A 143,317-nucleotide genomic window follows, 5' to 3' on the forward strand; every position below is an offset into this window, starting at 1 on the left:
TTCTCCTGCTCTACCTCTTCTTCAGACTTGCATCCGCTCGTGACTTGCCCCACTCCATCCCGCCGCGCCCCTTTTCCCCACCGCGCACCGTCCCTTTGCGGCGCCGTGCGCTCCTCCCCACCGCCCCATCCCCTCCCGTGCCCTACTCCATCTCGCCTGTCGCGGCCGTGGCATCACCGGGCCACCACCAACCCAATGCCACCCGTAGGAGGTCGTCTCCGGCCTTTACATCATCTTATGCAGTCGCCGAAGACACCATGGCAAGAAGGGAAGTCCGGCAGCGGAAGTGTACGCTGGGCCGTTGTTCTGGATGCCCTCCTGATCCGAGCTTGCTGGCTACTGCAATTCCCCACCAGGTAGGCCATGCCCACCGGCGACCGACGCTGTATTCAAGTGTTTTAGGCGTTTTCAGATATGTTGCAAGCCTATATTTTAAGTGTTTCAGTTGTTTCATAGGTATGTTTCAAGTGTTTCATATGGATGTTGCAAAGTAGATTGGAATGTTGCATATGTTGCAGTGATTGCACACGTATGTTGTAAGCGTTTGTTCCCAATGTTTCATCTGTTTTTTCAGACGTATGTTCCAAGTGTGTTTATCTGGATGTTGCATATATTTCGTACATATGTTGCAAGTATTTTATCTGGGTGTACGTATGTTTGCAATGATTTTTAAGTATTTCAGGTGTTTTTGCAAGTGTTTCAGACGTATGTTGCAAGTGTTTCAGCTATTTCTAACAGATGTTGCATGTGTTACATCTAGACGTTGCAAAAGTAGATTGAGATGTTGCGAGCAGGCGAGAGAAATGGGCGTAGACGGTTGTGTGGCCGCAGGCGGTCCCCACGTGCGTGCAGGAAGAAGAGGCGGGCGAGGGCGGTCCCCACAGAGCGGCACGGGCAAACAGACGGGCGAGCAGCACAACAGGCCAGCGGCCACGGGCGTCCGTCGCGCGCTAGCAGTTCCCAACTTACTTCATTTGCTTTTTATGAGCTCTTCAAATCCAGCCAGACGCTTAACTGTAATGATTGATTGGTTGAGTGCAAAAATCATACGGAGGTCGAAGTAAAATTTCCTTTTTTTTCTAAGAAAAAGTTTGATGCCGTTGGCTCAAGAGTTATAACTACGATATAAGCATTAGGTAAATTATGGAAGAAACGAGCTTACACATGACACAACCTATGTGGAAACGCTGAAATAGTCCATCAACGTTGCAGTCAACGATCTAGGAATTTGTAAGCAGTCTCACATGCACGGTACGACACGGCACGGTCGGGCCCATATTTTATTGCAGTGGGCTTCTAGCCTGTGATCCCCTGCTCGGCCCATTGTTTGAAGGCCCAGTTAATATCCAGGGGAAAAGAGGAGGCAGTGCGTCCGAGTCCGACTGATAGCGCAAGCAGGGGATACGAAATACGATTATACGCGGCGACTTTCACTCCCGTCCCACAGTCGCCGCCGTCGGCCGCGCGCGCCGCCGTCTCGCCACGGTTCGTCTCTCCCTCTACCTCCGTCCCCTCGCTGAGCTCGGTTTCTGTTCAATTTTCGCGCTCCCTCCCCCTCGCATCTGACACTCGCGACGCGACCCTCCAGAACTGAATCGCGCTCTGTTGATGGGCAGCTTGCGCGCCCCGCCGGCGCCGGCGCCGCTCGTCGCAAGCACTAGGGTTGCCTTCCGTTCTGGGATTCGCTTTTCCTCCGACACAGTCCTCAAATACAGAGGTGCGCGCTTGTTGGTCTATATTTATTTTTTTCTGTTGCTTGCTCTCCTCCGCCTGCCCCTGCCAGCCACGTGTTCCTAAAGGTTCGTTAGGACTCTGTTTCATGGAATCGCGCATTGCTTGCTGATTTTCAGGGTTAACTACCAGTAGCGCGATGAAGTCTTATAGGCTATCCGAGCTCAGCGACGCCGAGTTTAGCGGCCTCAAGGCTCGTCCCCGGATCGATTTCTCGTCCATATTTGGCACGGTGAGATGACACCGAGATTACTGATGGTGTTGAAGTCCAGTATTGTCTCATTTCATAGCCTGATAACCATGAGATTCTGTCCTGTGCAATTAGGTGAATCCAATCGTTGAGGATGTCCGTGTTAGAGGTGATGCAGCAGTTAAGCAGTAAGTGTTGCTGTTATGGATGGCCTTTTCTTGGACGACATGGTAATTGTGCTTAATTTTCTGGGTTTGTTTTTTTCAGCTACACAGAAAAGTTTGACAAGGTTACGCTCGATGATGTTGTCGTTCGTGTTAGCGATCTTCCAGATGCAGAGGTAATTGTCTTGTTATCTGCAACTGAGTTCTGCAATTCATTAGTTCAAATCATGTAGTAGGTAAAAATTTGATGTTGCTCCACACATCATGTTGTTCCTTCTCTTTGGACTTCTGGTCTGATGTGATGCATGTCCATGCAGTGTTGAACATGTTTGTCTAGGATGACATGTTATAAGATTGTTAGTTGCTTATTTCTTCAATAGCATCTTCCAACTCTAGCTTTATCTACTCGCAATCAGAGTTTGCTAATCCTTACAAATATGTGCGACTGATGTTAATAAGTTTAATTTAAATTTGTTTAACTGCAAATGTTGCTTATGTATATGTTATTTCCCCTATTCGTGAGTTTGATTGTCTTACCTACATAAATACTGTAGCTTGATCCAGCTGTGAAGGAAGCCTTCGATGTTGCATATGACAACATATATGCCTTCCATGTTTCACAAAAATTACCCGAGAAGACAGTTGAAAATATGAAAGTAAGAGATGGCTCAATGTTTCCATTTGTAAAGTTTCACCTTTTCTATACACTCTACATTAATTACATATGCCCTTTTCGTCAATATATGAAGGGGGTAAGATGTAAGAGAATAACAAGGTGCATTGGTTCTGTCGGGCTGTATGTCCCAGGTGGCACTGCAGTCTTGCCTTCAACTGCATTGATGCTTGCTGTGGTATGCTTGCCTCTACTCAAATCCTCTCAACTGAATTAATTTAATTAATTCACTGTTTTAAGCTTTTGAAGGGCGGGCCTGGTGCAAGCGGTAGAGTCTTACCGCCTGTGACCAGAAGGTCCCGGGTTCGAGTCGTGGTCTCCTCGCATTGCACAGGCGAGGGTAAGGCTTGCCATTAACACCCTTCCCCAGACCCTGCACAGAGCGGGAGTTCTCTACACTGGTGTCGGTGTTTTGGACCGGCGGGCCCTCAACCAACTAGTGAATTTGTACTGCGTGCCCCTAATCCCGGATGGTGATGCAAAGAGACACAAGGTTTATATTGGTTCAGGCAATAGGTGCCCTACGTCCAGTCTGAGAGATCGATCTTGTATTCCTTACACCGAGGTGCTTGTAGTAGGGGTTTACAAGCAAGGCGAGAGAGGGAACTAGCCCCTAGGTCTCTGCGTGGAACGGCGTGGGGTGCTTGAGATGTTGATCTCTTGCGGTGAGGAAGTGAATGTGTGTGTGCGTGTTCGTCTATCTCGTATGTCCTCGTCTATCTGTGCCTGCGTCTATGCGTGAGTTCGTGAACTCGTGAGCCCGTGTCTAGAAACGGCCCCAGTCACTCCCTTTTATAGTTGAAGGGGGGGACAGGGGTGATACATGGGGTTGCTACGTAGCATCGTGTGAACAGAGGCGGCATGTCCGAGCCCTGTAGCTTGTCGCTGTGGCGGCATGGTCAGTGAAGCGGTCTTGTCCTTGATGCACTAGAGCGACGCGCCGGTCACGCCCGATCCTGTGCGACGTGGGGGCTCCAGTGATAGCTTGACGCAGGGCATGGCGGACGTCGTGCCGGTCGCTGTGTGTTGACAGTGTAAAGAGCCGAGGCTCAGTTGGTGCCGAGGCCGAGCCATCGTGGGGGGCTCGGTGGGCACGAATCCCGAGGCTGCCGAGACCCTGAAGTGGATTGCCGAGGTCCGGAGGGAGCAGTTGGTCCTACACACTGATTCCGAGGCTACAGGTACCCGGACTTGACTCCCCACGCCGCGCTGTCCTCGGAGCAGGGGTTAGGTAGCATAGTGCAGTACGGGCATCAGTCGTGGGCACAGTGCTGAGCACAGCGACCGGTAACCCCTGCCCTGTCCTGTCCCGGACGACATGGTGTTGATGCGACTCCCATCTCGTTGGTCACTCCGCTGTGTCGAGCCGTCGTCTGGCTGACATCGCGGGAGTGGTTGGTCGCGTTAGTTGGACGTGACGTTCTGTCAGGGAAATCGGTCGAGGCGGAGGCGACGGGGCTGTCGCCGAGCCGGCCTCGAGCGAGACGGAGAATCGGTTCCCCATCCGAGGCCTTACGTGCGAGGCCTCGAGCGAGACGGAGAATGCGAGACGGAGAATCGGTTCCCCATCCGAGGCCTTACGTGCGAGGCCTCGAGTGAGACAGAGAATCAGTTACTCGTCCAAGGCCTTACGTGCGAGGCCTCGAGCAAGACGCAGAATCGGTACCCCGTCCGAGGCCTTACGTGCGAGGCCTCGAGCGAGACGGAGAATCGGTTACTCGTCCGAGGCCTTACGTGCGAGGCCTCGAGCGAGACAGAGAATCGGTACCCCGTCCGAGGCCTTTCGTGCGAGGCCTCGAGCGAGGCGGAGAATCAGTTACTCGTCCGAGGCCTTACGTGCGAGGCCTCGAGCGAGATGGAGAATCGGTACCCCGTCCGAGGCCTTTTGTGCGAGGCCTCGAGCGAGGCGGAGAATTGGTTGCCTCGGACAAGGTGGGGGTTAGCCAGTAGTTGTCTCTTGGCTTTGATTTTGACAGGGTCTAAGCGATTTTTTTTGTTTTTGCTTAGGGGACCCCTTTTTATGGTACCCGACAACTGGGTACGCCCTTTTTTTTACTGTTTGAAGCTTTTCATATAGTTCTTCTTTCTGCCAGCCTGCACAGATTGCTGGATGCAAAACTATTGTTCTTGCCACACCACCTAGCCGTGATGGTAGCATATGCAAGGTACACTTGAGGGACATGAAACTGCACTAGTATTCTTTTTTTCAAATAATTGTTGATCGAGCACTATATACTTGTCTTGTTTCCTGCAGGAGGTTCTTTACTGTGCAAAGAAAGCTGGTGTGACACACATATTGAAAGCCGGAGGAGCTCAGGTACTAGAATATTTTGAGATTGTCTTGTGCTTCATTATTTAGTTCAGTGCTCTTAATGTTGTTTACTTTCAGGCAATCTCAGCAATGGCATGGGGAACTGCGTCGTGCCCAAAGGTATTTGAAGTATATAAACCTATCGATTACATGTTTAAAATCAGTAGTAATCTTTTGTGTCTATATACTGGCCTTTATTTAATATATTGCCTTGCTTGTTAAATAATTCTCATAGAACTTAATAAACTGCAGCATTTTTACTGGGCATGCCCTGCTCTTAGTGCTTTAAACTCTGCCCAAAACAACTGTTAACATATGGAGATGTTGACTCACCAAGTTCCACAACAATTATTTATGTTTTCTGTATTGGGCTATTGGCTATGGACTCTGATTCGATCGCATAACTTTTGGTAACTTTGTTACTGCGTCCGCAGGTTGAGAAGATTTTTGGGCCTGGTAACCAGTATGTAACAGCTGCTAAAATGATTCTTCAGGTTTGTTGTTCTTTCATTGTAAAAGTTACCATTATCTTCTTTGCCAAGATATCTTTTCTATATTCAATTATTTTTGTGGTCCTCGCATTGCACAGGCGAGGGTAAGGCTTGCCACTGACACCCTTCCCCAGACCCCGCACAGATCGGGAGACGCCCTTTTTTTTTAATTCTTCTTTGACTGCAGAACAGTGAAGCTATGGTATCTATAGACATGCCTGCTGGCCCTTCTGAAGTTTTAGTCATTGCTGATAAATACTCAAACCCAGTTCATGTTGCTGCTGATCTGCTATCTCAGGTATTCTATTTGTTGCCCTGGTATGATCTGCATTGCTAAATGTGTTCATGTTTGCTATTTAAAAAACTGAATCTTGATAATCCTTCATATATAGAGAAGTTGTTTTGTGATGCTGAATTCCCTATTGTCGCACATGTTCACGATGTATGTCATTACAGTTAGCTAGTTAAATCTTTTGTAGGCAGAACATGGCCCAGATAGTCAGGTTGTTCTAGTTATTGCTGGAGATGGTGTTGATTTGGGTGCCATTGAGGCAGAAGTTAGCAAGCAGTGCAACACGCTTCCAAGAGGTGAATTTGCTTCAAAAGCACTTAGCCACAGCTTCACTGTGTTCGCTAAAGATATGGTTGAGGTAATTTTTCACCCTTGCTTCCTGCAACGGATGCATCTATGCTGCCCATTTGTGTTTTAAGTGCATCACCATTCTACTGTGACCTCAGTGCCTTCCAATTCTGCTGGATATTTCCAAGGAACTTTGACATTTGTTTCTGCTTTTTGCAGGCGCTATCATTTTCGAATCTGTATGCCCCTGAGCATTTAATCATCAATGTAAAGGATGCTGAGCAGTGGGAGGAGCTTGTCGAGAATGCAGGTAGGCATATTTTTTTCATTAGCTTTGGTGTGCTCACATTGATCTTCATGTAGATGCTACTCCATGGCACATATATCTCGAATTCTCGATCTGAATATTTGGTTTCCGTATTTCAGGGTCAGTTTTCTTGGGCCAATGGACCCCAGAGAGCGTGGGCGATTATGCAAGCGGAACAAACCATGTCCTTCCAACCTATGGTTACGCGAGGATGTTCAGTGGTGTATCACTGAACTCTTTCCTCAAATACATTACAGTCCAATCCCTAACAGAGGAAGGACTGAGAAAGCTGGGTCCATACGTCGTGAAGATGGCCGAAGTGGAAGGGCTAGAGGCGCACAAGAGAGCCGTTACCCTCAGACTGCAAGAGGTTGAGGCCACTGTAACCGTCTAGCTGCTGTCATGATCCATTGTAATATTCAAACTCGATGTGGGATTTTGGAATTCTTCCCTATTCCTACAGGAACTGAACTATGGATGTCTTCCAAACAGGCTCTGGAATGTTAGAAAGAGGCGTTTCAACTGGTACAACAAATAATGCTCATTGCAATCTGAAATGTTTCTCGAATAAACTGAGCAGAACTTATTGTATATGTAGTGTTCTCGTATTAGTTATTTCCCTAGTTGCTTCTGCACCAATTTTTGGATTGTGCATGTGCATCCAATGTGTTTCAAACAGACTGGCAAGCATGTATAAGAATCTGATGGAAAAGAAACAATAAAATGGCATCGAGCAAAGAGATTTTCGGCAGCAATGCAGTAAGAAAAAGTCTATTTGTCACGCTCAAAGTATAAATTCGGATATGTATACCCTAAACTGTTTAATACCAAACAAATTGGTTTTAACGGCGGTTTAGTCCGTGATGGGATAAATTAAACTACATCGACATTTCAGGGATCAAATAACTTTACTAAAAAAGTAATACAAGTACTCCGTAAAAAATTATATGTTATTTTGATTTTTCTAAATATATAATTTTATACAATATGTCGGGACATGAAGAGTAATTTTTTTCAAAAACTTATCCAAATATTATGGACCGCAGTCATTTCAAGGCTTCGATAATGAAAAGCCCAACAAAGGGTCAAAGGCCCGCCTCACCCCATCGGCCCATCCTGACTCCCGATGCCCTCAAACGAGTCTGCCGTCACACCGAGGCCCCGACTCGTACCGTCGACGCCCGATTCCCTCCGCCTCCGCCTCCGCGCCGGACCTGACGTCTCTGCTCGCCGAACGCCGGTCGGGGCCGGCGGCGCGCGTGCTCGACAAGGAGCCCAGGCTGCCAGGTCGGTACCGCGGCCAGCGGGCGCCAGGTGACCAGGCCACCAGCCCTCCGGCGACCGCGACCTGGCTCCAACACTGGTTCAACCACTCCGTCGTGTCGATCCGAAGCTCAACGGCGGCGGCCGGTGGGATAGTGCGGAGGCGCTGAGGCGGGAGACTGTACCTGGACTGCGCGAGGTAGGGTGGGCGGCGGCGGAAGGAATCACCGATGGGTGATGCGCAGGCGGCAGGGGAGGGTCCGCGCTGCGTTGGATGCGGCGGGCGCGTGAAGACGCTCTTCGTGCAGTACTCCCCGGGAAACATCCGCTTGATGAAATGCGTAAGCCACGCGAGTGCCCCTGGCCTCACGAGTCTCTGCACCGTTCGTGTAATCCTTTTTTATTTCTGCTTGTGAGCCATCAAACTCTCTGAATAGTGAATACTGCTACCCTTGTTGTGCCTACTAGGATACGTGCAATGCTGTTGCTGATCCCTACATTGAGTGCGAGTTCATGGTACGGTGATCGATGAACCATGCCTTGCAGCTTTGTACTAATTTCGGATGTGTTAGCTGCACTTGTCGTAAGATGCTTGAGTGGTTGACTGAAGTGTTGGCATCTGCTTGTTCCATTCTAGATCATCTTGATTGATCTCGTCCTGCACAAGACAAGGGCGTACCGCCATGTTCTGTTTAATAAGCTGAGCATGGGATCATCTGTTGACAAGGTATGAATCTATGCTTTCCAGGCCGTCTCTGATTGGTGTCTCACATTCCTGCAAACATCAAATTGTGCTTGGCTCATACTGCAAACATGGAATACCACCTTTTTTTTGCTGGTCTCGTAGTAGTAATGCTCTAAGCATTTATGCATTCACTTTGGCTTGCCTTACCTAATCTGTGTGAAATAATTGTTACTGGAGATGCCCACTTATAGAGTAGTTAATGTATGGATGAGGCTAAATATGGTTTGGTCATCGTTATTCATGCTAAATTGACAGGACCCACGAGTGCTCTCCTTTCTACATTAAAGCAAAGCATTTACTTCTTCCGTTTCTTCCCCGCTTCAATTTTATCTTGTGGAGTAACACAAGCAATCAGGATGGTGACAGTATATCATCGTCAATGCTGTGCCCTGTTCCATTTTACTCAATAATTCCCATGCTTCTGGTCGAAGAACTGAAGCTTTGCTTTCTGCCGTTTGCTAACGATGGCATTCCTGATTCACTGACACTAAAGCCTTTTGTGACTTTCTGACCCTTCACAACAGCATACAAGAACCAATTTGGCATAAAAAAATGTTTTCTATTCGTATAGGTTTTAGATGAATAGTTTGGCAATCTTGTTGTAATATGCTCTCATCTTGTAGTGATTTCATACCTTCCCTTCAAGAACTTATTTGGTGGGTACGTCTTCATGTCCATCTATAATTTGATTCATTTTCTAATATGCCTGTTGTGTTCTGGTTTGCAGGGAATACTTTACTGGTCTACTTTGATACATATTGCTCTTGACGCATGTATCCATAGAATTCATAAATTTTTACTTTGATTTTGGTTACTATGAACCATCTGCCCAACTTAAACAGTCCATAACTATGTAAGTCAGAATATCTTTTTCGAAAGGAAACAGAGCTGATGGGGCTTCTTCCAGGAGTATTTTCTCAACAATTTCCAATTGCACAGAGGTGATTACAGTTAACAGCATTCAAATATATTTTTTACTACACATTGTCGTAACAATGTGACCAACATTTTGTTTTCTCCAGGTTATTGGCGATGCATTGTTGGGAAACATCATATTTATGATCATGTTACTCCTGGGAGTGCGATTTATTCTCAAATTATCTTTCGATATTATAAGGTACAAGTAGCATAACAAGTTCTCTTCTTGTTAGAATAAAACATTTGTTGCTATGAATGGGTTCCTGAGTGTTCTTGATGGGATTTATGCAGCTAGTAGAGATCACGTAACAGTCTAATAGTTTCATAATTCATTTCTGTTCTATTTACATTTTTAGTATTTCTTATTTATTTGCGATTTGGTTTGCTTGTCCATGAAATTTATTTGTAATAACAATTACTCAGGTACAGGGATGTTTTGTTCGCTGTCATCATTTCAAGCTACTTCAAGTTGTTTCTTTTCACAATGATGGTATAAAAGATTTCTATGTATTAATTGTTTCTCTTCTAAGCATACCTGCCATTTTATTCTTTCTGAATTGAGTATGGATATTTGCAGGTTTGGGAGTTCCCATCATCTGTTGTATTCATTGTTGAAATGTTTGTTCTCTCATCAAATGTTGTAGCCCTGAGAGGTACACACAGCACTGCACATTTTCCCCATGAATATATTCATTCTCCAAATGTTTTCTAGTCAGTAGGAGGCATATATACATGAACACCAGTCTTGGTAAGTACCGCACGCTTCTTGCATAATATAAATTGAAACATTTATCTGAGTATTGCCTAGACGTTTTCTAGCTGTAAGGATTCTTACACATCAATAACATTCATGGAGCATAGGCTGTGGATAGCATAGATAATTATGTTAGGGTTCTGTGTAGCATCAATTGACCCCATACGAACGTATATGGCATGGTTAGATGGAAAGGGCCTTTCTGTAATCAAGATCTCTACTGATGGGATCAGACAGATGTCCTTAGTTCTGACATCAAATGATCAAGTCTATGGCATGCTTCCTTGTATCCTATATAATTGTTCTCAGCATCTACAAGTTACGTCTGCTAGAGTTTTCTGAAGTCTTAGTGAACTAGTTACTTGGGGTGATTGATGGTTTCTTTTTTTTTTAACTGAAACTGTGACGGTTCTATTTCTTTTTATTTAGGTGTAAATTATGTTTCTTTGCCGAACAGTAAACCTGTTCAATGTTGTGTGAACTGAGCATACCTTTTCTTTGCAGTTGTTTCGCAGTTTCCAAAAGCCCACTGCTTCGTGGTCTGCTTACTAGCGCATGCAGCAAGATACTTGACCCAGCGATGGATCCTTGGAACGCCTTGAGCCTGAACAAGTCCAGACCATCCTCGAGCTTCAAGCATGGCCCTAATCTACATATGGACCGTCCTGGTGCTTCTAGCGACGCCTAGGTATACTGTGCCCTGATGGTGAGCTCTGATGGTTGGATGCTGGCTTCTCGAGCCTAGGATGCTTGTTTGCGCTACTCACGAACGACGTGGTCGCTTATGATGTCGCGACATTGTTAGGTGTATAATACAACGACTGTATTCCTAAGTTTGGTCTGTAGTAGTAGGCTTGCCCGTGTTGTCTTGCCCCCCCTCCCTGTGAGTAGTTGAGCTGTAGACCATGCTGGAATTGCACGGTCTTATGGCATCTGTGCAGCCCTACACCGTCTGTTCAACAATATTTTCCATGTTGTACTTGTGGCAAAGACCGATATGGCATCTTTACTCGTAGGTAGTAGCTGCTGAGTGTTGTGTGGTTGGTTTGGTACTTGGTCCCTTTACCCTACCAACGGCCTACGTAGCCTCAGCATCTCCTGCAGCTGTGCTCCAGTGACCAGGGGAGCCTACCGCTACCACTTTGTGTTGGACTGCAATGCACATGCACTACGGCAACAAGAGTTCTCGGTCTCAGATAGTCAGATTCAGGCTCCCCGAATCCGATCAGGTGTGTTCTGGCTCGCTCTGTTTTTTTTAATAACCTTGACCAACCTGAACACTGGCATCGCCTGCCTCTCCGTGCACCGACAATATAATGGCTGCCTGTTCCCTGAACCATAAGTACATCACATTGTGCGATTACTTGTCATGAAGTGTTGAGGTGATGGGTTACTGGGACTGAGCCCACCTGGCCACATTGTGGTCTCTAGGCATTTACTCTGTGAGGCCGAGGCATGGCTAATGACGGTTGTGTGTCTACCTGAAAGCGTTTTCAGTCTAATGATGATCATGATTGTGTACTAAGAATGCACCCACTAGTTTGCTGAAAAGCAGCTTAGTGTGTGTAATGCTCGGTTTATATGTGAGTTCCAAGTGCATCTCACAAGGATTGAGGGAGCACTAAGACTAGTTGGAGAGAAATTTACAAGTCTGACTAAATTTTGCCGGCCATCCTTGACGTGCTTGAGCATGCACCAGACAATCACCTGAAAACTAGAACCGACATTCATGGTTTTGGCAGCAACATCTTTAGGGAGTGCTGGTTCTAATGGTGTCATAGCGAAAGCAGAACCTTTTATAACAGAGCACTATGACTTGTCACATGGAAAGCGGTGACCAAAAGGAGGAGCTTCCTCTAGTTGTGCTTAGAGCAAAGTCATCTACAAAAGTGCTTAGAGAATTGGCTGAGTAATTTCGGTTAATATGATGCGAGCAAGGTAATAAATAGCGTATAGCGGGTTAGTAGTGGATTGACGTCGAGGTAGCGGATTGCAGATAGCGGGCGATATTGCGGACGATAAGTTCCAATAATGACATATGATAATCCCACATAAGTTTAAGTACATATATCATGAATAATGAGTATAAATAGACATTTAATTACACTCAAAGAACGCCTAAATCTAGACCTAGAGGCTACAGCCGATGCGTGAGTGTGTTTGAGTTGGTGGTGTGAGTCGTAGTGGACTGAGCTGATTAGCGTTATTTGTTTCCACGCTATTGCAGCCTACTGCATGCAATTGCGACCACAATATCGTCCTGCTATTCAGAATTGCGGTCGCAAAGTTTCCGGCTGCAAAGTTCAGAGCGCTATCTCATAGCGGTAACGGCAATGGGCCGCTGCCGCAATTGCGGCCGCTACAGCCGCTATTTATTACTTTGGATGCGAGTCATTTGTGATATCTAAAGCGTCATGTTTATTTGCATGGAGATTTCCTCTGTACATACTTTCTTTTCTCTTGATATATACAGGAGTACATATAAAAAAAGTCAAGTATAGAAAAAAAAACTAGAGCCTACTTTTTTGCCTCCTAATCCAAGCTTTCATTTCATTTAATTAGTCGCACGTACGGTCAGGCGAGAGTCATTGTTAAGTAAAAGGCCATGCATGATGTGGCCAACCAAGCAAGATGATGATGATCAGGTTGGTTTCAGGTAGTAGGCAGGGGACAGGAGCTGCTTAATGAAGCTGATTAACGCGCGCTTTTGGACGTAATCCGCGCGCGCGTGTAAATTAAAGTCCACGTCCCCGATCATTGCCGGCCGGCCTTGTTTGCTGCAGTTGCGAGTCGCCGTCGTCATCGCGCGCGGCTCCACTTCATTGACAAGTGGAGTACGTGCTACGTGCGCACTTCAGTTCTTGTTTGTTGTTTCTATACGTACTAGCGCTCTAGGAGTAGAGGAGTAGATAGCTACAATACCTCCTGTCCATTATCATAAACTGATGTGGTTAATGACTTGATGCTGCAGCCTCTCGTGGTCGTGGCAGCTACACTAAATAAAACCATGCTCATCAACCGCCACGCATAATTTCTTTCATTATATATATATATATATAAAAATAACAGAAACTTGAAAAGTGTATTGTAAAGTTATATATGGGGTTTAAATATATATTGCTATAGAAAAGTAGTGGTTTCTTATGTAGGAAATGATACCTTTTTTCTTGTGACTGGATCGGAGGTTGTATATATTCACGCCCGAAGGGGATAGTAGAGCTTTGCTTTCTTTCTTTCTTTTTTAGATGACAGAGCTTTGCTTTTGCCTAGACTGAGGCTCTGTTTGGTTGGGCTTTTGGCTTTGGCTTTTGGCCCCAAAAGCCAAAAGCCTAACCAAAGGGGCTGCTTTTGGAGGGTGCTTTTTCAGAAGCAGCTGCTTTTCCGTAGTTCATTTTTGAAAGCTGGTTTGACCCTGCTTTTGGCTTTTGGCTTTCTGCTTTTCGAAATTGGTGGAATAAAAAGCTCTTCCATAGTTGTTTCAAGAGAGATAAAGATAAAAGGTATATTTTATACTTGTTTAACCAAACAGCTTTCAGCTTTTCTACAGCTCACAGCCCACAGCAGCTTTTCCACAGCTCACAGCCCACAGCAGCTTTTTCCCACAGCCACAGCTCAACCAAACAGGGCCTGAATGATGACAAGTAACCAATCGTTTCCCAAACTGTCATGCAGTTTCCTTTCTCAAAAAATAAAAATAAAAATAAAACAAGTAGTGCAGTTTTGGCGGGCTACAGCTGATCAGTGATCGATCACGTCGTTGTGTTTTTCCTCTTTGACAGACTTTCAGCTAGGAGTTGCGACGAGAACTCATGGCTCATTGTCAATCATAACGGAGACATGGAAAAGAAAACTAGTCCAAAAACGACGACTTTCTCAAAAATTTATTGTACACATTAGCCTAGAGAACTTCGCGCATGATGTGCGTACTTTCTTATCCCGCAGTAGTGGTGACTGGTGCCACCTTCACCTTCAGTGATACAGGTCCTGTTAACTTTAGCTCCTAAAGTTTTAGGTAGCATTCTAAAACTTTTTAAAAAAGTGTTTGTTTCACTTTCTAAAACTGATTAAAAGCAATAAATACACTGACAAAAAGATCATGCAGCCCTCCTCCTTACCCCTCCTCCTTCTCTGCATGGCGCGCCCCCAGTCACCTCCTCCTCTGCATGTGTGCAGTCGGGAGGGGCAGTGGGGGTCTAGGATGGACTTTAGGAGCTTTTAGGAGGGATGGAGCTCTTAAAGTTTTTAGACCCTCCTAAACTTTTTAGGAGCTTTTAGGATGAGGTGTTTGATTTTTTAGGCAGATTTCAGCTCCTAAAGTTTTTTTAGAAGGAGGAACAAACAGAGCCATAGTACTATGTTGCATGTTCCAACAAGAAGTACGTGGCTCACGTACTGCTTTATTTTCTCTACAGACTACTGTGGCTTTTCACAAAGGCAACGTAAGTTCTGTACACTGTTACATGTTCTACAGCTAAATGCAAGGAGCTAACGCTAAGCTGAACCATATATTTTTATATATCATTTATTTTGTCTATATAGGAGTAATAGGACAAGGGAAAGACGGAATACTCTAAAACTCAATGACCATGATATTCGCTCTTATTAGGACGTACTAGTCATCAAACTACATGATCAACGGCCACTAATCTGGGCACCAATCTATATCCCTTTAAGAACCTTTCCTTCCTTCCCCTTGTGCATGATTTCAACGCAATAAACAAAATCTCAGCAGAAAAATAATGCTTGTCCTAGGCATGTAGATTGTGGAGGGCATCATATGGAAACCTACTTAATTTCTTTGAGGGGCCACTGTTAGTACACATAATGTACTGAATCATATATTTTGCTGAAAAGGATAATATTAGTATTTTAAATAGTTCCCAAATGTCACGAGCTGCATGGATCCCGTGGGATTTATATAGTTCGAGGTGTTGTTTGTTCCTGACAAAAAAACAAAACAAAACAATTATAGTGGAGACAAAGAGGAATGTATGGAAAAGGTGGCAGACATGAAATGGATTTATGAACAACTCTCATAGGCTAGCTCATACTAATATATATAGCCAATATTCCTGACGTTGACATGCATGCTGCTAGCTAGAAAAGCTTAAGCAACATGGCAACGCAATTGCAAAGTGGCGGTGGTAAGAGGCACCCGTGCTAGGCGCTTTTGTTGCGAGTGCTGCACCAACCGTTTTGTTACGATGATTCAGCAAAGACGCCTCCAAAATCCTTAATCAGGTCGAACCCAGCAAATAAATAAATTAAATTAAATTTGCTTGATGATTCCCAAAAAAGCTGCTTATTAATCACGCAAAAGACTTAATAGGACTTGTAGAGGGGAGACCATATGTCTCTACCAAGATACCTTTGCGTGTGGTGTCTTCATGTACTCATGTTACACTACCGGAAACTGGCACTTTGCCGAGTGCCGGAAGCTTTGTCGAGTGTATTTTATCGGGCACTCAGCAAAGACGGCTTTGCCGAGTGTTTTTTCGACACTCGGCAAAGATGGCTTTGCCGAGTGTTTTTTTGGCAGTCGACAAAGATGTATTTTGTCGAGTGCCATTTTTTGGCACTCGGCAAAATACGTCTTTGCCGAGTGCCTTTTTTCTGGCACTCGGCAAAGATGTATTTTGCCGAGTACCATTTTTTGGCACTCGGCAAAATACGTCTTTGCCGAGTGCCTTTATTTTGGCACTCGGCAAAGAGGCATTTTGCTGAGTGCCATTTTTTGGCACTCGGCAAAATGCGTCTTTGCCGAGTGTCTTTTTTGGCACTCGGCAAAGAGGCATTTTGCCGTGTGCATTTTTTGGCCCTCGGCAAATTATTTTTTTCAAAGCAATTTTTGAGGCCCGAAATTAATTCAAATGAAAAACTTTTCAACTACAAAGTTGCATAACTTCTCAAGATCTACAAAGTTTATTTTTGTCATTTCTTCATTTGACAAAACGACAATAACGTTGTTCATAAAATCTACATCTCTCTCTTATGTCTCATATTAGTTTCATGAAAGTAGAAGAGGGATATATAAGATTTGTGAATAATGTTACTACCACTATATCGGATGAACAAATGACCAAAATAAACTTTGTAGATCTTGAGGAGTTATGAAATTTTGTAGTTTGCAACATTTTGATTTGAAATCATCTTGTCATGCAAAAACGGCGTTTGAATTTGAAAATTTGAAAATTTGTATTTTTCAAAAGACCTCGGATGGAAAAACTTCCTAAACAAAAATTGTAGATCTCCAAAAGTTATGAAACTATGTAGTTGACAACTTTTTGATTTGAAATCATCTTATCATGCAAAACTACGTTTGAATCTCTCAAATTTAAAATTCGAATTTTTCAAACGACCTCAGATGGAAAAACTTCCTAAATGAAAATTGTAGATCTTGAAAAGTTATGAAACTTTATAGTTGATCACTTTTTGATTTGAATTCGTTTACGGCCTCAAACAAGCAATTTACTCTCGGTTTAGTATAATATACGAGGATAGATAACGGAATTTAGACACAAGTGACAGTGCAGTGCAGTGGTAGAGCAGAAGACACGTGAGGGAGAGATCGTGAGTTCGAATCCCACTGGCCGTGTTAGCCGTGAATTTTGCGCAAAAAATGCAGCGACTTCGATGACCGGTGGCGCTGGACGGACGGTGGCGGCCTTCCCCGAAAAAAAAATTTGCTATTATTTTTGAGTTTTTTCGCATTTTCATTTTGCCGAGTGCTTTTCCGGCACTCGGCAAAGGCTTTGCCGAGTGCCCGACAAAAAGCACTCGGCAAAGGCTTCTTTGCCGATTAATTCTTTGCCGAGTGCTCTTTGCCAAGTGCGGCAAGTGTATTTCGGGCTTTGCCGAGTGCCGCAGACACTCGACAAAGTACCGGTTTCCAGTAGTGTTACAGTGGTTTGGATTTGATGCTCTAACAATATTGTAGAATACCATTGTTTCACTTGTTTTACCTCTCCTCTTCTGGGACAAAAGAAATTGGATTATTGTATTTTTTAGAGAAAAAACAATTTCAGCCCCCCTTGAAACAAAGGAAAAAAAATAGAGACATTCTAGGACCGCTTTGAAAAGCAGGAATTGGACATTAATTGTATTCAAAATCCACATAATTTAGTTTAATTTTGTAGAAAAAACACATGAAATAGGAAAAGTTTCCTATGAACCCCATGGGAACAAGGATTAGGTTCCTACAAATCCTGTAGCATAGCTTGTTTCATAGGGATTTTTGGAGGAAATATAATAAGAGCCTGAACCTTTGAAAGTTTTGTTTATGTCATTCTCTCTCACCTAATTCCTATGTTTTTTTGCGGTCCTTCCAAACATATAGGCTATGTTTGGTTTAGCTTAGTGTATGTAGTACAATTTTCGTAGCACTTTAGATCTTGCTTTTAGATTTCAACTTTCAGCTTTTCCAATTGGGTAGAAATAGAGAGATGTTCTAAAGTGTTTCAAGGAAGGGTGGGCCTGGTGCAAGCGATAGAGTCTTAGGACGCGTTTGGTTCCTTGTATCTGCCCCGGCCTGGCCCCCGGGATGTAGTTTTCCATCATTTGGATGCCTGCATGGGGTTCTAGGCTTGGCCCTGGGCGTGCAACGCGCTCCCCCGAGCCTGGCTGCCGGGAAACAAAAATGGATTCTGTTTCTTGGCGGCCTGACTCTCTCGGGATGAGAGTGAGCGTTCAACGGCTAGAAAAATTGGCTCTCCGGATGCAAGCGAGAGATGGGGGCGTGCGCACACGGGAAGCTAGGGTTACCACCGCCCCTTTCGCGCCATCCTTTCGCGTTATAATCCTCACCGCCTCCTCCCCTCTCCCCATTCTCTCCCTCGCACTCGCCCTCTGCCTCTCCGCTCTCAGCTCTCTCGCTTCCTTGTCTTCCTCTTCCTGCTCGTCCAGATCCTACTGGTGCTAGCAGGTGATGCATTCTCCCTTTCTCTTGCTCCAGATCCACGATGTTTGAGGCTCGATTCAATCTATGCTGACCTTTCTCTTCTCCCTCTCTTCATTTTTCGTAGGTTTGAGGTTCGATTTGTTGGGGTTTCATGGCAAAGAGAGCAGGTAACCTGTAATCCCTCGCAGATCTGATGTTGCTCCCTTTACCCATTGCTTTTGTTGGGTTCCTAATGTATTTGAGCATTTGTAGGGTTTAATTTGTGCAGGCGACTTCGTTGGAGGTAAAAAGGCAAGTTTTCCCCCTAAGGTTTCGATCTGTTCTTGTTTCTCCAGATTGGATCTGCCTACTTGTCATACTAATTTCTTTTCCTCATGTGCAGATCTACCTTTACCTTTCCTTGCATGTTGAACTTCTGAAAGCCCTACGACTTTTTTTGCAAGGAGCCAGCGATAACGATTTTTCCATTGAGCCCATGTCACTAGACAATAATGATTGCTTACTTACTATGAAAACTGAGCACATGTTCTTAGCCGATGATGAATCCTTAGTTATTTTGAAAGTGAGCACATGTTCTTGGCCGATGATATTACTTTATAAATACGAAAACTGAGCACATGCCCTTAGCCAATGATGCATGCTTGTAACATTGAACTAGCTATATCTGAGCTCTTGTGCATTAGGCGATGATGATATTATTTTTTGCTGACCGACTTGTTGAATGCTAAAAATGATCTTTTCTTTTACTGAGACATGCTTTACATTTTTTAACTGTAATAGATGAACCCTACCGAGCAGAGACGCATGCTTGTGATAAAAGCTGCTGCTTTTGTGTCTGTCATTTATGCCTACTTTATGAGTAGGCTAAGAGTGGCACGTAATTCACAGCCTCGGATCACATATGCCCCAATGAGTGCCATGGATGAGGAACGCCAAGCCAATCTGAACAAAAATTTTAATTGTAATGACATAGAATGTGTTAACATGCTGCGTATGCGTAGAGCTCCCTTTTTCAACCTATGTAACCTACTTAGGGATAGAAACTTGCTAAGAGACACCATAAATAGTACTATGGAGGAACAAGTAGCAATGTTTCTTCATGTTGTGGGACACAACCTGTAGGTGCAGAAAGTGACCAACAAGTAAATATTTATAGTTTTGCCGTACGTTGTGATCGGAGGTGGCCTAGTACTTAATGACACAGGGTTTATACTGGTTTAGGCAACGTGCCCTACGTCCAATTTGAGTCGGTCGGTGACTTTATTCCTGAGCCTAGGTGCTCGAAGTTTGCAGTGGGGTTACAAACGAGAAGGAGAAAGATGGGGGTACAAGAGGTCCGGTCAGAAGGGCCGAGAGCGACAGGAGCTCCGCTATGAGCTAAGTGTCCAAGCGTGTGCTTGAGGTTTGAACCTGACGGATCTGTGGTTGTGAACTAGTGAACTTGATCGATGTAATGAATCTGGAATGACTTGAATGTTGGGAGAGAGCGCATCCCCACCTTTCTACAGTTCTGAAGGGGCAGTAACTGTCTGCACTGCATCTATTGCTTGAGTGTCTTCCAAAGCTAGATCCTACGGTACTAGATGCTGCATCCACTTGCTCGGGCCACCAACATCCATGTGCATAGCTGAACCAATATTGGACACCACTAGTGTTGCATCTGAGCTGTTGGAGTGTTCCATACCTAACCATTGTGGTGCTTGGGGTGGGACAGGGTGCAGGGGACCCACTGTAACAACAGCCTCTTCCTCAGGTGGTGTAGAAGCATTCTTCTTTTTCAGAACAAAACAGGGCACAGTCAGGAGCGACCTTTCTGTGGGAGCCCTGCATTAACCTTGACCGAATCGGGTATCTTGGCGTCATCATTCAGGTATACCTTTGCAACGACCCTAGTAAGGTTGTCAATCTCATGCTAGTAAACTAAAATCCCAAACCCAGACACAACTTTGTCTATGATAACACCGTTCTTCAAGTCCTCTGGAAAATCCCACAAGCATAACCCAAGCATCTCTATCCAAATCAAATGAACGTGCATTGTCTCCCTCATCATGTTTATGAACAGACATGGTATAGCACCCAATGATAAAGTCTAGACCTAGAAACCTTTCTCTTTCTAATGCAGAATTAAAGCGAACATAGGCATCACCCATAGGGCAAGGTTGGATCTCTACAACTCGAGCCTGATGCATATCCTGGAAGAAGGTGCGCAGAGCGGTGGCCAGGCTTGCGAAAACATCCTTGGACGAATGGCTGGAGCTTCACGATCGCCAGGTCCTCGTTGTAGAGCGTGTGGCACCCGTACACGAACACTTCATGGTGAAGCGACGGGCGCTGCACCGGTTCCACCAGCATGAAACCCTGAGGGACATGCGGATGAGGGGCAACCACCTAGTTCGCCATTGGAGCAGATGGATTGGGTTTTTGCACTGTTGATGGAAGCGGGGTGGAGGGAGGTAGAACAGGGGCGGATGCGCCGAGGGGAGTAGACACACTCTGGTATAAAGGCACTCCACCAGCCCCTTCGTCTTCCAGCACAGGGATGGGCCGATATCGACAGTGATTGCAAGATTTAGAAAGGCAAGCTGTGGATTTGTGTCCATAGTTGAAGCATGATTGACACCTTACCAGATTCATACATGCCTTCCTTGTGTGCCCAAAGCCTAGACATTTGGAGCAATTGATGGCAGTAATCTCGGGAGCATGGGCTGGGCTCTGATCATTAGGAGATGTTGGCAGCCCAGGGGGAGGATTTAAATTTGAATTTTGCGGGATAGGCTCTCCCCGCATTGATGTCGCCTGTTTATGAGCAACATTACTACCCTGATCTTTAGGCCTCCAGCAAAGAACACGCTTGGATGCATGAACATTGGATTTAGCTATAGAAATAACCCTTGGATCTGAGGATGGGGATTTTGGAGGGACAACTAAATTTTCCTTGAAATTCAAATGATAATTCCTTGGATAATTGAGCCTAAGAAACACATGCTTTTTCTAACAGGAGAGGGGTGTGATCCTAACTTGGGCGAAGAAGAACGAATGACATCGGCAAAGCTTTTCTTAGATTTAGATCCAACCAAGGTCCATTCGGCTTCTTGTTCTAAGCACCAAAGAGCATGATTTCGGCACCAATTAGGGCCACCTCTACCCCAAAGAAAGAAATAGACATCAAACTCTTTGCAAACAAAACTCTTGAGGTTGTAAACCATGAAGCCCACATCCTTGCAACTAACAAAGAAGCGAAACATCTAGCCAGAGAGGTGGATGACATTGAAATCACGTGCCTTGCCACCAATGACGGCTTGTAAGAGGAGCCCAACAGAATCCTCGTTGAGGCGTACGGCTGACCTCCCAAAACTAGCAACCAGAAGAAAAGGCGATGCAGAAGTCAAGGATGGTGGATTCACCGGGCAGCTGAAGTGCTGGGCTACCAGCCTACCAAAGTTGACCCTCGAATCAAAGTATAGATCCAAAAGTCTAGCCATGAAGAGCAGTGAGGATCAGCAGATGCCATCGCCAGAGAGAGCCGGTGGGAGCATCGGTGAGGGGGAAGGGAGCGGTGGGAGAGCCATCTGTTTCGGGTGACTACAGATGTATACGTCCAGCGTTGTATTGTAGGAGTACTCCTATCGCTTTGCCTAGTACTCCCTCCATACTGGTATTAGATGTCGTTCTGGCGTCCGCAGAAATTGAATCAAAGGAAGTCGTTCTGGGGTCCGAGTGAAGAATTGGACGCTGCTGCCCCTCGCGCTTCGGCTCCCGCGCCGTGCGTTAATAGCTCGCAGTCGATCTCATTTCCCCGACCGCACGTTAATAGGCCACTGCAGCCGCACGCCGCTCCCTTTATTAAATCGCGTTCCTCTCGTAGTTCGCCGCACGCCGCTCCTGCTCGCTCACGCCGTCGTTCGCCGCACGTTGCTCGTGCTCGGCATTCGCTGCTACACCATGGATGCCTCGCCGGACTCCAAGATGGAGATGGAGATGGTGCCGGACTACAAGATGAAGATCGCGCCGGACTCGGAGGAGGTCGCCGCGGACGACGTCGGGCCGGACTCGGAGGAGGTCGCCGCGGACTCCGTCGACCTGCTGCTGTCCGTGGAGGGGCTGGACTCCGTCGACTCGCCGCAATCCATTGTTGTGGTGGTCCTCCAGTATAGGCTCGTTGAGATTGAAGAATGAGCCGTCGTCATCTTCCTCCATACGAACATTCAGATCGAAGCCATGGAGGACATGGCTGGATGAACAAGCCATGGCTAGATGAACAAGCAAGTGAAGAGAAGAAGCTAAGCCATGGCTGTGAGCGCGCGCCAAACGAACGAAAATGTCGCGCCTAAACGCGCCCAAGCGAAACAAACCAGCGAACGAAAAAATTCAACCAGCGAACGAAATATTCGCGCGGCCACGCGCCATCGGCAAAAATTTGTGCGGCATAGGGTGCACAGACACGCCTAAATGCGAGCCAGCCAGCCAGCGTGCACGCGAGAGCAAGCAGCGACGTGCACAGGGCCATGCAAATTCCCCATGCAAAATCCACATAGAGTTCAAAAATATAATACGGCCATGGAGTTCGATCCCTAGACCTCCAGCCTCGGGCCGTGGAGAGCTTTCTAGTCGGGCTATTAAGAATTGTTGTATAGGAGACACCCACAGGCCTATTTAATAAGGACAAAGAAGGAAACTCACTTCTAATTGATCACTCTTTTGGCACTCCTGGATATGCGCAACCATGTCCTAAACGACTTCTAATACCAGTACGGGGGAGTATTAGTACAGGAGTGGCTAGTACGGAGTAGTACTAGTATATTGTCTAGTGGTACCACCACCATGCACGTACATACAGATCGCCTGTGCCGCCGGTACGGCCGGGCGGCGACATGCATATGCATGCACGCACCTAGTACGAGTACGAGAGGAGATTGGAGCTGAGGGGTGTGGACGTGTGGTGCGTGCGGCAACTAGCGCGGCGCTCACCGACCCGACGCGCCCGCCCGGATCAGACGACGACGACGACGTCGACGGCCGTGCAGTGCAGCGCCCGGCGCGCATCCCGCCGACCGCCGTACGTATACGTGCGACTCGTCCCGCCGGCCGGTGCACCCCCACGCATGCGCACCACCACCACCACCCTGCGCAGCATCGGAAGACTGCCGCAGGCCCTCCTGCCTCGATCGCACCTCCTACCTGTGTCACTGTACTGTCTGCTCCTAGTAGGGTTCGTTCAACCATCGCACCACGGACCGGAGCATCAACCGCGCGTAGCAGTTGTTGTAAAAAAAACCGCGCGTACCAGCCGCAGCACGGCAGCAGCCTGTCCTCTGCCTGCATGCACGTACGCGCTACAACCACTTGCCCTGTTCGTTTCGCTGCATGGGTAAAACTACTGTTTGCTGATTTGTTTTGAGAGAAGCCAAACGAACAGGGCGACTGAACAGAACGCTGAATGGTAGCTAGCCCGTGCAATGCAATGCAAATGCAGCGGCGAACACGGCAGGAAACCGCGCACTCATGATCCCAGGCTCCCAGCAGGGAATAAAAACGATCTACAGTGCGCGTAATTACCGTGCTATTGGTGGTCGTCGTCTCGCGCCACCGCGCCCCGGGTCAACGCCACGAACCCACGAGCTCCCCTCCCGCCCGCGCGCGCGGGCGGGGCGCCTATATAAAACGTCTCTACTCTCCGCCCCGTGTAAGTGCCAACTGCCAGAGTGCTCTCCACGCCCGCACGCACGGCCGGCCCGCACGCCCGCGGCAAGACAGACCAGCGGCGAGCGAGAGCGCAGGGGGGAAACGAACGGGAGATGGAGGTGGCGAGGGCGGGTCTGGACGTGGACAAGCTCACCTACGAGATCTTCTCCATCCTCGAGAGCAAGTTCCTGTTCGGCTACGACGACCCCAAGCTCTTCGCGCCGGCCTCCGCGGGGGCCTCGCCGTCTCCGGGGACGGCCTCGGCCGCCGCGTCGTCGTCGGGGAAGGCGACACCGACCAGGTCATCTCCAGCGGCGGGGACGAAGGTTTGCATACTGTCGATCGACGGCGGCGGGCGCGCCGCGGACGGGCTGCTGGCCGGCGCGGCGCTGGTGCGGCTGGAGGCGTCGCTGCGGCGGCGCACGGGGGACGACGGCGCCAGGCTGGCCGACTTCTTCGACGTCGCCGCGGGGTCCGGCGCCGGGGGCGTGCTGGCGGCCATGCTCGTCGCGCGGGGACCCGACGGCCGCCCGCGCTTCTCAGCGGACGACGCGCTCGCGTTCCTCCTGCGCAGCCTCCGCCGTGGTGGTGACGGTGGCGGCTGCTGGTCCGACGCCCAGAGCCACCAGGGCCTGCGGGGGCTATTCCAGTTCCGCCGCCCGGGCGGCGGCGGCGGCGGCGCCGCGGCGTTCCGGAGGGTGTTCGGCGACCTGACGCTGCGGGACACGGTGCGTCCCGTTCTGGTGCCCTGCTACGACCTGGCGACGGCGGCGCCGTTCCTCTTCTCGCGCGCCGACGCCGTGGAGACCCGCGCCTACGACTTCCGCCTCCGCGACGTCTGCGCCGCCACGTGCGCGGGGTCAGCGGTGGTGGAGACCCGGGCCTGCGACGGGTCCACGCGCATCGCCGCGGTCGGCGGCGGCGTCGCGCTCGGGAACCCCACGGCGGCCGCCATCACGCACGTGCTCAACAACAGGCGCGACTTCCCGCTCGCCGCCGGCGTCGAGGACCTGCTCGTCGTCTCCATCGGCAGCGGCGAGGCCGACCAGAGAGAGAGGGAGTGGGAGCGGGGCGCCGCCTCCACGTCCCAGATCGTCAGGATCGCCGCCGAGGGCGTCGCTGACATGGTGGATCAGGCCGTGGCCATGGCATTCGGACAGAATAGGACAACCAACTACATCCGCATACAGGTCAGTGCAGCGGTCTCGCCCGTCCCGGGTCGCTGTCCTCTTCTTTCACTGTGCTCCTCTGCTCGTTCCAGTGCAGAGTAATCTTGGTACACACTGACCCACTCCCTCCTTTTGCCGGCGACGCCCGCTTATTTGCATGCAGGCGACAGGGACGCCGCGAGGATCGAGCCGTGGCGCGGCCGCCGCCGCGGCGGCGGAGGCGGAGGAGATGCTGGCGCAGAGGAACGTGGAGTCGGTGCTGTTCCGCGGGAAGAAGGTGGCGGAGCAGACCAACGCGGAGAAGCTGGAGCGGTTCGCGCACGAGCTGGTCAAGGAGCGCGACCGGCGCAGGGCCAGCGCCAGCCCCGTCGCGGCCCCGGCCGTCGTCAAGCACCACCAGCCGTCGGCGGCGCCGGCGTCGTACTCGAGCCTCGTCAGCCACACGCTCGCGAGCATCATGTAGGCCAACAGCCAGCAGCCAGCAGCCAACGGAATGGGCCCGCCCAACTGAGACCAGGTGTTTAGCCTGCCTGCTAGCTCTGTTCCTGTCCTGCGCCATGTCGATTCTTCAGTTTTGTATGTAAAAATGCAGGCCAGTTTAATTCTGTAGTGTAATCCGTATCGTCAGCTCAGCTGCATGTATTTATCAGTATGTTCGTTGGTTGGTTTCTGGGCTGATAAGTCCGACTGGTGCTGATTCGTTGTGAGAGAAAAACATTGTACCATGGCTGATAAGCCTTGATTGAAACCAACCAACGAATATGATGTATGTATGTATTTTGAGAAAGAAAATGCTAGCTCGCGCATAGCTTGTGAGTTTACATCCTGTTCGCTTGTTGGTTTCAACTAGCCCAAACCAGTCAACCAATAGTATTTTCCTCTCGCATAAAACCAGCACCAACCAGCTTAAACCAGCCCAGACACCAATCAGCGAACAGGCCCTTGAGCAGAGCTCGGAGCCCCTGACTGTGAACAAACCAACCCTGGATGTGTTGGATCTTGGAAAATAATACAGGCCACCAAGTAGCTGGTAATCAGGACTCAGACTGTCTCTGGTGGTGTGTGGCCGTGTGGGGCTGCCTGTGTTTAGCTTCAAGGCAGGTAAATATTGCAATGATAGCTGATGCGAAGCATAATAAGTACGGAGTACTTAACAAAGTACTAGATGAAAGAAACTCGAGTGATCATAGAAGCCTGGAACACGTACCCCATAGGACCTTTTCGACGCCTGCGGGTTCTCATCAGACATGTTGTTACGGTACTCCTTGTACGTATGAATGCGCCTGCCGTCTTGGAGCTCGGGACCAGTGGTAATGCTGCCGCTGCTTCCAAAGTTTTCAGATACACTGTTCCGATCCGGCAGTTTTGCTGCTCGGAGTTCACACCTGTTCGAGTCCAAGTGCTGCTTCAGAGCAGAAAACATGCATTCAGCACAGACCATGGAACAGGTAGCAGTGTAGCACCAGTGGCATTTGGTTCGTGTGCTCACATTGTGCTTTTTTTTTTTGTAATTAACGGTGCAAGTGAAGAGAAGTAGCAAGACCTGTTCCGAGTTTAGAGCTTGGGTAAACTACTGCACCTGCACTACTAAGCGTGAAGCAAAAAAGGCCATGACCACGTGTACGGGTGTGTGCATGTGATGGTAACTGAGCACCAAACACGGACAGGCCAGGGAGACATGGAGGCAGCAGGTGTGGGTTCAGCTCGATCTGCCGCAGCGTACGTAATTCATTTCTTTAACAAGAATCCTAAGGCGATGGTGGTGGTGCGCTCATGCCTGATCCAACTGAATAAGTGGCGCTCTTCATGCGAGCGACGTGAGTCCGGCAACGCCGCTACCTGGAGGTGCCAACACGTGCTCAGCTAGCTGGGCATCACCTGTGTCTTCACGCGTCGGTGCTTGCAATTGCGTGCAATTGTTTTTCCCATAAGTACAACTAGCAAACATGCTGTACGTTGCAACGGGATTCAATACGTAGTGAGTTGTAGTACGGGTCAAGAGTTTCAGTCAAAAATTAAATTAACTTAGTGGTAAAAATCTTTGTTTCTTAGGAGTCAAAGATTAAAATGGATTTGACCTCTTATTTATTGTTTGTTTTTACCCTTATTATACTTATTAGAACACGAAAAAACCAGGTGGATAAAACAATGAAAACAAGATCAGAAAAGTCGAGCTAGTGTCAAAAACATCCACGAGTATAAAATTTGAGCATACTTGAAGCCAAGTAGAAAACAGTCATGACAAAATTAGAATGTACTCTAAAAAATAGCCATAGAAAAAAATCAGAACATATTTAGAGCTAAGTGAAAAGCGTCCAAATGAACGTAAAGCAACACGTACTCGGAGCTAAGTAAAAACGGATAAACCAGAAAAGTGAAAAAAAAAACCCGAAAAGAAACTAAACAAAGAAATTCTACCCTTCTTTTCTCTTTATTAGATTTTTATTCTTGTATTTTTGCATTTGGATTAAGATTCCTATTCCCGATTACTCGGAGTTGAAGAGATCTAATTGGATTAAGATTCCTAGTTGTTCATATATTATTATATTTTTCTATTTGGATTAAGATTTCTATTCACACGAAATCGAAGAGATCTAATTGGATTAGGATTCCTAGTTATCCATATTATTATATTTTTCCTATTTGAATTAAGATTCATATTCAGCCAAAATCGGAGAGATCTAATTGGATTAGGATTCCTAGTTATATAAAGAGAAAGGCTATAGGCGGTTTTCCACATTCACAAGTTAAGGGATGACCAGACCAGTGGAGAGAAATTTTGTCTCTTTATTATTAGGTATAGATATAGATATAATTTCATTAGATGCTATATACTAGCGGTATTTTTTTAGTGAGGCTAAAGTGCTTTGGAGCATGCTGCAAGGTTTAATATTACTCTAGTACATGTTAATTAACGCATCTTATTTATGAGAATCAATAATGTAAGTTCTCAACAATGTAGTTTCCCTTTATTTTATTTTGCCACTTTTTTTTTGGTGGTAGTGGCCTAGTGGGTGGAAGATTGTACCGACCCTAATTATCCTTGCTAATGCACATGTGGGCCATGTTAGGGTTAGATTAACCCAGTACATAATCTATTGTATATGATAACAAAGGTTGGACCTACATCTCGTCCTCCTTTTTGGACGTATGAATGAAGGTGGTCAAGCAGCAACATTGAAGGTAATCATGTAAACTAACCGCGCACCGGACCAAACCATGCTACAGCTAGGTAAATAGACAAAGCATCATCACTTCACGAGGTAGCTAGGTTACAACTTACAAGCTACTACTACTAAGCTAGCAATGCTGGTGCATGCAAGGGGTAGCAGCTCCAGCCTCCACCCTCAGGCAGTAACCACTAACCACCAGTCCACCGCCACTCCTCAGTCTCATCAGTACAGACAGCGCCTGCGGCAGGGGAGAATAGAAAAATTAGCACATCATCACTCACCTTTATTACCCAGAGTTAATTATGCTGCTCGCATGCTAGGGCAGCAGCAAGACAAGAGATTACGGGCAGCAGCAACTTAACCAGGAATCACTCACCAGGTGGCGCGACCTCCGCATCACCGTGACACCGTCGTCCACTCTTGCCTGGCTGCCTGCCTGCAATGTCCGGTGTCCCTTCCGTCGTCCGTCCCGGCTGCTTTGGATTCCATGCCTGCGCGGCTGCACAGGTATTTAGGCGCAGAGGCCACACACGTGTAACTTTTACTGCGTGAATGAATAATCCATCTGCATATGCCATCACTTGTGTGTGCATGCAAGTAGCCGGCCGAGAATCTCGCATGCACGCACGCAGCCGGGAGCTCAATCGATCTCATCTTGAGCCACCTTTGCAAAGCATGCCGCAGCATCCATCGCGGAAACAGGCGTGCTTGTGGTTACCGATCGTGCATAGGAAAGGCTAGCTATTTCTTTGTTTGCTTCTTCGCAAGGTGTGCGAGTTGGTTGAGCAGTTGCCCGTTTGGCCTTTCGCTGCTGGTAATGTTTGTTTACCGTGGATGTCAGGGATTGTTTAGGGATCTAGGATCTTTCATCACATGTTGACTACAGTAGGCTTCTAGCACTAGTTTTTCTAACCTCTTCCCTGCAGCTTTACTATTTTCCATATTAATTAGCTAGTGGGGTTTGAATATGAGTATATAGACAAGTTAGACCTGCAGTGTTTGTCCAGGAATCCCTCTTCTGCGGCATCGCTCTGAAAACGCTATAAAACTGTCACGACCACGTCCGGAACTGTTTGCTTCTGGCTCTTTCGTTGTCGTCCTCCACTCCACCTTGTGTTGACACGGTGACCACTATTATATTCATTTTCAATCAGGCATATATATATATATATATATATATATATATATATATATATATATATATATATATATATATATATATATATAAGCGGCTGTCAGCATTTATTTATTTATTTATATCAAAGGAAATCTTTTTGCCATTATCATACGGTTAGTTGGAGGATATTTTTCTTGAGTACGAAATACCGAAACCGATACATACCATGACCCTATTCGCTTTGCTGAAAAGCTATGGCTAAAAGTACTGTTCGCTGATTTATTCAGCCTGTTCGCTTGTTGGTTTCAGCCAGGGCTTATCAGCCAGCCAACAGTGTTTTTCTCTCACAACAAACCAGCACCAGCCGGGCTTATCAGTCCAGAAACCAACCAGCGAACAGGCCGAGAGAAAAACACGGTTCGTCGAACAGGGCCCGTGGATCCTACTAACTACCCAACATAAATTGGCCGGTGTGCTCCAAGAAACGCAAACAGGAAAATGAAATGCTTCCCACATAGCATCCGAAACAGGTAAGTAGGCGAGCTTTCCGATCCGGTATTGATTTGCCGCATCAATTGAGTAGAAAATGACTGCTTACTTGACACAGATGACTAGTTTGATGGACCATTAGTACTAGGACCCATACATCTAACATCTGCTGTGAGCCTGTTACTGCTCCAGCAACGTGTAACGGTCTTCGATTAAGGGCCTCTTTCAATAGCTTAATGTGGCTTCGGATTTCCTACCGTAGCACACTACAGCAGAAACTAGTGAAGCCACCCCATACTAACTTCATCAATCTCTCCTTGCCACATTAAGCTATATATATGGTGCGAAGAGAAAAGAGGACTAAGTCACACACAGGAAGCTTTCAGAAGAATTGTTGCCCACCTGTTAAGAACCATCAGTGAGCCTGCGAAGAGCGCGCCAGCAACGCGTGTTGCGACTGTGCTGAAATCTGACCCACACAAATTCAGGTTCATATACTTGATCAAAAGGAATAATGTGGCTGCTACTTCAGCGTCAAAAGAAATTGAAAAGCTCATCACCCAAATAACATCGCCCCAGCTTAACCTTATAAGAAACATATATCTTTAGCAAAATGCTAAAAAAACTCGGGCTACGAGGGGGTAAACACCCCCGAGCTATTTTAGCTTAAAGTAGAGGACTTCTCATCTAGTCCGAGAAAACCCCTAAACCCCATGCCCGGTGAGAGGCCCGGTCCATTTTACGTGTGCTTTCATATACTTGATGAAAAGGAATAATATGGCTGCTACTTCAGCGTTATGAGGAAATGACACAACAATACAAGTTTAGGGACCGGTAAAGTGCATTTTAGGAACGCGGGATGAAAAGCTCAAAATGCACTTTACTCAAAATGCACTTGGGAACGTGAATAATAAGTGTGCTTCCGTACACGTGTGCTTTCATATACTTGATCAAAAGGAATAATAAGTGCATTTTGGGTGATGAGCTTTCATCTTTACATGTGCTTTGGGAACGCGGGACATGCGACGAAATTTTTTTCCATACCGCTGATTAAAAATTCGCCTCACCAAGAATTCGAACTCTGGTCACGGAGAGGTTAGACCAACTGGTCTGGCAACCCGTAGGCGCAAAATGCTAAAAATATGGCACGCTTTATTATCAACTGTTCCTGCAACAACTTGTGAGATGAACATGTGCATCTGAACTCAAGTGATTTTTGTTCGTCACAATCAGGGTTCTTACTTCTTAAAGAAACCATACTTGCTCAACTAAAAAAACATCAGATTCTTATCAACCTGGCTTATCGGTCATAGTACAGTATTTTTCTCTCATAACAAATCAGCGAATAGTACTTTTCAGTCTGGTTTATCAGCGAAACCAACAGGGTAGTTTGGTGGAACAGTTGTTCCTTTGTATCATTTGTATTTGTGTCTGTACTTGTATTTGTACTTGTCTTTGTATGTTTCTTTTAATGAAATACAGGTATGTATATAAAAAATAATAATATGTAGGCACGGCCTTTCGACAAACTTGGTGAATTTCCCGCGCGCTGTCGCGGGAATATAAAAGTAATTTTAATTGAGTTAAGAGGAGTAGGATGTAGAAGAATCAGACGTGATTTACGTACAAATGGCTTGTAAATTTTCTGCAATAAATTGTGGGCAGGGGTGTAATTGAAGACAAAAAAATCTATATGAACTTCAATTGAATGCTGGACCGTGGGCATATATTTGTATCATGATTACTAATTGATTTAAATATGTTTAAAAATGATACATTAAAAGAGTTGCGTCAGTAGTCCAACGTGAATGAACTAAAGAAAAGGCAACATGCTAATCTTTGATCTTTAACTTCATAAAAGAAAACACGGATCGCTAACTTCATAAAAGGCATATATATACCTGTGGATCGCTAACCTCGTAAAAGAATATTAAAAGTTAATGTACATTTTTTTAGTATGCAGTAAGAACAGATTGGGTATGAGAAAGTACTACTACCTGCTGACAGTGTTTTCCTAAACGCTAAACGGTAAACAGTCGGTCACCTACCGTTTAGCTATTATTCAGGCAAAACGTCATATTAAACGGGCTAAACGGCCAATTAAACGGGGTAAACGGGTGATTAAACGGAAACGACGCACCACCGTGTAGCATTTACACGGTGTTTAAACGGGCTAAACGACCATTTAAGTAAGCAGTGCCTGCTGATGATCCATGGTAGCCTCGGTACTTGTCTTTCTCAGACTTTTTGGAGGAAGAGGAACTGGCACGTTCTTAGACCTTGCTGACCAACAGCAAGTGGAGAAGCGCTGACTTAAAATCAGTAGCAGAGAGTCTGGGCTCCATGGATGCTTCGACTATACCCGTTCGTTGGTCTGAAACTTGACTGAAACTGGCTGGTTTTGTGAGAGAGAAACACTATAGCGGCTGGTTGATGAACAATGTTCGCTGAGGAAGATCAGCCGGCTGGTCTGTACCAGACCAGCGAACACGCTCAATCAATCTGTTCGCTCGTTGGTTTTAGTCAGAGCTTATCAGCTAACCAATAGTATTTTCCTCTTACAACAAACCAGCACTAGTCGAGCTTATCGATCCAGAAACCAACCAGCGAACAATCTGTATTTTGTGTCAAACGAACAGGGCGGAAGAGTTGTCAGTTTGGATCAAGGGTTCGTACTTGCCTCCTTGGGTTTATACTGTATACATGATCAGTTCAGTTGGGAGGTGAGCAGGTGATGGCAGGGGAAGAGGCTGGGGCTATCTTCGGCATGACTTATTGCTGTTTACGGCTGATTTATAGAGTTGATTTATTGTGAGAGAAAAATATTATTTTCATAATTGAAAAGTAGTGCTAATTCTGGTTGATAAGCTGAAACGAACACGGCATAGGGCTAGAGATGACAAACAGCGCGCGTGCAACATTCGGCCTATTCGCTGGTTGGTTTTTGGGCTGGTTTGGGCTGGTTGGTGCTGGTTTTTTGTGAGAGGAAAACACTGTTGGCTGGCTGGTTTGGACTGGTTGAAACCAACAAGCGAACAGGCTGATTGATTGGATAGGACTTTGTTTGTTTCGTGTTCCCAGAAAGTCACGAAAAATTGCTCGATCATTAAGCCACCGATGGAGGAGGAACCGGGTGAAGGTGGATGTGTGGAAGTGGATGACATGGCTTAAGAAGATGATAGAGAAATAAGCTAGTGGGGTTTGGCTTTATAAGAGTTTAGGATAGGAGCCTCTTAAAAAATACTGAAGAAAAAGAATCATTCAGCAGATGCCCCGGAAACTTATAAGGCCCAGTTTGTCTGGGCTTCCCAGATGGGCTTTTGAAAGGCCGACATCCTCACTTTTCCTGCGAAAACCCACAAACAATAAATTAGGCCACGGCATGCTTCGTGGGCTTTTGCGGGAAGAAGAATCCACTCAGCCATCGTATATACCGCCGTTTCCTCTCCAATTCCCACACCGCGTTCCGTTCCGTAACGCATTCGTCCATTCCCCAATCTCGCAGCGATTTGGCCCGACGAGGTCGCCTTCCGGCTGTGCTCGAGCCCGACGCCGCGCCGCTCCGCCCCTGCGACAGAGGAGGAGGAGGAGGAGAATCCCAAATTCTCCATCTCCATGGCAACGCGCGCGCCGCCGCAGTCTTCTTCGACCGGATCCGTGACGGTGACGATCGACCCGTCCCCCTCGTCGTCGTCCTCCACCGCCCCGCCCCCGGCGGCCGCGTCGGCGCCGGCGCCGGCCCCCGAGTCGGTGGTGCTGCGCCTGAAGCGGCGGGCCAAGAAGAAGGTGTCGTGGAAGGAGGGGACGGTGGACAACGAGGGCCTCGGCCGCAAGAGCTCGAAGAAGTGCTGCATATTCCACAAGGAGGTCCCCTTCGACGAGGACTGCAGCGACGACGAGGCCCCCGGCGGCGGTGGCCACCGGTGCCGTCGCCCTCATGGTGACGCCGGCGAGGGGACCAGCGGCGGCGGCGGCGGGTGCTCGTCCTCTTCCCACGACCATGGCCACCACTGATCTCCGTGCGGGTTATTGGGCCTTCTCGATCTCTTTAGGTATTGGGCGACAATCGATGCTTATGTTTAATCTGACCTGATGTAATTAGTTGAGTGAAAACACCAAATTTGTGCTCTATGGTTGGAAGAGACGTGTTTTTATGGTACAATTGTTGTATTGGTGCTTGACGAGCAAACATGGTAATCGTTTGCTGAATTGAATGTTGACACCTATGTTTGCTTAATATGATTTGAAGGTTGATTGTTATTGCTGCCTGCCGTTGTGCAAACATTTTTTTTCCCGCTAGAGTGGAGGTTCAAAACTTCTGTAGTTTCTGATCCTAGCTTCTTATTGTGTAAGCTTCTTTTTAATGCATATTTAGGCCACGTTCGCTTGTCTTATGAGCTGTACTGTTTTAGTGAAGAAACAGTGTTTTTCTCTTACAACAAATCAACGAATAGTACTTTCAGTCATGATTTTTCAGCGAAGCGAACATGGCCTTAATACTACTACGTTGTTTTGTAATTTTTGCAGTTTTCAAACTTAATTGTTGAAATTTAGACCGTATTATTTAGTACTTGCATACCAGATTATGGGGCAAATTATACTATTGTTTACCAAATTGCTCACTGTATTTTACTGAATTGCATGTAAGAATTTTGATTAAGCATACCCTTTGACAAAAGGGCTATTAAGGAGAAGAAAGAATGATATAGACGCTTGTACCATGATAGGAGTGTGGACAACATAGAGAAGTACAAGGTGGCAAAGAAGACTGCAAAGTGAGCTGTAAGTGTGGCGAATGATAGAGCGTACGAGAATCTTTACCAACATTTGAGTACGAAGGAAGAAGAGAAGAACATTTATAGGATGGCTAGGGTTCGTGAGAGAAAGACAAGGGACTTCAACCAAGTTAAGTGCATTAAGGATGAAAGGGAGCATCTTTTGGTGAAGGAGGATGAGATCCGACATCGATGGCAAGAGTATTTTGACAAATTGTTCAATGGTGAGAATACAGACATAATTTTTCAGTTGGATGACTCTTTTAATGACATCAATAGACGCTTTGTGCGGATAATATAAGAATCTAAAGTTAGAGAGACGTTGAAAAGGATGAAAGGAGGTAAGACGATGGGACCGGATGGTATCCCAATCAATATGTGGAGTTGCTTCGGGGACATAGCTATAGTATGGCTAAACAAGCTGTTCAACCATATTTTTCGATCGAACAAGATGTCTGACGAGTGTAGGAGAAGTATATTGGTACCGATCTACAAGAATAAATTGGATATTCAAAGTTGTACTAATTATCGGGGAATTAAGTTGATGAGCCATACTATAAAGCTATGGGAGAGAGTTATCGAGCATCGCTTGAGAGCAATAACGCGGGTCTCTATGAACCAATTTGGTTTCATGCCCGGAAGGTCAACCATGGAAGCCATTTTCTTAATAAGACGAGTTATATGGAGCGGTATAGGGAGAAGAAGGACCTACACATGGTTTTTATTGACTTGGAGAAGGTTTATAATAAAATACCAAGGAATATTATGTGGTGGGCTTTGAACAAACATAAAGTCCCAACGAAGTACGTCGGGCTTATTAAGAACATGTACAACAATGTTGTGACTAGTGTTTGAACAAGTGATGGAGACACGGATGACTTCCCGATTAGGATAGGACTACATCAAGGGTCAACTTTGAGCTCTTATCTGTTTGCCTTAGTGATGGATGAGGTCAAGGGACATACAAGGGGATATTTCTTGGTGTATGCTTTTCGCGGACGATGTAGTGCTAGTTGATGAAAGCCGGACATAAGTGAATAAAAAACTAGAGTTATGGTGGAAGACTTTGGGGTCCAAAGGTTTTAGACCCAGTAGAACTAAAATTGAGTATATGAGATGTGATTTCGGCACTAATACTCGGGAGGAGGAAGATATTAGTTTGGAAGATCAAGTAGTGCCTAGGAAGGATACCTTTCGATATTTAGGATCAATGCTACAGAGAGACGGGGATATTGATGAAGATGTTAGCCTTAGAATCAAAGTAGGGTGGATGAAGTGGCGCCAAACATCTGGTGTCCTATGTGACAAAAGGGTACCACAGAAGCTAAAATACAAGTTTTATAGGACGGTGATTAGACCTGCTATGTTGTATGGTGCAAAATATTGGCCTACGAAAAGAACGACATGTCCAATTGAAGAAAAGCTTGTCCAACACCGGTTGAGATGGTTTGGACATGTCCAACGGAGACCTCCAGAGACACCGGTGCGTAGTGGAATCCTAAGCCAGGATAATAACGTGAAGAGAGACAGAGGAAGACCGAAGTTGACTTGGGTAGATGCAATAAAAGGATGCTTGAAAGGATGGAATATACCCAAAGACTTAGCCTTAGATAGGAGTGTTTGGAAAACAGTTATTCACGTGGCTAAACCGTGATTGTTTCTGCTGGATTTCAACTCTAGCCTACCTCAATTTGTTTAGGACTTAAAAGACTTTGTTGTTGTTGTATACCCTAAACCCTGTTCCGCCACTGCCTTCCATGCTGGATGAGGTCCCTTCCCCATACCATCAAGATCGATCCTCACAAGCAGCAGAGGAAGGTACAGCAAGGTGCAAGGCACCATTGCACAAGTTACTCTCGTACAATTATTTGATAGGAACTAATTAGCGATGGAACATTATGGCTATGGTATGCTTGCTATGCTATTTCTAGTATTTTTTTTTGGTCCAGTCACTTTGTTGCTCAGCAACAGTACCATTTATATTATAGACTTGTATATTTCCCTCGTAATATTAACAGACTAAGACGATTTTGCTTGCAAAGCTCTGTTGATTCAGTACCTTACAATGATTCTATATGCACTTGGCAGGGAATGGTTGCACAAATCATGCAAAATGGAGGGCAATCTTGTAGCCATGAGAAGTAGTTGCCGTTCAGCGGTTCAGGGCTTCAGGCTGGGTTTCTCTTTATCTTCACACTCACCTTTTTGCACACCTGCCTGCTCAGGAGCTTGCAGTTTCCCTCCCCTATTGCTTGTACAATCGTACTGCCTTAGTTATGTCTCTGATTCAGAATCTTGAATTGTAAACTAGCATCCAAAGTTTAGTAATGGTGTCACAGATTCAGATTTTTTTTTACAGTGATCAGATGAGGAAAATAAAGAGGTTGTCCTCTGCTCCTCTCCCTCTCTGCATGTCAATTTTATATAAAGGGAATTGCCTTAGTCCTTTGTGTTTGCTTTTGACTTGTATGAAAATTAATTGCACTAGACAATGGTACTGCCCTGATTTGTGAATTACCCTTTTTATTTGATTAAAAAATTGTTCATATGCTTACTATCTGAAGTAGTAGCTTTATTAAATTCAGCACTTCATCTGAAGTAGTTCCTTTATTGTCGTGAAGTCCCAATGTTCCCAGAGTCCCAGCAGCTGCCCCCGCCCCAATATGATTATGGAAATGTTGGAAGCCCTGTGTAGTGAATAACCATTGCTTTTTGAGGAAGTACCAGAGAGCAACTGAACAAAGAGAACTTGGGACAGAAAGAACTTTCTGCTTGCATCTGTGCATGTAACTCGACAGCTTCACTTTGAACACCAGTCTGTGTAGTGCCATGAGATTATCCAGGTCAATTAAACTACTACAGTCACGGTCTTTAACAAAAAGGGCAGCAACGCCTGCTGTTGCTTTATTCTTTATTCAATATAAACATAATCAACGAACAATATGTGCCTCCAAATAAGGCTTGATTGTTTATCTCTGTAAGAGAATGCAGGCATAAATACAACAAATCACAGAGAGGGGCCCTGGGGATCGTAATAGGTTAGATATACAAGTCACAAGTCACAACCCTGACGGGAGGCTTAAACATTCAAGGATTTTGGAAGCCCCTTTCGTAGCACTAAGGATTGCTCCTTCAACACTTGGGTTTGTACAGAAATCTCCACAAATTGCCAATTTCGTGCTCTTGTCCCAAACACACTTATCATCTCCACTAATTGCAATGGCTGGGAAAGCAGCACCCCTGCAATTTTACATATTATCAAATACCAACAGAGACGGGGGAAAATGCTAGTTCTTTCAATACAATTAAAGACGACAACCCTAAAAGATATGGTTGAAAAAACTGACCATCTATGAGCTTTCATAAAAATTGGTTGTGGAATGCTTAATCCAGTCGCCTGGAATTCACCGAACAATTCCTCTGCCACCTTAGAAAGTGCCTCTGCTGAAGGTTTCCGTGGACCAATATTATTTATTACCTTGGAAGCATACTCAGTTGTCGAATGCAATACCCAAGATTGTCTGAATACACAAAAGGTACATGCATGAAGTGAAAATTTGTGACACCAGATAACCTACTATGTCTACACACAAAAAAACAAAGACATGTACCTGTTAGGAGGTACACAAGCACGCCCTGGCTTACTACTATTACAAAAGGCCCAACTCAGAGAATTGGAATTGTTGAAAGAGAAACCATGAACAGGTACCTGATTAAAACAACATTAGGAAGACAAATAGACATTTTTGCAGGAGGCAGACGGATAAATTCAGAAATCGATAAATGAAAGTTGCTTATAATATCATTAGCTAAGGAGCAGCCTCAAGCCCATAATTACCATGATGGTAGCTAATATACAACTTGCTAACTTGAGGATTCTGGGAAACAAATATTTCCTCCAATGCTGCATTGTATTAGTACTTTTAGGTAACTACAATGCCTCTGAGGTTCTAACTTATGGTCCATGCGCATGCATTTTTGTGTTCACTGAGGTTCTATGCATAATGACAAATAGTGGGCCCATCTGTTGGCCTGATTGGATCTTAGATTCAGATCTAGAACTACCAGAGGACAGCTTGGCCCTTGGCCGCTCGGATTGAATGGAAAATGCAATGGTCTATTTTTATAATGACACTCTCTTACTCTTTATAGGTAAAGGGGACTCCCACTTGCTACAGCATATTCCAACCACTAAAGTGGATGCTGAGCATAATCCTAACAGTAGGCTTGGAAGTCAAGGAAAGTAAAAAGCGTAGAAAAAGTAAGATACAAATGCTTTAACACTAGGCTTATCTATCAATCTCTCCCTAAGCCTTGTGCCGAGTACTGGAGGTGATCTGCTGTAGCCCAATCCTCTCCCTCATCTCCTAGAACTTGAACTTTCCCAACGACTTGGTGAGAATGTCAGTCAATTGATCAGTAGTGGCAATGTGGCTGGCCTTGATGCTTCCGTCCTCCAAGCGATCTCTGATGAAGTGGTACATGATGTGGATGTGTTTGCTTCTTTCATGGAAGACAGGGTTCTTGGCCAGAGCTAGAGCAGACTTGCTGTCCACCTTTAGTTCAACCACATCCACCTTCCTGCCAAGGAACTCTGCCAGCATCCTTGACAGCCACAACGCCTGTGTTGCGGCAGTGGTGGTGGCGATGTACTCCGCTTCATAGCTTGAGAGGGCCACCACCTTCTAGTTGAGGGACTGCCAGCTGACCAAGCAATCATCGAGGAAGAACATCGTCCTGGTTGTGCTCTTGCTGGTATTCACATCGCCGGCGAGGTCGCTATCGCAGTAGCCGTCGAACCGCGCCGTGTCGGGGCCCTTCCGTAGTGAAGACCGTAGTCGAGGGTGCCCGCCACGTAACGCAGGATTCGCTTGACAGCCTGTAGATGCTACATCGTCGGCTGCTCCATGAACCGGCTCATATACCTGACGACGAACGCTATGTCTGGTGGGGTATAGACCAGGTAGTGCAAGCTCCCAATCAGCCGCCGGTAATGGGTTAGATCGACCTCCTCCGCCGTGCTCTCCCGACTCAGCTTGAGCTTCTCCTCCATCAGGGTGTGGGCCGGATTGCAGCATGTCATGCCGCCGAGCTCGAGGATGCGCTTGGCGTAGTGGGTTTGGCGGAGGGCGATCCCGGTGGCATCCGGCGCACTTCGACGCCGAGGTAGAAGCAGAGGAGGCCGAGGTCGCTCATGTCGAACGCCTTCTTCATCTGCGCCTTGAACACCTCCACCTTCTGCTCTTCAGCGCCGGAGATGATGAGGTCGTCGACATAGACGCTGACCAGTAGAACGTTGCGTCCGCTGCCCCGCTGGTACACCGCCGCCTCATGTGCGCTCTGCTTGAAGCCCGTCTTCTTGAGTGTGGCATCGAGCTTCGCGTTCCAGGCACGCGGTGCCTGACACAGGCCATAGAGTGCCTTGCGCAGGCAATACACCTTCCTTTCTTCTCCGACGACGGCGTAGCCAGGTGGCTGGCACATGTAGACCTCCTCCTTGAGATCGCCGTTGAGGAAGGCGGACTTCACGTCCATGTGGACTTGCCACCCCTCTTGAGCCGCCAACGCGAGGAGGACACGGACTGACTCCATGCGCAACACGGGGGCGAGGGCGTCGTCGTAGTCGATCCCCTCCCGCTGGACGAAGTCGCGTGCTACCAGCCACGCCTTGTGTTTGATCACCGCGCCCAGCTCGTCCTTCTTGAGCTTGAACACCCACTTTAGGGTGATAGGGCGGTGGCCGTCAGGCAGTGGTACTAGCTCACAGGTGCGGTTCTACTTGACGGACTTGAGCTCCTGCTCCATCACCGTCTGCCACGCCAGATCACCCTGTGCCTCAGCATAAGTGGTTGGCTCACCGGCGTGCGTCAGATGAAGCTAGGCGAAGAGCCTCTCGGGCTGGTCCGATGAAGACTGGTCACCGAGGATGCTTGCCATGTTGCGGTATTGCAGAGGTTCATCGTCGTTGTAGGGTCCAAGCGGTCTTCATCATCCTCCAGCGGCGTGGCGTACTCGACCCCCGGTTGCCCTGCGTGCGCTGGTGTCGCAGCGGGCGAGGTAGAAGACGCCAAGGAGGTCGGCTGGTACGTTGGAGAAATCGGCTGTGATGATGTAGAGGTCGAAGAGGTCGGCTGCGGTGCTGGAGAGGTTGGAGCTGCTACCGATGGACTACCGACCACCGCCGATGGGCTGCCGACCTCCGCTGATGGGCTGTCGTGCTCCCCTGGATTTGGTGATGGCGAATGAGACGGAGTTGGTGAAGAGGTCGGCGCTGGTGATGAAGACCCATACGTTGATGAAGATGCACCTTGTGCTTTCTCAGCACCTCCAGCCCACGCGTACTCGACGGTGAAATCACGAAGTGTGGTCGCCGACCCGTCATCCACCGCCATGTCCAATGCCTAGCCGCGTCCTTCAACGAACGCAACGTCGCGTGCCACGCGCATGCGGCGTGTCGCCGGGTCGTGCACGCGGTAGGCCTTAGCCCCCTCTGTGTAGCCGATGAAGACCCCCAGCGAGCTACGATCGTCGAGCTTGCCGACGTGGCTCATCTCCTTGACGAAGGCGAGGCAGCCGAAGACGCGTACGTAGCTGACCACCGGCTTGCGCCCGTGCCAAGCCTCATACGACGTCTTGCCGTCGAGCGCACTGGTCGGAGAGCGGTTGAGCAAGTGTACGGCGGTCATCACGGCCTCTCCCAGTAGACCGCCGGCATGGCACACTGTTTGAGGAGCACGTGCGCCGCTGCCACCACCGTCTGATTGCGGCGCTCGACCACGCCGTTCTGCTGCGGTGAGTAGGGCATGGAGTAGTGGCGTGGAATCCCCTCGTCGGCACAGTACGCTGCGAACTCAGCTATCGTGAATTCGCCACCATTGTCCGTGCGGAGCATCAGGAGCTTGCGGCCGCACTCCTTCTCCGCGGTTGCCTAGTGGCGCTTGATGGCGTCCGTAGCTGCTACCTTGGAATCGAGCAGCACGGCCCACATATAGCAGGAGGCGTCGTCGATGAGCAGTAGGAAGTAGCACTGACCTCCAGGAGTGGCCGATGACACTGGACCACAGAGGTCGCCGTGCACCAGCTCGAGCTGCTTGGTGGCGCGGTAGGAGGCTTGATGCGGGAAAGGCCGGCACTTTAGCTTGGTCACCACACAGGTGTCGCAGAGCTGCTCGACGTGGTTGACGCAGGACATGCCGCAGACCATCTCCTTACCGAGCTACTTCAGGGCTTCGAAGTGAAGGTGCCCGAAGCGCTCGTGCTAGCGCCACGCCTCATCATCCCGGCGCGCGGCAAGGCAGAGGGGGTGCGCCACCTGTACATGGAGCACAAAAAGGCGGTTGCTTCAACGGTTCACCTTGGCAAGAAGACGGCAGCCTCTATGCTAGATGCGCAGCACGCCGTCCTCAATCTCCACCCGCGAGCCATTCTCGTCTAGATGCCCGACGCTGATGATGGAGTTCTTCAAGGCCGAGATGTAGTACACCTCGGTGAGAAGACAGTGCTCCCCCGTCTTGGCCTTGAAGATGACCGAGCCGACGCCCTTGATCTCGACGGTGGAGGTGTCACCGAACTTGACGAAGCCCTTCATGCTAGAGTCTAGGTCGGAGAAGAACTCGCGCCGACCAGTCATGTGGTGCGTCACACCGGTGTCGAGGTACCAACCATCGATCTTGTCATCGGCGGCACCTTTGCCGAGGAAGACGTGGGCGCACGGTTCATCGAGGTGGAGCTCGGCGGAGCCAGCCGACCCGGAAAGGGGAAAGCTTGGACATTTCACCCCCTCCCATGTGTCCTGCTACAGCTCGACGTACCCGTGCGCTAGGAACAGGGTGGCATCCTGCTCTTTTGCTTGCGCGACGTGAGCCTACCCACCATGGCGTGGAGGAAGGCGGCAGTCCCTGGCCCAGTGGTCAGTCCTGCCACAGTTGTTGCAGGTGTCCTTTCTCCTCGTTCTTCATGCCGCCACGTGGACGCCGGACGAACCGGATCCTTCCTCCTTCTTCTTGTCGAAGGCGCGGCACTGCTCCATCGTGTACAACAGCTTGCCTCCGGCGGCGCTTGGCTCAGTGTGAGGCCCCTTCTCGCGGTCCTGCACCGCCTTGAGCCTTCGGGACACGTCCTCGACGGTGAGCTGCTCGAAGTCGAGGAGCATCTCGATCAACATGACGATCTGCGCGTACTTCCTCGTCATGTAGCGGAGGAATTTCTCCACCGCGCGCTCCTCCGTGAGGTCGGTGTCGCCGTTGCGCGCTATCTACTCCATCAGATTGGTAAGATGAAGGGCAAAGTCCTCGACTTGCTCACCAGGCTGAAAGGCGAGGCCTTCCCACTCCCCTCGGAGGCGCTGCAACATCGCCCGGCGCACACGATCTCCGTCGATGCGTGCCGCGGTGATCGATTCTCACGCCAGCTTTGCTATAGCCTTGTTGGCGAGGGAGGCGCCGAGCTCAGTGGGGACGGCGGCGCACAACGCCTTCAGCGCCCGACGATCGTCGTCGTAGTCGACGCCGCCGACGTGAACCGCCTCCCATAGCTGCCGGGCCTACAACTTGACCATCATCAGTAGGCTCCACTCGTGGTAGTTTGACTTGGTGAGCATCGCCAGGGTGTTCCTGCTCCGGAGTCGCGGTAGCCCGTCTGCAGCACCAGGGAGTGGCCGCACCGACCACGCCGCCGCTCTGGTGACGGCGACTGGCGGCGGCGCCCGACCGGGCTACGCGATCCTCCTGCTGGCTCTGGTTCCTGCTCCATCTCGGCGTGCAGTGCTGCGGCCGCGTCTACCGTGGCCTGGGCCGCAGCCGCCGCCTGCCTAGCCGTCTCGACCGCCGCCGCAGCCGCTGCGTCTGCGGCAACAAGGCGCGTCGCGCGATCATCGGCTCTGGCACCCACGGCGACGCGCGCTCTCGCGACCTGGCTGGCGGTGGACATGACGCTCGCTCACTCAAGAACCCTCTCGACTCCGATACCAGATTATTGGCCCAATTGGATCTCAGATTCAGATCTGGAACTAACAGAGGGCAGCTTGGCCTTTGATCACTTGGATTGAATGAAAAATGCAATGGCCTATTTTTACAATGACACTCCCTTGCTCTTTATAGGCAAAGGGGATTCTCACTTGCTACAGCATATTCCAACCACTAAAGTGAATACTGAGCATATTCCTAACACTAGGCTTGGAAGCAAAGGAAAGTAAAAAGTGTAGGAAAAGTAAGATACAAGTGCTTTAGCACTAGGCTTATCTATCACCATCTGCATAGTAAATATGTATGAACTGACTACAGCAACAAAATCTTTACTCCCAAGCAATTGAGAAAGCGAGGAACTTTGTGAGTGGATATTATTGAAGATTGCACATACCATAGCCAATGGCTCTGAGAATGCTACCATAAGAGCAAAACATGGACGAACTGGGATATTTTGAAGTATTGTAGGCAGGTGTGAAAATGACGACAAATCTGAGGAAACATTACCAAGCATTGGTCAAAGCATGTAAATCTCATGCATTGCACTTGTATGCAAGATGCTGATGCTCAGTAATTAGTACCAATAGTAATAAGTAACTAACACGAGTGCAAGTAGTTAGCATTGCCATTTAAGTGGACTCTTACGTTCAATTCAAACATGCTTCTTGTATCTATGCTAACGGTTATTTTGCCCTTACTAACATATACATACCAAGCAGAAACAAAACAAGAAATGAACAGGAGAAAAAGCAGGCATTGGCCATTGGCGCAAGGTGTCCTGCTACTATGACCATTGGCGGATCCAGGCGGGGGGGGGGGGGGGGGGGGGGGGGGGGGGGGGGGAGCCCAAAAAAAAACGTGATTTCACCATTAATCTTGGACATTTGTTCTAAATCTCTATTGATTAGCCTCCCCCGAGGTGCTCATCTTGGCTCCGCCCCTGACTATGACTGTTTGAATTTCCACAATTTACAGAAACATATACACAAACCGGGGGCATGAAAAGAAGTTGCTTTCAGCAAAATAAAAAGTTCGACACCATGCTGCTGCTGCGGCTGTGGCTGCAGTCCCTCTCAGCGGGTGCTGTAGCAGCAGCTGATACAGCCGCAGCAGTAGCTCCAGCGAATGGGGTCACTAGTTCTTTCAAACTAAAATGGCGATAAGAATACTTCTATTCACTAAAGTGATAACCATTTTATTAGTAGAAGTTATCAGGAAACAAGATTGTGTTCCAAAACTAGAGCAATAATATTGAATGATATTAAGGAAACTATAGAACAAACCAAGAGGTGGCGGTTTTCCAGTCAACCCAGAAAATGTTGGTGACGCTACGTTCTTATCTGTTGCTACGACGTAATCAAAATAACCTAGATCTTTCCCATCCAAGCTAGCTAGTGACCATGAACTCCGATCTTGAAGCCAATCCATCTTGCCCACAGTGACACCAAATTTGGCCACCACACCTAGCAGAAGCAGAGTATGCATGTACATTAAGCATCTGTACAGGCTCCTCGGTCTCTGGAACATTATGGCACTCAGAAAGTTGGAAGTCTGAGGTCTAACCATCCTCTACACAGAGTGATTTGCATATTGAGTTCATGGCTGGCACTCCCACATACTTTTTAGCTGTTCCCTCCTGTAAGAAGTAAGAACACATCCCAAGGAAACAAATTGTATTATATTAAGAAAACGTCAAATTAAACCTTGTGGTAAAATTTCAATATTGGCTCCTGCTAATCTATGTAAATCATGCTTCTTGAAAGTACTCTAACACACCAATATGCAATCATGATTATTTGAGCAACTGAAAGCCTACATGACACTGCCTAACTCCAAAAATTGCTTCGCCTCCTCCCTTAAACATAGATCAAGGTAATCATCAGAGACATTCCAGATTGAAAATACATGATACACAAGTTTGGCATACCCAAACTATCAGATGCACATTATGTACAGTCATTGCCAGGTTTCAAAACTGAAAATTTTAGCTAACTTCTAATTGCTTAATATCTATGTGGGAACCTCATGGTAAATGTACCAACTGCCTGATCATTTCAGTTTTTTAAATAATGGATAAACCTACGGCAAGGGTTGGGATTCAAAGCTCGAACCTTCTCGAAGTCTGTGAATTTGCCGGTGGCCAGATCGAAGCATGCGAACGTGGCCTTCCACTCGGCGACGATCCCCCGCGCCTCCCACCCACTGACGACCCGGGCAACCTCGCCATTGCTAACGGTGAAGTAGGGCGCACCGTGGTCGAACCGCAGCTCCGTGCCATCCTCCAACATCTCCCTGCGCTCACCCAAGCCAAGCACCGACCAGTCAGTGCCGGAGCGACGCGCGCGCAGGGTGCAGGGGCAGCGATGAGTCAATCGGTCGAGCACCTCCGCTGTGCCATGCGGCCGCCGGCGCCGCGGCCGGAGTCGAAGAGCGTCACGGCCACGCCCCGCGCGGCGAGGAGAGACGCGCACACGGAGCCGGATACTGCGATCGTCGGGAAGAGTAAAGTGAGGATTGCAGGCGCCAGCCCGAACGGGGTGGATCGGACCGTTCATTCAGTTGTTCAGGAATCAGAGGTGCGGTAAAGGACGAGGGATTATGAGGTTGAGCGTTAAGGCTGCTTACTTCCGGCTCCGATGACGGCGACATTGGCGGCGGCTGCAGCGGAGCTCATGGCTGGACGCTTCGCGGTGCGATCAGGACTGGGAGCGATTCACCGGAGAGTAGACAGAGCGGTGCAGCCGAGGCCAGGCGGGGAGGGGTTAATCAACCCTTCACCTTGTTTAGGGATAAGGCTCTCGGCTCTCGGGTGCCATCTCGCACCACTGATTCGGATAAAGGAGAAGGACCATGATCAGAAAGAAAAGGGGAATGCCTGAAAGACCATGATCATCAGAAAGAAAAGGGGAGATCCAAGAAAGAAGCACTGTGCGAGGCTTGCGGCTTTGCGCGGCCAAGACTGGACTGCGGTCTGCGGGTCGCGCGCTTTTGTCTCGACGTGGCGCCGCGCGGACCTTTCAATTTTATATATGGGCCTTTCTTGAGCTGGACTGAGCATGTGAAATACAGCCCACTACTTGTTTGCTGCTGCTGCTCTCTCTTGTTTTATTAGAGAAAGATAAATCATACTCGGCCCACTATAGTACGTTACTGCATTACATACCGCCAGAGTTCACTGCATATATTTTTTTTTGCTCTTGTTTACGTTGAAAGAGAAAGTTATAATAAGGTGCACGCTAAGTTACATTTCGTTTGCGAAAATTTCATATTTTTACTCTTATTTTTGGTGAAACAAAAAATGATAATAAGGTGCATATGCAAGTTACTAAGTTACATTTTTTTTTTTGCGAAAATTGCTAAGTTACATTAATGGCGTAACTTCATCTAACTCCTACATTAATAAGCATGCATAGAAGATTGAACTAACTCATGCCACTAGAGTTATAAGCATCGCTAACTAAATTCCATTACAATTATTGAAATGGGAATCAATTACACTTGCACATATAAAAAGTATAAAACTCACCCATGCATAACTCAAGAGCCGGCATTGTAGGCAGCAATCACATGATATAGTAGTGGTTCTGAAAAAATCATGAGATTTGGAAAATATCACTGAAACAACTCCGTTCCTTGAAATACCATATATATAATGATGCAAACGTTAAATTATTAGTGCTCTATTACAACTTGGTAGCCGATACTGTTAACTTGTGTGGTCTAGCGTCAGCATGCTTTGTGGCAGCACTTTTAGGGATGTGAACAGTGAATTTTCCATTGGGGGATAGCTCCCCATCCCTATCTTTTCGGGGAGAAAAATTCCTCATCCCCATCCCCGCAAACTCTCACGAGGGAGCTTCTCCTTCCATCCCTATCTCCGCACCGTGGAGAACTTGTTCCTATTAGAAGATGCGACTTGTAAATAGTTTGTCCAGGAAGTTTTACTCCCTGCCCCAGGATGATACACCTCGGAACTTGTAAATAGCTTCACAAGAAAAAGGCTGTATCAAACAGTGATGGATGAGGAAACAGAAATGATCCAACTCACTCATCCGCCTGTGATTTCTGTCCAGACACGGTCCCTAGGAGCGGCCCCCCAAACAAAAAACAAACCCCCCACTCCCTCGTGCTTATCCACCCTGAAAGGATCAAGATGCCCAAAAGGAGGATGAATTGGGCTAATTCTAATTTTTTTACAATAATTAAATCATACGGTTAGCTCAATTAACCCCTTGTGCCTAGAAAAGTGTTTCTATTAATCTAACGCACAAAGGACTTTCAACCTACGTTCTAAACTTACTTTAACATGGCAATTCTATGAATGTAACAACAAGTATTGAATTGCTCAAAGTAAATGGAGAGAGAGAGGAACGCGGCGATGTTTTGCCGAGGTATCGGAGAGTCGCCACTCCCCACTAGTCCTCGTTGGAGCACCCGCGCAAGGGTGTAGCTCCCCCTTATCCGCGCAAGGATCAAGTGCTCTCTACGGGTTGATTCTTCGACACTCCGTCGCGGTGAATCACCCACAACCGCTCACAACATGAGTTGGGTCACCCACAAGCTCCGTCGGGTGATCACCAAGCTCCCAATCACCACCAAGCTGTCTAGGTGATGGCGATCACCAAGAGTAACAAGCACGAACTCTCACTTGACCACGCGAAGCCTAATGAGAACGGTGGATGCACACTTTGCTACTCTTGATTCACTAATGAGGCTACTCTCTTGGATTCTTAAATCTCAATCACCTCACTAGGACCTTGCTCTACTTGACACACACAAACGTGTTTTTTAGCTATTGGAATGAGCAAAAGTGACTCCACACATGAGTGGAGCTTTTATTTATAAGGCAGCCTGAAAAACAAACCGTTATGTGCCTCTGCGGGGTGACCGAACGCTCTGGTCATATTGACCAGACGCTCCGGTCAGTTCAACCCGCACACCAGTGATTAAGTGTTGACTGGACGCTGGCAGGGTCCGATCACCACTGACCGGACGCGTCCGGTCGCATTAAACCCTCACTAGAACCTTACTGTACTCGACCGGACGTTGAACTCCCAGGGTCCGGTCAATACTGACCGGTCGCGTCCGGTCGTAGAATTCCTTCTCTAGAACCTTACTGGAGTCGACTGGACGATGGCCCTCAGCGTTCGGTCACTCGACCACTCAGCGTCCGGTCGCACCGAACGCAATCTTCTTGGTCAAATGAACTGACCGGACCCTGCAGCCAGCGTCCGGTCCAACCGGAGCCAGCGTCCGGTCAGCATTTGACCCTCCATTCACTTCCAATTCTCGAACATATGTGAATGAAGTTTGCTCCATAGGATCATAGGCATATGTAGGAGCTACCTAGCGCTAGTTTTAACAAGTGTGCACCACATCTAACTCACTAGACTCATCTAGGTCAAGCTACCCGTCCATACCTCCCTTAATAGTACAGCCAAAGGAAAAACAAAGTCCTAAACTACTCTAAGTGGCTCTCCAACTCCAATCGACACTTAGAACTAGTCATCCTTAACCTTGTCGTCCATCCTTTGAAAACCGAAATGATTTCCATCGTAGGGGCATGACCACCTTGATTGCCCAATCGATCTCCATTACCATGACCTAACTTAATTGCCTCTGCAAAACACACATTAGTCATAGTAATCTTGTATTGTCGTTAATCACCGAAACCCAATTACGGTCCTAGATGCTTTCAATCTCTCCCTTTTTAGTGATTGATGACAATACCACCTCGAGTATGTGAAAGAGTGAGGTTTTTGACATGCTTGGTTCATATAAGCTTTTATCAATAAGAACAAAATAATTAGGCAAGCTTATATGACCCAAGCCAACACGATGTACTCAAAAGATATGAAATAAGCATGAGTACAAGTGGTGAAGCTCATTTGCATCAGAGTAAAGCGTAGAAGCAAAAGTAGATGAGCATTACACAAGTGATATGACATATAAAGGAATTCACAGTAGAGAGCACACATGTCATATATCACAATCACGTAGATATCACTATCACATAGATAATAGTATGCATGAAAGTAAACACACAAATGCATAATAGTAATAGTGTATCACACAAATAAAACTCCAAATGTATATAATAGACTGATAGCTAACTAGGCTCCCCCTAAAACTCGCTTCCCCTGAGTCTACATACTCGAACCCTCTCCCCCTTTGGCGTCAAACACCAAAACCTAAGGGTCAGTTGGCGGGGCTGCAGCGGATGAGCCGGGCATTGAGGTACGAGGGGCAAGCTGGAACTGGACGCCATCATCATCTGACCCTAAGCTCTGTACTGACTGACCCTTTATGGCTGGAAGCGTCGCTGAAGAGGTCTAGGTCTGAGCTAGGGCAGGTGCTGCCTATGATGCTACTGGTATGTCTGTCGTAGGATCTGAAGATGCGACAGAAGAAGGGAGCCTCTAAGTAGTCATGGCGACGGGAGCTGCTGTAGAAGGACCTAAGGCATACATATGTGGCGGTGTAGTGTCCTCCTTATGATAGCCTCTAGCACTCTAGCTGTAGGAGTAAGGTCACTCGGATTCCTCCTCGACCCCTCACCAAAGGGCTCCTTGAAGCAATGGCGCACAAGATTTGTAGGGGGCACCATACCACCATAAGGGTGCCTGGGAGGCTCTTGCTGTCCATAACATACCTCATGTAACCTGATAGGCTGCTCCTATAACCTCAGTATCTCCCTAGCCCTATGACTCATCATCCTATAGTCTCTGCCTCTAAATGCAAAGTGTATAAAGTTATGATGCGGGTCAATGTAGAGCGAAGCATAGAACTGCTAAACCTAAGATGGTACATACAATCTTGTTTGTCCAACTAGATCTATCAGCCCCGGCAGATAAGCAAGGTAGGGGTGAATGTGCTCTCCAGCTGCTGTGACTATAGCCTCTATGCTTCAGACTCTCTGAGATCTGAAGACTGCTCCACTGTTCAGATAGGCATTATAGAAATCCTCCTACAGTAGCGTGTAGAGACCCTCTACTGCTCTCTCATCCCTCTTGAGTAGAAACCACACATCAAACTCCACGAAGTGAAGCTACTGAATCTGCTTGGCCGTGGCAGCCCTCAAGTCAAGGTGGGTCACTAGAGGCAGACCCTGTGGTCTAGGCGGTGGATGTGACCCCCTCCGCTGTGTTAGCGGCCTTGGTGAGACTAGAACATGGGTACGACCAGAGCGGTGTAGCTATGGCTGGGGTGCCTGCTCGGTCTCCTCGGCCTCCTCAGCCTACTGGCCTCCTGAGTCTGCTGTGATGGCTATCCCTCCTATGTCTCCTAAGCTAGCTAAGGCTCTCCTAGTGGGGGCTGCTGCTGTAACTCCTACTGTAACTCCCCCTGAGGCTGAGGATGCATAATGGAAAGACGTCGTCCTGCCATCATGACAGTCCCAGGTGGACTACCATGAAGATGCTCAATCTGCTCAAGTCTGCCCTATGCGTCTGGTGACAGATGATCTGCAATGACAACTCCACTGTGGGCACCTCCTCTCTCGGCACGCTCTGCGGCCTCTGCAACTACTGCTGCTCTCACTGTTTCTGCATCAGGGTACTTTTGCTTCTTTGATGCAACCTTCTTCGTCGCCTTGCCTTTAGTACCTGCGGGCAAGCGAGGCGGAGGCCTCCGATCATCATCTCCTGGACCACCACCAATATTCTTGGTGCAAGCCATCAGATCTGACTAGAACCACTGCTGCTGACAAGATCAACTATCCACTGACACTTTCGAGGCTTGGCCTCGATCCGTACTCACGAGGTTGGCTCCAAGTTAGCTGTCAACTGCAATTGACACCTCAACAACACCGACTCGCTGCATGATGGAATAGAAGGATATACAAGTAAATACGATATATCTAATAGATGTGAAACCCTATGAGAGCAAGCAATTTAGATGCGAAATAGAAGCGAGTGGCTTGCTACCTGACGAACCGGCGATCCGAGAAGAAGAGAAGCGACCTACGGGGAACCATCGACTCGGCTAGGGCTAGAGTTCTGACTCAACAAAGATTGGCGACGTAAGCGGTGAATCGACGGCCGAGAGGATGAAGGACACGAGCTCGGCGATTGGGGCAAGTGCAATGGCAATGCTGCTATGGTGGAGCTTGGCTTGGTGGAGGGTGGCGCTGGTGAGGCTTGTGGAGGCTAGGGCATGGCATGGCACTAGGAGGCGCTGGCGGCGTGGGAGCAGGCGATGACGTACGCGCGAGCTGGCGGCGGTGTGCGCGTGGGCTGGCAGTGGTGTGTGCGCGGGCTGGCGGCGGCGTGCGTGTGGGCTGGCGGCGGCATGCACGCTGGCGGCTAGAGATGGTGGCTGCGGTGACTCACGGCGGCTAGGGCACGGTGGATGCGGGACTAGATAGACAGCGCACGGTTAAATAGGGTGGCCCCCAAAGTCAAAAGGAAACGAAGATAAGAGTCCTGATGCCGCACGAAATCTACTGACCGAACACTCTGGTGGTAGTGACCGGACGCTACCACCTAGCGTCCGGTCGATTCCAGAGAGGTCCAATTCCTCTAGAATCACTACCAGATGTATTCGGTGGACACCAACTGGATGCAGCCAAAGTCCGGTCAACTTAGCCTTCGTATTCTTCACACGATCGGACGCTGAGACGTCTTCTGACTGGACGCTGAAAGATAGAGTCCGGTCACTCCTTCGCAGTGAGTTCACCTCCTATGAACTGATCGGACGCTGGACTGCAGAGTCCGGTGCAGCGTCCGGTCACTCTTTTCCAGCAAATCTTCAAAGTTTCTCCGCGTTGCCTGTTCCTAATCGAGTCCCAACTCAAATAAGATCCAAATAAACACCAATTGGGACTAATGTGAGTGACCTCTCTCAAACCCTCATATTTTTCAAAATATTTTGCCTTAGGCTATAATTCTTTTTAAGAAGAGGGCAAATGGAACAAAACGACAAAAACAACATTCATGCATATGCAATACTTGTAAGTAAATCTAGTTGAATGTCAAGTTTGATCCAAGGTTAAGCTTCTTCACACGCTTTTTGGCAGTTATCTTAACCATGTTAGACAAGCCCTATATGCATTATAAAATGTTAAACATGTTATATATTACAATGCAATACAAGGGACAACACAAGCTCAATTTTTAGTGAAGTTGCTAAAATCAAGCACATTGAGCTTATTTCGCAATCTACAAAATATAGCCTCATCTAATGGTTTAGTGAAGATATCCGTTAATTGATCTTTGGTTCTTACACCTTCTAGTGATATATCATTTTTCGCAACATGATCTCTAAGAAAGTGATGGCGGATATCTATGTGCTTGGTACGAGAGTGTTGAACCGGATTATTTGTAAGTTTTACTGCACTTTCATTGTCGCACAAAAGAGGTATCTTTTCTAGAACTACACCATAGTCTAGCAAAGTTTGTTTCATGTATAATATTTGTGCACAACAAGCACCCACGGTAATGTATTCCGCTTCGGCGGTGGACAAATCCACACTATTTTGCTTCTTGGAGGACCAAGACACAAGTGATCTACCAAGCAAATGGCACCCTCCGGATGTGCTTTTTCTATCAACTTTGCAACCGGCATAATCCAAATCGGAATAGCCAACTAATTCAAATATAGCTCCTTTGAGATACCATAGGCTAATGCTTGGTGTGTGCTTAAGATACCTAAGGATTCTTTTTACGGCAATTAAATGTGTTTCCTTAGGATTAGCTTGAAATCTAGCACACATACACATATTAAACATGATGTCGAGCCTAGATGTGGTTAAATATAATAAGCTACCAATTATGGAACGGTAGAGAATTTGATCAACCGGGTTACCTCCCTCATCTAGGTCGAGATGTCCATTGGTAGGCATTGGTGTCTTGATTGGCTTACATTCATCCATCTTAAATCTCTTGAGAATATCTTTTGTGTATTTCTCTTGAGAGATGAAGATGTCTTCTTTCATTTGCTTAACTTGAAAACCAAGAAAGAATATAAGCTCACCAATCATGGACATCTCAAACTCCTTTGACATCAATTCAACAAATTCTTTGCATGAGTCTTTATTTGATGATCCAAAGATGATATCATCAACATATACTTAACAAATTAAGATATGTCCATCAAGCTTCTTGGTGAATAGTGTGGTGTCGACCTTCCTAATGGTGAAGCCCTTCTCAATGAGGAAGTCCCAAAGGCGCTCATACCAAGCTCTTGGGGCTTGCTTAAGCCTATATAGTACCTTGGACAACCTATAAACATGATTAGGATATCTAGGGTCTTCAAACCTGGGAGGTTGATCAACATAGACTAGTTCATTAATAAAGCTATTTAAAAATGCACTTTTCATATCTATTTGATATAGTTTCATTTCATGATGTGATGCATATGCAAGTAGGATATGGATGGCTTCTAATCTTGCAACCGGTGTAAAGGTCTCTCCAAAATCTAAACCTTCAACTTGGGAGAACCCCTTTATAACTAGTCTTGCCTTGTTCCTCACAACACCTTGATCATCTTGCTTGTTGCGGAACACCCACTTTGTTCCAATGACTCTTGCACCTTTTGGTCGCTCTTCAAGAGTCCAAACTTCATTGCAAGTGAAGTTGTTCAACTCTTCATGCATGGCATTGATCCAATCTAAATCTTTAAGAGCTTTTTCTATCTTGGTAGGCTCATAGCAAGAGACAAAAGAGTGATGAGCAATAAATAAAGCAAATTTTTGAGATCGAGTCATTACACCCTTTGATGGACTCCCTATGCTGAAATCTTGTGGATGATCTTGTAGGAGATGTGTATTTCTTCTATTGACCACTTGAGGAGGAGGTTGTGGAGCATCAATATCTTGTGCTTGTACCACCATTTGCTCATGGGAGATATGAGTATCTTTATTTTCTACTCTCCCATCTTTTTCACCATCTTGTGGCACACTTGATGAAGAAGGTTGATCAATAACTTGTACATCATCTTCATTATCTTTTGGCTTGATGTCTCCCACCAGAATATTCTTCATAGCCTCCCTCAATGGTTCATCACCTACATCATCAAGATTCTTATGTGCTCCTTGGGAGCCGTTAGATTTATAAAATTCCACATCATATGTTTCTTCAACCAAGCTAGTGGCATGATTAAATACTCCATATGCTTTAGACTTTGATGAGTAACCAACAAGAAAACCAATATCACAACGTCTTTGGAACTTCCCTAAGTGTTTTCTCTTTTTGTAGATGTAGCATTTGCAACCAAACACCCTAAAGAAGGAGACGTCTGGCTTCTTCCCATTGAGTAACTCATAAGGTGTCTTGCCAAGAAACTTTTGAAGGAATAGGCGATTGGATGCATAGCATGCGGTGTTGATTACTTCCGCCCATAGAGCTTCAAGGGTGTTGTACTCATCAAGCATTGTTCTTGCAAGAGTGATCAATGTCCGGTTCTTCCTCTCAACTACACCATTTTATTGAGGAGTATAAGTTGCGGAGACTTCATGTTTGATTCCAACTTTATCACAATAAGCTTCTATGTTTATGTTGTCAAACTCTTTGCCATTATCACTTCTAATCTTCTTGAGCTTCACTTCAAATTCATTTTGTGCTCTCTTGGCAAACTTTTTGAAGCAAGATGCAACTTCGGACTTGTCATGAAGAAAGAATACCCATGTATACCTTAAATAGTCATCAACAATCACAAGACAATAAAGATTTCCTCCTAAACTCTTGTATGTTGTTGGTCCAAATAAATCCATGTAAAGGAGTTCTAGCACTCTTGTGGTTGGCATAAAAGCTTTGGTTGGATGAGTATTTGCATCTTGCTTGCCGGCTTGACATGCACTACAAAGCTTGTCCTTCTCAAACTTCACATCCTTCAACCCTTTCACCAAATCATTCTTCATAAGCTTCTTAAGTGAGCTCATCCTAACATGAGCAAGTCTTCTATGCCATAGCCATCCAAGTATTGTTTTGGTGAATAGGCAAGTCTTCAAATTTGCATCTTTGAAGGTGAAGTCCACTAGATATAAGTTGTTGTATCTAAATCCATTAAATATCACTTGATTGTCATCTACCTTGGATACAACAACCTCCTTCTCGGTGAATAAGCATTGAAAGCTAAGATCACACAATTGCCCAACGGATAGCAAGTTGAAGCTCAATGAAGCAACATAGAGCACATTGGAGATGGAATGATCATTTGATATTGCCACTTTGCCCAATCCTTTAACCTTGCCCTTTGAATTATCTACAAATGTTATTTTCTCTGTCCATCTACCTCTTCATCTAGTGAGGTGAACATACGAGGATCACTGGTCATATGTTGAGTGCAACCACTATCAATAACCCAATGACTTCCACCGGTCTTGTAGTTCACCTACACACAAGAGATTCAAGCTTTAGGAACCCAAACTTGTTGAGGGCCCTTCACCTTCTCAACAAGTGACTTAGCCACCCAAATCTTCTTAGGCCTATTCTTGTTAGGAGGTCCTAAGAACATGACTTTCATCTTTCTACTAGAATCCTTTCTAAGCATGTAGTGAGTATTGAAGACAAATGGTCTAGCATGCTTGGGCAAGGGTTGTGGTGGTGGAGTTTGGCACTCATGAGCAAAGTGGCATTCTTGTCCATACTCAAAACATCTCTTTGGCTTTGGCTTTGGCTTTGATTGTTGTTGTTGAACTTGAGCATTCTTCTTCTCTACACTTGCCACATATCCAATGCCACTTCTATCCATCTTCATGACGGTGTTCATGAGTAGCTCACTTTGGAGATGCTTGCCTCTAGCAAACTCGCTCAATCCCATCTTGAGATGCTCTTTCTCCATCTTGAGCTTCTTGTTCTCTTCCTTGAGAATATCATTGTTTTTCTCTTCCTTGAGCTTCTTGTTCTCTTCTTTGAGTTTCTCATTCTCAAGAATAAACTATTCATCATGCTCAAGAGTTTCTAGCACAATGGTGTTGTGGCTTTTCATTTCTTCAAGATCTTTCATGAGCTTTTCATTTGTGTTCTTGAGCTTGACATATTCATCATAGTCATTGCACTCAACCACTTTCTTACCTTTGCCACTAGATCCTTGCTCAATGCTCTCATCAATCAAATCATCACATGATGTAGCTATATCAATCTTAACAACATGGTTAGTAGCATCATGTGGCTCATTTGGCAAAAATTCTTGAGCAATAACAAGAGTATCATAATTGATCTTTAGAGTTATATGTTCATCTTTTAGCTTGTTGTGGCTAGTGATGAGCTCATTGTGCACCCACTCAAGTTTATCATGTTTATCTTTAAGCTCTTTCTTAGAAGATTTGAGCTCCTTGAGTTTGGATGATATAACATCATTTGTCTCTTTAAGCTCAACATTAGCCTTTTCCAATGTATCGCATTTTGCTAAGAGTGAATCATTTTTAGCATCAAGCTTTTTATTTTTAGCTCTACTCTTTCTGATGATCTTAGTGTATTGTCTTAGTATTTTGACAAGATCATCATATGAAGGTAAATCATCATCATCGCTATCGCTATCATTATCACTAGCTTGCTCATCATCACTACTATTATCATTATTAGTTACCTTGCGTTCACCCTTGGCCATAAGGCATAGGTGTGTAGAGGATGATGGCAATGGTGGCAGTGAAGATGCAAGATCAATAGCAATGGCGGACACCTTCTCATTTTCACTATCATCATCGGATGATCCACTAGATGAATCAATGTCCGTGAGCCAATCACCGACGATATAGGCCTTTCCACTCTTCTTCTTGTGGAAGTCCCTCTTTTTGCTATCTCTCTTCTTGTATGGCTTGTTCTTCTTCTTCTCATCTTCATCTTCGTTACTTGAGTCATCTTTCTTGCCCTTGTTCTTATTCTTGAACTTGTCTTTCTTGGGCTTGGTGCATTGATGTGCTAGATGACCAAGTTCACCACAATTGAAGCAATCCATTTCAAAGATTGGCTTTCTTCTAGAGCTTGTGAAGAACTTATTCTTCTTGCCATCGAACTTGATGCCACTCTTGTTTAGCTTTTTTAGCATTTTGGCTGCTTTCTTCACCATAAGAGCAAGATCTTCATCTTCATCTTCTTCATCACTTGAGCTCTCATACTCAAGTCTTACTTTGCCCTTATCTTGGCTAGCTTTGAATGCTACGTCCTTCTCTTTCTTCTTGGTAGAGGATGAGCCATCTTGTGGCGTGATGTGCATGTACATCTCATGAGCATTGATCTTTCCCAAGATTTATGTTGATATAGCGGTGGAAAGATCACCTTGGTGTAGCACGGTCACAATATGCCTATATTTGTCAATAGGGAGAACACTCAAGATCTTTCTCACAACGTCGGATGATGACATTTGAGTAAGTCCAAGCCCATTGACTTCCTCTACAAGAACATTCAAACGTGAATACATCTCATTAGCACATTCTTTGGGAAGCATATAAAATGAATTTAGCTTTTTAATCACAAGATGATAGCGTTCCTCACGCTCACTCTTGGTTCTCTCATGGAGCGCATAAATGTCTGACCATAGTGCATGGGCGTCTTTGTGGTTCCTTACGGGTTGAACACATTTTTGCAAAGGCCTCTAAAGATGGTGTTTCGAGCCTTTGCATTCCACTTTTCATAATTAACCTCATCGCCTTGTAAGTGTGTAGCATCCTGAGGTTTTGGGAAGCCTTGTGTGGCAGTTCTAAGTATACCAACGTCTACAGCTTCTAAGTACGCCTCTATGCAGATTTTCCAATATGGAAAGTCATCTCCCTCAAAGATAGGAGGAGGCCCATCCCCATGAGACATCTTACTATAAGCGATTAAGCTTAAAAACATGAGCACGAGGCTTTGATACCAATTGAAAGGATCAAGATGCCCAAGAGGGGGGGGGGTGAATTGGGCTAATTCTAAATTTTCTTGCAATAATTAAATCCTACAGTTAGCCCAATTAACCCCTTGTGCCTAGAAAAGTGTTTCTATTAATCTAACGCATAAAGGACTTGCAACCTACGTTCCAAACTTACTCTAGCATAGCAATTTTATGAATGTAACAACAAGTATTGAATTGCTCAAAGTAAATGCTCAAAGTAAATGGAGAGAGAGAGAGGAACACGGCGATGTTTTGCCGAGGTATCAGAGAGTCGCCACTCCCCACTAGTCCTTGTTGGAGCACCCACGCAAGGGTGTAGCTCCCCCTTGATCCGCGCAAGGATCAAGTGCTCTCTACGGGTTGATTCTTCGACACTCCGTCGCGGTGAATCACCCATAACTGCTCATAACATGAGTTGGGTCACCCACAAGCTTCGTCGGATGATCACCAAGCTCCCAATCACCACCAAGCCATCTAGGTGATGGCGATCACCAAGAGTAACAAGCACGAACTCTCACTTGACCATGCGAAGCTTAATGACAACGGTGGATGCATACTTTGCTACTCTTGATTCACTAATAAGGCTACTCTCTTGGATTCTCAAATCTCAATCACCTCACTAGGACCTTGCTCTACTTGGCACTCACAAATGTATTTTTCAACTATTGGAATGAGCCAAAGTGAATCCACACACGAGTGGAGCTTCTATTTATAAGGCAGCCTGAAAAACGAACTGTTATGTGCCTCTGCGGGGTGACCGGATGCTTCGGTCAGTTCAACCCGCACACCAATGATTAAGTGTTGACCAGACGCTTGCAGGGTCCGATCACCACTGACCGGACGCGTCCGGTCACATTAAACCCTCACTAGAACCTTACTGTACTCGACCGGACGCTAAACCCCTAGGGTCCAGTCAGTACTGACCGGTCATGTCCGGTCGCTGAATTCCTTCTCTAGAACCTTACTGGAGTCGACCGGACGCTGGCCCTCAGCATCCGATCACTCAACCACTCAGCGTCCGGTCGCACCGAACGCAATCTCCTTGGTCAAATGAACTGACCGGACCCTGTAGCCAGCGTCTGGTCCAACCAGAGCTAGCGTCCAGTCAACATTTGACCCTCCATTCATTTCTAACTCTCGAACATATGTGAATGAAGCTTGCTCCATAGGATCATAGGCATATGTAGGAGCTACCTAGCGCTAGTTTTAATTAGTGTGCACCACACCTAACTCACTAGACTCATCTAGGTCAAGCTATCCGTCCATACCCCCCTTAATAGTACGGCCAAAGGGAAAATAAAGTCCTAAACTACTCTAAGTGTCTCTCCAACTCCAATCGATACTTAAAACTAGTCATCCTTAACCTTGTCGTCCATCCTTTGAAAACCAAAATGATTTCCATCATAGGGGCATGACCACCTTGATTGCCCAATCAATCTCCATTACCATGACCTAACTTAATTGCCTCTACAAAACACACGTTAGTTATAGTAATCTTGTATTGTCATTAATCACCAAAACCAAATTAGGAGCCTAGATGCTTTCACACCCGCTCATCCCCAACTCCTTAGTGCTTATCCGCCAAGCTCCAAAGCAGCATGACCACACATTGTCCACGCCCCTTCCTTTATCGCGCGCTCGTTAGCTGCCGCGCCGTGCCCCATCGTCGGCCGCATCGCGCGCACGTCCACTGTCGCGTTGTGCCCCACCCCATCGCTAGCCGCGCCGTGCACCCATCCTAGACACCTATGCCGCTCGCTCCCTCACTGTCCATCTCCGATCGCCGTCACGCACGCCACTGATCCCGCCATGATCGTTGGGCCGCATGTGCCGTGGCACCTCATGTCTTCGCCGGCCGAGCCAAGGGCACCCACGAGCACGGGCGGTGCTCCCACGCCGGGGCTCGTCGCGCGGCTCTGACCCTGATGGCCAGAATCAAGCAGCCCGGTCTTCCCCTCCCCTATGTTGCATATGTATGTTTCAAGTGTTTCAGGCGTTTCAGATGTATGTTGCAATTATTTTATCTTGATATTGTAAAAGTAGATCGAGAGATATTGCACATATTGCAAGTGTTTTCAGAGGCATGTTACAAGCGTTTGTTTAAATTGTTTCATCTATTTCTAGATATATGTTGCAATCATTTTTGATCGGGATGTTGCATATGTTGCAACAGTATGTTTCCAAATGTTTTAGTCATGTTGCAGCAAGTGGTTTAATGTTGCAAGTGTTTTATTTTGGATGTTTCATGTGTTTCACACACATGTTGCAAAAACATATTTCCAAATGTTTCATCTGTTTTCAGTCTTATGTTGCATTCATGTTGCAAGTGTTTTACGTTGTTCGGTCGGGGCGAGCCAGGGGCCAGCGGACGGGTGCACGGGGAGTCGGCAGACGGGGCTTGGGGGTGCTACGGTCGGGGGCAAGTTGGGGGCATGCTCGTCCTCAGCTGCTCATCGTGGCTCCTGAGTGCCGCCCACGCGGAGAGAGGAGGGGGTCAGGGGCGACCGACGAGTGCAGAGACGGGGCGGAGTGTGCACGGGGGGCGGGCTGCGGTGGGCCTGTGACCGGGAGCTGGGCCATGGTTCAGTTCGCTGGGACTGGGAGTTGCGTCCGGACGTGCTGCGGGCACTAGACGGCAGGGCGCTAGTGCCTCCGATGAGGAAAAAAAGTTACAATTTCATCAAGAAATATCCCTGCATTTATTTTGAGTTTCTTATATTTGAATTCGACGTTTGCTTTCACATGTATATATATGAAGCGTAGATATGCACTCCATAACACATGTATGGCAAATTCAGTATGAATTTGACTTCCTTGGTATAAATTTGATTTCCTTGTCCTAACTTGATGATCTACGGCAAATTTGGTATGAATTTGATTTCCTTGTCATTTTACTCTTAATGAAACACAAGCACAACATGTTCGCAAAAAAAAATTCCTTGTCCTAACTGGATGATGCAAATGATGTATGGTAAATTTTGTATGAATTTGATTCCCTTGTCCAAACTGGATGATGCAAATGATGTACGACGAATTGGGTATGAATTTGACCTGACTGGATGATGTAAATGGTGTACCGCAGATTTAGTATGAATTTGATTTCCTTGTCCTAACTGGATGATATGAATGGTTAAGCTTGGTGCGTGATGACGTGAGACCACTCGACCTTATTATAAAACCTTAAAGGGCAACCGGGGGTGACAACACGAAACACTAGCTAGTCTGGGTGTTCTTTACAGTTTCCTTGCATTGTAAACATACTCTACTAGCTACTAGTGGCCTGGGTAAAGGTTTCCGGGTAAAATAAAATACTGGACAACGCACGCGCCCTCTCCCATCCATCATCGACAACACACATTGCACCGTGCAGGGTACTCTGAGCCCTGTTGGCTTCGCTGAAAAAAACAAGCTAAAATACTATTTTAATTAATTTTTTGTGAGAGAAAAATATTATTCTAACTAAAAATAAGCTAAAATGTATGGATTATAAGACATGCGAACATGGCCTCGAAAGATATGCATGCAGAATGCTGCTGTGCTGATGCATGTATGCCTGCCCTGCACCTAGCGCCACTTTTTCCTGCACTTAATAAGGCACCTTTTGATTAGATCATGCATTGTGAAACACCTACGGCAGTAGAGTATTATATAAAATAAATAAATAAATGTGCCTCTGTCATTTGGGACCAAAAAATTTGAAACAAAAATAAACCACACCACTGTTTCCTCCTATGCAGATACAGCTATATGTATTATGGAGCTTTGTATTCCTTTGTCTAGCTACTCTCCCCTAGCTGGTAACAGGCGATGGATTGCCGAATTGAACGATGGGATGGATGTTACCTTGCCTACACTACAGGCATCCTTGCTTCTACCACAGGTATGTTATGTCATTAAGCTACCACGCGAAGTCATTCCAGACTTGACCCCTCGATGGTCTCATCAACTGGAACTGGACAAATGCAAGCTACCTGCAGGAATCCCTCCATCCATCCATGACTGTAACGTGCCTCCTGCTCCACTTGATGCTCAACTCAATACCCTCCCCATTATCTACTGATTTTTTTTATATACATCATGCTTTATGCATCATCACTTACGTTGTCACACACAAGCTCCCCGGCATGATGCACTGGCCTTGCATTGGCCTTTATATAAGGGAAAGCAAAGCTAGCCCACACTGACCCATCTCCATCATCGTCCCAAATCCAAGCAGCCTCGATCCGTTCATCTGAACGCCTTCCATACCATCCTTCCAATTCTCGTAGCAGCCTCTCCTCAAGCCTTTATTACAGCTCACCGCCTGCTGCAAAGGGAATTGAAGATCCAGCTGATAAATCACCTGATACACATATGGATCCAAAGGTTGCCATTGCTCTCACCCTGTCCCTCGTCGGCGGTTTAAGCACCTCCCTAGGTATGTACCAACAATTTACTTCCTCTCGTTGTACATTTTCATGATCACTTGAGTTGTTTGTACTACATTTACATTATTTACTCATGCATGGTTAGTTTTTTCTCTTTGGGCCTGGATGCCTTGTACTTTTCTGTTTCCTGTTGTCTTTGTACAGTTGTATTCTCCTGTTTTCCTTATTAAAGAAAAAAGAAAAAAAAATAGGCAGGGGACTCCCCTGCCATTTCGGTTAAAAAAAAACTTTGACATTTCCAGTTGCTCGTCCTAATCAGATATTTTTTTGGTTCACAATAATCTGAGAGTTTCGATTATGCACCTTGGATCTTGAATTTGAAACGACACTAGTCATGCTAGTCCCTAGGTCTCTGTCCAAAATTTTGGAGTGGACTGGTATAAATTGATTAGTGGAGCTTATATTGCATCCGAGAATAAAAGAACTTGAAAAGAATAGATAAACTAGCTCCTATCATGTCAACAATGGGAACTATTTGCACACATAGGTTTCTTCAGGATAAAGTTCATGGTACATAGAGCCAGGCCATAACCACAAGATAACCACACATAAGAAACCTATTAAGATAACTAAAGATTTTATCCAAATGTATATTGCCCAGATTTAATTTGTATACTCCACATAACTAAAGATTCTTGTATACTATTCACCAGGTGCACTGTTGGCTATACTCAATCATGCGCCAAACAACAAAACACTCGGGATTTTACAGGTTGATGATATTACTATTTACTAACCATTGCCCATGGAGTTACGTTGAAAGAATTACAAGTTTGATTGTCCACAATCCAACATTTTAAAATAATGTATTTTGGCCATTTTGCAGGGCTTTGCTACTGGACTCATGCTGAGCATGTCTTTCTTTGACTTGGCTTATGATGCTGTCAATGCCATTGGTTTTCTGAGAGGAAACCTTTGGGTAAGAAAAGCAAGTTATGTTGTTGGGCATTTGTAAAATCTTTCTAAACATTTTGACATGTGGGTTGCAGTTTTTTGCTGGAGCATTGCTATTTTCAACAATTGCAGACGTTTTCCCTGAGCCAGATTGCAGTGTGGCAGATGAAAATGACAAACAGGTATAGCTTCCATCGACTTGGTTCAGTAGTCAATCGGTAACATTTTAATGTGAAAACTAACATAGCAATTATTCCCCGCTCTATATTTCATTTAAAAAAAGGCTGGTGACAACAGAGCAGGAAAGGAACTTATGATGAGACATCGCCGAAGAGTTATATTTAGCGTAGTTGTCACAGCCATTGGTAAACCCTAAACATGCCTAAACTAGTTTTGTTGCTTTATATAGAATAAATTCTTATAAAAATATCTGTATATTTATGTTGATGTTGGTATACAACAGTTTATGAAGTTTTATTCATATCCATAGATTTTTTTTTATATTTAACTAACTGCTATGAAACATGAAATTGACGAAAGTAACCATACCATGTGAGTTCTAGGTTAATTACCATTAATAAGTGTCATATTTATCTGTGTTGATGCCTTTGTATACAACAATTTATGAGTTTTATATATATCCACAGATTAATTATATATGCAACCTTTTCACTTAATGATATGACAAAAAAAAAAAGAAATTGATGAAAGTAACCATACAATGTGACTACCTTTCCGTCAATGCCTCGGGGGAAGGTATTACCCCTAGGGTTTGAGTTTTTAATATGCAATATGCATATAATCATGAATCATATGCATCTTCCTACAACTACAAGTTTAATTGGTTTAATGATTGCCTTGAAAAAAATACAGTTGCTGGTGTGAGTTTGCAAAACTTCCCTGTGGGCACTGCTGCATTTCTCGGAACAACAAAGGTATTGTTCATTGTTTCCTGTTTAGCTAACTTAATCTTTGTTTTCACAATCTAAAGGTTGTAAAGTTTTCTAGCAATGATGAAATTACCTTTTCTGATGACTATATTCATTCATACACATATTATTTTTTGACAATCATATCAGTCGCATTCCTCCCTAATATACACTTTTTAGTTGAGGACACATTAATATTTTAATCCATGGGTAATGAGTATAAAACATCACAATGACTAGGTGTCTAATCTTTAATAAAGCTTCCCCTAACTAGTGTATAGCATGTCCTCGAGCAGATTTTAGAGGAAAGGCACCTGTGGTGCTTAGTAGGAGCTAGGGGCTTAGTGCAACTGGATGAAGATGCCAACTAGGGTTGTCTTGGTAGTTTGACCAAGGTCAATATCTAGTGCGAATTGTCTTGTGGTGTGTGGGCCATGGTCCTTTTTGTGCTTCAATCAAGGCCCATTGTTTATTGCATGCGAAAGAGGAGCAGGGCTTCTTTGAAGCTGAGATTCTAAGCCCAAAGCATTATTTGCCCTTTTCTGGCTTATTATATAAATAGCCTAGGCTTAATAGTATAGGGCCAGACAGAGAATAAGTATGGACCTGAATTTTTATAATAGTGAATATCACATATTGTATATCTAATAACTAGTCATATCTACTTATCAGGGCTTCCGTGTTGGTTTGAACTTGGCCCTTGCTATAGCACTACACTACATTCCAGAGGTAATTTACTCTACAGAAAGTAGCATATATATTTCTTCTCAACACACAATTTAGTTCACAACATAGATCAAATGTGCTAATACCTACCTGTTGCTTTCATTCATCCCCAGGGTATTGCAGTAGCTCTCCCAGCGTACTTTGCCACTTGCAGGTACTAATGTATCTTTTTTTTAATAGAAGAAATATGCCCCCTTTCATGTTGGATCCCATTCTATCAAATAATAACCACTAAGGGCACTAACTGCATGCAGAATAAAGAAATATGATTGTTGCACTTATTTTGTAAACAAAAAAAAACTATATTTAAACTTTCAGTAATACTTAGTTTCCATGTCTCTGGTGCAGCAAATGGCAAGCCTTCAAATTAGCAACATTATCTGGTTTTGCAGAGCCACTAGGTGTGATTATTGTGGGTAAGTTGACTTTTTAACAGTGGTTACAATCTAATTGAGCTATTAAGGTTTGAAAATGGATTATCGGTACATTCAGGATGGAAGATGAATTTGCTCAAATCATATCGATGCAACAGATGCAATAAAAAAATCTACTAATTTTCGTTAAGTGAATATACATGAGGAACTAATTTTCGTTGGTTGAACTACTCTTTTGGAAGTATAATTACCATTGGTGTGATACTAAACTTGCAAATACATGTTTAGTTCGAGTGGCATGTGTTCTTGTGATTGGAGGGTGTGGGTTTGATTACTCTGTGACACAATTATTCTGCCACCTTTTTTCTTTAAAAAAAACCCGAAGCAATATTGGGCTTAGGTTACTTGTGTTACATGGTTTGTGGGCTTAGGTTCCTTGTGTTTCATGTGCTGGACCTGGGCTGCAGCCTGTTATCCAGCCTAGACACACTTTTTTTTTTTGGCTTAGGTTCGTTGTGTTTTATGGGCTGGACCTAGAACGCAGCCTATAAACTTAGAAATGATTTATTTAGTATTTTTGTCATCATTAGAAATAGAAAACAGAAAATAGGGTAAGTTTGGTTCCAAAGGTTAAGACTTTGCAAAGAGCATGAGGTCATGATTGAAAAGTAGTTGAGTTCATAGAGTTATTTATATTGTACCTCAAAGCAATGCATGTGAAATGAAGTTTTTTTTACAGCATACCTATTCCCAAGCAACTTGAATCCTGAAATATTGGAAGGTCTACTTGGATTAGGTAACTGTAATTACTATATAAAAACCATTCCATTCAATTAGCTGAAAGTATTCACTCAACTGATATTTTTTCTCTTTTTTTTTTACAGTGGGAGGAGTGATGGCTTTTCTAACACTGTATGAAATGCTACCGCAAGCATTTGAATATGCTGGACGCAAGGATGCTGTTAAAGCAGTATTTGTTGGTATGGCCTTTATGTCTATGAGGTGCGTTATGCTCTTAGTAAAAAGGATTAAAAAATATTCACACATCTCAAAGTTGCATGTACATGAGAGAGTGCAATATGATTAGCCTGATAAACATACTAATTCTATATATATCACTTGTTTTGCAGCTTGTATTTTCTAGATGCTAGCCTGCCAAAGGAGATGAGCGCTTAACATAATGTGCGCCTAAACCAGTTGATGTAATGGTCAAGAAAATTTCATCATGGGTGCTGCAACAAGGTACTGTTTCATATAACTGTCACCCTATTTATTAAGAGGATGCACATACCATTGTTATTATTTTGATGAAAGATATGAAGTTTTGACTCTCCTAGAAAAATTATTCGATCTTTAAAATGTAGAGCCATAGACACAGAGAGATTTTCGCATAGACAAAGACCCATTGGTTTGAAACTCTGAATAATGCATGTATGTATATATCTACTATAATATTTCACTTTAGGCCGCTATGATTGTGAACTAATATTAGCTAATCCTAGGATCTCGCAAAATTGTTAGTTCGAGATACCTTACTGTACTTTTAGAATGGAAGAAAATTAACTTTCATATCTATCTTTTCAACAAACTAAACTATGCAAACAACAAAAAATGCATCTATGGAAAAGTCATAGCATAGACTTATTTAATACTCCCGCCGTCCCTAACTAAATCGATTCTTAGAGTAATCTTAAATCAAACTTTTTAAAATTTGACCATTTTTAGAAAAGAGCGCAAAGATCTATAGAACCAAATTAGTATCATTAGGAACACCATAAAAATATAGTTTCATAATGTATCATTTGGTGTCATAAATATTTATACTCTTTTCTAAAAATTTGGTCAAACATAAAAAAATGGCTTTAGGGAAAATAGAAAAGCGATGTTAGGTGGGGCTATCGGATTGACCATCTTACCTTCCTATTTCTTTCAAAAAATTTTGACCAGTCGAACTTTCATATTATGTACAGGTACGGTGTTGGTTGGAAGGATGTGCATACAGTTCGAAATCATGATTACTGAGATGTGTTCAGCAATAGTAGGACAACACAATGACTGGCAGATCAGGGCTTCTATCAATGTCCATGGGGGATATGTGACCACAATGACTGCAACACAATCATATTTACCAAGAAAAGAAGTATAAAAAGGCACAGGATAACAACATATCATGTACATAGAGGGCAAAACTGTATATATTGAAGAAAGTAGCTAGTCACAAGCCACTAATATGATGTAAAATATTGGAAATAAACATTACATACATGATAAATGATTGACTGACATGTCTGGAGAACCATGATTTGAACACCCCTGTACTCTTTTTAAATTGGCTATAATAAGTTCAATTTACTAGTGTCCAGAGTGCATCTGTCATAACGTCTGGACCATTACTTATATATATACTGCGGAGTCTATCCCTTCTTACAATTATCTAGTAGTAGTAGTAGTCTAGTAGATGGCACATCAGTGAGAGAGGTGTGCCGATAGTGCCTAAGAGGAAACAGAAAAACGCTTCAAGAATGGAAGGCATCAGGAGAATAGATGCAAGGAGGGTGACTAGTGTTCTTCATTCGTGCTACACTGCTACGGATGCGTTCACAAAGGTGCTGATGCGAGCACGGATGCGTCGGTTGAATGAACATACATGTCTGGAAAGGCAGACTTCCTTGCTCGGGTAGCAACGAACAAGGCCTGACGCTTACGTTGATATATTATGGGCTTGTCCCATATAATATTTAATAAATCAAATAAAACTCTATGGTCCGTAACATTAAGCGTTATATAGTTTAATACCGTACGGAATTTTGACTGAACGTTGACTCAGCTCATTTGGTTGAAAATTATCCATCTTAATTGAGAAGCTGAGAAAAGGACATAGGAGTGCCACACGCGCGCGCCGCCGCCGCTGCCGGCCGAGCCGTGGGCGTGGCAGGCAGGCGGCGAGCGGACGAGCATGGCCAGGTTTTGCCACTTAATCCACATAATTATGGGAGTTTCTCTCTTTTATGGTGGAGGCGAGTTGATTGCGTCAGTTACCGTCTCTTCGTGTCTCCGTCTCCTGAGTTCCTCGGTTGGCTTTCTCCCTCCCCGCCGTAAGCATAAAAGTAGAAGTCCTTCGTCAGTCCAATCTTCCCTTGGCTTCCGAGGGACCACATCTCAGCCGCCCTTTGGTTTTTCCCGTCCCGTACCTCTGCGCGCACGGAGCAACGGGAGAGCAGTTGCCTCCGGAACCCTCGTTCGCCTGCGAACCTTGCACGGGGTGTGCAGCGATTAGGTTTTTGGGGAGCGATTCCGCGACTGCTCGTCCACATCGCATATGTCTTCTTCCTGGTGATCGCTCACGGAACAACAAGGTGTCTTCTTCCTGGTGACCGTTCGTGGGACTGCACTGCGAACACCTTCCTGCATCGACTGTGGTCCACGACTTCGAGCAACACACTATGTCTGGTGCGAATGGAGCCTCTGATGCCCTCGGTATGGGACCCTCCGCTGGGTACACTCTTAACTCTCTGATTACCGTACTTTGCGTATTTACTGTATCGATCGGTATGTCATACTTGCATGTTGTAGCGTTTGTTAGTGATATACATATACACATATATGTCGTCACGAACCTGCTGATGTTTTATTTCTGGATTTAATTGACCATGAAAATGCCTAATTTTCTAACATTCCAAAAACCTAATGTTAGACAATTTTTTGTCAGTGGTTTTGCTGCTGCTTTGAAGCCGAATATCTTTGATGGCAAGAATTTCATGATATCGTGTGCCAAGATGGTGTTGTGGTTGACTGCTATGAACTGCTATCACGCCGCACAGGGGAAGCCTGAATAATTTACTCCTGAGGAGGAGCAAAAGTTCTTGGCTGTCGATAACCTATTTCGAGGCGCCATGATTAGTGCACTTCATAGTAAGTATGAGAAAAACTACATATCTTACACATCAGGTAAAGAATTATGGGATGCTCTTGAGGCAAAGTTTGGAGTTTCTGATGCTGGTAGTGAGCTGTACCTTATAGAGCAGCTGTATGACTACAAAATGGTTGAAAACCGTTCTGTAGTGGAACATGCTCATGAGATGCAGGCGCTAGCAAAGGAACTAGAATATTTTCTATGTTTGTTGCCCGATAAGTTTGTGGCCGGCAGTATAATAGCTAAGCTGCCACCTTCTTGGAGGGATTTTGCTACTTCTCAAAAACACAAGAGACAAGAGTTTAGCGTGGCTGAGCTTATTGGATCTCTTGATGTTGAGGAGAGGGCGAGAGCAAAAGACAACCGTGGAAAATGAGTTGAGTCTTTCGCTGCCAATATGGTGTAGAAGAAAAACTCATTTGCATCCCGTAATAAAAAGAAGAAGAACATGCAAGAGAACAATAATACAAAGCCTAAGAAAACTGCTGAGTTTAAGAAGAAAAACAACAAGAAAGGTGAAGGTTGCTTTGTTTGTGGGAGTGATGAGCATTGGACAAGTGCGTGTCTAGACCATAAATATAAGCAAGAAAAAAAAATCAGCAAACATGGTGATTAACGAGACCGGAGGAGGAACATCTGGGTATGGTAATTTTTTACCTTTTGTTCTTTCAGTTTGTCTTTCACCTGAGTGGTGGATGTATATCGGTGCTAATATTCATGTGTGTGCTGGTGTTTCTTTGTTTACTTCCTATAAGGTCGGCGGGACTAGAGCCTTGCTGATGGGGAACAGTTCGCATGCGCGTATTCTTGGTGTTGGTACGGTCGTTCTGAAGTTTACTTCGGGAAAGACGTTGTTATTAAAGAACGTGCAGCATGTTCCCTCCATCAAGAAGAATCTTGTTAGCAGTTCTCCAATGTGTCGCGATGGCTTTAAAATTGTGCTTGAGTCCAATAAATGTATTGTGTCGAGACATGGAGTATTTGTTGGAAAAAATGTTATGATTGCAGAGGCTTGCTCTGCTTATCTTTGCTTGATGATGCGTGTAATAAAGTAGTGAACAATGTTAATGTTTTGGATGAGTCGAATATATGGCATTCACGACTTTGTCACATTAATTTTGGCTGTCTCACATGGCTTGCAAATCTGAATTTAATCCCAAAATTAAACTTAGTCAAAGATTCTAAGTGCCAGGTGTGTGTGCAATCGAAGCAACCGCGTAAGCCTCACAAGGCTGCTGAGGCGAGGAACTTGGCACCATTAGAACTCGTTCATTCTGATTTATGCAAAATGAATGGTGAATTGACTAAAGGCGGTAAACGATAATTCATGATATTTATAGATGATTGTACTAGGTTTTGCTACGTGTATTTATTGAAAACTAAAGATGAAGCGTTGCATTATTTTAAAGTCTATAAAGCTGAGGTAGAAAATCAACTTGAGAAGAAAATCAAACGTTTGCGGTCCGATCGTGGGAGAGAATATTTCTCAAATGAATTTTCTGAGTTTTGCGTGGTGCATGAAATTATTCATGAGAGGACGCCACCATACTCACAACAGTCCAATGGGATTGCAGAGAGAAAGAACCGCACTCTAACTGATTTGGTTAATGCTATGTTAGAGACTTCGGGACTATTTTAAGAAATGATGGGGTGAGGTTATATTGACAGCATGTCATGTCCTGAATAGGATGCCCACAAAGAACAAAGAAATTACATCATTCGAGAAATGGGAGAAGAAGAGATTAAATCTCTCTTACCTGCGAACTTGGGGTTGTTTGGCAAAGGTGAATGTGCCAATAAACAAAAAGTAAAAGCTTAGACCAAAGACTATTGATTGTGTTTTTCTTGGTTATGCTATTCACAGCGTGGGTTATAGATTTTTAATTATAAATTCTAGTATTCCTGAGATGACTGTTGATACAATCATGGAATCTAGAGACGCTATATTTTTTGAGAATGAATTTCCCATAAAAAATGCACCTAGCACGACTGGTCATGAATTTATAATTCCCCATGAGCATAAAAATTTTACTCCAATAGAACAAATTGAGAAATCCTATATGCAAAATCCCGAGGAGGATGACATTATAGTCACTAGAAAAGGTAAGAGACAGAGGACTGCAAAGTCTTTTGGTGATGACTATATTGTGTACCTTGTGGATGACACACCAACGATCATTGAAGAGGCATATTCCTCTCCTGATGTTGACTTATGGAAGAAAGCAGTAGGGAGTGAGATTGATTCTATTATGTCTAATGAAAATTGGGAAATAGTTGATCGTCCTTATATGTGCAAGCCTATAGGGTGCAAATGGATGTTCAAGAAAAAGCTTAGGCCTGATGGTACTATCGAGAGGTACAAGACAAGACTTATGGCCAAGGGTTATACTCAAAATGAAGGTGAGGATTTCTTTAATACTTATTCACCGTTTGCCCAATTGACTATAATTCGAGTTTTGCTTTCTTTAGCAGTCTTTTATGGTCTTATCGTTCATCAAATGAATGTTAAGATAGCTTTTCTAAACGAAGAGTTAGAGGAGGAGATCTATATAGATCAGCCAGATAGGTTTGTAGCAAATAGTCAAGAAGGCAAGGTGTGTAAATTATTGAAGTTATTATATGGCCTAAAACAAGCTCTTCAGCAGTGGCATGAGAAGTTCAACAGAACTCTAACATTTGCTAGCTTTGTTGTGAATGAAGCTAACAAATATGTGTACTATCGGTATGGTGGGGGTGAAGGAGTTATTTTGTGCTTATATATTGATGACATACTAATCTTTGGATCTAGCCTCAAAGTGATTGAGGAGGTGAAGAAATTTTTATCTAATAATTTTAAAATGAAAGATTTGGAAGAGGCTGATGTTATTCTTAATATCAAGCTTCTAAGAGAAGGTGATGGTGGGGTAACTCTGTTACAATCCCACTATGTAGAAAATGTGCTGAGTTGCTTTGGGTTTAGTGACTGTGAATCTGCTCCTACACCTTATGACTCTAGTGTGCTATTGAGGAAAAATCCAAGAATAGCAAGGGATCAATTGAGATATTCTCAGATCATTGGTTCGCTCATGTATCTTGCTAGTGCAACAAGGCCTGACATCTCATTTGTTGTGTGCAAGCTGAGCCAGTTTGTGTCAAACCCAGAAGATGATCACTGACGTGCTCTTGAGAGAGTGATGCGCTATCTAAAAGGCACTATGAGCTATGGTATTCGTTATACCGGATACTCGAAGGTGCTGGAAGGCTATTATGATACCAACTGGATCTCTGATGCTGATGTGCTTTATGCCACAAGTGGATATATGTTTTCGCTTGAAGGTGGTGCTGTTTCCTAGAAGTCTTGCAAGCAGACTATTTTAACGAAGTCTACAATGGAAGCAGAACTCACAACATTAGACACCGCTGGCTCTAAGGCCGAGTGGCTTCGTGATCTCCTTATTGATTTACCGGTTGTTGAAAAACCCATACCGGCTATTTCTATGAACTGCGATAACCAGACTATGATTATGAAGGTTAACAATTCTAAGGATAACATGAAGTCCACAAGGCATGTTAAGAGACGACTAAAATCTGTTAGAAAATTAAAAAACTTCGGAGTAATAGCGTTGAAGTATATTCACACGTCTAACAATCTGGCATATCAATTCACTAAGGGTCTGTCATGCAATATGATAGAAAGTGCATCAAGAGAGATGTGTTTGAGACCCACATGAAAATTACTATAGTGGTAACCTGTTCTATGTGATCGGAGATCCCGTAAAGTAGGATGGTGAAACAAGCTATTAGTAAATTGTGAGGAAAGATCCTTAGTAAGACTCATTTCTGATGCATATCTTTCCTTTTTGTAAGGCAGGTTAGTTTTTACCTTAATGTGTTCCAAGTGGCTTGCTAAAGTAAATATGTTGTCCTACATAACATCTTTTGAGAAACACACCTATATGAGTCAGGCTGTTGGTCACAGTCTATGAGATTTATGTGATCTCTAAATACTCATGAAAGACACTGAAGTATGACTTATATGCTTCAAATAGAGAGGATGCCTTTTATAGTCTAGTATCAGCTAAGGACTTTAGTAACATTCACCTCACATAAAACTATCATTTCAAGGCTTAGTCCATTGTTCAGTTGTAACTGAGTGAAACTATTGCTCTAGATGGATGTTCAACTTAACAGTCTCTATCGAAACACTGGTATATAAAAGAAATATGGTTCGGAGACTACTTTATTACAAACCCTAGAGTTTGGTGAGGATTATTGGATATATTATGGGCTTGGCCCATATAATATTTAATAAATCAAATAAAACTCTATGGTCCGTAACATTAAACGTTGTATGGTTTAATACCGTACGAGATTTTGACTGAACGTTGACTCAGCTTATTTGGTTGGAAATTATCCATCTTAATTGAGAAGCTGAGAAAAAGACACAGGAGTGCCACACGTGCATGCGTGCCACCGCCGCCACCGGCCAGGCCGGGCCGGGGCGTGGGCGTGGGCGTGGGCTGGGCTGAGGCCGTGGGCATGGGCGTGGCAGGCAGGCGGCGAGCGAGCGGACGGGTGGGCGTGGCCAGGTTTTGCCACTTAATCCACATAATTACAGGAGTTTCTCTCTTTTATGGTGGAGACGAGTTGATTACGCCAGTTATCGTCTCTTCGTGTCTCCGTCTCCTGAGTTCCTCGGCTGGCTTTCTCCCTCCCTGCCGCAGACATAAAAGTAGAAGTCCTCCGTCAGTCCAATCTTTCCTTGGCTTCCGAGAGACCACATCTCAGCCGCCCTTTGGTTTTCCCCGTCCCGTATCTCTGCGCGCACGGAGCAACAGGAGAGCAGGTGCCTCCGGAACCCTCGTCCGCCTGCGAACCTTGCACGGGGTGTGCGACGATTAGGTTTTTGAGGAGCGATTTCGCGACTGCTTGTCCACGTCGCATACGTCTTCTTTCTGGTGATCGCTCGCAGAATAGTAAGGTGTCTTCTTCCTGGTGACCGTTCGTGGGATTGCACTACGAACACCTTCCTGCATCGACTGTGGTCCACGACTTCGAGCAACGCACTATGTCTAGTGCGAATGGAGCCTCCGATGCCCTCGGCATGGGACCCTCCGCTGGATACACTCTTAACTATCTGATTACTGTACTTTGCGTACTTACTGTATCGATCGGTATATTATACTTGCATGCTGTAGCGTTTGTTAGTGATATACACATACACATATATGTCGTCACGAACCTGCTGATGTTTTATTTCTGGATTAAATTGACCATAAAAATGCCTAATTTTCTAACAGCTTATGCGCTAGGCGTGTCCTTTCAGACCCAGGCTGGCTTGCAACAAGCTAGTCTGCAAAATCCGTGCCCTTGTTCAAGAGTTCACCTGTTGATGCATGCGAAGGTGCCCCAATGAGAATGAATCCTCAACACTTCCATGCCGCCCTTAGTTCGTTCAAGGGTTCATCATGGCGAAGGTGCCAAGAATCCAAGAGGATCCATGCTTTAAGCATAAACAAAAATGCAGATGTGCACGCGAAGCCTGATCTGGCTAATGTTGTTTGAACGAGATGGGATGTTTTGACTTTTATTAACTCTTGGGAAATTCTCGTCGTACCTATAAATATTGTGAGAAAGCGGTACTAAAATCAAAGTCCACTTGGTCCAAACAGTCGATTGTGAACTTAATTAAATCACAGAGTACAATACTTAATACACAACAGGGTCAGATCAAATAAAGCGAAATAAAGGTTTCAGTTCTGTTGATAAGAAGAAATTAAAAGGCATCTCCATACACATTAACACATCCGATCCTGTCGTACATGAGGCGACCTGTTTTCTCATCGACAGCACAAATTCTTGGTGACTCCGCGGAAGCTATCACTTTCTTCTGTCAAAGTCCACTGCATTGGCATTGCATTGATGGCTAATATATTTCCGCCAACGCCAACAGTATCGTACGTTTTTTTTTTTGAAAGATCCGGTTTTACCAGCTTGTATTAATAAGTAGAAGATAGAGTTCAACATACATGCGCGAGCAGCGCCCTCCCAAGTGGCAGACCGCCACCTGGGAGGTTAAAGGTTCTATGCTAATTACTCATTGGATTCATCTCAATCCTGAGGAAGTGGAAGGTCCTCCCCCTGCTGACGCCCAATTGGAGTACTCATCCTTGATCTTGGCGAACAGTGCCTGTACGGTGCTATGGTTTTGTTGGAAAACAATAGCATTTCTTTCCTTCCAAATATGCCAGATAGTCAGCATTGCTAGTGAGTGTGCCGCTTTCGTTCCGATACTTGTGATTGCAAAGAACCACTCTTCCATGTCGCTGTAGTCGTTCCAACCCTCCGGCTGAAGGTTAAGGCAACTACTCCATGTTGCTACCATCGTCCAGACTTCTCTCGCAAACGGGCATTCCGTGAATAGGTGGACGGCAGTCTCCAAATTCCTTTCACACAGAGCACAAAAATAGTTGTTTTCCCATCCCCTCAACTGCAGCCTAGCTGCTGTCCAGACTCGATCTTGCAGTAGCAACCATAAGAAAAATTTGATGCGGGGTGTCGCCCATGCCTTCCAGATCAGTTTTGGAAAATTGGAGAAAGTCTGACCGCAGAACTGGATTTCATAGGCCGACTTGGCACTGTACTTGCCTGAGCTCTCAAGAGTCCAAACAATAGTGTCCTCTTGCTCACATGATTGGTCCAGACGCAAGGTGTGTATAAGTTTCCACAGCTCGACAAAGTCTCTCAATATCTCTGCATTCAGATTGTGTGCAATGTCCTGAATAAGCTTACCGTCAAAAACGGCCTCACGCACTGTCCTTTTCTTCCGCTTTACATGCGTGTACAGGCTCGGGAAAAGGGAGGCCGGTGACCACCCCCTGATCCAGCACGAGGTCCAGAACGGCGCTCGCCTGCCATTGCCTATGATTACATTGGTTGCCGCCGAAAAAAGGGCGATGTCCTTCTCATCCACAGGTAGCTGCATCCTAGCCCACGGTCTATCTGTACTGCTCCACGTTAGCCATAACCAGCGCAGTCTTAATGCTCTACTGAACCTCTCCATATCTAAGATTCCGAGGCCTCCATGGCAGATAGGTCTTGCAACCAAAGGCCAAGCCACCTTGCATTTTGCACCTGTGATTTCTCCATCTCCAGCCCACAGGAATCGTCTTCTTAGCTTGTCGAGATCTTCCAGTAGTTGTTTTGGTGCGTTGAGAGAGGTTAGCATATAAATTGGAATCGCACTGAGGACTGAGCGCACAAGCTCTCTTCTCCCTGCCGGATTCAGTAAGCGTCCTTGCCAGCCAGCTAGCTTCTTTCTTGCCTTGTCTAAAATTCCTTGGAGATAAACAATCTTCAGTCTCCCCAAGGTCAATGGTAGTCCCAGGTAAGTGATTGGAAAATGCACCTTCAGGCCTGCAAATGGTTCTAAAACTTGATCCAGATTGATACCGGCCCATCTTATGGGAGCTACTGAGCATTTTGTCCAGTTTAATCTCAGCCCAGTCGTCGCCCCAAAATGACTGAGGATATTCAGTAAGGATGCGACTTCTTCTCTGTTTGGGTTCAGGAAGATGACTGCGTCATCCGCATATAGAGAAAGTCTAATTTTAGCACATCTTCCACGCAGGGGGGAGAGGACACCATCATTTGTCGCTAGCTCCAGGACCTTTTGAAGCGCATCAATTGCTAGGATGAACGGGTATGGGGATAGGGGATCACCCTGCCTCAAACCCCTAGCATGTTTAATTCCTTCCCCTTCAGTGCCATTAACCAGGATGGACGAGCGTGAAGAGCACAACAGCAAGGATATCCAATCCCTCCATCTCGGGCTGAAACCACGATGTTCCATCATCTCTATCAAATAATCCCAAGAGACCGTGTCGAAGGCTTTTGAGATGTCTAGCTTGAAAAGCAACGTCGGCGTCTTAGTTCGGTGATATGCTCGCGCCAGGTTCCTCACGTACATGTAGTTATCATGTATGCAGCGTCCTTTGATGAAAGCACTCTGTGAAGATGAGATCAAATGGTCCATATGTCTTGATAGCCTGATGGCCAGAGTCTTTGTTATCAGCTTTCCAAAGGAGTGCACTAGGCTAATGGGCCTAAAGTCCTTCGCATACTCAGGTGTTTCAGTTTTAGGGATTAGGACAATATTGGCTCCATTGAGATGTTCCAGAGGTCCTGCCCGTAGATTGTAAAAGGAGCTCATTGCTGTCATTATGTCATCCTTGATCGTCAGCCAGCATTTTTTGTAAAAAATTCCAGTGAAACCATCGGGTCCCGGAGCCTTTTCTGCAGGGAGCATCTTGATGGTATGTTCCACTTCTTCCTCAGTGAAAGGCATATCTAAATCATTGTCCTCAATCCTGCATAGCTGTAGGTTGTTCCAATCTATGCTTTGTGTGCGCTGAACCGTAGTACCCAAAAGGTCATTGTAGAAACGGTACAAGATCTCTTCCTTTTCCTCATGGCTCCAGGCGATTACATCTTCCTGGTTTTTGAGGTAAGCAATCAGGTTTCGCTTTCGCCTTCCGTTAGCACGTTGATGGAAAAATTTTGTGCACGCATCTCCCTCTCTTATTTGGGTCAGTCGCGAACACTGTCATCGTCTTGACCTTTCAATCGCCGCCCACCCCAGCACTTGGTGTTTAGGTCCTTCAAAAGATTCAGTTCGGTCTTTGAGAGCTGTCTGGTTTCCTGAGCGGTTTCCAGCCGAAGAATTGCTTCATTTGCCAAGTTGAGTTGCAATCGTGCATTGCTGAAAAGAGATTTGCTCCAAGCTTTCAGATCAGAAGCGGTTATCCTCAGGCGATTGTGTAGTCTCATCATTGGATTGATGCCAGCAATAGGTTTGGCCCAGGCTTGCGAGACCACTTCATTAAAATCTTGGATCCTTATCCAGAAATGTTCAAATCTGAAAGTAGCTTTCCTCGGTTGTTGTTTTTGGCTACATAAGAATAGCGGACAGTGATCGGAGAGGGAACTCGAGAGAGCTTGTAGGCCAATCTCCGGGAAAAGGTTGGACCAGTCATGGTTGCAAAATACTCGGTCTAGGTGAACCAGCGTTGGTGAGGCTCTCCCATTACTCCAGGTGTATCGTCCATTCAACAATCTAAGCTCAAACAACTCGCTTGCGTCTAGCGCCCTCCTGAACTTTCTCATGTGAGTACGATTTATATTGCCATTATTCTTGTCACTAGCATCACAGATCAAATTGAAATCCCCAAGGCAGATCCATGGAGTACTTTGCGCAGGCTGACAGCTAATCAGTTCTGATAGGAAGCCATTCTTTGAGTTGTGTTCAGTCGGACCATATACAGTTGTCAATATGAAAGAGGCATTGGTTAATTTCATAGTCAATCTCAAAGTCAGGCTCTGAGGTTTCTTGACCGGCTGGGTCGCCACAATGAAGTCATCATTCCAAGCAACAATAATACCCCCCCTTGTTTCATCAGCCTCGATGTATTCCAAACCCCATCCATGCTGTCCCAGGAATTCAGCTTGCAAAAAAGAGTTTATGTTGCTTAATTTACTCTCCTGGATGCAGACAATGTGTGGCCTTGCTTGCTGGATTAGTAGCTTGACTGCCACTCTTCTTGCAGCACAGTTGAGCCCCCTCACATTCCAATTTAGAAATTTGAGTTCGTTGTTATTCATTGACATATGAATAGCAAACAGGTTCTGGTTTAGTCAGCCCCCAAAGACCATCCCAGGCAAGATGCACACAGTGGCCAGCAAACAGAAACTTTCTTGCTACAGACTTAACATAGAAGCTTACACCACCATTCATCTGATCATTATGGAGCGCTCCGCCTACAGTACCACCCAGGAGCTTGTACCCCAGCCGACCATCAGTTCTAACACGAAACAACATTTGTTGAAAGTGGACTAACTCTACCAGCTTAAGGCCGGTTGCTGCTGGCACTAACACAAAGCTACACAACATTGGAAACAACAGGAACTCTCATCTTCTTCTTCTCCTTGTTGTACTGGCTCCTCATGGGACCTCCATCTCTGCAGCACTTGCCTCAGCCGCCAGTGCCGCAAGGACTTTGGCCAGCTTCTTGTCGCCCAGCCTAGCAGCAGCTCTGATGATGTCAACAGCCTGGTCTGGTAGGTCCTGCCCATACAGATCAATGTACTCCATGGCCGCCGAATCAGGAGGTGCAGCAGGTGTGTCTATGAACTGGAGCTCCCTCATGAGCTTCTGCTGCGCCCTCTACGAGACCGGTACCGGCGAAGGTCGGGCAGCCTACCTAAGACTGGTGCGGGTGGCCACCATCAGCCGCTTGCGGCTCCTGGTCGCCCTCGGCAGCTGTTGGTTGTCCGGCCTCGACAGGAGCGGTGCAGTAGTGTCCTTGAAGATCGCCTTGCAAAAAGTCGCACAGCCGACGGACGCCGCAGCGCCCGATGCCCCAGCCACAGCCTGCCCACCGTCCTCCACCGTGGCCTCATCAGCGCCCAGTCCTCCTGCATCAGCAAGCTCTGCTGCTCCACCAGCAGCCTCGATTATCATACCTGACCGAGGGGTGCCGTCGATGTCCATCCTGGTCACCCTATCAGAGATCTCCTTCACCTGGGACTCCTCCACCAACTGAGCCATCGGCGACACCTGGGCACCCAGGCCGAAAACAATGTCATCTCCCCCCTGTCCCAGTGTTGACAACGGTCCACCAGGGGCAAAGGGGCCCAAGGTAGGCACGTACACTGGGGACTCAGCTCCGCGATCGTCACCATCGGGGTAGTAGCAAATGGCCTGGTGGTTGTGCACCGGCGCCGGCACGTACACTGGGGACTCAACTCCGCGATCGTCACCATCGGGGTAGTAGCAAATGGCCGGGTGGTTGTACACCGGCGCCGCCAAAGACTCCTGCACCATGGGGTCAGAATCCCACTCACGGCCACCATAGGCCGGCATTGCTGGCTCAGTAATCAGCGGGTCGAAGAAGTGCTGCTCCACTGCAGCCGTGCCCCTGGCTGGGAGGGGAGCGCGAGCGGCGTCGCTCCCACTCGTACGTCGCGTGCTCTAGGGTGTCGCGTTCCCGCCCGGACCGCGACGGAGAGCGGGCCATCGTGCGCCCGCGCTCCACATACTCCACCGGCTCCAGTTCCCCCATTAGCGCCTGGCGATATGTCGGCGGCGAGCGCGTGCGAACACGCACGGACCTCTCAGAGGAGCAGCCTGGGAACAGCTGGCGGACCCTGGAGGACTTCTGCATCTCCTCCCTGGGGCGAGGGCCCCTGTCGTCGTCGTCGTGGTCGTTCCTACGCACGTACGTGGAGGGAGGCGGCCGGCATCCACCAGGTTGGGCACGCCTGCCCTGAGCCGCCCTCCCGTCCAGGACGCCGCGCATCCACTCGAAGGGGATGAACCGCGTCCCCGAGCTGCCATGCTCCGAGGATGTACCAGAGCCCGAGTCTGGGGAGGACGGGCTCCAGTCCTGATAGCCCGCCAGATGTACCAGGATCAGGCTGTCACCCTCCCGCCCAATTGGTGGTGTGGCCGGGATGCGGGTTGGCACCGGCCCCAGCCCATTGATCTGCATTGCCTGGCCGGCCCTGGAGCGAAGAAGGTGTAGGAGATGGACCTCGGTAGCTCATCAGGGTCCTCCATCCAGACCCAAGAGGTCAGGAGGTCCGGCGTCTCCCTGGCCTCTGGGCTGGTGTCAATGTTGTCGAAGATGCAGGGTTCACCGAGAACGAGCTTGACCCCCTCCTCGTTCCAAGCTTCCCTGGGCACGTTCTCCATGACGACCTTCACGTGGTACCACCATGTCATCTCAGTCGGTCCACCAGCTGCGCGCCAGGGCGTGATCGGGAAGGCAGAACCCCCAATCTCCACGAAGCCCTGCACCATGGCGCGGTCACGCTCCGTCGGCGCACCGAACACCGCGATGAACTGACCCGGTCGAAGGCGGGACACCCGGATGTTGTGCCGCGGGATGCGCAGCTGTGCCCAGAGGGCATAGCCCACCTCCAGAGCATTGGAGCGATAGCCCTCCTGTGGCGCCGAGATGATGACGGCGTGCGTGCGCAGCCTGTTGGCCTCACGCAGCACACCCTCCGTCGCGACGATGTTGACGTGGTTGCGGGCAGGGCGCTGGAGGGCCTGTCTAGGGACGAACGCCATGGTTGTCGGCACGGGTTGTGGTGGCGACGACGGGTGGTTGAGCGGCGGAAACTTGACGCGGCTGTGGATGTTGTCCGGAGGAAACACTAGCCTGGACCGGAGGTTGGTTGAGACTGCTTGACGACGGGAGGGGCAGGATCTGGCGAAGTGACCCACTCCACGGCACTCCAAGCAGCGGACCGGTTCCCGGCACTGGGCGAGGCAGCGGTAGCAACGGCCAGCGGCTCTCCTCTTAAAGGCCTCCCATGCCGCTTCCCATCCCTTCCTTTGTGAGTCGGAGGTGGCCTGGGAAGGCATGGAGTCATGGCGGCCTCGACGCCTCGTCTTCGCTGCATGCCAAGACGGTGAAACCTGCCCGCTCTGGAGCTCGCCCAGGCGTTCACTAACACGGGAGCACTCCCCAGTCTTCCAGAGCTTGGCAGGGCCGGAGTTAAGGTTCGCCCGAAAGATACCGGGCAGTGGCTTGGATCCGCACGCCGCCAGTGAAGGGAGCCCCTCCGCCGAGAGGTTCGTCAGATCCAGACGTCGCCAAAACTTCTTGTGTGGGTGCGGCAGTGGGGTGTGCTGGCGCTCAGGCACGACCAGGACGGACTTGAGCTTGGCCATGGACACCTTTCCGGTGGCCGCAGCCCCGCCAGGTCCTGAATCGGGCGCCGGGTGAGGTGATGCTAGTGCCCTTGTAGATGAAAGCGAGGTGACGGAGCAGCCCGACGCAGTGCAGTCTTTAGCAGGGGAAACAGCAGTGGCTCGTCCGGCCCGTGCTTCCCCCGCAGCTCCCAGAACGGGCGGCCAAGAAGCACCAGGAGGCTTCGGATGCTCCATAGGGGCGGATCTCGCCGGATCAGGTGGCATCGTCTTCAATGCAGAGTTCGTCTTCGGCTTTGGATGCTCCTCGGGGACGGAACCCGTCGGATCCATGGGTGTCGCCGTCTTCGAGGCTGAGCTCATCGTCGTCAGGTGGGCAGCCATCGCGTCAGCAGCCTCCGCATCAGCTACGTCCATGCCCGGCGCAGCACCATCAATGTCTTCCTCATCCCAATCCACAAGCTCCACTTCAAAAGGATCCTCCAGATCTCGCGCCGATGGTGAATTACTGGAGGCAGGGGAGGTTGGTGGTGCCAGATCCGTGGGTGGGACCTCTGGATCCAGAGGCACAGGCTCAGAGGTGGGCTTTTTGGTGGTCGCCGGCGCCGAGTTGGCCGCCGGCGATGCTGGGTGGGGGGGCTCTCGGTCGCTCCGCATACCCAGAGTGCTCGCTCCTTGGGTGGAATCTAAACCGCCATCCTATAGATTTCCACTAGTATCGTACGTTTGATACCTTCTCCTGATACGGTTCTTAATTTCCAAGATGCACGTGTCATTTTCCTAGTATTAAGCACGTATGTACGTCTAAAGTGATTGGTATTAGTTGGTAGTGAGAAATACTAGGTAATACAGAAATGAGGAGACACGAGTTGAAAGGAGCACAATACAGATGTATACATGACACAAATTAGTTGTAGTATTAGACCAGTCGAACTTTCATCTTATCTACATGTTTTGGTGGGAAGGATGTGCATACTGTTCGAGATCATGATTCATGAGATGTTTTCAGCAATAGTAGGACAATGCAATGACTGGCAGATCAGGCTTCTATCAATGTCCATGGGAATATGTGACCGTAATGGCTGCAACACAATCATATTTATCAAGAAAAGAAGTATAAAAAAAACAGGCTAACAACATATCATGTACATAGAGGGCAAAATTGTATATACTGAAGAAAGTAGCTAGGTACAAACCACTAATACAATGTAAAATAATAGAAATAAACATTACATACATGATGAGTGATTGATCGACATGTCTCGAGAGCCATGATTTCAACACCCACAGGGCTGAAATAGACTTTACTTTTGAAAAAAAATTCCTTACCTCTTTTTAAACCGGCTATAAGTCCTGGGGCAAAATAGACTTTATTCTTTTTAAACCGGCTATAAGTTTTTTTTAAAACAAATCCAGAACATTTTGTGGGCGAAGTATGACTTAATAGGACCCATTTGATGTCGTACTTAAAAAGGAAAACTAGAAAAAGTATGATCGCTAGCGTATAGGAGAGATTAGAAACAAAATCTAGCGAAACCAGTTTGGAGCACAGAGATTGGACAGAGATCAATGGAGCTTTCTTTGGGGAGCTATTTTTACTAGCAAGCAGGATTATATTACTCTTCAGGAAGATTACAGACTCAAGCCCATTTTACTTGGGTGTGGAAAAGTGGTTGTCGGGGTAAGCATAAATTCCTTTTTTTGGCTACTCCTTCTGGACAGGCTGAACACTAGGAATTTGCTCAAGGGGAAAAACTTCAGTTTACCATCATTCAATTGTGTTCTATATGCCAAGGAAATATTGAGGAAAATGTGGAAACATTTATTTTTTGATTGTCCATTCAGTGCTTGGTGCTGGAGATTGATGCAAATTCATTGGGACAGTAGCGTGCCTCTTCCTACTCGCCTTCAGTTAGCAAAATCTGCCTTTGGTTCTCCAATCTTCATGGAGCTGGTTATAGTGGCTGCTTGGTGCATCTCGACCACGCGAAACAGCATCATTTTTTATGGCAAGGCACCCTCTTTAGGGCATTTGAAGCTTAGTCTTCGGGAGGAGCTTTCTCTTTGTTTACTTAGGTGCAAGTCTTCTAAGAAACCTCTTCTTAGGGACTGGCTCTTAAGTTTTTAGTTTTTGTATAGTCTCTATTCCCTTTTGTACAAACTTATATCTATAAAATGAGTTCAGTAGGGGTGCTCTCCTCCTGTTTTTCTAAGAAAAAACCCAGTTTGGAGCCATTTCATTCCTCACACGAAAAATGCACGGGGCCATACGAAACGTTCCAAGCTAGAATCATTTCACCATGACATTCAAAAAAAAAAAATCATTTCACTACTGTAGTGTTTGGCACAATTTTTTGGGATTCAATTCCAATGAGAATCAGAACTGTTCCGCCCATCCAAACGGTGCCTATATATAATCATGCTTGTGTCCGGAGTGCATCCGTCATAACTTCTAGACCTTTGCTTATATATATAATCTGGAGTCTATCCCTTCTTGCAACTATCTACTAGTAGTTGATGGCATCAGTGAGAGGTGACTAGCTATAGTGTGTGATAAAAGGAACCAAGAATAACAGGTTCAAGAATGGAAGGCATCGGGAGAATAGATGCGTTCACAAAGGTGCTGAAGCAACTAGCCAGTTACGCCTGTCAAGCACGAGATCACCAGTCAAATTAACATACATGTTGGGAAAGGCAGACTGTGTTGCTGAGGTAGCATAGAAGAAGAACTCAATGCCTGCTGGTCCCATTTGGCTTGATGCTGATGCATAGCGTGTTGGAGACGTACTGCATGAATGCGACTACTTTTGAGTTAAAAAAAAAAGTCATAGTCCTCTGCACTTCCAATTCCGTGCCCTTGTTCAAGACTGTTCATGCATGCCAACGATCGAGAATGAATCCTTAACACTTTCATGCCGCCGTGCCCTTCGTTCAAGGGTTCATGGCGAAGGTGCACGCCAAGAAATCCAAGAGGATCCATGCTTTAATTAAGCACAAACGAAAACGCAGATGTGCACGGAGCACAATATGGCTAATGTTGTCTGAATGAGGTGGGATGCATGTTTTGACTTTTAATTCTTGGGATATTCTTACCGTACCTATAAATATTCGGAGAACGCGGTACTAATTAAAATCAAAGTACACTTGATCCAAATAGCTAGTCGACCGTGAACTAAAATCATATATAGAGTACAATAATACTTAATACAGCGCCAGATCAAATAAAGCGAAATAAAGGCTTCAGTACTGTTAATTAATTAATAAAAGGCATCTCCACACATTAGTACGCATCCGATTCTGTCGTACGTGAGGCGACCTGTTTTCTCATCGACAGCTAGCACAAATTCTTATCACTTTCTTCATGTCAAGTTAAAGTCCACTGCATTCCATTGATGGCTAATGCGAACAACGCCAACAATAACGTACGTCTGATACCTTCTCCTGATACCGTTCTTAATTTGCAAGATGCATGGGCTGTAGATGCACGTGTCATTTTCCTAGTAAGCACGTATGTACGTCTAAAGTGCTTGGTAGTTGGTAGTGAGAATAATAGTCCATAATACAGAAATGAGGAGACGAATTGAAGGAGCACAATTGAATAATTGTTACGTGCCCTTGTTCAAGAGTTCATCTGTCATGCATAATTGAATATCGTGCCCTTGAATATGATGCATAATTGTTCAAGAGTTCATCTATCATGCACCTGACTATGGGACATCACTCGTGACGGAGCTTGGGCGCTTTGGGCATATATATGCATCCGCCATGCATAACGTCTGCACACTCCGGAGCCCTATCCCTTCTCTTGCAACTATCTAGTAGTAGTTGGTGGCATTAGTTAGAGGTGACTAACTAGAGTCCATAATAAAAGAAACAAAAATAAGAGCTTTGAGAATGGAAGGCACCAGGAGAATAGACGCAAGGAGGGTGACTAGTTTTCTTCATTCGTGCTATGGATGCGCTCAGAAATGTGCCCAAGCAAGCACAAGATTGTTAGATGAATGAACATAGATGTCTGGAAAGGCAGACTGTCTTGCTCAGGTAGCAACCAAACAGCGGACGATTCCAGCTAGTCGCTCATGCCATTTGGCCTGACGCTGACGCATCCTTTTAGACCCAGGCCGGGCTGCACAAGTCTGCCAAACCAGCGTTGGAGACGTACCACATCGTACTCGATCAGCTGTGAACTGCATCTGATTGTTTCCTTGTTTCTTCAAGCCACCGTGCCACCGTCCGTGTTAGGCAAGCTCTCACCCCAAGTTCGATCACCACCTATCACGCTCCAGGAGCAATGACTGTCGTGGGAGACACATGTATGCGCTTATGCTGTTACGGTACTCCCTGTATATTGTTTTGTTATTAGTTGTGACTGGGTGAAAGGGTTTAACCCACTAAAATGCCATCGGAGGCAATGCTCCATTAGCTTTTGCTCTCTCCGGGCCCCATTTGATATGTATTTTAGTAGGGAAGTGGACTGAATCTAGATGGATACGGATTCAGATAGCACCATTTTCACAATTTAATTTGATTGCAAATGCGAAGACAAATTTAATTTTTCTCACATAAAAATGCAAAACGGGTAGTTATTAGGATATTTACTCAGTTCAACTCGGAGTGAATGTGCTAAAATTCAACCCACATGAATAAAATTCTAGCACAAAATTCATATATAATCAAAGTGAACTAATATTAAAGTATACACTCCAAATAATCAGCCGTGAACTAAAATCATAGGATACAATACTTAATACAGCATGATCAAAGTGAAATAAAGACAAACAATAATGTTGTGACCACAGATATGAACTCTCAGAGCACATGACATTAAACTAGCAAAAGTGAACTAAAATTAAACAAAACACTTAGTATCAGTAGCAGCGGAGGACAGCAGCAAGCAATGAAGCACCTCATTGATAAAAAAAGCAATGAAGCACCTCTCTCCACCTCTTTCATGAATTAGTTAAATGGGATTCGGTACTGGCTATATATAAGTGCCAAGACGTGTCGACGCCTACCCTTGGTTGTATATACTTGGGAGCCCAGCCCGTCTTGCAACTAGCTAGCTAGACGACATCAGTGAAGAGTGATTACCAATCCTACGTAAAAGGAAAACAGCTAGAGATAACAACTATGAGATTGGAAGGCATCGGGAGAACAGATGCAGCAAAGTTGACTAGTTTTCTTCATCCATTCCATGGATGCACTCACAAAGGTGTGGAAACAAGTGCTAATTTGCTGATGAGATCAGCCAGGCTGAAAGAAACTACAAGAGTAGCCCCCCTAAGGACGACATGTCAGCCAGTATATAGCCCAAACAAACATGTCTCCACGGAGGGGCGCAGGATAAAGGAGTCAAAAACATGTCTCCACGGAGAAGCATATAGGATAAAGGGGCCGGCCGGCCACCCATCCGTAGTTTTAAATTCATAGTTTTTAGACATGTTGGTCTTTAAATAGTCACATAATCCTATTATAAGACTTGCATATAGGATAAAGGGGCCGGCCGGCCACCCATCCGTAGTTTTAAATTCATAGTTTTTAGACATGTTGGTCTTTAAATAGTCACATAATCCTATTATAAGACTTGGATAATTCATATCCATCAGATTTTGCCAATACCATATTCTACTCCCCATCTGGACACAATTGGATTCAAATTATCCGTATCCACATGGATATCAAAGACTCTTGTGTCCAAATCCTTTAAATTCCACTACCACCGACAAGATTTATAGGGGCGGCTCGTAAGGGTTTCTAGGGGCGGTTTCCCCAGCCTCCCCTAAGCAACCGTGTCTACAAATCATTGATTTATAGGGGCGGTTCCCAAATCGTCCCTAGAAATCAATTTGTAGGGGTGGCTGGTGTTACGAGCCACCCCTACAAAAGGATTTACAGGAGCGGCTAATAGCACCAGCCGCCTCTACAATTTAGATTTGTAGGGGCGACTATGACACCAACCGCCCCTATAGTTTTCATTTGTAGGGGCGGCTGTGACACCAACCGCCCCTACAGTCAATTTTTTGACCAAAAAAATTAAAATTTAAAAATTCAAATCTAACCAGAATATGAATGAGTGCACATGAACCATAATAATTTAGATTACTTCATTACAAACCCATAATAATTCACAAGAATCATAATAATTTAAATTACTTCATTACAAACCCATAATAATTTAAATTTGTTCATTACAAACCATAATAATTTATTACAACCAACAATCATTTAAATTCATAGAACTTCCCAACATCCTACCACGTACTCAGAGAAGTGTAGATCGCTAATTTCATAGGCCAAATATGAGTGATGTAGCACAATGTATTTAATAGTGTATTTTCTCTTGCTTGACAAGATCGTTCACAAGGTCTATTAGATATGGTCGCCCCTTCCCTCCTAATCACAAGATTTTTTTTCCTGAATTTCCTCTAAAGTTTCCACAGGGCCACCATATTCCCAATTATAACGACCCAATTGATACAGGTCCTGGTTTATAATGGCTTCAAAGCTACAACTTGCGTATGTAACGTCAATCTCCTGAACCTGCAAGTGTTGAAAAAAATGTGGTTATCAGAACCATGCATATATATAGACATAACAATTAATATGGATATAAGTTATGAGACTGACCATATCATCTATGTTGTCCTCAGCAAGCTATGCATAAAACAATCCAATATCGTGGTGGAGGCCCACATTCAAAGCTCCAATCCTCATGGAGGAGTATATAGGAATATTGTACCCAATATTTTGAAGGGCCCTTAAACATTCTTGCACAACATATTCTTGCGCACTAATGTCGTGATAATCTGCGCAGCCCATCCTCTCGATGTATAAAACCATACCTTGTTGGTTACCCGCCCTAGCGAGAGTAGAAAAGCCAAGTCGACATTCCTTGAGTCCACCATCTATAGAAAATGTACCCACATTGATGTAATCAACCCCGAAATTTGAGATTCTCTCTGAACCATGGTATAGGACGAATTATCTATATTTAAGAATTATATATATTAGAACAAAATATCTATAGAGGTGTTTTTAAAACATGTTACTTACTATGCTTGGATATGGATGGTTTGTCCTCCCCAATGTTGGCCGAAGGCCTAGATCAAATACATAATTATCTAGCAGATCCGGCGAAGGGAGTTCGACCATCTCTTCTCCTAAATTTAAGTCAAGGAAAACAATTATAGTAGATGAGGAAAGGAGATGAGAGGAGTAGGAGAAGTAGGAGCAGAGGACAGGAGAGGAGAAGACTAAAAGTAGTAGGACTAGGAAAGGAGGATCTACAAAGCAGCAACTTCCTGCCAATGGAGAGTAGTAGTAGTAGTAGGACAAAAACAATAGTATTAATAATAGGACAACAACAGTAGTAGTATTAATAGATGGAGTTGCATTACAACTAAAATATAGCTATCAACATACAATTAGTGTTATCCAAACTAATAGACCTCAGACACCATAATTAAATCATCATACAATTGTGTTATCCAACTACATTGACCATCTAATTGTGTCATCACAGGCCTAAGTATTGCAGTTGCATTGGCAGCTCATGGAAAGCCTCATCCAAAGTCCAAACACCATCATCAATAGACTGATAATCACCATTCCAAGAACCACTCTTACCACCCTGAGGGGGGATGCTTTCACCACAATCAGCTAGGACCAGTTTAGGGAAGGGAGTTGCTGCTCCAACATAGGCACTGAAATCTCTAAGTGTATGGTCATAGTTGTTGTACTTCTTGTGTATAGAATTTTTGAACCCAAGCACATGTTCACTAGCCTCATGCCTAAGACATGTAAATCCCAGGTTTCTTCTCATAGAAAACAACATAGCAAGGGCCTATTTCCTATGAGTGGAATTGAAGAAAATAGACATCAATCTAGAGTAGTAGTGGGAGAAGTAGTATTAGTAGTAGGTGAGATCACAAATTCAAATTCAAATTTCAATAGAGGCCTCAGAACATGTCAATCATCATTTGACCATGAACTTGGAGCATAAAGGCATCATAAACACAGAGAGTATATATAAAAATAGTGAGCATATAGAAAAAGATAGTAGGGGTGGCCGGTAATGATGCCAAGTTTCTCACAAGTTCATGATCATCAGCTCATATTCTAGACAATTTCTAGAGTTGAACAATTTCATCATTGGCAAAATAGAGAGGAGAGGAGAGGAGAGTTGACAAAAAAAACAGTTGCTGCTTCCCAAACATAGAGGAAGAGAAAAGGTGGCAAAAAAGCAGCAGCTGGTTTCCAAACATAGAGGATAAGAAAGATGGCCAAGAAAAGCATATATGCTCACTATATTTATATATGCTCACTATTTTTATATATGTAGGCAGTAGCTGCTGCCATATATCACAAAACTAGTAATAGTAGTAGTAGTTGTAGAGGCCCCAGAAACATGTCAAACATTATTTGATCAATAACTTGGAGCATAAATGCATCATAACCACAGTAAGCACATATAATCATAGTGAGCATATAGAAAAAGATAGTAGGGGCGGCTGGTAGTGATGCCATGTTCCTTACAAGTTTATAATCATCAGCTCATATTCCAGATAATTTCTGGAGTTGGACAATTTCATCATAGGCCAAAGAGGGGAGAGGAGATGAGAGTTTACCCAAAAAAAGCAGCAGCTGGTTTCCAAGAAAAATTAGCAGCTGCTGCTAAATATAGAGGAGTAGGAGAAGTAGAAGTAGTCATAGAGGAGAGGAGCAAAGGTCAAACAAAAACAGTGAGCATATATAAAGACAGTGGGCATATATAAAAACACGGTGAGCATATATAAACAGTGAGAATATATAAAGACAGTGGGCATATATAAAAATACAGTGAGCATATATAAACACAATGTAGAAGTATAAGTAGTAGGAGAGGAGAGGAGAGTATAGGAGAGGAGATGAGAGTAGTAGTAGAAGTAGGAGTAGTATGAGAGGACAGGAGAGAAGAGTAGTAGTAGAAGTAGGAGTAGTAGGAAAGGAGAGGAGAGTAGTAGTAGAAGTAGTAGAAGTAGGAGTAGTAGGAGAGGAGAGTAGTAGAAGTAAGAGAGGAGGCGATATAAAGCAGTTGCTGCGTGTCAAAAGGAGCATATATATACATCGTGGGCATATACAATCACAGTGGCCATATATAAAAACAGGGGGCATATATAAAAACAACGGGCATATATAATTACAGCGAGCATATATAAAAACAATGGGCATATATAAAAACAGTGAGCATATATAATCACAGTGCGCATATATAAACACATGGTGCCCAATAAAAATCATTCATAGCATCCAATGGCTATCAGCTCCATTTCATAAGGCTACCAGCACACACATTCACCAAATCCAAGCGCTGCATGAACTTAGTGGAGCAGGAATGGAGGAGAAGGGGTGGGGGATACCTACAGAAGACCTAGCCAAAGAAAGGGCGGTGGAGCGTGCAGATGCTAGTGGAGGCATGCAGACGCCGGAGTAGGCGCGCGGACGCCAGTGGAGGTGCGAGGACGGCGGTGGAGTCATGCGGACACCGGAGCGCATGAGAACCTCAAGGTCAGAGATGGAGCGGGTGGGCGGAGGTCAAGGTCTAAGATGGGGAGGCGGCGATGGACCAGATCTTGGATGTGGACGGTGTGGCCATAAACCCTAACTTGCCCCGTGGCCCTTTGCTCCTGGAGCGGGTGGGCGGAGCTCGAGGTCGGAGATAGGGAGGCGGTGGCAGGTCGGTCGGCTAGGGGAAACCCTAGCGCCGTGGAGATGGGGCACGTGGCATCGTGGCGTCCCGTGGAGGTCGAGCTATGGCTCAGGGGTGCGGAGTGGGGGCATCGGCGTTAGGAGAAGTCCGGGAGGCTGCGGTGGCAGCGTGCGGGAGAAAATTTTGGTAGCCTGACGGCGTCGTGGAGGAAAAGTGAGCGCCCAATACTTAGAAAAATTTCGCCCCTACGCGCAGCTGCTTATATACCTAGGACGATTTGTAGGGGCGGTTTACAATACCAGCTGCCCCTACAAATTAATTTCCATTTATATAAATTGTTAAATCTGTATATATTATATATGTGTTATATATATATAATTGTTTGGATTATTCTATATATGTAAATATATATATATTAAAACAAATTGCTGATATGTATATATATAATTCTATTTTCTTCTTTAAAAAACATATTTAAAATTTTGAAAAATTGAATTTCAAAAATTTTAATAGAATTTTAGGACACTAAATGACCTCAAATAAAAAACTTGTAAATATCATAGTTGTATAACTCATCAATATGTACAACTTTTATTTTGGTCATCTATTCATTCATGTGACTAGTTTTGACAATTCAAAATTTGAATTTCAAGAAATTACAACTTCAAACCAAATTTTAAAATACCAAATGATTTTAGCTGAAAATGTCATGAATACCAAAGTTGTAGAACTCATCAAAATCTACAACTTTTATTTTGATCATCTTTTCGTGTGACAAAGTTTGAGCAATTCAAATTTTGAATTTAAAAAAATAACAAGTTCAAAGCAGATTTTGAACACCAAATGATTTCATCTGAAAAAGTGATGAATACCAAAGTTATAGAACTCATTAAGATCTACAACTTTTATTTTGATTATTTCTTTATCCGACAAAGTGATAATAAACATTGTTCATAAATTGACATTGCTCACACACATACATAAATGTAGTCCCACATACATACAGATACACACTTACACAAACACTCCATGTTGAACAACTAGCCCATAACAACTTTCCCCTTGACACTTTTTCGTTCTCATGGCAATATGTCTTTGGGTAGTTTCTTTTTTACAACACTGATCTTCTTAGGGAAGTTTGTGAATAGCTGCATTTTAGCGTAGTTATTGTACTCATCAACATTGTCCACGCCATCAACTCCAATAATGTGTTGTTTCCCGGAGGCAACCACATGCTTTGTCTTCTTTTTTGGGGGAATGTTAGTTTGCGGGTCAGACATATAGAAAACTTGTGTGACACGTGAAGCGAGCACCCAAAGGTCTTCTTGGTAGCCTACATTGTCGAGATCCACGACTATCAACCCGACCTCATTCACTTGGTGTTGTTTGATCTAGCAGCATCGAAACATGGCTACCTATATATTTCTTCCATAGTCAAGTTCTCATATATCTTTAATGATGCAAAAGAATTGGATCTTTTGCCCCATTCCATCGAGAGCTTCTATTCGAACACCGCTGTTTTGGTTCACACATGTACTATCCTTTTCGTGGGTATAGTACATGTACCCATTGATCTTGTAAGATTTCTAAGATGTCACTTGTCTTAATGGCCCTGCCACCAACCTACTGATGGTAATATCATCTGTGGTTTCTCTAGTCAGTATGTTTTGGTCCTTCAACCATGTAGTTAATCGTTGCTTGTGCTGTTTCATAACCCACTGTGGGGGTATGGCCCCCAAGACATGGGCCGCACCATCAAAGGTGGCCCGACCCATAAGATCAAGGCATGCACAGCGCTGCTCGGCGTGCACCGCAAGACATTATATAGTACCAAATAGGATACTTTACTTGTAACCCTGTCCCTCCAGACGATATAAGGAGAGGCAGGGGTCCCCTAGTGGACAAGTTACTTGGTCGTCCAGATCAATATAATACACCAAAGACACAGGACGTAGGGTATTACGTCGATCAGATGGCCCGAACCTATCTAAATCGCTGTCTCTGCGCCTTGTGTCACCATCCGGTTCCTGATTACGCGCACCCCCACCGACAAATCTACCATCGCGGGATACCCCTCGATGGACTGCCAACGATATTCTGTCGACAATTGGCGTGCCAGGTAGGGATGTGCACTTGATTCCATGGCGAGCCAGATGGACCTCAAATCAACAACACGTTCTCGTCGTCAATCTCGTGGAGATCCATGTCGGTCCATGATGATGATTCATCGCTGCTACACCAGCCCCTGCGACAGTAGATCCGATCTCGAAACCACCTCCGAGGTCGTCTTCACCAACAACTCACCGCCCACCAGGTGCTCGCTGTCAACGCCGACCAGACAACGCCATACGCCGCTGACTAGATGCTCCATCCAAAGCTAAGTCATGCTTTAATATTCTTCTAAATATTCTCCGATCCGTATATCGCCATAATGTTTCTCTGAACTATTTTCTCTATATTTGCTCTCCAAATGATTTTATGAACCCTCGAACAGTCACGTTGATGCTCGAACGCCTCCAGAGACGGCCTTATCTCCGACTCCTCACTATACGTGCTACGGGCTCCGCGCTCTGCGTTATGGGTGGTCGGCAGCGGCTCCTTGGTCACACCTGTTCCTCCTACATGTGCACAGGCTCTGCGCTCGATGTTATGGACTATGGGCTGGACTATGGGCTAGCTAGGGCTGGAGACTCAGCTACACACTAACTGTTCGGGCGGTTTATATTAAACATAAATATATTTTCACGCCAACTGATTGCTGAACTACATACACCGTTTCATCACCATTGCTGATTTTTCTCTAGAGCTCATTTATTTTTACATCATGTACTACCCGTTCTACATGTTTGTATTGCAGGATCATCATCCAGGTGATCGAATCTCCTTGTGCTCGGGCTTCCCTACCGATCAACTGGTCGGACCACTCGGTTCATGGACTCCATCGCCCGGCCAGTTGATTGGACTATTCACCGCTCGTGCTTCATCGCCAGCTACGCCGGTTACTCCTCAGCGCTTGGATTCTTCATGCTTGAGGACTAAGTGGGCACACTTCACCGCACGAACGTCGCCAGCTACACCGGGGACTCCTCAGTGCTCGAACATTACCGCCTACACTGGGACTCCTCGATGCTCGGTCATCACCAGCGACACCAGGGACTCCTCGCTCCTCGGTGCTCGGACATCGCCAGTGACGCCGGGGACTCCTCGCTCCTCGGCGCTCGAACATCGCCGTCTATGCCAGGGACTCCTCGCTCCTCGGCGCTCGGTCATCGCCAGCGACGTCGGGACTCCTCGCTCCTCGGTGCTCGGTCATCGCCAGCGACGCCGGGGACTCCTCACTCCTCGGTGCTCGAACATCGCCACCTACGCCAGGGACTCCTCAGTGCTCGGTCATCGCTGGCGACACCGAGGACTCCTCACTCCTCGGTGCTCGGACATCGCCAGCAACGCCGGGGACTCCTCGCTCCTCAGTGCTCGGTCATCGTCAGCGACGCCGGGGACTCCTCGCTCCTCGGTTCTCGGACATCGCCAGTGACGCCGGGGACTCCTCGCTCCTCGGTGCTCGGACATCGCCACCTACGCCGGGGACTCCTAGCTCCCGATGCTCGGTCATCGCCAGCGACGTCAGGGACTCCTTGCTCCTCGGTACTCGAACATCGCCAGCGACGTCGAGGACTCCTCACTCCTCGGTGCTCGGACATCGGTGTCTACACCAGGGACTCCTCGTCTCGGTGCTTGGTCATCGCCAGCGACGCCGAGACTCCTCGCTCCTTAGTGCTCGGTCATCGTCAACGATGCCTGGGACTCCTCACTCCTCGGTGCTCAGACATCGCCGCCTACGCCGAGGACTCCTCGGTGCTCGGTCATCGCCGGTGATGTCGGGGACTCCTCGCTCCTTAGTGCTCGGACATCGCCAGCGACGTCAGGGACTCCTCGCTCCTCGATGCTCGGTCATCGCCAGCGACGCCGGGGACTCCTCGCTCCTTGGTGCTCGGACATCGCCAGCAACGCTAGGGACTCCTCGCTCCTCGGCGCTCGGACATCGCCACCTACGCCTGGGACTCCTCGCTTCTCGGTGCTCGGTCATCGCCAGCGACATCAGGGACTTCTCGCTCCTCGGTGCTCGGTCATCGCCAGCGACACTGGGGACTCCTCGCTCCTCGGTGCTTGGACATCCCCAGTGATGCTGGGGACTCCTTGGTGCTTGCACATCGCCAGTTTCGTCGGGGATTCCTCGGTGCTCGGTCATCGCCAACTACGCCGGGGACTCCTCGGTGCTCGGATCTTGCTATGTCTTATTGGTGTGCTATCAAGCTGCTCCATGCTATTCAGATCAGGGTGCTGATCTTGGGTGGCGTGTCTAGGGTCTTGATACACGCATGTCAGACGATGTCGGCAAGCTTTCTTTTTCTTTGACCCTGCTACAAGATTCATTCTTCATCTTCCAGCAGGCTCAGGGACTAAGTTGGCATACTTTACCTTGCGGTGAATGTGCTTGTTCTCATCTCAAGGCTATGCCCAAGGACTGACTGCCTACTCGGCTGGTCTTCTACTTTCTGACCCTAGCACCATGTGACTATGTCACCTACTGTCAGGCTCAGGGGCTAGCTATGGGGGTATGGCCCCCAAGACATGGGCCACACCATTGAAGGTGGCCTGGCCCACTAGATCAAGGCATGCATGGCGCTGCTCGACGTACACCGCAAGTACCAAATAGGATACTTTACTTGTAACCCTGTCCCTCCAGACTATATAAGGAGAGGCAAGGGTCCCCTAGCGGACAAGCTACTTGGTCGTCCAGATCAATACAATACACCAAAGACATAGGACATAGGGTATTGCGCCGATCAGATGGCCCGAACCTGTCTAAATCGTTGTCTCTGCGCCTTGTGTCACCATCTGGTTCCTGATTACGCGCACCCCCACCAACAAATCTACCATCGCAGGATACCCCTGGGTGGACTGCCGATGATATTTTGTCGACACCCACTCATCTGTACGGCCATTTCTCTCCTCATTAATGATAGCCAAGTGTTCATCAATGTATGGTTGCATCAGTTCTGTACTCTGCAAGACATTGTAATGCGCCCAACTTACTTTTTTGTAATCATGGTCGATGAACACTTTTCTTCCATTGGTGCCCTTCCCATCCAGCCTACCCTTGCGACGAGAATCAGGTTACCAATCCCTCTCTATACTTTTAGATACTCTTGATAGCACTCAACGACTTCTTCAGTACTATAACCCTCTATCATCGAGCCCTCTAGGTATGCTCGATTATGCACGTATTGGCTTAGAACCAACATGAACCACTCATAGGACCACATTTCATGCAAGTAGCAAGGGCCCAGGGCCTCTATCTGATGAACCATGTGAATCATCAGATGTGGCATTATATCAAAAAAAGCAAGAGGTAAACACATCTCTAGTTGGTTTTGGGTCTTCACCTCGAAATCATGTAAGTCACTCAGCTCTTTCTTGCAATCGTCTTCTTTGAGATCTTCGTAAAGAAGTAGCACACATGGGTGATAGCCATTTTCAAGAACTCTGGCTTTAGAGCCCTGATTGCAATGGGTAGGAACATTGTCAGCATCACATGAAAATCGTGAGCCTTGAAGTTTTTTATTGATAGGTCCTTCATCGACACTAGCCTCTTCATGTTCGATGAAAACCTAGTCGAAACATTGATCCCCCTTAGAAAAGTGCATATCGCCCTCCTCTCTTTTGGGGTTAGGTTGAAGCTTGCCTTGGGTAGAGTGTATTTTCTATTACCCTCAGGTACCGGGTGAAGCTCTACCTTCATATTTAGCTGCACCATGTATTTTCGTGATTTTAGACCATCCTTTGTCTTGCTAGTGTCCATCAAGGTAGCAATGAGACTCTTAAAGATATTCTTCTACACATGCATAACATCAATGGCATGGGGGACCTCCAAGTCCAGCTAATAAGGCAGATACTAAAAGAAGATTGACTATTTCTTGAAAGGTACGCCGACGATAGGAGGTGTGCTTCTATCTTTCTTCGTCCCATCCGGATTCTTCTTTCCAAGGATGACACGTATGTTTTCACCATTTCAAACATGTGTTGCTTGTTTTTACGTCTCTCTAGAGGGGGTTCATTCTCCGGCATGTTGTCATAATATCTAAAGTATATCTTGCAGCGATATTTATGATTTGTCTTTAAGAAGCGTCGATACCTTAGGTAAACTATCTTCTTGAATGCATCTAGGTACAAACATGTAGTACCATCCAAGCAAACTAAGCATCTCGTCTTCCCTTTGATCGGTCTAGACAAAGCAAATAGCACAGGGTAATCATTGGTAGTAACAAAGATCATGGCTCTACATATAAAGTCCTCCTTTTGGAATGCATCGTACATTGGCTCCCTATCAACAAAAGATGCTCGGTAGTCCTCCGAGGGGTATCCCATGAAGGTGGATTGATCGGTGGAGGTGTGCGTGATAGGAACTGGATGGTGACACAAGGTGTAGAGACAACGATTTAGATAGGTTCGGGCCGTCTGATCAACGTAATACCCTATGTCCTGTGTCTTTGGTATATTGTATTGAGATGTAGTCTGGCGACTAGGGGACCCCTGCCTCTCCTTATATACTCTGGAGGGGTAGGGTTACAAGGAAATTATCCTTTTTGGTACTATACAATATCTTGTAGTGCACGTCAACCAGTGCCGTGCATGCCTTGATCCTATGGGCTGGGCCACCTCTTAGGGTGCGGCCCATGTCTTGTCTTATGGATACCGAGGGCCATACCCCCATAGCTAGTCCCTGAGCCTGACATTAGGTGATGTAGTCATGTGGTGCCAGGGTTAGAAAGTAGAAGACCAGCCGAGCAGGTAGCTAGTCCCCGGGCATAGCCTCGAGATAAGAAAAGCGCACATTCACCGTAAGGTGAAATGTGCCCACTTAGTCCCCGAGCCTGCTGGATGATGAAGAATGAATCTTATAGCAGGGTCAAAGAAAAAGAAGTCTAAAAGCTTTGCCGACATCGACCGATATGCGTGTATCAAGACCCCAAATGTGCTGCCCAAGATCAGCACCCTGATCCAAATAGCATGGAGCAGCTTGATAGCACACTGATGAGACATAGCAAGATTCGACCACCAAGGGCGATGTCCGAGCATCGAGGAGTCCCCGACATAGCTGGCGATGTCCGAACACCGAGGAGTCCCCGGCGTAGATGGCGGTGTTCGAGCACCGAGGAGTCCCTGGTGTAGCTGGCGATGTCCGAGCACCGAGGAGTCCCTAGCATAGCTGGCGACCAAGGAGTCCCTGGCGTAGCTGGCGATGTCCGAGCACCGAGGAGTCCTCGGCATAGCTAGCGATGTCCGAGCACTGAGGAGTCCCTGGTGTAGCTGGTGACATTTGAGCACCGAGGAGTCCTTGGCGTAGCTAGCGATGTCCGAGCACCGAGGAGTCCCCGGCGTAGCCGGCAATGTCCGAGGAGTCCCCAGTGAAGCTGGCGAGGTCCGAGCACCGAGGAGTCCCCGGCGTAGCTGGCAATATCTGAGCACTGACGTAGCTAGCGACATCCGTGCGGTGAAGTGTGCCCACTTAGTCCTTGAGCATGAAGAATCCGAGCGCCAAGGAGTAACCGGCATAGCTGGCGATGAAGCACGAGCGACGAACAGTCTGATCAACTGGTCGGCGGTGAAGTAAGCATTGAGTAGAAACAACCGGTGAATAGTCCGATCAACTGGTCGGCGATGGAGTCCATGAACTAAGCAGTCTGACCAATTGATCGGTGGAGAAATCCAAGCACCAAGTGGTCCGATCACCTGGACGTTGATCCTGTAATACAAATATGTCGAACGGGTAGTACTTGATGTAAAAATATATGAACTCCGTAGAAAAATCAGCAATAGCGATGAAATAGTGTATGTAGCTCGACGATTAGTTGGTGTGAAGATGTATTCATATTTAATACAAACCGTCCAAATAGTTAGTGTGTAGCTGAGTTTCCAACCCTAGCTAGCCCGTTAACTATAATGCGGGGCGTGGAGCCCGTGCACGTGTAGGAAGAACAAAGCGTCGCTAAGGAGCCGCTGCCGACCACCCATAATGCAGAGGGTATACGCTCATGCATGTGTAGAGAGGAGCCAGAGACAGGGCCATCTCTGGTGGCGTTCGAGCATCAACGTGGCTGTTTGGGGGTTCAAAAAAATCATTTGGAGAGCAAATATGGAGAAAACAACTCAGAGAAATATTATGGCGATATACGAAGATTGGAGAATATTTAGAAAAATATTAAAGCATGACTTAGCTTTAGACAGAACATCTAGTCGGTGGCGTATGGCGTTATCTGGTCGGTGTTAGGCAGATTAGATACGGAGAGATCATTGTCGTAGCCGTATTCAATCTGGTCAGAGAAGCGATGCTGCATGGCGGAGTAGATGGGGCATGGCCAAAGCGTGCTTGGTGCGTGCATTGTTGGAGTAGTCGTCGTATCCTAGAGGCGTAGGATGCCGGACCACGTTGGCTGGTGCAAAAGCCAAAGCCCACAGACATGCGGAGTCACGGCATAGCCGGATGGAGTCCACTGCATGGGGAAATATAAACACAGATGCCTCCATGCATGCGCTCGTGCAAGTGCCTTTAGCAATATGTATAGTTGGCTTCCATGTAGCGCCTTCCTAATTTGCTTTTGATTAAGGATCTTGCGTATATGGTGCATACATACGTGCAAGTTGGCTTGCTCGCATCTCTAGCTTGCTTGTTTCATATTGGCTTGCATTACTTCATGTCCTCCTTACTGGCTTGTTGTGTATCTTGTCGATACGATGTGACCCTGAAGTCTATCAGGTTCCGAGCGGTGCTTGTAGGCTTTCTCTCGGATAGTTGGAGCTGGTCAGGGTAGATTGCGCACATGTCGGAGTCGGTGTGGACTCAGCATAAGTTGGATGCTGGAATCTATAGGTAGACGAATTGCCATAGATCGAGGAGCTCTGTAGGTAGTCGAATCACCATAGATGATGATGAAGTTTCTGTGCAAAACTAAAGAATGATCTTGCGAACAACGTCATGTTGATCTTGGGGTCCATCTGGTTCATTGGAGGATCAGCGCACACACCCCTACTTGGCGTGCCAACTATCGATAAAAGATGCTTGGCAGTCCTCCGAGGGGTATCCCATGAAGGTAGATTGATCGGTGGAGGTGAGAGTGATAGGAACCGAATGGTGACACAAGGCACAGAGACAATGATTTAGATAGGTTCGGGTCATCTGATTGACATAATACCCTACATCCCGTGTCTTTGGTGTATTATATTGAGATGTAGTCTGGCGACTAGAGGACCCCTGCCTCTCCTTATATACTCTGGAGGGGTAGGGTTACAAGGAAAGTATCCTATTTTGTACTATACAATATCTTGCGGTGCATGTCGACCAGTGCCATGCACACCTTGATCTTTTGGGCTAGGCCACCTCTTAGGGTGTGGCCCATGTCTTGTCTTGTGGATACCGGGGGCCATAGCCCCACACTTCCCATGCCTCCATAGCCTCTCCATTTTTTGCTTCAAAGGATCGAGGAACACATCTCATCAATGCCTGGTTGTTTTGGACCCAAAAAGAGAATAGTGAAGAGAAGGTACTTTCTCTTCTAACATAGTCATGTCGGGATATTGTACATGGTCAAGATCATTGTCCATGTGTTGTGGTCGCTGCTCCTTTCATTGAAGAGATTCATTCCATCGGTGCTCAAGATAAACCATACATTCCTTGGGTCAGTGCCGAATTCTTTATGCTTGTCATCGAAGCATTGCCACTAAGTACCATCGGTGGGTGTGCAATCACATCATCAACTACCTTGCACTCATCATCCCACCATGTCATGAGTGTGGCTTCCTTAGGGTTTAGGAAGATACACCTCAATCGGTCGACCACTGAAAGGTACCACATTACTAAGGTAGGAATTCTTCTCTACTTTGTATCGTTGCCTAATGGAGTTTCCTTTGGGGGTGAAGAATCTTGAACCACCTTTTCCCCATCCTTCTTCCTCTTGTTCCCTATGGAGGCTTGATCCCCATCATAAAGGTCATTGTTCTTGTACTGACTGGCCCCACACCTAGGACATTTATCTAGAGACTTGAATGTGTTGTCATGAAAAAGGATATAATGGTTTGGGCATGCATGGATTTTTTCAATCCCATTGTCAATGGACTTATGACCTTCTTCGCTTGGTATGTGTTTTCAGAAACTAAGTTTGGCTGTGGTAGTAACCATGATAGGAGACACAATAGATCATTGAAATTACATTCTGACCAGTCGTACTTAGCCTTTAGGATGAGTAGCTCAAGCATAAAATGTAGCACTATCCAGTGTGTCGGACAACCCTTTTCAATACCATACATAGTCTCCTTCGATGCTTTTTTCACCCTTTCCAAATTTTCTAGACCTTTCAGGCTCTTTAGTAAAATCTCTGGTCCAAAGGTCCAAATCATGACCTCCAAATTATCAAAATCATCTTCATCCCCAACACGTGCTCCGCCATTATTATTGACACCACCTTCATCGTTACCATCCCAACCACTAGCAAGACCACCTTGTTCATTGCCAAACTCGGGATCCATTCGTGCATCAAGCTCTGCTGAATATTGGGATAGGGTTTCTAGGGTTTTGTCATCGTCTGGTGGATCATCGTCGTCGTTAACAACAACCATTTCACCATGATGAATCCATACAGTGTAGTCCTCAACAAATCCTCGCATAATCAAATGTGATCTGATAATATCCACATCTCTCCACACTATATGGTTCTTGTAATCATGACATAGACAAATAATTGAATCCTTATTATGTGTCAACGTCATTGCATGGTTCTTTGTGGCTTCAATAAATTTATCCATCTCCTCATGGAAACCTGGCTTCCACCTTAATGAACCATACATCCAAGACTTTCTGTACTCTATCTTTTACGACAACAATCAAAGAAAATACATTAAAGGACCGATTATTCGGATATATATTAATGTATATACATGAATCAAATTAATAATTCATTGAAATAAATGATTATTATTGTTCCTATTAGCAAATATAATGATATGAAGCAGATCAAACTCCATGCTAGAGAATAATTAATTAATGACCTATTTATCCATAACTAATTAAAAATATACATTTCTTGATTACAATAAATAAATTCAAAGACAGCAATTAGCAACAATTAATATTTTAACCACTAACCTTCATGCAAACTTAGTCCCATTTTGATAAACAAAAATTTACAAAAAAAAATCAAACCCTAGATCTAGATCTAAATCTAGATGTACATGACTGTTTACACCAAAATTTGGAGAGAAAAACGGGGGAACTCGAAGCTTCCAAAATTGTGTCGATCAAGGAATCGATTGCATAAGGATCGATATCAGCTGATTCAGATACGACTCTGGAATCGGATCTCTTTGGATGACGTCAGCAAATAGCGATGATGAGATACGGTTGGCACCAGAGAATTATATATCGGACTCTACAAGAAGGGAAAGATCAGGATCCAAGTTATCTTAAATTAGGAATGTTCTCTTCTATGCCAAAGATTGTAATGAGTCGTGCTCGAGTAGGATTCATGTTTAGGCTCCGGGTATAAATATTGAACCTCGACTATTGTAAAGGACACACAATCAATCAAATACAAGTTACTTACTTTTTTCGGCTCTGGCCACCCCTTAGGAGTAAGAGTAGAGTAGATCTCGACGAGTTCTTCAGCGAGTAGGGCTGCATCGGTCCGGCCGACCTCCGACTTGTCTATAAGTACCGTCATGGCTTATACTTCCATTCATACGGCTGCATCAATTCGGTCGACCTCCACTGCGACTCTAGTATAAGCTAGTTATCGACTCTTGTTTAGTTTAAGTATGGGTGCATCGATCTGGTCGACCTCCACTGCTCGAACTAGATTAAGGTTAAGTTATCGGCTCTATCTAAGGGTGGCGTCCTTCAGATAGATTCATTAAGTTACAGATATGGCTTATTGCTTTCATTATTTATTTAATTACAGCAATATCATTTCATCCGAGTGGGATTGATCTAGATCGGCCTTATATCATGTTTAAACCATCATTTATTAATCTAAATTGATCTAATATGCACTTCAAACGATGAGTTATGTTTATCGGCTATTTTATGTCAATCTTGATCATGCATAGTGTGCGGTTAAGGCATGTCTGATCTTGAATAGATCTATTGGCTAACGAGAACCGTTCTATGGCCCATTATCATGGCCTGTGTGATTCTGTCTCACACCCCGCTGTTAACACCGTATAGTGGGGATCATCATTTGGTAGATCTGTTCCTGATAGGGCATGACTTTAATTGTGCGCTATGCCTGAATCGGCTATTATAGCCGATATCGAGTGTTTTCACATATACAGTTCATGTCATGAGACTATTGAAGTAAAGATAGGTTGAAAGATGTGTTAGCCCCATGATCTTATTATTGTATTATGGCCTGCATAATTCTACCTCATGTCCAACTGATATTAGTAATAAGTTAGGGTCGTCGAATTTATCGCTGTTTGTACGGCCTGCATAATTCTGCCTCATGCCCCACTGGTCATAACAATAGATGTGATCTAATATGTTCAGTAGATTTATCTCTATTAAATAGTTAAATGATGATGGGCTGTTTTCTTTTATATAAAAAGGGATTCGGTTACTTATAGTCATTGGCTTAGCATAAACTGATTATTCTTGACATCCTGTTGCCATTGACCAGTACTTGCCTAAATAATGAGATTAATCCTGAATTATAACCAATTTTCCTTTCATAACTCCATGAGTTTTAACTGATTTATTTTTATGAGTATGCTGGAATCAGCTATTTAGTCGATCTTCTTCCACATCGGCTCTCAGAGCCACACATTCGGGACTGTCTAGCAAGACCGGTATGTTCTACCTTAAATTACTGATTAGCTTTCTCTCCTTGTCAATTGCAGGGTCAAATTGACTGGCACGTCTTAGGAGGAGTGCGTAGGATCGATAATCCCTATGTTGAAGCTAGACGGATCTCTAGCTCCATCGAGCGAACCCTTCCGTCTTGCTCATGTGCCCCGACATAGGATGAAATTTCGTGCCGACACATGTTCTGGCACGCTCGGTTGGACCCCACAATCATCATGGTGGTTCACTACGATAACTACATCCTTATAGTACATTATGAAGACCTACCTGATAGAGATAAAGATGTCATCGGTAAAGCTATAGAAGAATTTCAGAACAAGAGTTTGTTGTCCTACACTAAAACACCTGACAATACAATTATTTAGAAATATCCACTACCTAGAGTTCTGTTGCATGGGTAGACAGATACAGATGAGACTGAAGATAGGTGTTTCTTTATTGAAGCTATAAACAAGTCTGTTCATGGTGCCACATCGAACCATAATGAAATTTTCTTGAACACATTCCATAACACCATGAAAGAGGTGTTTCATGGGTTTTCAGTTGATCAGGTTGGACTGGCTTATAACAACATTCCACATCCGTTGACTCAAGGGACTAATCAAACTAGTACCAGCCATCAAGAAGCAACACTAGCTGGTAATGATGATGTCCAGACAGTTCAGAGTTCATCTGAACAAGCTTAAGGTGTTACTACAAATCAGATATAATATAATCCTAGATCGTTAGTGTAGGTTGTGCAATAGCCGATAGGGCAAGGTCAGAACCAGGTGATTAATTTTGGCACATCAGGCCACATACCGTCATCGGCTCAAAAAATAGCACCATCAATTCAAAGGATCCATAGAGATATAGATCCTAACGTCTATAACCAGAGACTTCAAGCAGCAAACCAGCAAAGGACCCAGCAGATAGAGATTCCATAGGGGTATCATTATGGCGTATATTATAACACCCTTCACATGATTCCGAATCCAGGGTATCAAGGCACACGGGATTTCAATCTACAGATGGGTCAGTAAGTGTAGAGAAATCCAAATTCACATGCTGATGAGTTGTTACTAAAGGTGACCGAGATGATAAAGAATCAATTCGGTCTGAAGCCAAAAGGGCCGACCTTCTCGTATAAACGCCCATATCTAGAATTGTATGATTTGGTCATTCTTCCTACAAATTATAGGCTCCCAGAGTTTGCTAAGTTCACTAGCCAAGACAGCACAAGCACAATAGAACATGACAGTCGGTATCTTATATAGTTGGGCGAAGCATCCGTTGAAGAGGCCTATCGAGTTTGTTTCTTCTCCGTGTCCCTATCAAGGCCAGCCTTCACTTAGTTTTCATCACTGTCAGTCAACTCCATTGCCAACTGGGCTGACCTAGAAAAAAAAATTCATACATATTTTTATTCTAGGACTAGAGAAAAGAAGATTACCGATTTGACAACTATAAGGCAAAAAACTAACGAATCGGGCACTGAGTTTCTTTAGAGGTTCCGAGAGACTAGGAATTTGTGCTTCTCGTTAAATTTGGCTGATGATCAGCTAGCCGCTTTGGCCATTCAAGGGATGCTGCCAACATGGAAAGAAAAACTGATGTGACAAGAATTTGACAACTTGGGTCAATTGGCTCAACGAGTGGCGGCACTCAATAGCCAATTCCAGAGTATGCGCAGAGATACCCGATTCTAGAAGAGTACCACAGTGGCCGAAGCTTATAATCCATATTTAGTCGATGACGGCTATGAAGATGAAGAAGAAGAGGTTGTCATGGCTGAATGGAATTGGGGCAAGAAGATAGTAATGGTGCCAAATCCTTGGGGAAGAGGAGTCAAGGAGAGCTATGACTTTGATGTCACAAAATCAGACAAGCTCTTCGATTTCTTGCTTGAGAAGGGACAGATCAAGTTACACAATAATCATATTATGTTGCCCCCTAATTAGTTAAAGAATAAGAAGTTCTGCATGTTCCATAATACTACTTCTAATTCCACTAATGAATGTACAATTTTCCGACAGCATATACAGAGGGCTATTCAGCAAGGAAGACTCAAATTTGATATGCCATAGAAAATAAAAGTTGATGATAATCCTTTCCCAGGAGATCAAAACATGATTGATGCTAGGCTGCTCAAAGGAAAGACTAAGGACCTAACATCAACCAAATCAAGAGAAGCTAGAACAGTCGATCCTGAGATGCAAATATCGGCTGATGAGTATAGAGAAATTAGAAGACGTTGCGACAAGTGAAAGAGCCGATATGAGCAGGGAGAAACGTCAAAAGATGGGGCAGCAAAGTCGTGAGTTACATCTCAAATTCTATTGAATAAATGGCAGCGGCAGAAGGAAAAAGATTATCAGCGTTGATTAGAAGAGCAAGAATACTAGCGTCAACAGGAAAAAGACAGATATGAAAGAAAGCAAGCTGAATCATATTGGAATTGTTCTTTCTTCAAACATTGCTGGAACGAAGGTTTGAAGTTGCCTACCAGGAATAAATGTCCAGAGTGCAGTGATCAATATTGGGAGTTTAGGCAATCTCAAGCCAACCATTGGTCTATCCATGCTCCAGATGCATATCATCATAATAACATGGATCAGCGCTTAAAAAATGGAAGTGTTCATAATCAGCTTGTAAAAAGAGTTGTTGATCAAAACTGGGTTGATTATAAAGAAGAAAGTAATGAGAGGGAATATGTTTGGTAGGAAGGCTAATGGTGTCCAGGAGGTTTGACAAGAAGCTAGAAGAAAAGGGTGCAACGCCTAAGGAATAGAGAGTTAGAACAGGCTCAGGCATCCGGTAAACCTCAAGTATGGCGTGCTAAGCAAACAGCCGATAGAAGGCAACCATCGACTAATATTCAAATGACTTTCCTATTGCCATCAGAGTTCAGAGCTCCGAAAGATCAGGAAGTTTATTTGGATTTTGATGAATCGGAGTATGAGGAGATAGTTGCCAAGTTGATGGTTATACAACAAGCAATATTTGATAAACCAATCAAGCATCGTCACTTAAAAGCTTTATATGTGAAATGTTTTGTTGATGGGAAGTTGATAAACAAGATGTTGGTGGACGGAGGTGCTTCTATCAATCTCATGCCTTACACCACTTTTCATAAGCTTGGCAAGGGACCAGGAGATCTAATTGAGACTGACATGATGCTTAAGGACTTTGGGGTAATGCATCTAAGACCCGAGGGGCAATGAACGTCGAACTAACAATCGGGAGTAAGATTCTACTCACCACAATCTTCATCATCGATGGAAAAGGGTCATACAGTTTGCTCCTTGGTTGTGATTGGATTCGTGCGAACTGTTGTGTACCATCGACCATGCATCAGTGTTTGATTCAATGGCATGGAGATGATGTCGAACTGGTTCACGCTCATGAGTCTATAAGTATCGCAACAGTCGATCTAGTCTTTTGGGAGCTAGCAAACTTCGAATGCTTTTCTAGCAAGTTATGGGAAGGAGGCTTCATTAAAATCAGCAATGAAAGCCAACAGCCAATCCAAGCAATCGGCTATGAGAGTTTGTTTTAGTAAATAATCATGGTTTCACGTCGGCCATTGGATTAAGGAAGAATAAGCATTGGTCCTGGAGATAGGCTTAGGCCGACGTATGTGAACGCTAAGTTGAATCATAAGTGCAATTCAGAGTTGATAGATCTATTAAAGGAAGTTTTGTTTTGCTTAATGAGATGCTTGGCCTAGATTGATCGATCGTTTAACCTTTGGTCTGAAAAGTTCTGGTGCAACCTATCAATAGCGATCGATAAAAAATATTTAAAGGGATGTTATCCTGGCATTTGATCAACACTTGATAGCCAATTCGTTTAGTCATCGGCTCTAATAGCCGGTACCAGAAAGGTATCGTCTCTAGTTCAAAAAATAAAGATCTTCGAGTATATAAAAGCCGATACGATATGTATCGCCTCCAGAGCAAAAACAAAAACAAAGACATTCATGACACATACAGGGGCATTGAACTAAGATACATTCATGAAAGAACAAAAGGTTTCATTCATTAGTTTGCCCTAGATACAAGCTAATCGAAGACCTTGTTCACCACATCTTGAGCAGATGTGATGTCCATAATGGCCTCCATCACGACGACAAACTCCTCAAGCAAATCCTCATGCTCCTCGAGGCCATCGCCCATCAGGAAGCCAGTCTCCATGGCGTGGAGCTTTTACCCGGTCTAGACTTGCATCGCAGTCAGCACCACCAACGCGCCATGACGAACGCCATGGAGGGTGATTTCCTGAATGCGGGCTGGAATGTCTTGGAGGCGAGCGTTGATGAGGGGACCCTGAGCATTGATGGCGTCTGTGGCCACATTTGCCGCTAGTTGGAGGGACTCCAACTGCACTGTCAGAGCTGACAATCACAGAAAACAGAAGAACTATTAAGATAAAGATAGTGGGAATCAGAATAGAAGCATTCATAGAACTCATCTTACCTGCCACCGTGGCGTCAGACTCGGCCAGTCGTGCTCAAATGGCACTGGCCTCCTCCTCGGCCACATGAAGGGCAGCCTGAGAGACCCCGAGGCGAATCTCGAGCTGGCTATTTTCCTGAGTCACCTCAGCATAACGGTTCTGAGCCACCCTCCACTCTCGAAGAAAACACCGGGCGTCATCGCCATTGTAGGAGTCTAAAGAATCCAACGATGAGGCCAACGTAGAAGATGCAGCATTAGAGGGCTCACTGGCCCTAGAAAGAGGATAGGGACTGTCATTCAAAATGAATCTATAGACAAATTAGGATAGTTCATCATCACAAGCAGAAGATGTTGATCTCACCTCATGCATTGGAGGCGCTGATTCACCGTCATATTCTCCTCTAGGACCTCCTTCGCCACATGCTTGCCGTAGTTGTCCTCGCTGGCCATGAAGTTGATCTGATCTACAAGAAGGGAGGACGGCCACTACAGAGTTCCACAAGGGTGGAGAAGTGCAAAAGAATAGGAGCGGTTGCGAGTGCTGATGCGTTCGAGGCCAGAGCCCTCGCCTGGTATTTGAAGCCACGGAGCGAAGAGGTAGACGCCTCAGGACATGCAAAAAGCAATCACAATTAATAGAAGGCGAAGTGCCACCCCACTAACACCAAAGAGAATATGGCGCCGGGTGACTAAGGATGGAAGATCGAGGGGTTTTCGCAATAATAAAGGTCATATTTTCAGACTTAATTGGATTAAGGTTGGAAGTCTGGAATCGACTATTTTCAAATCGGCTCTTTAGCCAAGAGCAGGAAGTACAATTAGGTGACAAATAGTATGGTTACCATTGATTCTACACAAGATATATGATACATGAATTATAAGTCTAGAACATCCTAGATTGCTTTCAACACTTCTAGCCGGATAGTGTCAACCTCTGTAATTTGTTGCTTATCTTCTTTGGCTGATCTAGGAATGCTCTTGAGGCTACTACAGATGGCTCTACCTTCTCTGACTTTGGCCAGTAGTTCCTGTTTCTTTTGTTGAATGGCATCGGGTATTTGAGACAGGATGAACTTATGACGGTCAATGGCAGTCTTCGCATTTTCTAGCTCCTTCTCAAGTTCTGCACTCCTAACTTCTAGTTGAGACAATTCTAGGTCAATACTGAGGGAGGAGTTCTTCAAGTGATCAATCATCTGTGTCAGTTCTTTAGCCTCTTGCCTGTTAGAGTTCCCCTTGGCCAACAAAGTTTCATGATCAAACAAATTCCTCTGAGCCTGTTTCACCCTTAGGACCTGATCTTCAAAAAAAGATAGAGGGGATAAAACTCTGGAGAGAGCCAGAGATGGATTATCCTTAATGACCAAGAAGTCTTTATGTGTTGAATCAATGCCTTGGACCAAATTGGCTATATTCTTCTCAAACATTGGCAGAACATCTCTTAGCTGATTTTTGGTCTCTTCTAACAAAACTTCCTTGGAAGAAGTGGATGATGATCTGATTTCATCTTCATCAAGATACTCCTCAAGATTGAAAGAGTAACTCAGGGCTAGAAGATTGAATGCCTATGTATAAGGAAATCTTGATTAGATAGTTTAAATCAGTTTATAACAAATGGATGGCAAAGAGGATACAATACCTTCTCTACTGTAGCCTCTATTTGAAAAGAAGGAACAACTGATGGTGCACCAGTAGCATCTGGTTGGATCGGATCTGAGCTTTCAACATTGGCATCTGCAGTATCAAGAAAATTTTTAGTTCATAATTATTGCAGAAGAATAAAGGGACATATAACTTCTTTACCATCAGTTGTATGCCGAGCTGGGGAATCAACAGTCTGAGTGTCGACGGCAATAGGATCACCTTCGATGCCGATAGGATCATTAAGTGGACTGTCAGGCTCCTGCTCTTGCATGGGTGTTTCCTCAGGAAGTATCTGGCATGGAAAGAGGCCATGTGAAGGATGGAAACTAGGTAAATCAAAAGGTCAAAGAAAATACTCTAACAAGAATCAAGGATAAAACTCACATTTTCTGCTGTTACGGAAGCATTGGTTATTTCAACTGAAATCAACTTTTTTTGAGGATCAGCCGATGGGGGTTCAGTTGGTGCTGAGTCAAACGCCTGGGATAGCAGTTCCACACCTAGAGTAGGTTGGGACGCAATGCTCGATAACTATGAGGGAATGGGATCACCAGTTGAATAACATTTTGAGAAGGAAATGAATTGTTTACCTGAGCAGCTGACGGTCTCGTTCTATGGAGCCTCTTCCCAGTAGTGGTTTTCTGGGTTATCCCTTGAGCCGCCTTGCACTTTGAAGAGTGATATGTTACAATAGTAGAGGCAGCATGAGTTTTCATTAATTTCTTAAGTGAAGGCACAACCAATCCCATTCTTGAAACTAGGCATGATGGCTGGTAATCTATAGAACACCTCTTCCTATCCAAGCTCGGAGGATCAAATTCAGCATCCTAAAAAGGCTGATTAGAACAGTTGGTAGAGGAATTCATCAAGCAGTTTTCTTGAAAAGAAATGGCAAGTTACCTCTTTGTTAGAAGCAAATTCCCCATCTAGAGCTATACACAAAGGGTGAACCAACCCACAGAAAAGATGAGAGTGTCATTCTTGCCACCAAAAGTCAAAGAGAGTGGAAGAGAAGTTGACTCTGACCCAGTCATGCAAGCAAAGGGAAGGAAGATCTGACCCTAGCTGGAAAACTCTGGAGACTTCTAGTACTTCACTAATATCCTCTCTTGGCCTTAGTATATCCTTGAATAAAAGTTGAGGGGGCAATTGGCCAAAACCAGATTGACGAGCTACAAAAGAGGGGTTGTAGAATTTATAGGTTAGAAGGTTGCCTGGGAGGAAGGAACCTGTGGCCATTTTGCCATAACTATGATGAAATTCGGCTAGAAGGACACAAGGCTTGATAAAGGAATTAAAGATTGCAGCCGCCGTCTCATCCGAGCAGCCTTATTCAAATCGAAATTTGAATGGGAAGATCAACTCATTGTTTTCATCCTCGTCGTATGGCTGCCAAGTTAGGATGTCTGCATCAAACCCTCTATAAAACTTTTTAAAAAGATGGCTAATGTCAATATCGATTGTTATAGCCGATGCATCCTCACCATAGCTTGTACACTGACAGGTTCTTCCTTCTTCGCCTCTATATTCCTCATCAAAGTTGGAGGAAGGAAAGCTCAGGTTCTTGAGATCAAGCCTTATAATCTTGTGCATGTACATGTTAAGCCATAGTTGTATCAACCACCAGGGGCCACTAATAGCATGTACTGGTTCATTCTTCAGTAATTGGGCAGCTACCTAGTACATCAGATGATAAGCGGCTCCTAACAGATACTTTCTGAGAGGGATGTCCTTGCCTACTGCTAGATGCTTGACCATGAGTTTATAATTATAAGTTAGGCCACAAGATGACCCATAGAAGATGAATCTCTCAAGCCATATGTTTAGAAAGGCTATATATTCCCTTTCACTAACATTTGATTCATCTCCAATATGGTTCAGAATATAACTGGCCCATCCTGTGCAGTCTGATATCTTGGCTAATTTCTTGGATCTAGCACTCAAGTACTCATAAGGCGGCATTGATCTAGTAATTCTAAGGTCGGTCAACATATAAACATCGGCTAGAGTGATCGTCATTGGACCGTGACCAAATACGAAGGCATTAAGGGCATCGGACCAGAAATAAGATGTGAAAATCAAGAGTGAATCATTCGTATCCAACCAAGACAAGGAGAGTGTCAAGCATTGATTCAAATCATAAAGCTCCCAATCTCCACCCTTTTTCTCAGACACCCTACGGAACCAATTTCTCCACCCCTTAGGCATTTTTGACTAATTTTTGAAGGGAGTTTTGGTATTCCAAGAGAATAAATCCACTGTAGACTCTTTGAAGGGGATTTGGTTGGTTTCTTGATTGATGAAATCATATGGATCAGGATCACCCATAGGCCTAAGAAAATAAATATTAGAAGCAACGGCTAATGGAATCAAGATTTTGTTCCTCATTTCCTAGAAATCAGATAAAATAAATTTGAGGACAAAGGAAATACAGGGTAGCAACCGACATTTTGAGAATGGGAATTTGAAAGCATACCTCAGGGATGTGGTCGCTGGTTGCCATTACCGCCGAGCCAGATGTGAATCTGAGGAAGACCGCTCGAATAAGAGCTTAACGGGGCAGAAAATTTGCTAGGGTTGAAGCTTTGGCGATGGCGGCGTCGACTGTTGAGATTTGTTCGAGAAAGAAGGGGAAAGCAAACAGGCCGAGTGAGTCAGAAAGGATACTATTAGGACATTATACAAGACTCGGCCCAGGAAGTCAGGAGTCACGCGTATATCTCGGAGCAAAACGGTTGCGGCGTGGTAAACAGATAAATAGGAATTTTGGAATAAAATTACTTTTATCCCAAAATTAGGGGGCATATGTTTACACCAAAATTTGGAGAGAAAACGCGGGAACTCAAAGCTTCCAAAATTATGTCGATCAAGGAATCGATTGCATAAGGATCGATATCAGCTGATTCAGATACGACTCTGGAATTGGATCTCTTTGGATGATGTCAACAGATAGCGATGATGAGATACAGTTGGCGCTAGGGAATTATATATCGGACTCTACAAAAAAGAAAAGATTAGGGTCCAAGTTATTTTAAATTAGGAATGTTCTCTTCTATGCCAAAGATTGTAATAAGTCGTGCTCGAGTAGGATTCATGTTTAAGCTCTGGGTATAAATATTAGATCCCGGCTATTGTAAATGATACACAATCAATCAAATACAAGTTACTTAATTTTTTTTGACTCCGGCCACCCCTTAGGAGTAAGAGTAGAGCAGATCTCAGTGAGTTCTTCAGCGAGCAGGGCTGCATCGGTCCGGCCAACCTTTAGCTTATCTGTAAGTACCGACATGGCTTATACTTTCGTTCGTACAGCTGTATCGATCCGGTCGACCTTCACTACGACTCTGGTATAAGCTAGTTATCGACTCTTGTTTAGTTCAAGTACGGCTGCATCGATCCGGTCGACCTCCACTGCTCGAACTAGATTAAGATCAAGTTATCTGCTCTATCTAAGGGTGGCGTCCTTCGGATAGATTCATTAAGTTACCGATATGGCTTATTGCTTTTATTATTTATTTAATTACAGCAATATCACTTCGTCCAATTGGAATTGATCTTGATCGGCCTTATATCCTGTTTAACCCATCGTTTATTAATCTAAATTGATCTAATCTGCACTTCAAACGATGAGTTATGTTTTATCGGCTGTTTTATGTCAACCTTGATCGTGCATAGTGTGCAGTTAAGACATGTCTGGTCTTGAATAGATCTATTGGCTAACGAGAACCATTTCATGGTCTGTTATCATGGTCTATGTGATTCTGCCTCACACCCCACTGTTAGCACCGTAGAGTGGGGATCGTTATTTGGTAGATTTGTTCCTGATTGGGCATGACTTTAATTGTGCGCTATGCTTGAATCGGCTATTCTAGCCGATGTCGAGTGTTTTTACATATACAGTTCACGTCATGAGACCATTAAAGTAAAGATAGGTTGAAAGATGTGTTAGCATCATGATCTTATTATTGTATTACGGCCTGCATGATTCTGCCTCATGTCTCACTGATATTAGTAATAAGTTAGGGTCGTTGAATTTATCACTGTTTCTACGGCCTACATGATTCTGCCTCATGCCCCACTGGTCATACTGATAGATGAGATCTAATATGTTCATTACATTTATCTCTATTAAATAGTTAAATGATGATGAGATGTTTTCTTTTATATAAAAAGGGATTTGGTTACTTGCAGTCATTGGCTTAGCATAAATTGATTATTGTTGACATCCTATTGTCATTGACCAGTACTTGCCTAAATAATGAGATTCATCCTGAATTATAACCGATTTTCCTTTCATAACTCCATGAGTTTTAACTGATTTATTCTAATGAGTATGCTGGAATTGGCTATTTAGTCGATCTCCTTCCACATCGGCTCTCAGAGCCACACATTCGGGACTATCTGGCAAGACCGGCATGTTCCGCCTTAAATTACTGATTAGCTTTCTCTCCTTATCAATTGCAGGGTCAAATTGACTGGCACGTCTCCGGAGGAGTGCGTAGGATCGATAATACCTACGTTGAAGCTAGGCGGATCTCCAGCTCCATCGAGCGGACCCTTCTGGCTTGCTCGTGTTGCCCGACACGGGACGAAATTTCGTGCCGGCAATGACACTAATTATGCACTAATAGTCCACTAAAATCAAGAAAGATCGACTAATAAAGGGTGTAATCTTATTTCTCTAACTAATTTACCCTAGTACCTTCAAAAGTAGGGTCTAATTTGCTTCATACATGGCTCAAGTGCCATAGAAGAGAGAGAAAAGTAAAACTCTAATTACTCACTAATCAACCATTAAAACTTTTAAAAAATATTTGAAATAGTATTTTCTTACATTTTATAACCTCTCCACCAAAGGATCTGAGATCAAAACCTTCCCCCTTACTGAAGCAATTTTTTGGAGGTGTCCAAGGCTTTTTAAGCCTTTTTTCTCGGGCAAGAGTGAATGACCCGAGGAGAAAGAATGGGGCTGTAGGCCTTTGTACGTGGAGTATTTGTAGGGACGGTCGATGATTGAGCCGCCTCTACAAATAGCAATAGCAGGGGCAGATGGTAATAGCCGCCCCTACAAATAGAACAGTAGGGAAACCAGATGAGTGAGCCGCCCCTACAAATTGACCTATTTATAGGGGCGGCTCGTATCACCAGCCGCCCCTACTGTGCCATTTGTAGGGATGATTGGGCTCGTGGGTCCCGAGCCACCACACTGTAGGAGTGGTTCCATCACTGGCCGTCCCTAGCAAAAAAAAAATCTTATTGCTATAAACCCTTTCTGTAGTAGTGTTCGAATTTTAGTTAAATCGGATCTTATTGGAGAATTATCTGTTCGACTTTCACCCCCACGTGCATCGTCTAAGCCAAGAAGGCACCCCAACCTCAAGAACCACAAGCACTAACCCCGGCAGTTGCATCCCGCGGCATAGTGTCGACTGTCGCATCTAAAGTTCTAGGTATCTACTATAGAAAGCTTGGCAAACCATTTAAAAATTTTATGGATCTAGAAATGAACTTTTAGAGGCATGAACTTTGACTCCATATGCCATGTCAGATCTAAGAGCCAAATGAAGAGAACCACTTAAAAGTATATGGACCCAAAAGTTGAATCTAAAGGGTAAACAAAGAGGTATGGACCTACGTTGAACTATTTAAAAAGTTTATGAACCTAGAAATCAACTTTTATAGTTGATAGACCTAACTGAAACTCCCAACGTACGTTAGCACCGGTGCATTTAACTCAACTATAATTGTTGAGACTTCTACAATCCAGAAGAAGTATTCACAAATCCCTCTACAAAATTGTCGCAACGATGCGCATGGTATTATCTAGTACTATATATTAAACTCATAAGCATGTCCAACTAATTTGCGTGTTGTTGGAGTATCCTAATTAAATGAACCGCTCACATTCATTTGAAGCATCGTGGTGAAACCCGGTAAAGTACAGTATCATATGAACTAATCCATCGGACCATGCAGCCCTTAGTCTGATCCAATCCAACCCAATGCCGCAGCTGCTCTCACTGCCCTTGTTCTAGCCCTTGCTCCCAAATCGAGCAATTGAGGCCTTGATGTAATGTAGCACCAACATACTCCGCGTGTACTCTCAACTTAGGAACTAGTCTTGATGGAATGTAGCCACCGATAACTTCAACTACTTCAGACACTGATATACTCTGTCCTGATGCCGCTCTTTCCTAGATGGATTGTAGATGCATGTGTCACATCATATCCATATCAAAACACAGCTAAAAAGTGCTTGGTAGTGAGAAATAAAGAAACAAGATGACCAAGGAGCACACAAGCGCTCACCAAAAGACGAAGGTGTGACTAGTGAGGAACATATGCTATATTGCGCTATTTTTAAGAAACTTGTTGAGGTGTAGCTAGCTTTATAGCCTATCTCTGTCGTCAAAATGAACTTGAGTACGTGACATAAATTTAGTTGTACCATGGGCTACAGCTAGAAGTTAATCTGTGCCATACAACCTGATTGTACTCCGTGCTACACATAACCGGCCTTGATGATCACATATACTCCTTATTCTAGCAAGCAACGGAAGCCACTACGTACACGGTTGCGAACCCAAAAAAGTTCTGAGTTTTACAGCTAGCTAGCCGGTGCTATACGTGACTCTTGTTCAGTTCGATTAATTTTTAGCAGGGTGGATTTGGATACATTTAGATAGCATCACTTTTCACATTTGTGAATATATGCGAATCCGAATATTTTAAGAATTTGCGAAAAGGATATATTTTGAAAGTACCAATTTGCATTAGGATATCCACATTATGCTGATTTTGGTGCACGCAGGGGTGCAACGTATTGCAGTCGCGTGTGGGTTTCCTAACGTTGGCTCGCAGGTACGGGTACTCATTTTCTCATCTGAAACCCAACCGAAATTCGGATATCCACATTAGAATCTGGATTTTAACAAATGGATTGGGGTTTTTCCATTTATTATCCACGTGAGAATCAAACCCCAGATGGTTCGTACCACATTGCTTTGCCGGATACGAATATGTGCTGCAAAATTTACAGGAATTCCTAACCTACGATTCATGGTTAGGCACAGAAAGGGACAGTTTGGTTCATACCCTCCTAGCTAGCCACCGAGCCCCGGAAAAGCTTCTTGTGCCAGGCAAAGTTTATTAGGAGGGATAGCAAACAGGCCCAGGAGAACGGCTATACAGAGTCCAGCTGCGTTTGTGTGGTTCAAAATATAGCTGATCTTGTGTGGTCCAAACCATACTATTGTGTGGTCCAAAATATGGCTGATCTTCTTTCGCATGAACTGGACTCTGAAACACTAGTTTTTTTTTAGCATGGGCATGCTTGACTGCCAGGCTAAGCACCAACTGTGGTGGGCAACTGTTGGCACTGACAACTGAGTCGATTATCAATTCCCGATGCCGCTCATTCCGAGCAAGAATTCGATTTGGACGGCATGCATGCTACTTTGCCCTATAGATCTCTTATATATTGATTGACTGCATGCATGGCGGTGACAGAATGTGTTAGAGTACTAAGAAGCTAAAGGACCACATGCACAAGAGATATCCAACTAACACCTCTAGTGGATGGTAGTCATATATATATACATGGGTATATATGGAGTGGTTGTATTTTTGGATACTGATGAAGTGGGCTGTTATAGAGATATATGATCACAAAAAAAAAAGTATATAACGAGTCTCGTGTTGATAGGTGATTGGGTGAGTGTTGTATATTACACAAATGGACTATATATGGTGGGTCTCAGATGCAGGCCAAAGAAATACAAATTGGGGTAGTGAACGTGCAGAGTTATAATTTCAATTATGAACGGTGATATGATGATGCGCATCGCGTTAGTGTGTGGGTCACTTTGGCATGTTTATAATTTTAATATATGTCAGTACATTTTACTACAATGCTTAAATGTTTTTTTCATATTCACCCAAGCAGACGCCACTCTGTCTTGCGTACTAGCTTCTCCATCAACCAAACACTTCCATATATAATGAAATACGAACTCATTTCTTCACCCACTTTTCTCACCTATATATCTTAGGCGTATGGGCCTATAAATAATATAGCCTTCATTCCTTGTTACGATTAGTCGATTACAACCTAGGCTTCATAATATCAGTTACTCTTTCTTATGTTACCCTTCCCAACGAACAATCAAAATGAAAAGCAGATAGCAAGAAAACAAAGATGAACGTCTTTGAGAGTGGAAGGCATCAGGAGTGTGTACGTGCACAGGAAAGGTAATTTGTTCGATTCATCAGGAGTGTGTGCACAGGAAAGCCCACCACCCTCATGGCTGTCATCCTCATTTGCAGTGGCATCCATCTGGCCCTCGCAGACATGGTGCTCGCACAACCGAGACACTGGAGCATGTGGGTCGTAGCCTCGTCACCCTTGACAGACACCTTCCTTGATGTCCTGTTCAAAGAGGTGTGGGCCAACGGACGGCCCTACCGAGCCCGATAAAGGGGACCATGACGATAAAACACCAAGTGTCATGATGTATGCAATGCACTCTCGTCTCGTCATACACTAGTTTCAATGACTATCCAACAAGCGTGCATTGCATACATCTTTTTTCTTTTTTTTTCAAAAGCGTGCATTAGCACGTGTTTCATTAAGTGAAGTGGGAAATGTTACATGTCCCGTTGCCAAGCGTGCATTGCATACATCGTGTGCAATGTTTTTAAAGTTGTGTCTAACTATATCTACCACGTACACAAACGGCCTTCAACTAATGTCAAGCATGTGATCGCTCTACACAAATAAAATAGCTAGAACCGGCATATAACTGGTTGTGAGTTAATTTTTGCCATGCAATCGTACTTGTGTCCAGAGTGTGCATTTGCCAAGATGGCTGGACCTTTATATATACTCCAGAGCCGAGACCTTGCAACTAGCTTGACGACATCATCAATGACAAGTGACTACCAATAGTACGTAAAAGGAAAAAGAAATAAACACAACAGCTTCGAGAGTGGAAGGCATCACCGGAATCCTCAAATTTGCCGAGTGTTTTTACGTTTACCGAGTGTATTTTCTCGAACACTCGGCGAACAGGTTTTTTGCCGAGTGTAAAAAAAACACTCGGCAAAAAAAAAACAATTGGCAAAGATGGGGTTTGCCGAGTGTCAAAAGAAAAACACTCGGCAAAGATAAAGTTTGCCGAGTGTAAAAAAAAACGCTCGGCAAAGAAATAAAATATTTTTTCTGGAAAAGAAGGAGAAGAAAAAATAAAAAAAAAACTTTGCCAAGTGCTCAGATCTAGAACACTCGGCAAAGAAATAAAAAAATTCTAGAAAAGAATGAGAAAAAAATAAAAAAAATACTTTGCCGAGTGTCCAAATATGGGACACTCGGCAAACAAAAAAATATCTTCTTTAACCCACCCAACGCCCCACCCTCCCTCCGCACCCGCCCCTAGCGCCCCCTCACCTTCTTTCTCGGGTCGCACGCACCCGGCCCCAGCGCCCCCTCCGTTTTCTTTCTGGCCCCCAGCGCCCCCCTCCCCTCCCCGCCGGCACCCCTCCCCCTCCTCTCCCTCTCTTCCCCGGCGGCGGCCGCCCCTCCTCTCCCTCTCTTCACCGGCGCGGGGGGCGCGGCCCCTCTCCACTCCAGCGCGACGCGGGGGGCACGGCCCCTCTCCACTCCGGCGTGCTCCAGCAGCAGGCAGCGGCGGGCGGCCGTCCCCTCCCTCACCCTAGAGCACTTCCACCACCGCCCCCAGGCTGGTTTCGGTGGAGGGCCACTGGATCCGGTGGAGGGCGGCCGGATCCATGGCGGGACCACCCTCCGACAGCGGATCCTGGGCCGGCGAGGCCGGATCCGGCAGCGGGGAGTCCTGATCCGGTGGCGGGGAGGCGGATCCGGCGGGCGAGGCGGCACTCCTCCTCCGACGAGCGAGGCGGCACAGGCGGGCTGCGGCGACGCTCCTCCTTCACCTCTTCGTCAGCTCCAGCGCTGGGGCCAGATCCGGTGGTGGGGAGGCTGGATCCGGCGGTGGCGAGGCCGGATCTGGCGAGCTACGGCGGTGGTGGCGTGGTGGTGGTGGCTCGTGGCGGTGGCCGTGAAGCCGGGGAGCGGAGGCGAGATGGAGGGCGTGAAGCTGGGCCACGGCGCAGGGGAAGGGCGCCGCCGAGGAGACCGACGGCGGCCGGCGGAGACCGGCCGGTGGTGGTTTTTTTAATTTTTTTTGGCCGGTGGTGACTTTTTTTCGAAAAAAATGTTTGCCGAGTGTATTTTGGGCACTCGGCAGACTTTGCCGAGTGTCCGACAAAAAACACTTGGCAAACTAGCATTTGCCGAGTGTTGTTTGCCGAGTGTTTTTGGGCTTCGCCGAGTGCCCTTGGCACTCGGCAAATCTCCTGTATAGATGTAGGAGCAAGAAACACGGCTCGGTCTGTATGTACATTCTGTGGATGTGCTCAGAAAGGCGCTGAAGCAAAGCACCAAAGCTGGAGAATGGACAAAAAAGTATGGATATGTAGCCAATTAAGCGATAGGGGCATGTACCTCCCGGAGCAAAGCCGGCACATTTGTCGCCATTGCATAGTGCCCCCCCCCCCCCCCCACCCCACCACCCACCCACCCACACACACACACTTTACAGTGAGGCTGCCAATCTATTCGAGACAATAGCATCATATCAACTTAGTTATGAATCACATCTAACTGCTTGTATGGAGGCTATTACAAAAAACAAATGAACAATTGTAAGTCAACGGTTCCATGCCCTCGTTCAAGAGCTCATGCATGTCAAGGTGCCAAGAATCCAAGGTCTGGACTTTAAAAATTACTCTTAAAATGGAAGCAAGAACAACAAAAGAGATTTGCACTTTCTTACTAAGGTTGTTTAAACTTTAAACAGTGAGCTCGGATATTTTGATTTTTATTAATTCACATGATATTTTGACCATTGCCTATATAAACATTGGGAGAGATATACTTTAGGTGGTTCCTTTTTTCACTTTGCATGCTGTCAATCTGGACAGTTGAGTTCCAATCGCAAGGTGCTTCTTTGTTTCTTCAACCTTTGATTCGATTCCAATCTAGTGTGATGTAAGGAACCATTTCCTTGTCCCGCCTGTTGCCCCATCACCATCGGCTCTGCAATCATTTCGGAAGTAGTGCCCCGTCTTTTGTGTGGTAAGAAGAGAATTGGAAGGGATAGGGTTGATGGTGTTTTTAACATTGTCACCAATAGTTCTCAGGTCCACATACCGACCTATCGTCGTATGACTTTTTTCCCCTTTTATAGCACGTCAGCTCGGACCTCTCTGCCTCGACTGCTCGCCCCAGGGCTTCTCCGCTATGCCGCTCAGCTCCTTTAGCGGTCGAGCTCAACCTCTGTCATGGTTGAGCTGTGTTGGAGCACTCCCTCCCTGCGACGCAACTGCACCTGAGTTCTCCCACCATCTCAGCCATGCCCAATCTCTCTCTCCCTCCCTCCCTCTCTCTCTCCTGTTGTCGGACCTTGTCCGCCTATCGGTTGTGGCCGCCTAAGCTCGTGTTCCTTTTTTGCCTTCCACCAAAACCTGAGGCATAACTCACCCATGCTCGCATCCAAAACTAAGGGATGGAGAAGACGAAGAAAGACGACATGGATGAGGGGACGAGTCCTTTCGCTTGTTTTTTTGGGATTGAGGGTGACACGCATCTAAGGGGAATATTCCCCTTGGGGACGGGGATGGTCCCTGATTGCCTCGATCCAAACCAAAATGTGCCAAAACGAAGATAGGCCCCTCTAGTCTCCGATCATCATCCTAGCAACCAAACACAAGTAATGTGTAGAGCTTGTGACCTTTCTAATGGACAAGACCTCCTACATGGTTGGATGATGTAATGTTGTTTTTGGGCGTTCCCTATTGACCCATCATAGAGGGGGTAGTACCTTGCGACCGATTGTGCTGATAAAACACTTTTCTTTGGGCATAAACATCTTTCCATAGTTTGACCCCAAGCCACAATGCTACATTCGTTCTGTTCAACTTGGATTGCTACACCTTCGTTAATAAGTTGTGTTCGACTACATATCTAAAACATCATCCACGTTGTATCAACCATATGCTGATTCTAAGCAGATGAATTGGGATGTGATGCTGGTGGTAATTAGTAATAAATACCTTGGCTGATTTCTTAAGTTTATTTTGCTCTTACTATTGCCCTCGACCTACTGACTTAATATGGAACCTTATTCCTTCACCTACTTATCTCACCTATATATCCTTGGTGACATGGTGTCGTCTGGACCTTTAAATATATAATATAATCCAGACTTCATTCCTAGCTCCTTACAACTAGGCCTCAAGATATTAGTTACTTTTTCGTATTTCATCTTTTTTCAATGAATAATTGAAATAAAAAACAATTTAGTAAGAAAACAAATATGGACAGCTTTGAGGGTGGAAGGCATCAGGAAGGTACACACAGCAGGGAAGGTGGTTTGTTTGATTCATACAGTGGATGTGCTCACTTTGGACGTAATTGGTTGCCTTCCCAGCAATGCCTTACTTGTAGCAGGGATGCATGTCGCGACAAGCTAGGCGGCTTTGCAGTTGTAACTACATGTTGTTTGGTTCCAGTTTGTGGGAAGGCAGACTATGTTGGCCCTGGGCAGCACGAACTACACTCACACGCTCACACACGAGAGGAGACAGAGGTGGAAGATGAACAGTGGACACGAGTTTTGCTGGCGACGGACGCTCCGGCCGCCGGACGGCCTGTATGTTGGCTTTATTAACTGGAAGATACACAACTCGACGCACCTGAACTAAATAGGATACACGGCTAAATAGCCTTGCCCACATGCACACGGGAGCCACTACTGCCCGGGTCTCATGTGTGCTCGCACGTTCCACAGCTTCCGAGCCACACACTCATATGCTGCACGTACGCCGCATGAAACGGTCCTCTGACCAAGCCACGTCTCCAAACGTGCCTGGCTAACATGCAGTGGCTAATACTACTCTACCGTATACTCAACACATGCAAGTCCTAGAGACTAGCTAACAACCTGTTGTGCAACATACGCACACTCTAACTTGCTAACTAGCCTAATCTACATGCAAATGATTCTTGAATCCTCCACGAGAACACATCTCATTTTGGATGACACAGACTACGTACATGACACACATGTACATGGCCTATATGCAATAACTCAAATAACCAAGTCATGATTATTCCTAACATTGCCTCCCCTAATCTTGACTTGCGCACTCAACGCTTCATCACAGAAGGGTTGCTTCGTTATCGGCCTTCGCAAGCCGCGCCTCTTCCTGCTTCTTCTTTGGACATTCATGGGAGAAATGTCCTCGCTCGCCGCAGTTGTAGCACTTGCCTTTCTTGTTCTTTGACTTGCCCTCACCGTACTCAGAGTAGGTGCTGTTGCTCCCGTCATCATCGTTGTCGCCGCTGCGGCCACCACCACGGCCATTCTGTGCATCGCCCGCACGTGCGCGGTCCTTGTTGCGTCGCTGACGACGACGTGCCTCCCACTGCTCCTCCGTGAGAAGCAGCTGCCCGGTGCGCTCGCCTCCAAGCTCGACGCCGCCGCAACGCTCCTCCGCCACGCGCAGCCTGCCAACGAGTTCCTCCAGCGACATCTTCTTGAAGTCGGCGAACATCTCGATGGAGCATGCAATTTGGTTGAACCTCGATGGCACAACCCGCAGCATCTTCTTGACGACGCACTCGTCCTCCATGTCCTCCCCCAACTCACGCAGCTCCACGGCGATGGAGCCGATCCTCACGGTGAAGTCGTCGATCGCCTCGCCGTCCTTGAACGCTGCGTTCTCGAACTGCTTGAGGAGGTGCTGTGCCTTGGCTTCCTGCACACGTGTGTCTCCCACGCGCAGTGACTTGATCGCCTCCCAAGCCTCCTTGACCGTCTTCTTCGCGACGAGCCCAGACTTCATCTCCGGCCTGAGCGAGAGGCGAGGAGCCGCACGGGCGCTGCTGCCAGTTCAATTGCGGATCGGTCGAGCCCCTCGTCCATCATACCAGGACTCCGACCTGAAATCTCTTGAGCCTGTTGGAATCATGGCGCGTCGGCCTGTCCACTCGGGTAGAGAGCGGCAGCGCGGGTTCTGCAGTGGTGGCAGGCCAGCGGCGTAGGCGTTCCCCACGGCGAACGCCACTACGGCCAAGCGACGAGGCGGCCGGTCAGCTACATTCCTCCCTTCCCCCGAGCAGCACTAGTATAGTAGCAACGCTCCATCAAGCGCAGCAGCAGCAGCACGAACTCACGATCTCTGCCGCCGCATCCAACCTCCTTCTCCGGTTATCACTGGACTATAGGGGTAGGAACCAACGGATGCGCAGCCACCTCCTTCCGCCGGTAAGCATCGCACCCACTGACCTGCCCTTTCGCCCCTCGTAGCCCTCTCCGTGGGTCCCCTCGCCGCTGCTCCTGGATGTGCGCATCTGCTCGACAAAATGCCACTTCGCCTCGAACACTTGTTGTTTCTCTCTCTCTTCCAGCGTACCGGTCGAAACCACGGTGGTCACCATCGCCGCTGCTCCCTCCCCCTGGCTCACTGGGATCATGTTGCTTCGAGCCCTAGAACAGCAGGGTACCACAGCCAGCGTCACTCAAGGACGGATTAAATATATCTGAATTTATATATAAGGCTAATTTGCTAGCTTGTACATTCTCTAACCATCTCCTGTTAGTGAATTAAACATTCAGTGCCACACATAATCACAATATACATCTTAATATATTTTGATTAATCTTTCTAATCCCAGTCATTTTTATAGGAGCTGGTGCTATAGGCGTAGAAGCTGTTAGCAGAAATGTGAATCATACAACACCAAAATTCAATATCCCCTACTGGTGGAGTTAATGGAAGGTGCATGGGCTTAGACCGCCAATGTCGGTCAATGATCCCGTGAACCACCTGGATAACTTCATCTCATAGAAGATCACCTCAGACAATCCAGCATTGGTCAACAATTAGGTACTGACCAAGGAAACACATGAGGAGATTGCTCAGCACCATTTTGGTGACACATAAGGCCCACCGATTTCTGCTTCAGACAAGAAATCACTGATGAATAATGACAAAGGTGAACCCCTTTGCTGCTTGGTTCAGAAAGACACAGCGCTGCTTGCCATGCCAAAGCCCTCATTGCTTGTTATATAAAAATAATTTCAACTCATGTTTGGCCATTCTCCTTTGATCTGTAATTCTGTACTTGCGCCGTAGTAAGAAGGTAGACCCAGCAAGGACATGCTGCTAGCATAAAGGCACATGTCTCCTATTCTTCTTTCTGAATCCTACCTTGCTCAATAGAGAAAGTCTCATTTCACCTTTTTGTATATAGTGGGAAATTTAGTTCTGGAGCAGCTATCATTTTTCACGGTCATTTTTGTATTTTTCATTGGACATTGCTACTGAAAATTTTCAACACAAACCCTTATGAAATTCAAAGGACCAGTTGAGCTTGGTAATACTCTGTATACCTAATGTATCCTTTTTGCTCTGTACACAACATATTCAAATTTTATGATCGCTTAATCATGTTAAACCAGGTACTTAAAATTAAAAGGAACAGTTAAATGTGGTTATGCTATGTATACATAATGTATCTTTTGCTCTTGAAACATAGAAATATTCAACCAGATTCCAAAATAATTAGATAATTAAGATAGCAAAAATCCTCCTCACCCCTGATCCATTCCTTAACAAGCTACAACTGAGATATTTGAGTACCTCCTACATCTATTGCCTCTGCCTGTCCAATGGAACAACATATGCTGGATTACATTCTATTTGACCATTATATGTGTCCAGCATATAAATGAATGTGAACCGAAAATGTGAATGATGGAGAATGAGCCGAGGGGGAGCTGGTCTATTTACTAGTAATATATTCTTTTCTTCATGATGAATTTGTAGGATCAGTAGCTTTGTCAGGTTGTATAATATTCATTGTAAACTGGTGGTCGAACAAAACGTCGACTAATGTGGATCCTAAAAGTCACAAGAGCACAGTTATGAACCTTTTTTAATCAAATACTTTAGAATCAATATTAACTTAAAATATTTATATAAAATAAAAATAGAAAATATATTATTTATTCAGAATTTCCAGTAAATTTTTAGTTGTTTGTGAATTTCCTTCTTGCTTGCACTATGATGTATTACCAGTATGATTATATTGTTTCCCTGATGCTCCTACTCGATTTGTTGATATTATGCAGCAATTGATTGTTGAAAGTGTGATTAAACTATTGAAGAAGCACGATGATGGTATTTTCTTCTTTTTTGGTTCATTCATATGTTTGAAACGATTTTCCATGATTAAATCATATTAGCAGCCTTATTTGCATTTGGGTGGCATTGTTCTGTATTTTACTATAGAGCACATTACTGCAACTTGTGTGAATTTCTTCATTAGTTAAAATCATCCATGTGTGGCCCAGCAAAATATATATCTGTACGTCATCTGTCATGTTCTAAGGAAATTGTTTCCATAGAAACTATATGTGATCTAATTAGGTAAACTGATCTCTGAATGGTAGGAAGTTTTGCTGCCTGTACTCATTAGGTTATACATTTCCTTACATAGTGTGTAGCTGATGTTTCTATAAGCATTTGGCATACCCTGTAAATCATTGTCAATGTCAGAGCCCACGAGCTTAGTAAGCCAAATGGCATCATCCATTGTGGCTTGACCCAAGGAGTTCAAGGACAGATTATCATTGACACTCATTCTACGGTGTGCTCCTGAGTGCGATACGAGGTATCATTGCCATTTGCCAACCACACCTTCCTGACTGGGATATCACTTGACCAGCTGAGCTGTCGTCCATGATATAGGAGACTACTCGAGTCAAACACAACGGTTAATCTTTTTGCCCTTACTGAAATTGCAATACTTTTAACATGCCTTTTGCAATTGGAACATCGACCTCATAGAATAAAGCGCAGTAGTTAATGTTTTCTTAAGGTAATAGCAGTACTTTTAACATCCCTTCAGTTACAGATCAATGATGGACATCGAGCAGGACTATGTTGATCTCTTCACACCAAGATATACAATCCGTCCACGCCGACAGTTCAAAGATTCCACCTTGATACAAGATCTTCACTGGGTTACCTCAAACGGTCAAATTGGCGCCTCGTTAACTCGAGCCTCTCCACTGGGGAAGCTCAAGGTGGCGCGACAACGCCGCACAAGTTTTCTAGTTAATCAGTATGTTCGCTGGTTGGTTTCAGTCAGGACTTATTAGCCAGCTAACAATATTTTTCTCTCACAACAAACCAGCACCAGTCGAGCTTATCAGCCTAGAAATCAACCAGCGAACAGGTTGAATACTAATTGTACTATCCTCTACCTACTCGCTTAACATGGAATTTATTCCTTCACCCACTACTCAGCTATGTATCCTTTGCTTGGTGAATCTTGCCGTCTCGACCTTTAAATAATCCAGACCCATTCCTTTTTTAAAACCTTGACATTGGTTACTCTTGTTTGCTTATTTCATTGTTTTCAACGAATAATCCAAATAATTAAAGAATAGTTCATGAGAAAACAAAAATGAACAGATTTAAGAGTGTGAGGCATCGGGAGAGTATGCACAGGAAAGGTGACTTAACTGTTTCACCGCTGGGTGTGCTGACGTAGCGGATACTTGTCCCAATCAGGGGCGTCCTGCCAAAATGGGAGGCCCAGTACGAAACAATAAGTAGAGACCTAATCTCTAGTCCCAAAATAAGAAAACAAATAACATATATCAATGTATTATTGTAACACATATTACTTATATTATTTGAAGAAGACATGGCTTGCAAGTTGGAATAATTAAACACTAGATCAATTTGTGTACATAGACAATGCACTAAATAAAATATGGCCTGGTCATGGAGCTCACCACCTGATAGCACTGTTCGTTTGGGTTTGTTTTGACTTGTTTTCAGCAACGAACAGTATTTTTCTCTCACACCAATTCAGTCAATAATATTTTCAGCCATGGCTTATAAGTCAAACACGACCAAACGAACAGGCTGGATATTGACAATGTTTCGTCTTGTGGCTGCGTGGTAAATTGGGGACTACTCTAGAATCTTGACGTGTCGTGGCCTCGTCTCTTCGTCTTTTCATCTCTGATCTAGGATTGGGACTGGGTAGAAGATGACGAACGATGGCGCTGATGGCAGATAGAACGAAGGAATAGGAAGTCAAAGCGACAAAGCGTACGTGACAAAGAACTGGGATCACTGTGGCCACTTTGTCTATTGAACGAAGTCGTAGCACGTCGCTTTATGAGCCAAAGATGACAGTTGTTGCTGATTTATTAATTAAAACAAAGTCCACAATTAATATACATACTTAGGGTACTTAGTAAATCTTGGGCCCCTATGATTTTGGGGGCCTGTTCCGTCATACAGCCCGCGCAGGCCCAAGGACGCCCCTAGTCCCAATGGCGTTGGACCTTAAACAACCGGTTCCATATGTACCCAGAGTTACAATAGCCACCGGTGGATACAGTGACGAGGCTGGACTGTACTGGAATGCCATTTGAGTGGGCTGGGGGGCACAGCGTTTTTTTATACGAAGTCATAATATGTGCTATTCCTATATTTTTAGTAGTATACTCCATATTCGTATAATATACACTAAGTATCTTCTTTGACAACATACAAAAGTTGTTGTAACTTCATTAGCACATACTTCCTCGGTCCGTCTCAAAAAGAGTATCCGTATGGGTTCATGCTACTCAAATTTTCTCATGTTTAACTAGGTTTATATATAGTCCCTCAGTTCCGAATTTAAAGACCAGCCTTCACCAGACCCGCCTTCGCACGCCCAGCCTTCGGAGCAGCGCCCTACTTGGTACCAGCGCGTCGTACCTTCTCGGGAATCACCTTCTCACTCCAACAGGGTGCTATATCGTCCTCAGCTCCTTCCATCCAATCCAATCCCAAATTGAGCAATTGAGGCCTTCATGGAATTGCACCAACATACTCAGCATATACCACCAACTGGAGAAATTGGACTACTAGAAGCGATGCAGCCACAGACAGCTTATATGAAAGTAACATCCTCTCTCCTGATGCCGCTCTTTCCTATATGGATTGTAGATGCATGTGTCACATCCATATGAAAGCACGGCTAAAATGATTTATTTTGGTGCGAGAAATAAACCAATTCGGTGACGAAGGAGCACACAAGCACTCACCAAGAGATGAAGGTGTGAGAGGAACAGGCTATATTGCATTGTTGTGAAGAAACTTGGTGATCGAGGTGATGGTTGGAACGGAGTAGCTAGTTTTATAGCCCCTGTCGTCCACATGAACTTGAGTACATGACATAAATCTAGTTGTACTATTAGTATAGGGGCTACATCTATAAATTAATCCGATCCGTGCCACACAACCTGATTGTGTATTCCGAACCGTGCTAGCTATAAGTAACCGGTCTTGATGAAATGATGACTACGGACTACTTATTCTAGCAAGCAACAGAAGCTACTTCGCATAGTTGCGAACCCAAAAAGCTTTGAGTTTACAGCTAGTCGGCATACGTGACTTTTGTTCAGTTTGATCTATATTCACAGGGTGGAATTGAATATGGATTCATATAGTATCATTTTTCACATTTCAATCCAAATGTGGACATGAATCAGAATATTTTTCAGACGCGATGCAAAATCTTCCTAATAAAAAATGGACAAGTCGAGAGCACAAGTTTGCAGAGGTTAGAGCTGAGAGAGGGAGCATTTTCGGACTTTCTACAAGATCGTTGAGTGCGATAACTCTAGCTTGTTGCTCTCTCTCCTCGACGCCCAGCAATAGAATTTCACCAGAGCTGGCGATTTGAACACCATTGGGGATCGGATGCCCTGTGGTCTTGATGGAATGTATCCACCAGCAGGACCGTTAGCATCTAATATCCTCTGTCCTGATGCATGTGCCCCTCTTTCCTAGATGGATTGTAGATGCATGTGTCACTTCATACCAAAAGTGCTTTTGGTATTTAGAAGTAAAGAAATGAGGTGATGAAGGAGCACACAAGCGTTCACCAAGAGATGGTGTGGAGAATGGGCGTTATTGGCTTATGATGAAGAAACTTTCCATGGAATGGTGAAGATTGGAAGCTAATTTTATATAGCCCCTATAGTCAAAGCGAACCTGAGTACACGATATAATAAATTAGTTGTACTATCTAGTAGGACAGAGGCTAGAGCTAGAAATGCATAGTTTGCACATTTTTATTCAATATGAATGCGAACCAATATTGTCGGATGCCAATGCAAAATGGATAGTTTTAATTCTAATTTGCATTAAAATATTTATTCATCAATTTAACGTGAATAAAATTTTAGTACTGAGTTCTTAATCAAAGTAGACTAATAATGTCAAAATGCACTTTGGATAATCGTCCATATCAAAATGAGCTAAAAGGGCCTAAAATCATAGGAGACTTTGACTGCAATGCCAGATCCAAGTGCGCGCGAAGTTCGTGAGCATTATATTCTAGTGGATGAGGCCTCCTCTACACCGTTGGCACATGTGGATTTCAACGCTCCCTAGAAGTGACAGTGGTAGATGATGGCCCTATCTCAGCGGGGTACCTTTGCGACCGATTGCACTAATAAGCCACTGGTCTTTGGGCTTTGGCGATGATACGCCCCCGCACATGGATGTTGTGCCTTTGTTAATAAGTTGTGCTCAACTATGTAAACATTGTCCACATGTTATCAAGCACATATATCAAGCAAATAAAATAAGGCGTGACAATAGTGGTGCTAAATTAATATCTCACTCGACTGACCTCTAAGTTCATTATGTTCCTTAATATATCGTTCTATCGTTGTCCTCTGTCGTCCCTACTCACTTAGCATGGAATTCATTTCTTCACCCACCTATCCTTCTTGTTCCTTGAAGACATCTTGTCGTCTAGACCTTTAAATAATCCAGAGTCCCTTCTTTTCTACTCCTACAACAATGTAGCTAGACTTCACAACATCAATTACTCTTACTAGATAATCCAATAATCCAAAGAGTAGCATAAGGAAACAAAGATGAACGGCTTTGAGTGTGGAAGGCATCAGGAGAGTATGCAAGGAACTTGTTACTGAATGCGCACCTACTGTTGCTGGTCAGGCAACAGATCCTGCCGCTGCGACAGAGCAAAGGTCCAGGAGGACTCCAAGGCAGCGAAGGGCCAACTCGAATGCTTGCTGCCCCGGATTTTCTCATAAATAAATGTACGAAATAAATCTAATTTTAATTTATAAGAAAAAATTCCAATTTTTTTTTGGATTTTTACTTCTCACGCCGAGGATTGCGTCCTGGGACCTAGGTCATTAGATAAGAATCCAAAGATAAAGGGGGAAACAAAGAGAGTATCACTTACGAGGAGTGGGTCTGCGGGTGAGCGCCTGCGTGCACGTGAGGGCGTGAGGCGTAGCCTGAGGGAAACCATTATAATGTAAAAACAGAATTGCCTTCTACTGAAGCTATCCTCCTGCCCATATCTGCTTCTTCTCCTTACTTCTTCCCCAATCCTCCTCCAATTCATCCCCCAATCTATCCCAGTTGCTATCAGAACTGTGACTGTTTCATGGAGCACGTGAATGCACTGACGTAGTTGATAGTTCTCGTATCGTTGGACGACGGGGAGAGAATGCTAGTCAATCTTATTGCTGAGTGGGTGCGATCTCCATTGATCCTTGAGTCGAATAGCTCTGTGGTGATATCCCATCTAACCACAGTTCAAGACATCAATAGATCCCAAAACATGTACATCTTATCTTATCCAAAGTTCAGGCCTGCGCTTCTTTACTTCTGGTTTCTGGAATTAAATTTTAGAAAGATTAGGAATTACCCCCAATTAATTAGCAAAACAACCAGCGCACTGTGCTGTATGGCGAGACGGTGCTCCTTCTCATGAATGTAGGAGCTCATTGCAAGTAATTTGTAACTTCGTAGCATGCCTCACAAGAAAAAATACTTTGCACTTACGTTTAGAACTTTTTTCAATGGTGGGTACAAAAATGCAGTCGCTGGTGCAGTTTGGTTGAGGGGCCCATGACCACGAACCGTTAGTGAACATCATTTGTAGCAACACTCCATATAACATGACCGCTAGCGGGAATACAAATATTTTTATTATTGGCGGTTCACTTAGCTACCATCAATCGAGAATGACATAATTACACCAATAAAACACCTATTATTGGGTCTAAACATCTTTTCGTTGTTGATCGCACACCACAAGTGCCAAGTTCGTTCTAACAACGTAGACAGTTATACTCTCCCCGTTTCAAAAAACAAAGTCACCTAGGGGTTTGTGCCAGTCAAATTTTCTTAAATTTAATTAGATTTATAGAAAATATAAGAAAAACATGTGTATCTCTAAATAAACTTATTATGAAAATATATTCAACAAATAATCTAATGATATTTATTATGCGCCCTAAATATTAATAATCTCTTGTATATATTTGATTAAAGTTAAAATATTTTACTTTTTGGAAGTGAGAATGACAGTCTTTGCGGGATGGAATGAGTATCTTTTAGTAAGTTTTGCTCGACTATATATGTAATATAATATAAATATTCTAACCATTCTGCACAACGGATTGAGACGTGATAATGGTGTAACTTCTCTAAATATGTCTCTTGACTGATCTTTAAAGTCCATTTTGCTCTGTAATTAATTGTACTGTCCTCTGCCTTCTCACTTAACATGGGTCGGAATTTATTTCTTCACCCACTAGCCACTTCTCAGCTATCCGTGGTGGCATATCGATGATCTCTTGCCGTATGGGCCTTTAAATAATCCAGACTCCATTGCCTTTTTACAGCCTTGGCATCATATCGATCGGTTGCTCTTATTTGCTCATTTCATTGTTTTTCAATGAACAGTCCAAAAAAAGAATAGTTCGTGAGAAAACAAAGATGAACAACTTTAAGAGTGGAAGGCATCAGGAGAATATGCACAGGAATGGTAACTTGTTTCACTACCGGGTGTGGTGATCTATCTGATATTCTGATAGTTCCTAGGTCGTTGTACCTTGGAACTACAGGTTCGATACGCTCACATGCAGCACACGCAGCGCCTGTGCAGACAGTGATGAGGCTGTGCAGCAGTGGAGTGCTAATTTGCATGAAGATGGAGACATGAGAGTATGTAACTAGTGGGCTGTGAGGCACATCGCTTTTTATATGATATATGCAGTTCATATGTGATATACTCCTATATTTTTAGTATATATTATACTCCGTATGATATATACTAATCTTCTTTAACAACATATAAAAGTCGTTGTACCTTCATTAGCACATATACTGCTTCGAAAAAAGGAATTCTTTTTAGATAAGGGAAAAACGTTTCCGACCTCTGCAAGCGCACATACACAGCCAAAGTTCTTGTGTAAAATTTTCAGCTAATTGTTGTAACAAAGGGAACGAGAACACAAGTAGATCAAAGTGATTATAAGCAAAGTCTATTATTGCTCACCCATCCACTCTTGGCGAAAAAGTCCAATGCAACTTCTAGTGCTCAGCTCACTAGTATGATGGTCTCCTTTGTATCCTCACGCTGCAACAATGCCAAAAAAAAACATCCATTATAGTCCTTTGAAGGTAACCTGCATAAAATAAATAAATTATTTTCTTTTAAAAAACAACATCATTTTGTGTAAACCAAATAGCCCAGGAAAGAGCATCGATACCCACAGTGGCTGGCCTAGGATTTTGGGGCTAGGTATTCAAAATGTGTAATTGTCATACCAAATTTTTTTTCCGCAGCCAAAAGGCTAATGTTTGTAATGCTGCATAGTTAAAATTGCACAATATATGTAGGAAATATATAACACAAAATTGAGCATGATTTCATATATTCAAGAATTTAAGCATAAATTGAAATTGTTGTTTGACATAAAAAGGTACCAATAGTTAAACATAGCAAAGTGGCAACATATAGAATATTAATCTAATGGCCATATAGAAGATATGAAACAACAAAATGATGATAAAGCTTACAAATTAAATCAGGAGACTAAGTAATTTATGGACAACTCAAGCTAAGGCGCAGGCGATTCACAAATTGCTATACCTATCCCTAACAAATTGAATCTGAATTTAAACTTACAGACCTAGAGAAGCATAGAACTAGAGGCTCGGCATGATGTACTCATGCCTTATCTGCTGACTAATGCTGTATAGGTGCTCCGATTTGCTGTATTTTTGTTTTTTTCAATAAACAGACTTGCATATACATTATATTTATGAATTTTTTTGTCAAAAAATTTGGGCATTCAATTGAATACCATTGAATACTAGCAGGCCCGCCCCCAGATACCCACTAAGATCAGCTTTCGTTCAATATCCCTAATGCTTTTCCCGAGCATACAAGATATAGACCTATAGTGGTTAACCTAGTAGCTATGTAAATTATACGCCATATAATCTTAGCATGTTGGTAATCAAAGAAAAAGTGTTTAATTGTTTCATTGCAATTGCCGAAAAATAAGAAAAATGCCATGGGCAAGCCCATGCCCAGCCAACCAGCACGAGCTGGGCTGCTCCGATCCGCAGGCCCGTTACCGTGGTGGGCCTATAGGCTGGCCGATCTCCTTGCTGGTGGAGTCGACCGACCGAGCTAGATCTCCACGACTCACGTCCCACCCCAACCGTTTTGCCTTCCTCTCGCGTGCCTTCATTCCCGGCGTCGACGGTGGGCGAGCGGCGGCGACCTCTTCGTAGGGCCCTTCGCCGCCAGGCAACGAGCACCCACCCACCAGGTACGCACTTCCCTTCCACTCCCGCAGTGCCGAACCGACCACCCCAAACCCTCTGTAAGCTATTTCCGTTCGGATCTGACCCCAGTTACACGCCTGTGTTCCGCCCACGCAGGATCCAGATCGTGCTACGACGGCTCCTATCCATCCACTATGGTAAGATCCTCCCCTCTCCCCCGTGATCCTATGATCTGTGCCCTTGTGTTTTGCGCCGGGTGCGCTGCTCATGCGGGTTCCTGTAGATGGCGGTCACGATCTAGCACTGCACTGGACCTCGTTTGAAATCTGAAGCTTTTTTCTGTGCGCTTTTGTAGATTAATTTCGTGCTCTTGATCAGCCGGCAGGGTAAGGTGAGGCTCACCAAGTGGTATTCTCCGTACACCCAGAAGGAGAGGACCAAGGTCAGTATCCCACACTGCTCTGTGCGATAACTCGTGTAATTCAGTCCTGGTTGCTCTGTGTTCATCACTGGCAGGGGTGCTAATTTCTGCAAGAGTTATGGTTGCTCTGTGTTCATCACTGGCAGTGGGTGCTAATTTCTGCAAGAGTTATGGTTGCTCTGTGTTTATCACTGGCAGTGGGTGCTAATTTCTGCAAGAGTTATCGTTGCTCTGTGTTCATCACTGGCAGTGGGTGTTAATTTCTGAAAGAGTTAAGACTATGCATGCCAATCTGTGTCAGGACTTTGCAGCCATGACTTGTTCCAACAAATCAATATTTAGCATTAGAAGTGAATGGATAGTGGCCGTTTTGTAATAAGTTTGATGTACAGTATGCGTGTCCGTTGCCAACTTCTAGAGCTATATCTTGATCCAGCACCCGTGTTTCCGTACAGACTCTGATGTATGTTTTTTGTTATGTAAACTTGAATATGTATTCATTCATGTTGTTTTTTCTCTTGTTGTATTTGGTAATTTATGGTTTTGTGATATCATATATCTGCTACCACTAGTATTATAGAGCAGCAGGCAGTGAGAAGTGACAATATTATCTTAAATTCAATCATCTGAACAAATTCCCATTTCTCCTACTCGTTGCTCCCTTGTTTCTTCCTCTAACGTGTTGTTGGGTAACAAGTGAGTAGGACCCGTGTATTTTCTCATCAATTTGATGAATTCATTCATATAGGACTTCCCTATTACACAGACTCTTGGAAGGGTTCTGCTGTCTTCCATCAAATATTCTGCTTTTTACCGGGTACTCGGTTTCAAGTACCCATGGATTTTATTTTATTTTACTATTTTACTGGCTTCGTATAATTCCGAGAAAACAAGTTTTCTAGAGGTCATTAAATCTTTTCTTTGTGAGGTGTATTGCTGTATATTAAATTTGCTACTCATGTTCAAAAGGTTATTCGCGAACTCAGTGGACTCATTCTTCCACGAGGGCCCAAACTCTGCAACTTTGTTGAGTGGAGAGGTTACAAGGTCATATACCGGAGGTATGCTTCAGCAGTGCTGTTGAAGTTGTACTGTTTGTTTCATAGCCTCATAGGTTATGTTGCTTTTGTAATATCTGCTTGCTAACTATTGATGTGTCTTTATAACTATATATGGTGGTTAGGTATGCCAGCCTGTATTTCTGCATGTGCATTGATGCTGATGACAATGAGCTTGAAGTCCTTGAAATCATCCATCATTTCGTTGAGATACTGGACCGCTATTTTGGCAGTGTGAGTGTTTTAGTATTCAATTTCATAATTAAGATTAAAGATTCATGCTTTCATGTCATCATTTTGACTGTTTTCTCTACTAATTCTTTAGGTATGTGAACTGGATTTGATATTCAATTTCCATAAGGTAACCTCTAATGCTTATCAACACTGAGGACCTGGGATTGGACTTAGTCTTTGGCAACTTTGTGCTATCTTCTGATCATGCCTATGGGTGCGTAGTCATATTCATCAGTCCGAGTTTTCCATTTATGCAGGCCTACTACATACTGGATGAGATTCTCATCGCTGGTGAACTTCAAGAATCTAGCAAGAAAAATGTTGCAAGACTTATTGCTGCACAGGCATGCAATCCTCACATTTGGCTAACTTATCTTTTTGTATTTGCTTGAAAATTCAATATTTTTCACAATTACTCAGGACTTTCAGTGTGTCGCATGAGATTTTGCTTGCTTGTGCCTTGCTGTGGTTTAATTCTTTTACCCTGTGATTCAGTAGGGGATTCTTAAATAGCATTCTAACACCTTTGCTGTGCTTACTGACTTCTATTTTTTGTTTCGTATTGAAGTAAAACTTTGCATCGATTAGGCACAAAACCTGCTTCATTCCCTATATCACCCACATATCCAGTACTCTGGATAGAATGCTGTACTTTATGAATTAACCGCTGTTAGAAGGGCATGATCTTTTTATCCTAACAAACTTCTTTCTGAAATATGAATTGTGCAGGATTCGTTAGTCGAGGCTGCTAAAGAGGAAGCCAGCTCCATAAGTAATATCATTGCTCAGGCTACAAAATAAAGTTCTTCACGACTCAAGTGCCTGCCCCTTTGCTCTATCTTCTCATTGTTATTATACAAGCAACTGTAATGCACTGGACTGACAGTCCATTTGATCTTCTCATGTTTTCTATGGAATACGGATTTGAAGACTCCAGGTCATTTAGAATGAGCGTGATGTGTAACTACATTGTATGTGTTCCGTTGCAAGTAAAGTCGCTGATTTTCAGGATTTGCTCAGGCATAGTTGTAAATTCCTGATGTTATAAGTGCATATTTTTTCTCAACCTCATTGATTGTTTATTGTGTTCTCCAATGTCTGAAAACCACTGCAAGTTGTCTGTGTTGTGATGCTTTATTCTCCAAATTCGTGCTTGTAGCGCCTGTGTTAGGGTTGAAATTTGGGTGGCTATACTATATTTGTAAGCTGCTGTGCTTGCAAACAGATTGGTGCTGGCTTTTCACTGTAGTGAATTCTGGTGGTCTACGCCTGGTGACATAAAATAGATTTTATTTCTCACCAATATCTCCCCTACGCGGAGTACTATCTTTCCCGTACCTGGAGTAATGCCATAGATGTCTGCACCCATATGTGTGTTCTCCCTTATATATGTTGGAGCAGTTCTTACAAACCTTGGTGAATCATTCTATTCTTTTCTCCCCAACTTTTCTTACTACTAGGCTCTACACCATCGAAAGATGGGTACTTCTTTCTTTAAGATGCTGGGCTTAGCAATGAGCTACTCCTATTAGCAATGGTTAAAGAGGAAATATTATAGGTTGAGAATGGAGGGCACCGGGAGGACCAACACTGTAGCTTGTATGTAGGAGCACCGCTCGTTGAGCACGATCAGCGCGAGTGGAGAAGCCGTTTCCGGCTCACTGCAATCCAGAGCCACCATGATTCAGAGCTAGCCGTCAGCTGTTCAGCCACACAGAGGAGAAAAGGATGGCGCGCACGAATTCTGGACAACTTGGAAGCAATGGCTGACAAGGAGCCTTCCAATGGCTGACCAGGAGTGCCGCGGCTTTGTCGACTGTAATTATCGGGAAATGCCAGTTCTTCTGTCCCCCTTCCTTTTTTCCCCCACCCGCGGGTCTGCCCTGGTTCACATTTCCAATCCTGTACGAGCTGCAACCAATGGTGGTACATCAGGCTATGTGGTACCAGAAGGCACAAGGCTGGTGATGAAAAACGATTAGAAGTTACACGCACGAAAGCATTTTTACATCAGTTTTTGCAAGAAGACTACGTAGTACGCCATTTGAACAGTTATTATGTGGATGCAAATCATTGTTGATTCCTGTGATGTATGACTACAAGCAACTGCTAGCCTGTTTTTTATTGTCGTTTTGCTCGCTCAATTTGGTCTATCATACATTCATACAGGTGGCCTCATGGATGTATGTTTCAAGCTCACAGGAGTCACAGCATGTCACACATGTTCAGCATTTAGCTATGGGGAATGAGAAAAGGCCTCAAATTGCTAGTCCTGTACGGTTTGGTCATAACTCATAACATGTTTGTCAGTTGTCACTCACCTTAGATTTCAACCGGTGTCTTCCACTCCAATTGCAACGATTTCTGTTTTTGTCCATAGATTAGACACCCTGCTTCACTATTTTTTTCCCTTCTGGCCTGAAGTTTACCTCCACATCGGTTTGAGCCTATAGTCTTGCACAATAAGCGCGATGGAAACGAAAGAGGCGAAGAGGACCAACACGCTTAGCAGGAGCAAAACGGTGCATAATCAGCGATAGATATACCTAGGCTTGGGGGGGGGGGGGGGGGGGGGGGGGGGGGGGGGGGGGGGGGGGAGACTAGAATTGGAAGCAAATGCATCACAGGAGGATTATGTGACTAATTGGTGTTTTGGAAGATTGGAGACAAAGACAAAACTATTATTTTTTTTCCGAAAGAACAGCAAGAGATTTGCTGAATTAATTATATTACAAGGAAGGGAAACATCTGTTTTGACGAACCCATGTTCTTACTCTCCGGTTATGATGAAGTTAGAGGAATTCATGTCTTGAGCACGAAAATCATATTAAAATCCCTAACAATTATGATGAAGTTTAGCCTTAATAGGATTTTGTGACTGATTGGTTCCGTAACATCTCTGTTTTGTTTTCTTCCTCATGCTTTCGAAACAACAACCATCAAGGATCATCCATGAACCCATGATCCAGCCACCTTTGCTCTCTGCATGTTCAATCCTTTTCGATAAGGAAGATGTGTCGCAGTGAGAATGCATGGAATGCGATGTTCAATGCTTTTAATTTGCATGAGAATAGGTGGAGAACTGGAGATGCTGTAAACGGGGTCAGGAACCAAAAAACAAGAAGTACATTCAGTCATAGTCACAACTCATTTTATTCATAAAATAGTTTCAGCTATCCAGAGGTTAACTTCATTGAGCAATGTTTTGACTAGTTTTCATGTTCAGTTCCAACCACATTTTGGAGTACCAAATTCTCCGAGACACAATTTCCCATGCAGTACACCTAAACATATTATTTTAGAGTTTGTTTGAGATCAATTACTGCTAATTCTTTCTGAGAAAAATTTAAAAGTTTCAAAAGCCAACATCTGTTATTTGGATTTCAACAAGCAAAACATCAGAACAGTAATCTATATATAGTACACCGGGCTCCACAACTCAGCTTTCCTCTGTCTAGATATACATACATCTCGTGTTGATCCTTTTTGGGTTGTAATATATATCACACATGTGCCTGATCAAAACTTCACATCTTACATGATAATATAAGAAAGTGCTGTATTTGGTCAAGGGAATTGCAGAACAATTTTGTAATGGAAGGCGTCAGGATAACTTTCATAAGATAGGTAATTTATGTATGCATCCCCAGTTCCCGTGGGAACCCCACCGGCGGCTCTCTCCTGCCCGGCGTCCTCCTCTTCGGTGCCAGTTGCGTGGCCGACGCCTTCCCACTTTGTGCCGGACGTGGAACAGGATCTGGCAGGCGGCCACCGATCCAGGCATCCAGCTCGGTGCGAGTGCCAGATGCGGACCAGGAAGGCGGCCACCGATCCAGCTCCAGCCCAGTCCCAGACGCGGCACAGTTTCAAGCGGGCGATCACCGTTCAGGCGACTGCCATGTCAAGACGCAGAAGGGTGTGGCGGACTCCAGCCCGATGCCGAACGCGGTACAGTTTCAGGCTGGAGAGCATCGTTCAGGCGACTTGTGTTCTTCACATCAAGGTTCTCCTGTTAGTTTTTTTTATTTCTAATCTGCAGGTCGATCTTAGTTTGTTGGAGGATTTTCGTTGTACCACAGCGTGTACGGATCTTCCAACAACGTCTTAATTTCAGTTTCGGTTCGGCGAGGAGCTACAGTTTGGCTTGTCTGCCGAGAATTCTCCAAATTTGATCAAAGGAAGTCATCATGCATCTCTTGTTTACCCATCGCTTGGCCTTTCATCTGCAGTGTCAGATGGTGTACAGTTAACATCGTTTGAAGACACTGGTGGTGCAAGTCCAGCTGTTGGGACCGATCAACAGTTTGAGATTGAGCATCAGCAGTCCTCACCTTTTGTTTCTATGCCGAACGAAAATGTTTAGAGGAAAAGGCGTCTCGCTCTAGCTTTTAGGCCTTCTGATGATACTGCAAGTTTGGCACCTGAAAGGGCCAACTTGTGTCAAGGGTCTTGTAATAGACCGACAGAGGCCATCTTCTCAGGATCCACTTCGATGAGTGCTAAACTGCTAATCAGGTCTCGTCTTCACCGATCAGTACAGGGAAAATTTCCTCAACCTCATTGAATGTTTATTGTGCTCTCCAATGTCTGAAAACCACTGCAAGTTGTTAGTGCTGTGATGCTTTGTTCTCCTAATTTGCGCTTGTAGCGCCTGGGATAGGTAGGGTTGAAACTTGGGTGGCTATATTTATTTAGTGCAGGCTTTTTACTGTGGTGAATTCAATATGTGCACGGTTGAATAACTCCCCACTAATTTCAGTCTGCTTTCCGCCTGGCCACATAAAACAGGCATTATTCTGGTGTTGCGGGTATTTTCTGTGTGTTTAATCTGTGCCTATGTAAGGTTTTCAGGCCTGGTTTCCCTTATAAACTAGGCCAATTCTATTAATTGAAAGGCAGAGCTCCTGTCATTACTTAAAAAAAAACAGGCATTCTTATTTCTCGCCAATATCTCACCTACACGGAGTACCATCTTTCCCGTAGTCTGCATCCTTATATATGTTGGAGCACAAACATGAGGTTGAATCATTCTCTTCTTTTCTTCCCTTGAACTTTTCTTACAGTGCTAGGCTCAAGATTGGCAGTTCTGCCAGGTTTAGCAATGAGGTACTCCTATTAACAATGGTTAAAAAGGAAATGTTATAGGTTGAGAATGGAGGGCATTGGGAGAACCAACCCTGTTGGGCATCGGGAAAACCAAACCCCATAGCCTGTAGGTAGGAGCACTACGTCCAGAGGTAGAGTCGCTGTTCTGGCTCACTGCGATTCACACCCGCCGTCAGCTGTTCAGCGACACAGAGGAGAAAGGTTGGTGCACACGAATTTTGGACAACAATCAGTGGCAGACAAGGCATGCCCGGGGCTCTCTTGACTGTAATTCTCTGGAAATGCTAGTTCGTCTGTCTCCCTTCCCTTTTTTCCCCACATCAGAATCTGCCCTGGTTCACGATGCCAATCCTATACGAGATAAAACCGATGGTGTAAGCTACATCAGGCTATGTGTAATGTGGTACAAGAAGGCGCTGTTAGGATCGAAATGTGTATACCTCTCTGTGTAACCCGTAGATCTGTAGTTAGGCTCCTCGACCTTGCGGAGCTTAACCGCAGTGGCAGCGTGGACGCCGATGTCGCCCTGGATGCAGCCTCGCGGACGCCAGTGCTCGGCGTGGTGGTGAGGAGGCGATACAGTGGGGCGTCGGAGAACTTGCATAGGCGACGGCAGTTGTGGTGAGGCACATCCCATCGCTGGCAGCCCGGCCTTTAGATCGGTTTAGGGTTTCTCTGTAGGTGGGTGGCGGCTCCGTTGAACCTCGTAGTCCGAGCCATCACCCCCACCTTCCTTTTATGTGTGCTGTGCGACAGGGGCCCACCAACCGAATTAGGGTTGGGCTCCCCCGATCAGGGAGCAGAGATAGGGCCCAATAGACCGTTGGGCCTATTGGTGGAGATCAACTAACATTCTCCCCCTTGATCTCATTCCATCTTTCACTTTCATATCATTTGCTTTTGTTCATTCCATTACAGATTAGCT

At 45.2% G+C, this 143,317-nt stretch overlaps 7 protein-coding genes and 1 pseudogene across 12 annotated transcripts; 6 read left to right on the forward strand and 2 right to left on the reverse strand.

The window, feature by feature from the left end:
- The first annotated feature begins 1,237 nt into the window (after positions 1 to 1,237).
- LOC136516796 (histidinol dehydrogenase, chloroplastic-like) lies at positions 1,238 to 7,082 on the forward strand. Of its 3 annotated transcripts, none has more exons than XM_066510280.1 (15): positions 1,238 to 1,485; positions 1,589 to 1,717; positions 1,851 to 1,963; positions 2,057 to 2,109; positions 2,189 to 2,261; positions 2,640 to 2,741; positions 2,835 to 2,936; positions 4,852 to 4,923; positions 5,013 to 5,075; positions 5,148 to 5,189; positions 5,504 to 5,563; positions 5,748 to 5,858; positions 6,040 to 6,210; positions 6,360 to 6,450; positions 6,567 to 7,082. In XM_066510280.1, exons 2-15 carry the CDS (start codon positions 1,609 to 1,611, stop codon positions 6,839 to 6,841), a joined length of 1,437 nt encoding a protein of 478 aa, XP_066366377.1. In that variant the 5' UTR covers positions 1,238 to 1,485; positions 1,589 to 1,608; the 3' UTR covers positions 6,842 to 7,082. The 3 variants fall into 3 exon arrangements, with proteins under 3 accessions (XP_066366377.1, XP_066366387.1, XP_066366396.1); XM_066510299.1 differs by having other exon boundaries at positions 1,455 to 1,485; positions 1,617 to 1,717; XM_066510290.1 differs by lacking the exon at positions 2,835 to 2,936.
- A 514-nt stretch (positions 7,083 to 7,596) lies between these two features.
- LOC136537890 (protein ARV 2-like) lies at positions 7,597 to 11,137 on the forward strand. 2 transcript variants are annotated; one of them, XM_066529868.1, is made up of 9 exons: positions 7,597 to 8,051; positions 8,179 to 8,226; positions 8,348 to 8,437; positions 9,183 to 9,228; positions 9,314 to 9,396; positions 9,478 to 9,572; positions 9,797 to 9,863; positions 9,951 to 10,121; positions 10,632 to 11,137. In XM_066529868.1, the coding sequence occupies exons 1-8, from the start codon at positions 7,941 to 7,943 to the stop codon at positions 10,083 to 10,085; spliced, it is 675 nt and encodes a 224-aa protein (XP_066385965.1). In that variant the 5' UTR covers positions 7,597 to 7,940; the 3' UTR covers positions 10,086 to 10,121; positions 10,632 to 11,137. The 2 variants fall into 2 exon arrangements, with proteins under 2 accessions (XP_066385965.1, XP_066385964.1); XM_066529867.1 differs by having other exon boundaries at positions 9,951 to 10,026.
- Positions 11,138 to 23,755: 12,618 nt separating this feature from the next.
- LOC136537891 (patatin-like protein 3) lies at positions 23,756 to 25,480 on the forward strand. The gene is made up of 2 exons (XM_066529869.1): positions 23,756 to 24,896; positions 25,039 to 25,480. The coding sequence occupies exons 1-2, from the start codon at positions 23,820 to 23,822 to the stop codon at positions 25,336 to 25,338; spliced, it is 1,377 nt and encodes a 458-aa protein (XP_066385966.1). The 5' UTR covers positions 23,756 to 23,819; the 3' UTR covers positions 25,339 to 25,480.
- A 7,648-nt stretch (positions 25,481 to 33,128) lies between these two features.
- On the forward strand, positions 33,129 to 33,919 carry LOC136537892 (protein phosphatase 1 regulatory subunit INH3-like). Its single transcript, XM_066529870.1, has one exon. The coding sequence runs from the start codon at positions 33,270 to 33,272 to the stop codon at positions 33,666 to 33,668; it is 399 nt and encodes a 132-aa protein (XP_066385967.1). The 5' UTR covers positions 33,129 to 33,269; the 3' UTR covers positions 33,669 to 33,919.
- Positions 33,920 to 37,299: 3,380 nt separating this feature from the next.
- On the reverse strand, positions 37,300 to 46,336 carry LOC136516813 (uncharacterized). The gene is made up of 9 exons (XM_066510306.1): positions 46,018 to 46,336; positions 45,777 to 45,876; positions 45,504 to 45,684; positions 44,956 to 45,028; positions 44,676 to 44,855; positions 43,787 to 43,884; positions 38,041 to 38,138; positions 37,777 to 37,950; positions 37,300 to 37,669 (listed from the first exon to the last, which is right to left on the reverse strand). The coding sequence occupies exons 1-9, from the start codon at positions 46,064 to 46,066 to the stop codon at positions 37,489 to 37,491; spliced, it is 1,134 nt and encodes a 377-aa protein (XP_066366403.1). The 5' UTR covers positions 46,067 to 46,336; the 3' UTR covers positions 37,300 to 37,488.
- Positions 46,337 to 62,370: 16,034 nt separating this feature from the next.
- Positions 62,371 to 67,837, forward strand: LOC136537893 (zinc transporter ZTP29-like). Of its 3 annotated transcripts, XM_066529871.1 has the most exons (13): positions 62,371 to 62,617; positions 63,281 to 63,339; positions 63,454 to 63,546; positions 63,617 to 63,703; positions 63,805 to 63,886; positions 64,395 to 64,456; positions 65,123 to 65,179; positions 65,290 to 65,330; positions 65,525 to 65,592; positions 66,290 to 66,346; positions 66,435 to 66,552; positions 66,681 to 66,792; positions 67,521 to 67,837. In XM_066529871.1, exons 1-12 carry the CDS (start codon positions 62,554 to 62,556, stop codon positions 66,724 to 66,726), a joined length of 834 nt encoding a protein of 277 aa, XP_066385968.1. In that variant the 5' UTR covers positions 62,371 to 62,553; the 3' UTR covers positions 66,727 to 66,792; positions 67,521 to 67,837. The 3 variants fall into 3 exon arrangements, with proteins under 3 accessions (XP_066385968.1, XP_066385969.1, XP_066385970.1); XM_066529872.1 differs by lacking the exon at positions 66,290 to 66,346; XM_066529873.1 differs by lacking the exon at positions 63,281 to 63,339 and having other exon boundaries at positions 62,529 to 62,617.
- A 7,576-nt stretch (positions 67,838 to 75,413) lies between these two features.
- LOC136536081 (uncharacterized) lies at positions 75,414 to 80,363 on the reverse strand (annotated as a pseudogene).
- A 55,158-nt stretch (positions 80,364 to 135,521) lies between these two features.
- On the forward strand, positions 135,522 to 138,394 carry LOC136537895 (AP-1 complex subunit sigma-1-like). Its single transcript, XM_066529874.1, has 8 exons — positions 135,522 to 135,617; positions 135,730 to 135,770; positions 135,929 to 136,015; positions 136,964 to 137,055; positions 137,178 to 137,286; positions 137,378 to 137,413; positions 137,544 to 137,630; positions 138,016 to 138,394. Exons 2-8 carry the CDS (start codon positions 135,768 to 135,770, stop codon positions 138,085 to 138,087), a joined length of 486 nt encoding a protein of 161 aa, XP_066385971.1. The 5' UTR covers positions 135,522 to 135,617; positions 135,730 to 135,767; the 3' UTR covers positions 138,088 to 138,394.
- Positions 138,395 to 143,317: the final 4,923 nt, after the last annotated feature.

The sequence above is a fragment of the Miscanthus floridulus genome, chromosome 2, assembly GCF_019320115.1.
Source record: "Miscanthus floridulus cultivar M001 chromosome 2, ASM1932011v1, whole genome shotgun sequence".
Classification (NCBI taxonomy): domain Eukaryota; kingdom Viridiplantae; phylum Streptophyta; class Magnoliopsida; order Poales; family Poaceae; genus Miscanthus; species Miscanthus floridulus.

Excerpts from the sequence above, each read along its gene's own strand:
- LOC136516796 (XM_066510280.1), top strand. The coding sequence starts at position 1,609 with ATGGGCAGCTTGCGCGCCCCGCCGGCGCCGGCGCCGCTCGTCGCAAGC. Across the intron at positions 2,742-2,834 it reads AGACAGTTGAAAATATGAAA|GGGGTAAGATGTAAGAGAAT; the intron begins GTAAGAGATGGC and ends CAATATATGAAG. Across the intron at positions 4,924-5,012 it reads GTGATGGTAGCATATGCAAG|GAGGTTCTTTACTGTGCAAA; the intron begins GTACACTTGAGG and ends TGTTTCCTGCAG.
- LOC136537890 (XM_066529867.1), top strand. The coding sequence starts at position 7,941 with ATGGGTGATGCGCAGGCGGCAGGGGAGGGTCCGCGCTGCGTTGGATGC. Across the intron at positions 9,397-9,477 it reads CAATTTCCAATTGCACAGAG|GTTATTGGCGATGCATTGTT; the intron begins GTGATTACAGTT and ends TGTTTTCTCCAG. Across the intron at positions 9,864-9,950 it reads TGTTTCTTTTCACAATGATG|GTTTGGGAGTTCCCATCATC; the intron begins GTATAAAAGATT and ends GGATATTTGCAG.
- LOC136537891 (XM_066529869.1), top strand. The coding sequence starts at position 23,820 with ATGGAGGTGGCGAGGGCGGGTCTGGACGTGGACAAGCTCACCTACGAG. Across the intron at positions 24,897-25,038 it reads CCAACTACATCCGCATACAG|GCGACAGGGACGCCGCGAGG; the intron begins GTCAGTGCAGCG and ends ATTTGCATGCAG.
- LOC136537892 (XM_066529870.1), top strand. The coding sequence starts at position 33,270 with ATGGCAACGCGCGCGCCGCCGCAGTCTTCTTCGACCGGATCCGTGACG.
- LOC136516813 (XM_066510306.1), bottom strand. The coding sequence starts at position 46,066 with ATGAGCTCCGCTGCAGCCGCCGCCAATGTCGCCGTCATCGGAGCCGGA. Across the intron at positions 37,951-38,040 it reads GCTTGTGTACCTCCTAACAG|ACAATCTTGGGTATTGCATT; the intron begins GTACATGTCTTT and ends TTGTGTATTCAG. Across the intron at positions 37,670-37,776 it reads TTTATGAAAGCTCATAGATG|GGGTGCTGCTTTCCCAGCCA; the intron begins GTCAGTTTTTTC and ends GTAAAATTGCAG.
- LOC136537893 (XM_066529871.1), top strand. The coding sequence starts at position 62,554 with ATGGATCCAAAGGTTGCCATTGCTCTCACCCTGTCCCTCGTCGGCGGT. Across the intron at positions 63,547-63,616 it reads TTCTGAGAGGAAACCTTTGG|TTTTTTGCTGGAGCATTGCT; the intron begins GTAAGAAAAGCA and ends TGTGGGTTGCAG. Across the intron at positions 66,553-66,680 it reads ATGGCCTTTATGTCTATGAG|CTTGTATTTTCTAGATGCTA; the intron begins GTGCGTTATGCT and ends CTTGTTTTGCAG.
- LOC136537895 (XM_066529874.1), top strand. Across the intron at positions 137,287-137,377 it reads TGGACCGCTATTTTGGCAGT|GTATGTGAACTGGATTTGAT; the intron begins GTGAGTGTTTTA and ends CTAATTCTTTAG. Across the intron at positions 137,414-137,543 it reads TGATATTCAATTTCCATAAG|GCCTACTACATACTGGATGA; the intron begins GTAACCTCTAAT and ends CCATTTATGCAG.